At 39.5% G+C, this 130,731-nt stretch overlaps 2 protein-coding genes across 4 annotated transcripts; one reads left to right on the top strand and one right to left on the bottom strand.

Moving 5' to 3' along the window:
• The first annotated feature begins 39,930 nt into the window (after window positions 1–39,930).
• Window positions 39,931–86,186, top strand: LOC133660065 (sodium/potassium-transporting ATPase subunit gamma-like). 3 transcript variants are annotated; one of them, XR_009827767.1, is made up of 12 exons: window positions 39,931–40,128; window positions 47,751–47,807; window positions 61,932–61,955; window positions 62,066–62,089; window positions 64,279–64,353; window positions 75,894–75,930; window positions 76,003–76,040; window positions 76,188–76,214; window positions 77,005–77,060; window positions 77,400–77,435; window positions 85,811–85,842; window positions 86,073–86,186. XR_009827767.1 is itself a non-coding variant. In XM_062063158.1 (9 exons), the coding sequence occupies exons 2-8, from the start codon at window positions 47,756–47,758 to the stop codon at window positions 76,190–76,192; spliced, it is 255 nt and encodes an 84-aa protein (XP_061919142.1). In that variant the 5' UTR covers window positions 39,931–40,128; window positions 47,751–47,755; the 3' UTR covers window positions 76,193–76,214; window positions 76,311–76,985. The 3 variants fall into 3 exon arrangements, 1 of the variants encoding a protein (XP_061919142.1); XR_009827766.1 differs by lacking the exon at window positions 77,005–77,060; XM_062063158.1 differs by lacking the exons at window positions 77,005–77,060; window positions 77,400–77,435; window positions 85,811–85,842; window positions 86,073–86,186 and adding an exon at window positions 76,311–76,985.
• A 1,427-nt stretch (window positions 86,187–87,613) lies between these two features.
• Window positions 87,614–127,155, bottom strand: LOC133660652 (NF-kappa-B inhibitor delta). Its single transcript, XM_062064224.1, is given in 11 exon segments — window positions 87,614–89,725; window positions 90,796–90,960; window positions 91,046–91,162; window positions 92,942–93,099; window positions 93,679–93,730; window positions 97,229–97,375; window positions 97,456–97,561; window positions 104,333–104,505; window positions 105,249–105,479; window positions 106,824–106,954; window positions 127,057–127,155. Coding segments are annotated over 11 exon segments (1,371 nt in total). The 5' UTR covers window positions 127,073–127,155; the 3' UTR covers window positions 87,614–89,650.
• Window positions 127,156–130,731: the final 3,576 nt, after the last annotated feature.

Genomic DNA, 130,731 nt, shown 5'->3' with positions numbered 1-130,731 from the left:
CTAAACAAAACTATTCTTCATAAAAATTGTATAAATTGTGTGTTTTTATTTCTACTCGTGCAGCAATAACCTCCTAGTGCCAGACGGCCAACAAAATGAACCTTTTTCTTATTCATTAGTTTTGGTACCTGTGGTTGCTACCATTGCAAGCTTGGCCATACCAAGTGTTGGGCTGATTAGGTCTGCACCTGTGAACACAACACTTCTAATGGTACACGACCTCGTTTGCCCTTCCAGCAAGAAGAAAGCGTGTGTGGCTGTCAACCCATAAATCACAGCACACACATCACCTCAGGTAAGCCACACTGTGGCTTTAGTTGGTCCTCTTGGTTGTACGGTGCTCTCTGCAGCCTGGGTTAGTGCAGTGAAGCCTGCATTACACGCTCCATGTTGCTGTTCTCCTTTGATTGAAAGATTTCATGTACATGTGCTGACTGGTATTTCTTTTGGTGTTGATTTTGTAAGCCAATATATGAGGGACAGCATTAAAGGTGCCATATGTAATAATTTCATGCCAAGTCATTATTAAATGGCCCTGATATATCAAAAGGCATTAATAAATCATGTTCTTTTCGAATACCTCTATAACTGATAACAGCAGTTCAGCCGGGATAAGCTCATTCCAAAATTAAATTTACAGCCCCGAAATCTTGTTATTGTTTTCATTTCAATGTCCCGCTCTGCACCGTTTGACCAATTAGAAAGTCTGTGAGTGTGTCACATCCAAATTGCCAGTTACGCACTACCCTCTTCATCTGGCTACTGCCACTGGTAAAGTTACTAAACATGTCAGACCTTAGTAAATCTAAAAGGCGTCGTTACGATTCTCAACTTACTCATGACAAGGGCAGGAACAAAACGAGGATTTGTATCAGGGATGCCTTTGAAAGATGGAGACAACTGAAGGCGGAGAAGATTTTTTCATCTGACGCCAAACTTGCTAATTTCCTACTTGATAGGTAAGTCAGGCATTTACGTTTTCTTATTTCTTGTAATAAATGGAAATGGACATTTCGTATGTAAACTGTATTGTCCAATACAGTCTATGATCTTGTCTAACAAAGCTAGTATGTTCGTGCAACGAATGCTTACACTAGTAGTGTAATGCTAACTTAGCATGCTAGCCGTGTCAATGACACATCGACGTATAGGCTAACTGGGGAAATATATGCCCGTTAGCCGGTATGTCGATCCAACTGACAGGGCAAAATATATTTTCGACAATATGGATATGGGTAGTGTCAGTGCATATTTTGTTCTCGATATACAGATATGCTCAGGAAATGGGTCCCACCATTAGCACGGCCAATTGCGGTTTCTGGTACTGTATGTGTATAAGGCACATATGGGGTGGTATTTGCTTGGCACAATATAATGCATTACATGTAATGATTTTCTACTTTGTGTATTGACATGGTAGTAAGCTATATGATTTATGCGTAACGTGGTTTTTGCGTAATGTGGGTTGGCTCATAGAATTGCACTCTGCACTGAAAGATGGTGATGTGCGGACATGGAAGAGAATGCAGTGCGTCAGGTTGGATGCAACATGGAGTTTTGCTGAACGAAATGTGGCGGTAATTTTACTGTTGGTCTTGGCTTGCCATTAAAGTAGGCCTATGCGATTTATAATATATTATATAGTTTCTTCATGACTTTCTGCGCTTTTTTTTTCTAACTAAAAGGCCAAAATCACTTTTAACAGTATGTATGTGTGTGTATATATATGTATATGTGTATATATGTGTATGTATATGTGTATGTATGTAAATATGTATATGTATGTATGTATATATGTGTATGTATGTGTATATATGTATATGTATGTATATATGTATGTATGTGTATATGTATATGTATATGTATTTGTATTTATATATGCATATGTATATATGTATATGTATGTATGTATATATATATATGTATATATATATCCTTCCATCCATTTTCTACCGCTTATTCCCTTCGGGGTCGCGGGGGGCGCTGGAGCCTATCTCAGCTACAATCGGGCGGAAGGCGGGGTACACCCTGGACAAGTCGCCACCTCATCGCAGGGCCAACACAGATAGACAGACAACATTCACACTCACATTCACACACTAGGGCCAATTTAGTGTTGCCAATCAACCTATCCCCAGGTGCATGTTTTTGGAGGTGGGAGGAAGCCGGAGTACCCGGAGGGAACCCACGCAGTCACGGGGAGAACATGCAGACTCCACACAGAAAGATCCCGAGGCCGGGATTGAACTCACGACTACTCAGGACCTTCGTATTGTGAGGCAGACGCACTAACCCCTCTGCCACCATGCTGCCCTGTATATATATATGTATGTATATATATGTATGTATATACTGTATATGTATGTGTATATATATATATATATATATATATATATATATATATATATATATATATATATATATATATATATATATATATATATATATATATATATATATATATATATATATATATATATGTATGTATACATACATACATACATATATATGTATACATACATATACATTTATACACATATATACACATACATATGTATGTGTATATGTATATATGTGTATATGTATATGTATATTATTATATGTAATTATTTTGATGGTGGTCCATGCGGTCAAACGAGACATTTTAGCAGGGTAACGCCAACAATCTGTCCCGACTCCTGACTAAAATATTGCTGCGTAACTTTACAAATACATGTGGCTAAACGACATCAGTAAAATGTGGCATAATTATTGAGTAAACCATCTTGCAAGAAGCATAAACAAGAGAAACCCACAGTGTAGGACTCGTCGCTTGCCATTTGAAGTTCCTTGGGGTAGCATTCACATTCGGCTGCGTATCTGGCAACCTCAGTCATGGAGAGTGGGAGGGGACTACAGAACTTTGATTGCGATTGCAGTATCATTTCTGGCCACATTACTACATAGGGCTCCTTTACTTATAACAGCTGAATTGCGTGGATGATAATGTCTGGTGTTCCTGTGATAATTGTCACGTTGCTTTCCTACAATTATTTTTAACCGTATGTTAAATCTTTCATCCAGGCACATTCATTTTAACTAAGACTTGCATTACAAAGGACTGCAGAAATAACACATTTTTAATAGTCTAAAAATATTTCTTCCCTTATCATGTTCTGTTTCTTCTGCACTGTTCAGAGTTGTTTTGCATGGTGGTGTTATACTCAGAGCCCAGACTGTCTATAATGAAGGCAAGCTGGAGTAGAGCTGCTACCGGAATATTCATCAGCGTGATGCATGTGCGGCTGCATAATTGCTGACAAGGCAATAGCACAATCATGTGGACTCTGCTTCCTACCTGACAGGTGACGTGTGGCACAACAAGTGTCTGTCACAAGGTGACCATTTTTTTTTCCAATACTGAATACCAGGACACTCGACCCTGTATGAAATATTCAAACATGCCTTATAAGTTCAATATTTTTAAAGTAGGGCTGTTCCGATCAGGGGTTAACGCTGACAATATTAACTGACAATCTTTCAATTTATTTATGGTGAATGCTAATGGCAGCGTAACAATATCAACGCTATATGCAAACGAGCTACTTGTTCTCTGTAATTACAATTGTTTGAGCAAAACAAATATAATATAGAAAAATAGTGCACAATAACTAAACAAAAGCAAAAGCTGTTACCTAATACTCACCTAAATATTTTTGTTTTTGCCCTCAAAGTCCTCCTGTGTCCAGCAAATTATTCCCTGAGTTTGTAAACATTAACAAAAACAACAACAAAAATGATGTTGAGGAAATAAAAATATCGACCTAATCTCTCTAGTATCGATCATATACTGATAGTACCCTTGGCATCGACACCACCAATTCTTACATGCCACATACTGACTGAGACAATGTTGACACACCAACAGTTATGTAATCCTCTCTAACTCTTATCAATGTACTTGTTAATTTCCTGGTAATAACTGTTTACTCTCTGCTTAAAGGTCTACTGAAACCCACTACTACCGACCACGCAGTCTGATAGTTTATATATCAATGATGAAATCTTAACATTGCAACACATGCCAATACGGTCGGGTTAACTTATAAAGTGCAATTTTATATTCCCCGGGAAATATCCGGCTGAAAACGTCTCGGTATGATGACGTTTGCGCGTGATGTCACGGATTGTAGCAGACATTTTGGAACAGCACGGTGGCCAGCTTAAGTCGTCTGTTTTCATTGCAAAATTCCACAGTATTCTGGACATCTGTACTGAATCTTTTGCAATTTAATGAACAATGAAGACAGCAAAGAAGAAAGCTGTAGGTGGGATCGGTGTATTAGCGGCTGGCTACAGCAACACAACGCCGTCCGCCGCCGCGCCTCTGTCCTCACCGGTGTCTGGGTTGACTTCCTCCGACTCCGGGCCGCCGACCAGACCGATGATCGTGGTGAGGTCCTCCGTCGCACCGTCGATCGCTGGAACGCAGGTGAGCACGGGTGGTGATGAGCAGATGAGGGCTGGCGTAGGCGGAGAGCTAATGTTTTTAGCATAGGTCTGTCGAGGTCCCGTAGCTAAGTTAGCTTCAATGACGTCGTTAGCAACAGCATTGCTAGGCTTCGCCGGGCGGGACAGCATTAACCGTGTGGTTACAGGTCCAGGGTTTAGTTCAGTGTCTCCTGAGAGTAGAAGTAATAGTAGTATTGTTGATCTTCGGTCTATCCTTCCAGTCAGGGGCATGTTTCTTCTGTTTCTATCCGCAGTTAAGCACGATGCTATCACGTTAGCTCCGAAGCCAAAGTGCTTCCCTGATGTATTGTCGTGGAAATAAAAGTCACTGTGAATGTCCATTTCGCGTTCTCGACTCTCATTTTCAAGAGGCTAAAGTATCCGAGGTGGTTTAAAATACAAATCCGTGATCCACAATAGAAAAAGGAGAAAGTGTGGAATCCAATGAGCCCTTTTACCTAAGTTATGGTCAGAGCGAAAAAAAGATACATCCTGGCGTCCTGCACTGCACTCTGATCCTTCACTCTCACTTTCCTCATCCACAAATCTTTCATCCTCGCTCAAATTAATGGGGTAATCGTCGCTTTCTCGGTCCGAATCGCTCTCGCTGCTGCTGGGAATGATTGTAAACAATGTGCAGATGTGAGGCGCTCCACAACCTGTGACGTCACGCTACTTCCGGTACAGGCAAGGCTTTTTTATCAGCGACCAAAAGTTGCAAACTTTATCGTTGATGTTCTCTACTAAATCCTTTCAGCAAAAATATGGCAATATCGCGAAATGATCAAGTATGACACATAGAATGGACCTGCTATCCCTGTTTAAATAAGAAAATTTCATTTCAGTAGGCCTTTAACATGGTTCCATCTACACTTCTTAAAGTTTACTAAGCACATATTTCTCGGTGTTGTTTAAAGCTAACTTAGCGGTTAGCATAGCTATAAGCATGCCTGCTCCTGGCTTGCTCTTGGTGTGTAACGTGTTTAGCTTTGTCCTCCAGTGATAATGTTACATGATGATACTTAAAGGGGCCCTTTTATGCAAAACCACATTTTCTTACCTATTGGTACTCGCTGTTGTGTATTCGGGATCTGCATAAGTCCTAAAAATGTGAAACCATGAAGACATTGCGGGGATATTGTAAAACAGTCCTGTCTTCCTTCATACCTCTGCTAAATGATCCGTTTGGAATTTGCCCATATTAGTGACATTGTTCCCACTGGTGAAGTCAGCGGATTATCTATGTATGGTATAAATTTACCCAAAGTGCTTTGCGCTTGTCCGCCATCGTAGTCAATAGGTTCCTTCTTTTTCTTTATCCCCTTGTCGTGGGGCAGACTGGCTCATACAAGCACATGCATCCTCCGCTGTTGCCATTGCTAATACAAAGTAGCGTATAGTTCTAACGTATATCTGCCTGAAGGGTTGCGCGCATACTTGTCAACCTTGAGACCTCCGAATTTGGGGGATGTGGGTGGGGCTGGGGGGGCGGGGTTGAGGTGGGGTTGGGGGGTGAGGGTGTCGAGCGGGGGGTGTATATATTTTCAAGTATTTCTTATTTCTTATTTATATATATATATATATATATATATATATATATATATATATATATATATATATATAAATAATCCGTTCATGAATGAGTATATCCATTCGGCTACCGTGTTCAATGGAGAAGTCTGATCTACAAAATGTGCAGGCAGCATACCCCTTCCCCTTCGAGCTGTCCTGGATGAACTGAAATTATTTTTTCCAACCATTTTGGAACTTGCAAGCGTACTTCTTCTTCTTACTCGTCGTCGCCATGTCTCTTCTTCGTTCTTCTGCTTCATCTCTGTTATGTTTTTGGACATTACTACTTGCCATAGTTTTGAAGCAATGCATGATGGGAATCCGGATGTTGTGTGTCAGTGTATTAACGTGCCGGCTGGAATAAACACACGCTGAGAAATCGCTCCGTGCATGCCTACTTTATGGGTTATAGATAAACCTATGGATAACGGAGACATATACAAACCCCGTTTCCATATGAGTTGGGAAATTGTGTTAGATGTAAATATAAACGGAATACAATGATTTGCAAATAATTTTCAACCCATATTCAATTGAATGCACTACAAAGACAAGATATTTGATGTTCAAACTCATAAACTTTATTTTTTTTTGCAAATAATAATTAACTTATTAACTTAACTATTAAATTCCATGGCTGCAACACGTGCCAAAGTAGTTGGGAAAGGGCATGTTCACCACTGTGTTACATGGTCTTTCCTTTTAACAACACTCAGTAAACGTTTGGGAACTGAGGAGACACATTTTTTTTTTTTTTTTTTTTTTTTTTTTTTTTATAATGTCCTGCCCAGCTTCTCGGGCAAATCATATAGCAGATGTAGATGCCCATATCGGCTGTTCAGATTTACTTTACAAAAGAGAAGTGTAGGATTCTTCTCTTGTTGCCTTACTTGTATTTTGACTTTATTAAATGTATTTATATTATCATTTGGTGCAGCCGGGCCGGAGCAGGAGGGGATAGAAAGAGAGAAAAAGGAAGACAGAGGGGGGAATTGTGGGGACAAGAGGGGGATTAGACAGAGAGACAAAAACAACAACAGCAAACACAACAACAACAACAACAGAGCAACATCAGCAAATACGACATGTACAAATATGATGGTAAAAGTAATAGCAAATAAGCAGTTAGCGAAAATTAAAAAAATAAAAATAAAAAAAATACAGAAATGACAATGAGCATTATTACACTAAAAATGGAGCAATATGAATACCAATAGAAATAGTGCTATTGATAATAAACAATACCAGTACTTTACCTTTATTATCAACAATACAATTGTTCAAATGCAACAATACATATACGTAATGATAACTTGAGATACGAAAGAATGCAGAAAAATGGAGGGGAAGAAAGAGAAGCAACCTTAACCTTGTAGATTGTTATAGTAACAATAGGTTAAGCTTTGTCAGTGTGCCATGTGTTATACCCAGTTTACCCTAGGGCAACAACGTTAATATATGTTTGATGAAACGTGATTATGTGCATGAGTGTATGTGTGCATATGTACTTGTATATGTACAGTATGTGTATGTGTGCTTGTACAGTGAATGTATATGTACAGTATGTGTATATGTGTGTACAGCGAATGTATATGTACAGTATGTGTATACAGTATGTGTGTTTGAACAGTGAATGTATATGTACAGTATGTGTAAATGTGTGTTTGTACAGTGAATGTATATGTACAGTATATGTATGTGTGTGTTTGTACAGTGAATGTATGTGTAGTATATGTATGTGTGTGTTTGTACAGTGAATGTATATGTACAGTATGTGTATATGTATGTTTTTACAGTGAATGTATATGTACAGTATGTGTATACAGTATGTTTGTATAATGAATGTGCGTGTGGAAGTACGAACTTTGAGTGTGTAAATATGTACTGTATTTATTTGTATATGTATGTGGGAGCGTAGGTACCTATGTATGTCTGTATGTATGTGTGTGAGTATATGTGAATTTGCATGTACAATACATTTGACTCCCAGTGTGTGCGGGAGCCAGAGTACGGCCCCAGCCTCCCCGAGAACCCATCTCACAAACAGTAGGTGTGGTGCCCAGGGAACCAGGGGCCACCGCCCCCACGCAGCCAAGACGGACAGCGACAGGAACCCCAGAGCCTGGCCCACCGTGCCGCCCACAAGGGCCAGCAGCAGGCCGCAGACAGACGCACCCGGCAGAGGACAAGGCACGAGAAAAACAGGGGGAAGCCAGACCCCAAGCCAGCGAGAGACCACACCCCACACGGACAGAAAGGCGGGACGCCCCGCCCGAGGGGCCCGGAGACCCCCCGCAACCGGACGGGAAGACCGCCCCCGCCCCACCGGCAACAGGGCCCCCACGAGCCCCCCCCCACCCCCGGAGAGCGCGGCGAGGCCAGCCCACGGCCACCCCACCCAAGCCGGCCGCCACAGGACCACCCAGCACGGGGCCACAGGAACCACCCACCCCACCCGCAGGGACCCCAACGATGGAGATGGAACAACCAGCAACCGCCCCGCCGAGTCCCCCCCCCCCGAGGTAGGGGAATAAATAAATAAAATAAATAAATACATAATAATAATAATAATAATATTAATAAAATATATTTTTTTTAAAAAGGGGGGGAAAAATAAATAAATAAATAATTAAATCTATTTATAAAAATAAATAAATAAATAAATAAATAAAAAAAGAATTAAAAGAAGATCACAGACATGCTGACACACAAGGTCGCTACCCCAACAACTGGCTGACTCGCAGCACCTCGGAATACCCTGCAGCACCAAGCCACCACAGTAGACGCAGGGACCAGACCCAGCAGGCCCCAACCAAGACGGCCACCCGGAAGGGATGGACGGCGGGACCCAGGAGCTCCAGACACGCAGTCCGGATGCAGTAGCCTGAGGCGCCGACCCCCACCCGACAGGCAGGCCCAGAACGTACCCCCAGAAATATACATACATATATATATACATACACATAAACATACACATGTACACATACACACACATACACATGCATACACATACACATATATATACATACATACATACATACATACATACACGCACACACATACACATACATATACACAGTTTGTCAGCCCCGACAACCACCACGCGCGCGCGCTGCCACCAGTCACAACATCAGCCACCCCCCTGCACCAGACCCAGCAGCCACGGGCGCCCACACCACAAACAAACGGCAGCAGAAACAGCAGCCACAACACCCACAGACAGCCAGCACCACCCAATCAAATCAAAGCGATCAAAAAATAAACCGCGACCGGCAACCACACGCCAACAGGATCACAGATACCAGCCAGCGCCAGCCCGCCAGCAAGCCCAAACGCCAACACGCAAACAAGAGACACCAACACCCCCCCCCGCCAAAAGACCCCACCACCCCAACCCAAACCCGCACAAACACACCACCGCCCAAACAACCGAGACACAGTATCCAGACCAGACACGGGCGCCGCGCCGCCACCACATCAGGTCGCCAACAGAGACCCCACAGCGCAAGGTCGGGCCACACGGGCACGGACCCCACCCAACAGGAAGCGAGACCCGCGCGACGCCACACACAAAATAAAAAATAAAATAAAATAAATAAATATATATATATACATATATACATACACATACATACACATACACATACATACATACATACACACATACACACATATATATATATATATATATATATACATACACATATATACACATTAAAAAAAAAAAAAAAATAATAATAATAAATTAATAAAAGCCTGGCAGGCCACCAGAACGCAGTCCCCGGAATCCGCGCCGGCCGACGAGGCAATGAGGGGTGCGCCGAACCCCAACCCCCCCACATGCATGTGTACAAGGCCCCCAGAGTGTCTACTGTGTAGTTAAAATTAGGAGGTCAGCCATTACAGCCGACCTCCAGTCCCTATTGATGCGTGTACTGTAGCGTGAGTGAGATATGTATGCTTGTGGGAACTAATAATGCGATTAAAATTGGGGGACATCAAGGTCTTGGTGGGTCCCAACCAAGCCGAGCCCTCCAAATCCTAAGTGTCTAATATGCAGCTAAGATTGAGGGATGGCCGAGCAGGGGACAAGACAGGAGGACCGGAGCCCCATAGGAGGCATCCTCAACCCCCCGCCATGCCTCCCCGCAGGACAATCCCCCAAAGTCCTGTATTTGTGTGACTGTGTGTGCTATAAGTAGGAGGAGTAGAGGGCCCGGACATCCCCCCCCAGTCCATGCGGCCGACAACCAGGAACTACGGCCAGGAAGCCGCCCCCCCCACGGCCCGTGACCCACACCAGACCACTTTAGCGTGACGTCACGCGAGCCCACCCCCCGCCAAACAAAGCCAGCCCCCGCCCGCCCCAACCCAACCCCGCAGAGCCCATACCAGCAACCAAACGCAGAAAAACTGCACAGCCCCATGCCTAATGCAAACACCGCATCCCGGCCATCCACACAGCAACGCACACATTTTTTAAGCTTCTCAGGTGGAATCCTTTCCCATTCTTGCTTCATGTACAGTATAAGTTGTTCAACAGTCCGGGGGTCTCCGTTGTGGTATTTTAGGCTTCATAATGCGCCACACATTTTCAATGGGAGACAGGTCTGGACTACAGGCAGGCCAGTCTAGTACCCGCACTCTTTTACTATGAAGCCACGTTGATGTAACACGTGGCTTGGCATTGTCTTGCTGAAATAAGCAGGGGCGTCCATGGTAACGTTGCTTGGATGGCAACATATGTTGCTCCAAAACCTGTATGTACCTTTCAGCATTAATGGCGCCTTCACAGATGTGTAAGTTACCCATGTCTTGGGCACTAATACACCCCCATACCATCACAGATGCTGGCTTTTCAACTTTGCGCCTATAACAATCCGGATGGTTCTTTTCCTCTTTGGTCCGGAGAACACGACGTCCACAGTTTCCAAAAACAATGTGAAATTTGGACTCGTCAGACCACAGCATTGGCGTTGTTAGGCCTATTTTAGGGGGGCTCAAGCCCCCCTAAAATATGGTGTTGAAATTTGTAAATTTTTTTACAAATACATGCCGACATATTCATTATAAAGTGGCCCGAATATGAGTTTAAATAAATAATCATATAACCTGTCATTATTCACTCAGTTTCCCCTCACTTCATAGCGTAAGGTATAGGTTTAGTGCGTCGGTATCCAATCCATTCCACTTGTTCATATAGAAAATGCCCACATCACTCAAAACCAGTCCGCATTTTCTCCGCGACCTTGCTTGCGGTCCTTGGACTTGTTCGTATAGAAAATGCCCACATCACTCAAAATCCAGTCCGCATTTTCTCTGCGACCTTGCTTGCGGTCCTGCAGGTGTACGAAGCACATTAGCACACAGCACTGCAGAACAAGAACGTGAACGGATGCAAAATGGACATAAGAAACTTTTTCAAGAAAGTAAGTATTCATCACTGCTTGTAGTAAAATGTATTAGCTCCACTTTACACCACGTCTGTGTTTGACAAAAAGTTACATTCCCGCTCTAAAACAATGCTGCTACTTAGTTAGCTAGTTAGTCTGAAAAGCATCATGAAGGTCCCAGTTATTTATAATGTTAAATGCGCACTCTTTTTTACCATTTGCTATCTTTGGGGTTACTTCCTTCTGGAGCATCAGCTGTGTTTCTCACTTTACACATGGAGGAGAACAGGAGCTGAGCTCATTCACGTATGACTATCATCAGTAGATAATAATAATAATCACTCCACAACCCCTATTGACCTGTAGGAGTCAGGGCAGAGGAGCACAGAAAGTGAGAGTGGAGAAGCCTCTACTGGAAAGGTAAGTGGGAGAATAATGATACATATAAATAAATATTAAAACAAATTGTTTTTTAGATTCTCCAGCATCCCCCGCAACCCCGAAAGGGACAAGCGATAGAAAATGGATGGATGGATGGAAGTTTCAATTGCGCAAAAATTACTTGAAACTTTAAAAATCTGGAATAAAATAGTTTCTTCAGTATTAGAAAAACCAACCGAAATGAAAAGATCCTTCCTTTAAAGTCTGAACGGATATAAGTTAAAAAAAAAAGAAAGAAAAATAATTTCAAATCCCGATTTAACAAAAGTAACTATCACAAACTTTGTAAATAATAAAGATAATAGTCTCTTAAGTGAGCCAAATAAGGCACGTAATCAATTTAGCTTGTCTGTCTTCATAATTATACAGAACATATGCTGATTATCAGAACTTCCACAATACTGAGAGGGGAAAATACAAATTTAATTATTTAGCACAGGTGTGATCGCTGTTTTGCATCTTTATTTAGCATGTCTATAAAGGACATGCAAACTGACAGCTACGTAGAAATAGCTATGAGAAAGGATGGGGTTGCGCTGTAGCTCCGTCCTACGTATGCTTCTCAAAATATATGGACTGTCAAAAATAAAAATATTTGACATATAGTCAATTCAGCAATATGATTATATAATTTTACAGCTGCTGGGTGACTTAAGGGGCTGATTAGAACAAATTCAACTGGTGCGTTTTGGTGTCTGCTGGCATGTTTTTTAATAACAATCTCATATATACATTGAAGATACATTATAAACATATCTCCGAAATGAAAAAAAACTTCTTGCAATATGCATTTTCTTGCATCTGGGACATTCCAGCGGATACTTGCAGTTAGTGCCAGCATCTTCCATGAGCACACCTTCAGCGCACCAAAAAAGTGGGCTCCATTGTAAATTCCCAGAAAAAAGTGGTATGTTCCTGCTGCATGTTTGAAAACAAAGCAAAACGCCACAGGTAGGAGCATGATAACATGAATGTGCAGTAAATGAGAGTGTCTCCATGGTGAAAGCCATGGAGTAAACGCAAAAATCAAGTTTATATATGGTGGTCTGCACTAGTTATCAATTGTACACGCAGTCTTAGTGGATCACACGCAACATGCCCGTTAATAGTACACGCAATTTATAGTTTGGTCATGCAGGAATCTGGATCTTAGTAGATCAGGTCCTTACTGTACAGAAAAATCCAACTTCCCCATCTCACGCTATCATCTTTGTCAACATGCATTTGTCTTCATTAGTTGTTGTCTTATTTTAGTCAGTAGAAAATAGGCTGTTGATAAGTTGATTGGCAACACTAAATGGTCCCTAGTGTGTGAATGTGTGTGAATATTGTCTGTCTATCTGTGTTGGCCCTGCGATGAGGTGGCGACTTGTCCAGGGTGTACCCCACCTTCTGCCTGAATGCAACTGAAATAGGCTCCAGCAAACCCTGGGACCCTGAGGGGGACAAGCGATAGAAAATGTATGGATGAATGGATGTTTGGAGGAGAAAATATGAGGCCTTTAATCCCAGGAACACAGGATGGATATATATATATATATATATATATATATATATATATATATATATATATATATATATATATATATATATATATATATATATATATATATATATATAGATATATATATATATATATATATATATATATATATATATATATATATATATATATATATATATATATATATATATATATATATATATATGTATGTATATGTGTGTGTATGTATGCATGTGTGTATATATATATATATATATATATATATATATATATATATATATATATATATATATATATATATATGTGTATATGTATGTATATATGTATGTATGTATATATATATATATATATATATATATATATATATATATATATATATATATATATATATATATATATATATATATACACATATGTATGTATATATATATATATATATATATATGTATATATATATATATATATACATATATATATATATATACATATGTATGTATGTATGTATATATAGTAGTCGTTTTTAACGAGTAGCTTTTCGTGTTGCTTAGCTACTTTTAAACCCATGTAGCTAGGTAGTTTACATCAAAGCTACAAGCTACAAAAAGAGAAACTGGACTGCGAATCCAGGCCAAAAAAATATGTAGAAAATAAAATGACCTTGATAAATGAGAACATCCATACACATGGAGAAAATCCATGATGATTGATTGGTGTTTAGATTAGATTTTTCCTTTAGTGATGAAGAGGACGTGCAAGAAACCCACAATAATGCATGTCCTTGGCCATTTTTCCACAAATGTATGCGTTTAGAGAAAACAATGTCCCAAACCTTAGTTTTTAGTTGTTTACTCTGTAAACCAAAATAATAACTGCTCTTTTCATCTAAGACGTCCAACACAAATTTAGGAACACACATTAAGGTGAGTTCAGTTCATGAAAAGTTTTACTGCACATAACCATTACCAACTGTTCTCAAACAACACACAAGTCATTGTTTTGTTTTTTGTCAAGATATAGAAAAATGCTGTTTTTTTTTTTACTGTAGGTAGAGAAATGTAATAACATTATAGGGGTGGGCCAAAGAAAAGGCAAACTAAATAAATACATACAGTGGGGTACAGGGACCTCTAGACGTAGTTGTAGGGTGTCCCCAGCTGAACTTTCCTCCAGAAGGTCTTATCTTTGTCAATGTGATGTCAGATTAAACACAAATTGAGCTGTTTGGCCACAATACCCAGCAATATGTTTGGAAGAGAAAAGGTGAGGCCTTTAATCCCCAGGAACACCATACCTACCGTCAAGCATGGTGGTGGTAACATTATGCTCTGGGCCTGTTTTGCTTCCAATGGAACTGGTGCTTTACAGAGAGTAAATGGGACAATGAAAAAGAAGGATTATCTCTAGATATTATCGGCCGATAAATGCTTTAAAATGTAATATCGGCAACTATCAGTATCGTTTTTTTTATTATCGGTATCGTTTTTTAAATTTTTTTATTAAATCAACATAAAAAACACAAGATACACTTACAATTAGTGCACCAACCCACAAAACATCCCTCCCCCATTCACACTCCTTCACACAAAAGGTTTGTTTCTTTCTCTTATTAATATTCTGGTTCCTACATTATATATCAATATATATCAATACAGTCTGCAAGGGATACAGTCCGTAAGCACACATGATTGTGCGCGCTGCTGGTCCACTAATAGTACTAATCTTTAACAGTTAATTTTACTAATTTTCATTAATTACTAGTTTCTATCTAACTGTTTTTATATCGTTTTACTTTTTTTTTATTCAAGAAAATGTTTTTAATTTATTTATCTTATTTTATAATTTTTTTTAAAAAGGACCTTATCTTCTCCATACCTGGTTGTCCAAATTAGGCATAATAATGTGTTAATTCCCCGACTGTATATATCGGTATCGGTTGATATCGGTATCGGTAATTAAGAGTTGGACAATATCGGAATATCGGCAAAAAGCCATTATCGGACATCCCTAATTATCTCCAAATTCTTCAGGACAACCTAAAATCATCAGCCCGGAGGTTGGGTCTTGGGCGCAGTTGGGTGTTCCAACAGGACAATGACCCCAAACACACGTCAAAAGTGGTAAAGGAATGCCTAAATCAGGCTCGAATTAAGGTTTTAGAACGGCCTTCCCAAAGTCCTGACTTAAACGTGTGGACAATGCTGAAGAAACAAGTCCATGTCAGAAAACCAACACATTTAGCTGAACTGCACCAATTTTGTCAAGAGGAGTGGTCAAAAATTCAACCAGAAGCTTGCCAGAAGCTTGTGTATGGCTACCAAAAGCGCCTTATTGCAGTGAAACTTGCCAAGGGACATGTAACTAAAAATTAACATTGCTGTATGTATACTTTTGACCCAGCAGATTTGGTCACATTTTCAGTAGACCCATAATTAATTCACAAAAGAACCAAACTTCATTAATGTTTTTTGTGACAAACAAGTATGTGCTCCAATCACTCTATCACAAAAAATAAGAGTTATTATTGGAAACTCAAGACAGCTATGACATTATGTTCTTTACAAGTGTATGTCAACTTTTAACCACGACTGTATTTTCGGGCTCCAATACTATGGAATGCCCTCCCGGTAAAAGTTAGAGATGCTACCTCAGTAGAAGCATTTAAGTCTCATCTTAAAACTCATTTGTATACTCTAGCCCAGGGGTCACCAACGCGGTGCCCGCGGGCACCAGGTAGCCCGTAAGGACCAGATGAGTAGCCCGCTGGCCTGTTCTAAAAATAGCTCAAATAGCAGCACTTACCAGTGAGCTGCCTCTATTTTTTAAATTGTATTTATTTACTAGCAAGCTGGTCTCGCTTTGCTCTACATTTTTAATTCTAACAGAGACAAAACTCAAATAGAATTTGAAAATCCAAGAAAATATTTTAAAGACTTGGTCTTCACTTGTTTAAATAAATTCATTAATTTTTTTACTTTGCTTCTTATAACTTTCAGAAAGACAATTTTAGAGATAAAATACAACCTTAAAAATAATTTTAGGATTTTTAAACACATATACCTTTTTACCTTTTAGATTCCTTCCTCTTCTTTCCTGACAATTTAAATCAATGTTCAAGTAATTTTTTTTTATTTTATTGTAAAAAATAATACATACATTTTAATTAAATTCTTCAATTTAGCTTCTTTTTTTTCGACGAAGAATATTTGTGAAATATTTCTTCAAGCTTATTATGATTAAAATTCAAAAAAATTATTCTGGCAAATCTAGAAAATCTGTAGAATAATATTTAAATCTTATTTCAAAGTATTTTGAATTTCTTTTAAAATTTTTGTTCTGGAAAATCTAGAAGAAATAATGATTTGTTAGAAATATAGCTTGGTCCAATTTGTTATATATTCTAACAAAGTGCAGATTGGATTTTAACCTATTTAAAACATGTCATCAAAATTCTAAAATTAATCTTAATCAGGAAAAATTACTAATGATGTTCCATAAATTATTTTTTTAATTTTTTCAAAAAGATTGGAATTAGCTAGTTTTTCTCTTCTTTTTTTCGGTTGAATTTTGAATTTTAAAGAGTCGAAATTGAAGATAAACTATGTTTCAAAATTTAATTGTCATTTTTTTCTTGTTTTCTCCTCTTTTAAACCGTTCAATTAAGTGTAAATATCATTAATTATTAATAATAACATAGAGTTAAAGGTAAATTGAGCAAATTGGCTATTTCTGGCAATTTATTTAAGTGTGTATCAAACTGGTAGCCCTTCGCATTAATCAGTACCCAAGAAGTAGCTCTTGGTTTCAAAAAGGTTGGTGACCCCTGCTCTAGCCTTTAAATAGACTCCCTTTTTAGACCAGTTGATCTGCCGTTTCTTTTCTTTTCTTTTCTACTCTGCTCCCAACCCGGGGTGGACCGCTAGCCTGTCCATCGGATGGGGACATCTCTACGCTGCTGACCCGTCTCTGCTCGGGATGGTTCCTGCTGGCCCCACTATGGACTGGATTTTCGCTGATGTGTTGGACTTTCACAATATTATGTCAGACCCACTCGACATCCATTTCTTTCGGTCTTCCCTAGAGGGGTGGGGGGTTACCCACATATGCGGTCCTCTCCAAGGTTTCTCATAGTCATTCACATTGACGTCCCACTGGGGTGACTTTTCCTTGCCCGTATGTGGGCTCTGTACCGAGGATGTCGTTGTGGCTTGTACAGCCCTTTGAGACACTTGTGATTTAGGGCTATATAAATAAACATTGATTGATTGATTGATTGATATACACACATATATATATGTATGTATTGTGTGTTTAAATCCAATGCATGTCGACTGAAATTGTGAAATTGGCTGCTCATACAAGGTCCCACAAATGTTTCCTCTCATGGAGCTGCTTCCTCCTCTTGGCACTATGGCTTGTGTCGTTGCACATGTGCACCCTTTATTTACCCATTTGCCGTGTGTGAAAGCTTCTTTGAAGGATGCCAATGTGTGGTCTGCTTTCCATTGTGTTTCCGATGTGGTTGTGTGCACCGTGACCTTGATGGTGTTATTTTTGTCAAATGGGCTGGACGCACTGTTCATTTTTGCTTGTTGGCCAGACTTAAGAGCGACTGCAGGTGCAGACGTGCAGACACTTCTTTTATTAATCGCAAGAGTAACATTAGGGATTGTTTGATGTATTTGCGAAACACCCTGTCCAACAGCTTCCTTGAGAACAGTGTCGGTGAGTTCAGTATTTTGCTCAAGGACACAATCAGGATTGACATTAGAAAATCTGGACCAGGGTTGTTCTAAAAATAGTGTTACAGAAAAACATACAAATAGTATAATAGAAAAAAGCTAATAGGTGTAAAGGCGCAAGGCAATTTCAGTTCAAAACTTGGAAGACGAACATTTTTGCAGCAAATACCTAGAAACACTAGAATGCTCCTGTTGTAAAGAGGAACTTGTACCCATGTAAGAACATTGGCAGATTATTGCACTGAATTTTTAACATTGCTAGCAAACATGCAACACTATAAAATTGGGATCCATTACCTCCCTGCTTAGCACTCAGCATCAAGGCTTGGAATTGGGGGTTAAGTCACCAAAATGATTCCAGAGCGTGGCTACCGCTGCTGCTCACTGCTCCCCTCACCTCCCAACAGGATGGGTCAAACGCAGAAAGTAATTTCACCACGCCTAGTGTGTGTGTGACTATCAGTGGTACTTTAACTTGAACTTTTAACTGGGTTCCAAACATGTGATTTACATAACTGAGGCTTTCCTCAAGGCACCCCTTTAAAGGCCTACTGAAATGAATTTTTTTTATTTAAACAGGGATAGCGGATCCATTCTATGTGTCATACTTGATCATTTCGCGATATTGCCATATTTTTGCTGAAAGGATTTAGTAGAGAACATCGATGATAAAGTTCGCAACTTTTGGTCGCTGATAAAAAAAAGCCTTGCCTGTACCGGAAGTAGCGTGACGTCGCAGGTTGAAGGGCTCCTCACATTTCCCCATTGTTTACACCAGCAGCGAGAGCGATTCGGGCCGAGAAAGCGACGATTACCCCATTAATTTGAGCGAGGATGAAAGATTTGTGGATGAGAAACGTTAGAGTGAAGGACTAGAGTGCAGTGCAGGACGTATCTTTTTTCGCTCTGACCGTAACTTAGGTAAAAGGGCTCATTGGATTCCACACTTTCTCCTTTTTCTATTGTGGATCACGGATTTGTATTTTAAACCACCTCGTATACTATATCCTCTTGAAAATGAGAGTTGAGAATGCGAAATGGACGTTCACAGTGATTTTTATCTCCACGACAATACATCGGTGAAGCACTTTAGCTATGGAGCTAACGTGATAGCGTCATGCTTAAATGCAGATAGAAACAAAAGAAATAAGCCCCTGACTGGAAGGATAGACAGAAGATCAACAATACTACTATCAGGAGACACCGAACCAAACACTGGACCTGTAACCACACGGTTAATGCTGTGTCGCCTGTCGAAGCCTAGCAATGCTGTTGCTAACGACGCCATTGAAGCTAACTAAGCTACGGGACCTCGTCAGAGCTATGATACAAACATTAGCGCTCCACCTACGCCAACCCTCATCTGCTCATCAACACCCGTGCTCACCTGCGTTCCAGCGATCAACGGCGCGACGAAGGACTTCACCCGATCATCAGTGCGGTCGGCGGCTAGCATCGGATAGCGCGTCTGCTATCCTCAAAGTCCTCCTGGTTGTGTTGCTGCAGCCAGCCGCTAATACACCGATCCCACCTACAGCTTTCTTCTTTGCAGTCTTCATTGTTCATTAAACAAATTGCAAAAGATTCACCAACACAGATGTCCAGAATACTGTGGAATTTTGCGATGAAAACAGAGCTGTTTGTATTGCGATACAATGTGTCCGAATACTTCCGTTTCAACCATTGACGTCACGCCCAAACGTCATCATACATAGACGTTTTCAACCGGAAGTTTAGCGGGAAATTTAAAATTGCACTTTATAAGTTAACCCGGCCGTATTGGCATGTGTTGCAATGTTAAGATTTCATCATTGATATATAAACTGCGCGGTCGGTAGTAGTGGGTTTCAGTAGGCCTTTAAGTTCTCTTTTTTTTTGGTAGTTACACATTTTTTTCAAACAGTTAAGTTTATTACCCCTGCTGTAAAGTAACAAGAAAAGTTGAAATGTGGATGCTAAAATCTAGGGCTGCACAGTGTATTTTTTTAAGGCAATACAGGTAAGACCCTGCTTCTAAAGACCAACACTGATAATTGCTTTTCTCATTTGTGTGTATTGTTTTCACAATGGAGATGTAATAGTAGTTTGTGCACACCTTTTCTTTGCGGTTGACTTTGGGGCAACTTCTTCAGCAGCGGATTGCAAAGCTGCCATATTGATGTTGGCGTTTCACGTGGCTGATAAGGTTTGATGTCTTGAAGCTTGATGTTTATTTTCCTCCTCACTGAATGTTTGCAAAACATTTTGTGCAAATGGCACAAGAAAAGACTTCCTCTGAAACAGTATTAGGGATGTAAGGATTAATCAATTAATGAAGTTATAAAAAAGCTTTGATGAATATTCAGTTGCTTCAATTAATCGTTTAATGAGTGCAACCAATGAAAATGTATAAAATCTGGGACACATGGAGTGCCCGGAACATTAAATATGCAAACATAGTTTCTGTACGGCTGCTGCAATAGAGTGGACGTGAGAGTGGCGGTGTGTGGGTGCTGTGATCTGTGAGGCAGCAAACATTACAGAGATTTTTATTTAATTAATAAAATGTTAAAATGCAATTTCAATGTTGATGATTTGCATTTATGAGATAAAAAAAAAAAAGAATGGAATATGGCAAACAGAATAATCTTTGTTTATTTCAACCATTTTCCCTAAATTTGGCATTGAGGCTATCAAGTGTTTTTTATCCGAACACTCCATTAATCAAGCAAACTACAGTATTCGATAGATAGCAATCTATCGATTACTGTACGATTACTAAAATAATTTATAGCTGCAGCTCTATGAATATAGTCCCACACGTTTATATACCATGATTGTTTACAATGAACTGCAGGGAAAGTTTAAAACAGGAGAAAAGGAGCGCTTGATTTGCTCACACTAACCAACCTCTAACACAGTGTGGGTAAGTTTGCATCATTGGAGCATTTAGTTTTTTAATCGGTTATCAAAGTAATTTGTTTTCCAGTATTGGATTTATTGGTATGGCCCCGTAAGGGACAAGCAGTAGAAAATGGATGGATGGATGGATGGACCTCATAATTCCTCATATCAACATGATAATTATATGATATCTTGATTAAAAAAAACACAAATGTAACAAAACAGCTGTTTTTTTTCTTTAAAAAAAATCTGTACATTGTATTGGCTTTGAAAATGAAATATATATATATATATATATATATATATATATATATATATATATATATATATATATATATATATATATATATATATATATATATATATATATATTAGGGCTGTGAATCTTTGGGTGTCCCACGATTTCATTCAATATCGATTCTTGGGGTCACGATTCGATTCAAAATCGATGTTCTTTCAATTCAACACGATTCTCGATTCAAAAACGATATTTTCCCGATTCAAAACGATTCTCTATTCATTCAATACATAGGATTTCAGCAGGATCTACCCCAGTCTGCTGACATGCAAGCAGAGTAGTAGATTTTTGTAAAAAGCTTTTATAATTGTAATGGACAATGTTTTATCAACTGATTGCAATAATGTAAATTTGTTTCAACTATTAAATGAACCAAAAATATGTCTTATTTTATCTTTGTGAAAATTTTGGACAGAGTGTGTTGTCAAGCTTATGAGATGCGATGCAAGTGTAAGCCACTGTGACACTATTGTTCTTTTTATTTTTATTTTATAAATGTCTAATGATAATGTCAATGAGGGATTTTTATTCACTGCTATGTTGAAATTGTAACTAATATTGATACTGTTGTTGATAATATTCATTTTTGTTTCACTACTTTTGGTTTGTTCTGTGTCGTGTTTGTGTGTCCTCTCAGTTGCTCTGTTTATTGCAGTTCTGAGTGTTGCTGGGTCGGGTTTGGTTTTGGAATTGGACTGCATTGTTATGGTATTGCTGTGTATTGTTTTGTTGGATTTATTCATTAAAAATAAAATAAAATAAAAATAAAAAAATTGGAAAAATAGTTTAATTAAAAAAAAAAGTAGATTTTTTTTAAAATGAGAATCGATTCTGAATCGCACAACGTGAGAATCGCGATTCGAATTCGAATCGATTTTTTCCCACACCCCTAATATATATATATATATATATATATATATATATATATATATATATATATATATATATATATATATATATATATATATATATATATATATATATATATATATATATATATATATATATATATACATACTACCGTTCAAAAGTTTGGGGTCACATTGAAATGTCCTTATTTTTGAAGGAAAAGCACTGTACTTTTCAATGAAGATAACTTTAAACTAGTCTTAACTTTAAAGAAATACACTCTATACATTGCTAATGTGGTAAATGACTATTCTAGCTGCAAATGTCTGGTTTTTGGTGCAATATCTACATAGGTGTATAGAGGCCCATTTCCAGCAACTATCACTCCAGTGTTCTAATGGTACAATGTGTTTGCTCATTGGCTCAGAAGGCTAATTGATGATTAGAAAACCCTTGTGCAATCATGTTCACACATCTGAAAACAGTTTAGCTCGTTACAGAAGCTACAAAACTGACCTTCCTTTGAGCAGATTGAGTTTCTGGAGCATCACATTTGTGGGGTCAATTAATATATATATATATATATATATATATATATATATATATATATATATATATATATATATATATATATATATATATATATATATATATATATATATATATATATATATATATATATATATATATATATATATATATATGTAAATGGCCCCCACATCCTTTCATTTTTCAGTGTGCAGCCCTCAGTGGAAATTGTTTGGACACCCTTGATCTTGACGCTTGCTTTTAGTTTAAATGATAAATAAATGATAAATGGGTTATACTTGTATAGCGCTTTTCTACCTTCAAGGTACTCAAAGCGCTTTGACAGTATTTCCACATTCACCCATTCACACACTGATGGAGGAAGCTGCCATGCAAGGCGCTAACCAGCAGCCATCAGGAGCAAGGGTGAAGTGTCTTGCCCAAAGACACAACGGACATGACTAGGATGGTAGAAGGTGGGGATTGAACCCCAGTAACCAGCAACCCTCCGATTGCTGACCCGGCCACTCTACCAACTTCGCCACGCCGTCCCCTTTTAGAATTATATTTACATGTAATGCATTAAATAAAAACATTTTTTAACATGTGCACATATTGAGTTTTTAGTTGGGATGTTCCGATCAGGGTTTTATGTTGCCAATTCCGATACAGATAATCCATGAGTGAGATCGACCGAGACCAATACCGATACCAATCGCATTTGTTAAAAGTACATTTTTCAATTTATTTATCGTGAGTGCTATTGACAGTTTAACAATATCAGCACAATCTTGTGTGTAACGTGCTCAGCCTTGTCCATAATGATACTTCATAGTGATACCTGAAATATAAACATAGGCAGTTTATTAGTCGTGATGGAGATTATTATTATTATCTTAGGAGCAGCTTCACACTGTGTATAGACACACATATAGATTTTAGTTTGTCAGCCAGAGGGAATTTGCATTTGTGACAGCAATAAAATGCTCACATGGTTTTTCACAAAAATCGGCATATACTGCGGTGGCTGATCGATCAGCACATCCTTAGTTTTTAGACATTTTGCAAGTCTGTAAATATCTTGTTTTGGCGATGTTGCCAGAACACAAACACAAAGACAACAATCATGATGGTTGGTAACCTTAACCTTGAATTGCTTGTATTCTTTCACATAGGACATCAGAGACAGAATGTCTCTGATGTCCTGTCTAGTCTTCCTTGTCTCCTGTCTCTGATGTCCTGTCTAGTGTTCCTTGTCTCCTGTCTCTTATGTCCTGTCTAGTCTTCCTTGTCTCCTGTCTCTGTTGTCCTGTCTAGTCTTCCTTGTCTACTGTCTCCGATGTCCTGTCTAGTCTTCCTTGTCTCCTGTCTCTGATGTCCTGTCTAGTCTTCCTTGTCTCCTGTCTCTGATGTCATACCTAGTCTTCCTTGTCTACTGTCTCTGATGTCCTACCTTGTCTCCTGTCTCTGATGTCCTACCTAGTCTTCCTTGTCTATTGTCTCTGGTGTCCTACATAGTTTTTTTTGTCTCTGATGTCTTACCTAGCCTTCCTTGTCTCTTATTTTGTCTGTCCTACCTAGTCTTACTTGTCTCTTATGGTCTCTGATGTCCTACCTAGTCTTACTTGTCTCTTATGGTCTCTGATGTCCTACCTAGTCTTCCTTGTCTCTTATTTTCTCTGTCCTACCTAGTCTTCCTTGTCCCTTATTGTCTCTGATATCTTACCTGGTCTTCCTTGTCCCTTATTGTCTCCGATGTCCTTCCTTGTCTCTTATTGTCTCTGATGTCCTACCTAGTCTTCCTAGTCTCTTATGGTCTCTGATGTCCTACCTAGTCTTCCCTGTCTCTTATTGTCTCTGATGTCCTACCAGGTATTGCTGGGGGCCTCACCAACCTGTCCAAGATGCCCGCCTGCAACCTGATGCTGCTGGGAGCCCAAAGGAGTACTCTCTCTGGCTTCAGCAGCACCTCCTTGCTGCCGCACACTGGCTTCATTTATTACCGTGACGTGGTACAGACGCTGCCGCCTGTGAGCATCATTCATTCAATCATTCATTCATTCATGCATGCATTTATCCATTCTTGGCTTCACATCTCAACGTCACCTTTCAGGACCTCAGGAGGAAGGCGGCTCGTCTGGTGTCTGCCAAGTGCACGCTGGCTGCAAGAGTGGACGGCTTTCACGAGAGCTGCGATGGCAGGGTGAGCTCCGGACTTTTCATTAGGAACCCCAGTCAGATCCCAGAAAGTGAAAACCAGAGGTGGTCAAGCAAGCCAAGATGGCTATTTTGCAGCAAGGGTATGCAAGGGGCCCAGAGCTTCCTGCAAAAAACAGATACGAGCAAAAAATCTAACTATGCAATGGAATAGAACCCATATATTTTATCAAAAAAAGTTTTGTCGAGTGATAATAAGGATTATCCGTCAGTGGAGTTCCCTGACATATCGAACTATCAAGTGCTTCAGACATCATTCTACACGACTTATTTGTGTGTGCCTGGGTCATGGACATTGGTATCATTTGCTTGGGTAAGGTTGCATGATTCAACTTTGCAACTACAGCTATGTTTGTTGCCTTGTTGTTGCACGTGCCGTGTATGAGTACACATGTTTTCCCCCGTCTTTATCAAATATATAAATACAGATGTCAACATTGTGTATTGTATGTGCTGAAAGCTTCATTTATGATTGTTGCCTTTGGCAAAAGCTTAACACTTTTAGATTTTGCTCAGTTTTTTGTTTTTGTTTTTTTTAGACTGTCCGTGTTGGTGCTTTACAAAACACTCGTAGCAAACATGTGTTTTAAGAAATACAAATATCAAGATACTACTTGAATGGTAAATACTAAACATTAAAAGTATATCAAACAAACCTCTAATGAAGTGATCACTGCAAACTTATGCATTCTTCTAGTCTGCTCCCTTGGACTGGAGTGCATACCACTTTTCTCGTCTTTTGTAAAATATTGCACTCTTTCACCCTTCTTGATTACCTGTCGAGGAACTCTGAAGAAACGTTTGTCCTTTTCGCGATTTAAACGGTTTGTACAGCCGAAAACAACACAAGCATAGGGCATTTCTTTCTGAGAAAGGCTCAATGGCCTCTATAGTATCCATTAAGAACAGATGCTGGCTTGACCACCACGCATATTTAATGAGCCGGACATGACGTCATGTAAATCCAAGCTATTCTTGCTGGAGTTTTACAACATGAACTCAGTTTTTTTCTCTTTTACTATGCCAAGATAAATCTTAATTTGACCACTATAGAATAATCAAATGCAGATCAGCCAGCAATGGGACACTTGACTATGACCATTCAGCCGCTTAAGCCCTTAACTGCAAGAACTCAACAAGGACTCCACAGAGTCCTTTTAAAGGAACGGCAGTGTGGTTTTTAATTGCATTTAGTCCAATTTAATTAAGAAATACCAAAGAATCCCCTATGGTAATTACTGATTAAAAAGCAGGTGAGTCTGACAGGCACGGCCATCAAAAGCTACCATGCTTGCAATCCAATCACTGCTTGTCATCCAAGGACATTTAAGACTCATCTGGGGACGATATTAAATCAAGCCCTCACCCTAAATCCTGTCTTCTAGCCTTAAGACCATAACACCTTAAGACCATACCACTGAGGCTTAGGTTTCTAATATGTGTCCATTTTTCCCTAGTTGAACAAAAATGCAACAGAATATACTGAGGAACCGAGTTATGAATGTATCAAAATTATATTTATATAGCACTTTTTCTCTAATGACTCAAAGCGCTTTACATAATGAAACCCGACATCTTCATCTTTAAGCTAAATCTAAATCAGTGTGGGTGGCATTGCAGGAGCAGGTGGGTAAAGTGTCTTGCCCAAGGACACAACAGCGGTGACTATGATGGCTGAGCAGGATTTGAACCTGGAACCCTCGAGTTGCTGGCATGGCCGCCCCCCAAAAATGTACATATACATATACCCTCTAGAACATTTACACAAGTTCACCTGTTTTCTGTCTGTCATTGCAGATTAAAAATGTCTTATCTTGCCAAACAATGACCTTTTTGTTATGATATTACTGAGAATACCCATCCATCCATCCATCCATCCATCCATTTTCTACCGCGTATTCCCTTCGGGGTCGCGGGGGGCGCTGGAGCCTATCTCAGCTACAATCGGGCGGAAGGCGGGGTACACCCTGGACAAGTCGCCACCTCATCGCAGGGCCAACACAGATAGACAACCCTTTTGTATTAAATTGTGGGTCTTGAGTTGAGCAAAAGTTCAGGAAATCCTGCGCCTCAATACAAGCAACTCATTGTTGACTAACATCTCCATCTAGTGGAGAAGAATATTCCATCCTCCCCTTCATGAGTCTCAGCTGATGTACAGTAAAAGCACACAAGTCTTCATTTCTGGCCTTTTTGAAATGTGTGAGTTGACAAATTGTTGAAATGTTTTAATATCTGTGTGTGCGTGTGTGATTCAATTCAAGTTGGGCAGTAGTTCTAAGTTTAAAGTGAATGTTAATCACATAATCACAAGTCTTATATGACACCTCACACCTCTGCCATTGTACAGCAAATCATGGCCACATGGTTACTAGCACAAGATTACTGAACTGTTAAAGATTAGGACTTTTTATTCAATTGATACAATAGTGATAGAAAGCTGACTGCTCCAAAGAAAACTAAAATACACAATTGACAGACTTCATGAAGCTAAAATACAAAAATAAAAATGGGTGGAAAAAATGCCTAAAAGATATTTGACATTGACATGTGGAGTTAAACATGACCAACTGCATAATTCCTGACCATAAATTCATGCTAAATGTTAAACAAATGCTTTGCAGGTAGCTTAAATACAGGCGCTTTCAAAGAAACTTTAAAGATGTATTTTAATTTATGATTTATATTTTAGTTGACTCAATTTACTGTCATTTTGAGATCTTGATCTCAATGGGTTTCTCATCTGGTTAAATAAATGTTCTAAATTGGCAAATATCGTCGATTAAAACGGAATCATTTTAAATTACTAAAATTTGACAGACTAAATTAAATTTTAATCAATATGACTAAAACTAAACAAAAAAATGCTGTCAAAATTAACACTGACTTGTAGGTGTGCCAAAAAAACATCGATTCAAATCCAAATTGTGATTTTTATTCATCCGATTCTTAAATCGATTCATAATTTTTAAGAAATACATTTTTAAAGTATCGATTTTAAACATCTGAATCGTATGGAAGCCCGTTTCCGTCACTACAAATAAAATACCCCATTGGTAAATCGAGACTATAAGATAAAAGGTTATGATGATGAGATAAAAAGTCATGATTATGAGATAACAAGTCGAAATTATGAGATAAGATTTATGTAAATGGATTTTTTAAAGGATGTTTTTTATGCCATCATTGCACATACAGTATACGTCGTACCCCAGCAGCCAAAAGGAGCTTTTGTAATCTGTAAACTGTTTTGAAAAGGTTGCATTATACTTTGAATAGCAATTAATATATTACGAGAATCGTGTTAAATCCAGAATCAATTCCAAATTTTATGGTCACCCAAGAGTCGTAATCGAATCATGAGTCGCCGGAAGATTACCACCTCTATTGGCTTGTACAGTAGGTACATTTAACCCACTTTTGACGGTGTATTATAGTAGTGTTTAGTGTCTTTGTAAAGACATCTGTAGGCTCTCATTGGGTAATACAGGTAAACCTATAATGTTAAAGGCCTACTGAAACCCACTACTACCGACCATGCAGTCTGATAGTTTATATATCAATGATGATGCGTCCTGCACTACACTCTAGACCTTCACTCTCACGTTCCTCATCCACGAATCTTTCATCCTGGCTCAAATTAATGGGGTAATCGTCGCTTTCTCGGTCCGAATCGCTCTCGCTGCTGGTGTAAACAATGGGGAAATGTGAGGAGCCTTTCAATCTGTGACGTCACGCTACTTCCGGTACAGGCAAGGCTTTTTTTATCAGCGACCAAAAGTTGCGAACTTTATCGTCAATGTTCTCTACTAAATCCTTTCAGCAAAAATATGGCAATGTCGCGAAATCATCAAGCATGACACATAGAATGGATCTGCTATACCCGTTTAAATAAAAAAAAAATCATTTCAGTAGGCCTTTAAGGCCAGTGTGTGAAGGAACTGTCAATAACATGAAGGCCAAAGTGTGTACGGGTTTATGAAACTATTCCCGAGAGGTGAACTATACAAATAATTCCCCCATGTAAATGCTTGTCAATCATGTCTGCACAAAAAATGTCTCAGGGATTTATTTTATTGGCTGAAGTGATGCTGACTGTGAAGGCCATTGGAAACGACGCGCATCCTTCCTTTGACTCTTAAGCTGGTTATATAATTTGCCCGTACATCGGACTGTACCGCCTATACAATGGAAAATCTATAGGCCTGATTTTGATATGCTGAGACAAAGTGAAAGTTTTGTCCACCCAGCTCTATATTTGCTCATCCCACAGGAGAGAATGTGTCACTTTGGTGTGGATGAGACCTTGAGAAGATAGGCAGCAGGCAAGGCTCGGGCAACAACAGACTAGTAGTGTCTGCTTTCACACACTCGCACATGCCAATGATAGCTGAGTATACAAACGTCTCATTAATGTTATCACTTTGACCTGCCAAAGAATGTTACAATGTCACTTCTTCTGGCAAACATTTTAGATAAAAGAAATCAAAACAATTAAGAAAAAATGTTTTGCTGAACTTCTAAATGAACAGGCAGTTGCCTGGGTTCCGAATACGATACTTGACAATAGATTGTAGAACTGAACTGAAGGTTCTCATTCATCCAGGTCATTGTCATCTCAGGGCATTCTATCGATCACAACTGGACTGCTTGGTTTGTCTTAGAAGACGTTCCGAGAACTGATGAAGCTTACTCGGAAGAGTGACAAAACGTCTTCCAAGACAAACCAAGCAGTCCAGTTGCGATCGATATAGAATGCCCTGAGAGAACTGAACATGTTTTGTAGCAAGTACAGAGTAACTAAAGTAAACGCAATAACCCATTCATATAAAGCTTATTCAATTTAGAATTTGCTATGATGTATCAAATGTGTGGTTTTAAATGTTACGTTTACAAAATAAAGTAATTAGTGCATAATAACGACAAAAACTGTAAATTGTGAAATGTTTTAAGAAATACATTTTTAAAGTATCGACTTTGCAAATCACTGGCTTGTAGCTTGGCCGCCACAAGCCAATTATCCCTGTGGTAACTTTTCTGACACCTCCTGCTTGAAACCCAAAACAGCCAGAAGGATCCTGAGGCCCCGCTTTCACCGCTTTTTTTATGAAAATACTTAAGGCTGTCATCGGCATGTGTACCAAAGCAGTTAGGACTCCTGCTCCACCAAAGCAGGAGTCATTATTTCAATTATTGCCCTCAAAGCCTTCCTGTATCCAGAGACATACTCCATGAGTATGTAAACAATAACAAAAAGGCCCAAAAAATTATTCTAATAATTAAAATGTAATTATTTTAGTATTGTTTATTTACTGGCACTTACGAGGTATTGATACTTTCGACATCTGAATCGACCACCCTTATTTTACATTGACGCTTCAGCTTCTTGTGTCATCCTGCATGCTCAGTGTGTGTGCGTGTAGCATGCTTAGCCAATCCCTTTCCTCTAGTCTTCCAGTGATAATGTTAATTGGAAGAAACTTTGTTTGTGGTGGTGAGGTTTAGCATTGAAGTGAATTAATTAACTGATATCATGTTATGTTCTACATATGGTGAATGTTTATATTCACCTTGGAGGAAGCAAACCCATCCATCCATCCATTTTCTTCCGCTTGTCCCGTTCGGGGTCGCGGGGGGTGCCGTAGCCTATCTCAGCTGCATTCGGGCGGAAGGCGGGGTACACCCTGGACGAATCGCCACCTCATCACAGGGCCAACACAAATAGACAGACAACATTCACACTCACATTCACACACTAGGGCCAATTTATTGTTGCCAATCAACTTATCCCCAGGTGCATGTCTTCTTTGGAGGTGGGAGGAAGCCGGAGTAACCGGAGGGAACCCACGCAGTCACAGTGAGAACATGCAAACTCCACACAGAAAGATCCTGAGCGCAGGATCGAACCCAGGACCTTCGTATTGTGAGGCAGACGCACTAACCCCTCTTCCACCATGTTGCCCAGAAAGCAAACCACCAAGTGTAATTAAATAGTGGTATTTCAGTTTGAGCACAATGAAATAGATAAGGCTCCTTAGTTTAATATTCACAGATGGATTGGATCACTTCTCGTAGGAAAGAGGCCCTAACTGGGACTTCGGAATGCACAAGTGATAACTATATCCTTGAGAGGACACTACCTGTCTAGCTCAATGCCAACATTTAAGTTATGACTTAAAGCAGTTGTTTTCCAGACACTTACACACAAACATCTCCTTTTATGGCCAGGATGTGCTCTCCTGACCCAGCGCACACACACAGACAGGAGGTAGAAATATAAGACTGGTGGTTTGGCTTCTCCATTGGAGGAGTCCTTTTCTTTGACCTGGGTTCTTCCAGGTACGGCAGTCCTGTATAACGACGCTCGCTTGTAATAAAGCAACTTTTGGTTCAGTAAAGCATCTCCGACGTCTCTTTTGATCCAGCCACGCTGCCGTGACTTCCTTCTGTCCGGACGAGGATGACAAGACCAGAAATACACTTCAGTATCTAAGAAGCATTACATTGTGGATAAAAAAGGCGTTCAAGCCGGTGTTCTTGAATTCACGCAGACACCTCCTGCATGTGTGTAACAAGGAATATGGAAATGTAATTGTCTCCCTGAGCGTGCATTAACACTGTCTTATGAGGGGCCGTTAGGGACATTATTCAGAATTACCTCTTACATACACTACTGAAATGCTCTCACATAAACAACTGAAATCTTTTTCTTTTATACACACTACTGAAACACTCTTATAAACACTACTGAAATGCTCTTACATACACTACTGAAATGCTCTCACATAAACAACTGAAATCTTTTTCTCTCACACACCCTACTGAAACACTCTTATAAACACTACTGAAATGCTCTTACATATACTACTGAAACACTCGTATAAACACTACTGAAACACTCTTATAAACACTACTGAAATACTCTTACATACACTACTGAAACACTCTTATAAACACTACTGAAACACTCTTATAAACACTACTGAAATACTCTTACATACACTACTGAAACACTCTTACATACACTACTGAAACACTCTTACATACACTACTGAAACACTTATAAACACTACTGAAATACTCTTACATGCACTACTGAAACACTCTTATAAACACTACTGAAACACTCTTATAAACACTACTGAAACACTCTTATAAACACTACTGAAACACTCTTATAAACACTACTGGAACACTCTTACATACACTACTGGAACACTCTTATAAACACTACTGAAATGTTTTTGTCTCACGCACACACACACACACACACCTGGAATTATTCTTCACTAGTATGTATAAACGGATTTCACCTGTGTGTGTGTGTGTGTGTGCTTTTTACACGTGTGTGTAAGGGACAACAATTTCAGTAGTATGTGTGCAAAGATTTCAGTTATGTGTATGAGCGCATCTTACCATAGTGTATACGAGCATTTTACCACTATGTGTAAGAGCATCTTACTAGTGTGTGTGAGCGATGTTGCATTCCGGTTCCGGTATAATCCCCGCCCCTTTTCAGACAAGTTTATTTTTATTTTTTTTAAAGCCAAGTTGTGGACAAAATGTCTGCCGACAAGTAGCTTAACCGAGGCGGGAGCTCCACTTCATAATTTGAGGGCTTCAGCGGAGAATATAAGAACACTTTCAATGCAACAAGGGTCGGGCTGCCGCCATGGGTCTCTCCCGCAGGACGCGGCACCTGAGCGGCCACACAGCGGTGCCTTTCTCGTCCCGACAGCCTGGAGCACTCGTTCCATTGCGAGTTTGCACCGCACACATGCAACGTTTCAGTTCATGGACATCGGGGCAAAAGGAGGAAAAGGTAATTAGACATTATTTATTTCTAAATGATTAGTTGAATCACACGAAATGTAAGACAACATGGCATTGTAGTGAGCTACAATGGTAACATGTCGAAATGTGAGTCACGTCGTGTTACGTCAGTAGCTAATCATATACTAATGATAATGGATTGCATTTATTTAGCGCTTATCATCGACTAGATAAGGGGTCCCCAAACTACGGCCCGCGGGCCGGTTACGGCCCTCCAAAGTCCAACATCCGGCCCGCTGGGAAAAACAATTTTTTTGTATTATTATTTTCAATCTGTCTTTTCTAATCGAATCCATTTTTTGGTGTTCCCTAGCCGCTCAGGCAAATCATATTGTCTACAAATGCATTTCTCTGTATGACTTATATTGTCTTAGCTGTTTTCATGTGATCTGATTGTTACATTCTTATTTCAGAGTCACCACACAGCTGCATGACCATTTCAACAAGGACGGAATAAACAACCTCTGGATTCATGGAACTAAAATAAATTATGTAATAATATTCATCAGTCAACTCATTGGTGTTAATTTCCAATTTATCGAGATCAGTGGTTCTTAACCTGGGTTCGATCGAACCCGGTCAGTCGGGCTCAGGGGTTCGGTGGAGGTCAAAACACACCCGACTCATCGTGTCAATAAAAGCTTCTCCCTATCGGCTTATTATGGATACGGCAACAGCTGAAGTCACACTGATTTGCAGGTGTTTAATTTGTTGTGAGTTTATGCACTGTGTTGGTTTTGTTGTTTGAACAAGGTGATGTTCAAGCACGGCTCATTTTGTGCACCAGTAAAAAAACATGGTCACACTTTAGTAAGGGGAACATATTCACCATTAATTAGTTGCTTATTAACATGCAAATTAGTAACATATTGGCTCTTAACTAGTCATTATTAAGTACTTATTAATGCCTTATTCGGCATGGCCTTATTATAACCCTAACCCTTAGGGGTGTAACGGTACACACAAATTTCGGTTCAGTACGTACCTTGGTTTAGAGGTCACGGTTCGGTTCATTTTCGGTACAGTTTAGAAAACAACAAAATATACATTTTTTGGTTATTTATTTACCAAATTTGCAAAATCTTCCACCAAAAATATTTTTCTTAGTGGAATATTTGATGTGAATTAATCAAAAACTTGGATAGGTCAATAATTCATAATAACATTGATTTTGATTTAATATTATGTTTTGAGCAATGACAGTTTGAAAGGAAAAAAACCAGCTTTGTTTTATTAGTCAACATTGCAACTTTTTCTAAATTACATATCACCTTTAAGCTTTTTTATTTCACTTTTGTTATGTTTTTGTTTATTTTAAAAGTAGGCCTTTAAAACATTAGCTGTGGGCCGCAAATGGCCTCCGGGGCACACTTTTGACACCACTGCTATAGATAATAAAAAATTTTATCTGATAAATCTATGGATAAAAAGCAGAGCCTGGCGATACATGCGTGTTTATCATAACTCTCTCGCTCTCTCTGTCTCTGCCCCTCCCTTAAGAATGCTGCTGCGCTCACAATTTGTTTTGTTTTTAACCCCTTCTAAACCCTGAATGTACATTGAAAATACATGCAACCCAAACTCAAAATGCCGGATATTTGAGGCATTCAAGAAACTCCGTCCGGACAGCCCCGCAAAAGAGGACATGTCCGGTGAAAAGAGGACGTATGGTCAGTCTTTCGTAGCGCCGTCGCTACTAGCATGCCGTGTGTTGTGCCTCGGTGTGCATTGTTTACACAACGTGCGGAAAGTTACTTAATATGTCCATTTGGAAACTCGTTCGGTACACCTACGGACCGAACCGAAACCCCCGTACCGAAACGGTTAAATACAAATACACGTACCGTTACACCCCTACTAACCCCCTAACCCTGGCCCTAACCCTAACCAAATAACTCTAAATTAAGTCTTTGTTACATAGAATATGTTCCCCATACTAAAGTGTTACCAAAAGCATATAAGTTTGTCTTGAATTTGAAAAAAAACATTTTATTTTTCACTAAAGAAGGGTTCGGTGAATGCGCATATGAAACTGGTGGGGTTCGGTACTTTCAACAAGGTTAAGAACCACTGATCTGGATACAAAAATGATATCAAAATCAAATTAGAGTATGTTATTAATTAGGGGTGTGTGAAAAAATATATTCAAATTCAAATTGCGCTTCTCACGTGCGATTCAGAATCAATTCTCTTTTTTTTTTTTTTTTTTTATTTTATTATAAAAAAGACACAAACACGACACAGAACAAACCAAAAGTAGTGAAACAAAAATGAATATTATCAACAACAGTATCAATATTAGTTACAATTTCAACATAGCAGTGATTAAAAATCCCTCATTGACATTATCATTAGACATTTATAAAAATAAACATAAATGAACAATAGTGTCACAGTGGCTTACACTTGCATCGCATCTCATAAGCTTGACAACACACTGTGTCCAATATTTTCACAAAGATAAAATAAGTCATATTTTTGGTTCATTTAATAGTTAAAACAAAATAACATTATTGCAATCAGTTGATAAAACATGGTCCTTTACAATTATAAAAATCTACTACTCTGCTTGCATGTCAGCAGACTGGGGTCGATCCTGCTGAAATCCTACGTATTGAATGAATAGAGAATTGTTTTGAATTGGAAAAATATCGTTTTTGAATCGAGAATCGCGTTGAATCGGAAAAAAAACGATTTATAATCGAATCGTGACCCTAAGAATCGATATTGAATCGAATCGTGACCCCAAGAATCGATATTGAATCGAATCGTGGGACACCCAAAGATTCGCAGCCCTATTATTAATGCAGTTTGATCATTTTCCTCGACTGATGTACTAACATAATGTGGTTTATTTTGTACAGATGTAGCATCATCTACAAATACACAAAACATTGCTATTGCGACATCCAGTGGACACATTTAGAACGGCTGTTTCTTTCATGAAAACATTTAAAAAAAGATACTAAATGACATGGCTCCCGTGAAAACAGTCAGGATCAAAGCCCGCTCGGAACCATGGATGAATCCGGACCTATTAGCTGCCATAAAAGACAGAGACAGAAAATACTCTGAATACCAAAAATGTAAAACAGAAGTAGATAAACAACCCAATAATATCAACCTCAAATTACTCCTTTCAACTCTCAAAAAGCAATGCAATAAATTAAGAAATAAGTCAACCAACCTGACTAAATCCTTAAAAAAAAATTACATTTACGACAAAATAGAGGAAAACTCAAATAAACCACGTGAGCTCTGGAAAATTCTCAACAACCAGCTACCTGGTTGCAGCCAGAAACTTAAAACCAGACTCACCAACATGAGCATCAAGGAGGGTGACTCCCTCATTACAGACAAAATGGAGGTAGCTAGCAGACTTAACATCTTTTTCACCAGCATAGCCGCAACTCTTGTCAACAAGCTGTCCCACCACTCTGGTCGCTTTGGTGTAGAACACATTAAAGCCTTCTACAGAAAGCTAGGAGTATCCAACGATAATTTCAAATTAGAAATGGTCACAGCTGATGAGGTGTTTAAAAAATTGAGCGCGCTCCACCCTAACAAGGCCACCGGCCTTGATAATATTCCCTCCAGATTCCTCAGGGACTCTGCCTCCATCATTGCCCCGATCATCACGCACATAATAAACCTATCAATTACACAAGGCCAAGTACCAAAAGATTTTAAGATAGCAAGAGTAACACCCCTCTTTAAAAAAGGAAGCAAATTGGAACCTGGCAACTACCGACCTGTTTCTATTCTCAGTTCCATTTCGAAAGTAATGGAGAAAATAGTTTATGAACAGGTCGATAGTTACCTTGCCACTAATAAACTCATGTACAAATTCCAATCCGGCTTCAGAACTAACCACTCCACTGACACATGCCTTCTCTATCTGACCGACCACATCAAACATGAGGTGGACGCGGGCAAATACTGTGGCATGGGCATGCTGGACCTTCAGAAGGCCTTTGACACCGTTAACCACGCTATACTGTTGGATAAGCTCAGAGCAATCGGATTTAACAAAACCTCATGGAGCTGGATGCAATCTTACTTGGAGGGGAGGGAGCAGGTGGTAGAGGTGAACGGCACCGTGTCGTCGTTCCCCCCCCCCCCCCCCCCCCTCCTGAGCTGTGGAGTCCCCCAAGGCAGTATATTGGGACCTTTACTGTTCCTATTATACATAAATGACATGTCATCGGCATGCGACTGTGAATTGTTTTTGTTTGCGGATGACTCTGCCCTGCTGGTATCCGACAAGGACAAGTCACAGGTGGAGAAAATCCTCAGTGCTGAGCTCTGTAGAACTTGCACCTGGCTCGCTGACAACAAGCTATCCATACACTTGGGTAAAACGGAATCCATCCTGTTTGGGTCCCACATCAACCTTAAGAAAGTCAATGACTTCACTATAAAAGTGGGTGACATTGTTATCACCAGGAAAGATGAGGTCACCTACCTAGGTTCCATTCTAGAGGCTAACCTTTCCTGTGATAAAATGGCAACCAAGGTAATCAGAAAGGTTAACCAACGAACAAGATTTCTCTACAGAATCTCCTCTCTGGTCAACAAAAGCACCATGAGGATTCTGGCGGGAACTCTCGTTCAACCCTTTTTCGATTACGCATGCACCTCCTGGTACCCTAGCACCTCCAAAACCCTCAAATCTAAACTCCAAACATCTCAGAACAAGCTAGTCAGGTTACTTCTAGACCTCCACCCCAGATCACACCTCACTCCTACCCACTTCTCTAAAGTGGGCTGGCTCAAGGTGGAGGACAGAGTTAAACAACTTGCACTGAGCCTAGTCTATAAAATCCACTACACCTCCCTAAAACCGAAGTACATGTCAAACTACTTCCTTAATGTAAATGACCGCCATAACCACAACACCAGGGGGAGCTCCACTAACCACGTTAAACCCAGATTCCGAACTAACAAAGGTCTTAACTCATTCTCTTTCTATGCCACAAATGCGCTTCCAACAGGTATAAAAGAAAGGGCATCTCTATCCTCCTTAAAAACCACAATAAAAGTTCACCCCCAGGCAGCTACAACCCTAAACTAACACCCTCCCCGGATTGCTAATAATCAATTGCTAATAATCAAATATAAACAATCAAATGCAGATACTTTTTCTTATGCCTGCTGATCTCTCTCTCTCTCTCTCTCTCTCTCTCTCTCTCTCTCTATGTGCACTACTTGCTGTCCATATCCTACCCCTGATTGTAAATAATGTAAATAATTCAATGTGATTATCTTGTGTGATGACTGTATTATGATGATAGTATATATGATAGTATATATCTGTATCATGAATCAATTTAAGTGGACCCTGACTTAAACAAGTTGAAAAAATTAATCGGGTGTTACCATTTAGTGGTCAATTGTACGGAATATGTACTTCACTGTGCAACCTACTAATATAAGTATCAATCAATCAATCAATCAATTCAGGTTCATTTTTATACTTAGCAAACTCATCCCGCGGGCCGGATAAAACCTGTTCGCGGGCCTGATCCGGCCCTCTGGCCGTACGTTTGACACCCCTGATCTATAGGGTCACGTTGCTAGCAGCGCTGCCAGCTCCTCACATAATGTTCCTAAAAGCATTTGGATCAGTGATACTGATGTGCAGCTCGTATGGTAGTTGATAACAAATGTAAAAAAAAAACATTTTTTGTTATGTGCATTGTGGGCCTCAAAATGACTAAATATGCCCTTGTGCTTAAGTTGTTTAAACTTCCTGTCTGGAAAAACATCTCTAGTAGAAAAAAATTCAAGTTTCAATAACACAGGAAGTGTGCAGACTATCAACAACTGCTGAAGCACGGAAAAGGAGTAGGGTTGAATAACATTTGCTTTCTTTCTACTCCTTTTCGGACATGTTCCTTAATGGGATTTTGTGATGCATATTCAAAATAAACTAAACCATTATAAAACTGGATCACTTACTTTGTGAACATATTGCAAAATGTTGGATGTCTGGTGGTTGTCTACCATTGCATTCTAATATGCTAATACTGCTAAACCCATCATGATGGAGCTTTTTTTCTGATATTCCAGCTAGTTAGATGAGTGTTTTTCAACCACTGTGCCGCGGCACACGCCGTGAGATACAGTCTGGTGTGCCGTGGGAGATGATGTCATTTCACCTAATTGGGTTAAAAATATTTTTAGCAAACCAGTAATTATACTCCGCAAATAATGTGCCGTTGTTGAGTGTCCGTGCTGTTTAGAGCGCGGCAGAGTAACCGTGTAATACTCTTCCATATCAGTAGGTGGCAGTAGGTAGCTAACTGCTTAGTGGATGTCGGGAACATGGTTTGTCGTGATCACAATATGCAGCGGGAGGCAGGTAAAACGATATCTAATGCTTAAACCAAAAATAAACAAAAGGCGAGTGCCGCTAAGAAAAGGCATTGAAGCCATACAAAACTTAACTAAAACTAAACAGAATGCTGGACGACAGCAAAGACTTACAGCGTGTGGAACAGCAGAAGGTGTCCACAAAGTACATCCGTACATGACATGACAACCAACAACAAAATAGGATTGCAAGACAGGAACTAAAACACTACACACAGGAAAACACCAAAAAAACTCCAAATAAGTCACGGTGTGATGTGACAGGTCGTGACACTACACCTACTTTGAGACGAGCTATAATGATGCATGGTTGGTTATGGTTTGAATTTATATCCAACAATTGCGAGAACGACTCTTTACTGTCAATATCGGCTGCTGAGCTTCATTTTTTTAAATGTTTTCTGTCTAGTGGTGTGCCTCTGGATTTTTTTCAATGAAAAAAATGTGTCTTGGCTCAAAAAAGGCTGAAAAACACTGAGTTAGAAAACAGCATGACAGTTGAACACAACTTTAAGCGTATGCATACTACTCTTAGACTTACACAAACTTTAATGATCCACAATGGAAGTTGTTCCACACAGTAGCTCAGTTACAATGATGGAAAGTGTAAGGATGGAAAGGACAATGCAGGTATAAATAGACTAAATATAGCGATACAAAATATAACATATATACGTAAGATTTACACTGACAGTGTCCATTAAACAGGGACTATGTGTGGTTGTATATCAGAAGCCATGGCTAGTGTACCTAATGCAGTGTCCAGTCCGGGAGTAACTTCACACCATCAGTCCGAGCCCCGCCTCCCTCATTCCTGACTGGACCAAAGACACGCAGACAAACCCTGGAGGGTCTTGCTCGCACTTTCTTCATCATTCATATTCCATCCCTTTATCGCTTAATTTATCCACCACCATCACAGCGGATTTCATATCTCTCTAACTTTCCTTTGACATAACTTTTTGAGTAAGTCAGGCGGAGGAAACATCTGCAGCCGAAAACGCGGTAAGTTCGAAATCATCAAAATAATCGATTTTGATAATAAATCTGTGGTTTTAAGCATGTATACACTACGTTAGGTTGTTTTTGTTGGATATTGTCGCTGTTTTTTGTCGGCTTTCCAACCCCCAACTTCCACCCAAAAAAGGCAACATATGTGACTATTTAATTGCTTCAGGCCGCCTTATCCTCGCCACTTTCACCGTGCAAACTACTTTTCTTCTCTCTTTAATCCTGTCATTTTTTGGGGAGGTTTGTCTTATCATTTTGGCTCTTGTGTACAAAAGTTAGCTACTTTATTAGCAGTGGAATAAAACAACAATAAGTTCTCGCGTTATTTGACTAAAACGTGAACTGGAAAAACAAAAGGCTCTGATTTGTAATCCTCTCTTTTTATGTAACGCTGCTTTCATAATAGTATACCGGATTAGCCTGTATAATTTTAGTTTTTGTAAATCAATATTCTGATTTGCCTCAATTTGAAAGGATAAACCTTGTCAGATGATACAAAACCATGTGTTAATCACAAAGATTATTATCAAGGCTTAGGTCAGGCTGATTACGATAATAAATACTAATCAAATAGATCAGTGTTTTTCAACCACTGTGCCGCGGCACACTATTGTACCGTGAGATATGAAATCATTGAATCAATCAATTGAATAAATTTAAGTGGACCCCGACTTAAACAAGTTGAAAAACTTATTCGGGTGTTACCATTTAGTGGTCAATTGTACGGAATATGTACTTCACTGTGCAACCTACTAATAAAAGTCTCAATCAATCAATCGATTGTTTGATGTGCCGTGGGAAATTATGCAATTTCACCTAATTGGTCGGAAAAAATTTTTTTGCAAACCAATAATTATAATCCGCAAACAATGTGCCGTTGTAGAGTGTCTGTGCTGTCCGGAGATCAGCAGAGTAACCATGTAATACTCTTCCGTACCAGTAGGTAGCTGCAGGTAGCTCATTGCTTCGTAAGCCTACTTTGAGACAAGAGAATTAATGATGGTTATGGTTTGAAGTCATATGGCACAATTGCGTCAGGTATTTGATGAGAACGACTTTATATTGTCAATATAGGCTATTGAGTTTCTTTTTTAACATTTTCTACTGGTGGTGTCTGTCATGTATTGGTTACTCGGGTCACAGGTCAATACCGGAACCATTGTAAGGGGAACTTAAAGGCCTACTAAAATGAAATGTTTTTATTTAAACGGGGATAGCAGATCCGTTCTATGTGTCATACTTGATCATTTCGCGATATTGCCATATTTTTGCTGAAAGGATTTAGTAGAGAACATCGACGATAAAGTTCGCAACTTTTGGTCGCTGATAAAAAAAGCCTTGCCTGTACCGGAAGTGGCGTGACGTCAAAGGTTGAAAGGCTCCTCACATTTCCCCATTGTTTTCAATGCAGTGATAGCGATTTGGACCGAGAAAGCGACGATTACCCCATTAATTTGAGCGAGGATGAAAGATTTGTGGATGAGGACGTGAGAGTGAAGGACTAGAGTGCAGTGCAGGACACATCTTTTTTCGCTCTGACCGTAACTTAGGTACAAGCTGGCTCATTAGATTCCACACTCTCTCCTTTTTCTATTGTGGATCACGGATTTGTATTTTAAACCACCTCAGATACTATATCCTCTTGAAAATGAGAGTCGAGAACGCGAAATGGACATTCACAGTGACTTTTATCTCCACGACAATACATCGGCGAAACACTTTAGCTACGGAGCTAACGTGATAGCATCGGGCTTAACTGCATATAGAAACAAAAGAAATAAGCCCCTGACTGGAAGGATAGACAGAAAATCAACAATACTATTAAAACATGGACCTGTAAATACACGGTTAATGCTTTCCAGCCTGGCGAAGGTTAACAATGCTGTTGCTAACGACGCCATTGAAGCTAACTTAGCAACGGGACCTCACAGAGCTATGCTAAAAACATTAGCTATCCACCTACACCAGCCAGCCCTCATCTGCTCATCAACACCCGTGCTCACCTGCGTTCCAGCGATCGACGGTGCGACGAAGGACTTCACCCGATCACCGATGCGGTCGGTGGCTAGCGTCAGATAGCGCGTCTGCTATCCACCTCAAAGTCCTCCTGTTTGTGTTGCTGCATCCAGCCGCTAATACACCGATCAGTCTTCATTGTTCATTAAACAAATTGCAAAAGATTCACCAACACAGATGTCCAGAATACTGTGGAATTTTGAGATGAAAACCGAGCTTTTTGTATTGGATTCAATGGCGTCCGAATACTTCCGTTTCAACGATTGGCGTCACGCGCATACGTCATCATTCATAGACGTTTTCAACCGGAAGTTTAGCGGGAAATTTAAAATTGCACTTTATAAGTTAACCCGGCCGTATTGGCATGTGTTGCAATGTTAAGATTTCATCATTGATATATAGACTATCAGACTGCGTGGTCGGTAGTAGTGGGTTTCAGTAGGCCTTTAATGATGGTTATGGTTTGAAGTCATATCGCACAATTGCGTCAGGTATTTGATGAGAACGACTTTATATTGTCAATAAAGGCTACTGAGATTATTTTTTAACATTTTCTGCTGGTGGTGTCTGTCATGTATTGGTTACTCGGGTCACAGGACAATACCGGACCCATTGTAAGGGGAACCTAAGGGTGGGGGACACAGGATATGATGACATGTGTTGTGTGTTGGACACCTGGAAGTGGAAAAAGTAAGAGCGAGAATAAAAGGCAGAAAAAGACAATAAGCTTTCTTTTGGTGTATTATTAAGCTTAGATTGCAAATAAGTGAACTAATAAGTGACACATTTGGCACACAACAATGGCGACGAGGATGTGATAGTGTCCCCCTGGATTTTTTCAATGAACAAAATATGACATGGCTCAAAAAAGGTTGAAAAACACTGAAATAGATACTCTGCAAAAGAGGGCACACATAAAACGGATGGGAAAAAAGCATGCCATTGTATTGTGCTAAAATAAATACATTCTTACTAAATAATAATGATACACATGTTTCCTAATTAAACTGTCAATAAAATTTAAAGTTAATTAAAAATACAGCTTCACCCCTTTAGTCATATTTTTTGCAATTTTTTATCCGTAAATTATGTTGCTCTCCACCATTCTAAAGAGCAACAAACAAGATTATTGGATGGGTGCACCCTCCCGTGCTTGTTTGACTACACTTGATTGGCAGCCATTTTTGTTAATCCCATCCCACCGATGAAGTGTTCATTTGTGTCCACTCCAGCAGAGCTATGTTCACACCCCCACTGCAGTCATGTGTGAGCCTTCAGTGGTCTTCAGGCTTGTTTGTGCCAGGCAGGAAAGCCCTGGCTCTCCTTACACAAGCTTGTGCTCACAACATTGCATTCCATGGCTTATGTGCACTTCTAGTTCCTATACGACGTCGGTAGTGTATGCTTCCAGCCAAGGTTTTTTCAAGCCATTCGATTGTGGCCAGTCTGCAGTTACTACCTCCAGGTTACGACTGCATGTCTGTATGCATAAGGATGAAAAACAAACTTCCCTGCCTAGATGATGTCATAGATAAAACAGTCCTAGTAGGCCTGTGCCAACAAACAGAACACAAACCCTGCTGCCAAATATGAAATGCAACAGAACACCAGCAGTCTTGGAGTATGCCTAAAATAAACCCCCGGCCTTGGAGCCTCAGTCTGTGGGTCTACCAGTATATTGGAAAAACAAGTTGACTTTATATGTTGAATTGTGTTTCATTGTATCTGTACAGCCCTTACCTTTGGGCTGATACTGAGGGCGACTGTGTTGACCAGTTTGACGCGTGCAAATGATTGAATGTCCAGTACTGTAGAAATGTGTTTGGATATGACAATCCGTTTATTCCAAGCTATCAAAATTAAATCAAATGTAGGTTAAGTGCAGATGTGGTGGTTTTTAAACGACTGATGATCTACATACAGGTGAGAATAATCAATGGCATTTGTCATATATACAGTATGTATGCCCTGGCACACCATTATCATCATTTCATGACCCAAGCATGTTTTACACTTTTATACTGAAATAAATAGAACTTCAACTTATTAAATGAAAATATATTTAAAAAAAACTACAGGCAGCGGTAAAGTTTAGATTAAGTTCAGGTAGAGCTCAACCTCTACCTGATCTGAGCCAAAATTGATCCCCTCTTCGAAGCATCAAACAGGTTTATATGTGGTTATAGTGTATATATATTTTCTCATTCTGTTTTGCACACTCTTGGAGTCAACATGTGCATAGTCATGTACATAGTGTCATGTACATAGTATATATATAACCCCCCATTTTTTGTATATATTGTTTTTCAAATCACCTGACATGTATACTGTGTATGTGTACATAATGTATCCATTTTTTTAATGTAATTTTTTCATATACATGTTACAGGTTATATATCTTTTATTATTGAATGTATCAAATGTGATGAGTATGTAATGGACCACAATGAAAACAGGCCTTTTGGCTTTTTGTGCCATCCATTTGCCTTTTTAAAGCATTACATAGATTCAATTCTTCATCAGTGTGTGAATGTGTGTGTGAATGGATGAATGTGGAAATACTGTCAAAGCGCTTTGAGTACCTTGAAGGTAGAAAAGCGCTATACAAGTATAACCCATTTATCATTTAAGATGTCAATAAACTTGGAGTCAACATGTGCATAGTCATGTACATAGTGTCATGTACATAGTGTATATACCCCCCCATTTTTATATATATTGTTTTTCAAATCACCTGACATGTATACTGTGTATGTGTACATAATTTATCAATTTTTTTAACGTAATTTTTTCATATACATGTTACAGGTTATATATCTTTTATTATTGAATGTATCAAATGTGATGAGTATGTAAAGGACCACAATGGAAACAGGCCTTTTGGCTTTTTGTACAATCCATGTGCCTTTTTAAAGCATTACATAGATTCAATTCTTTAAGATGTCAATAAACTTCTCAATCAATCAATCAGGTCCATGAAGGAAAGAAGAAAGTGAATGAATGATTATGACTGAATACAAGATTTACATATGCATTAAATTTGTTTTCTTTTGTATTATTTTTTTTAATGAATTAAGTAATGTTTATGACAACCTTTTTCCAAAACACAATATAGAATGTGAGTTATAACAGGATAATGCATCATTTTTTTTCAAAACGGTTACGAAAAAGTGAGACCCCAAAAATTTACTGTGGTACCCCAATTTTATGACTTGATGGGGTCCCTGAGACCCCATTTTGAAAATTCCAATGCCAACACTGAGTAAGTGATTGTTTTATTATGTTTGTAGTTTGTATTTCTTGTTTAGCACTTAGCAATACTGCTACACGATGCTAGGGTTGCACTAAAGCTGGACCTATTTAGCTCACTGCTTCTAAAACTTGTAACTCATCCTCCTTCTAATCAGGCTCAAAAATAGAAGGTTGTGGATCATATTTTTTTCCAACGTAATCGTTGTGGGCTATCACAAAGTCTGCTTGATTAGAATTGTTGTTGTTGAGGAAGGGATTCTCTACGTCAAGGATCACGTGACTGCACAGTTTGTTTAAAAAAGGCAGCCGCAAAACAAACTTCATTTAGTATAAATTATAAAAACATTTGATCATAAAAAACAACTTTATGAAAAATGTAATTTTGCTTAGACCCAGATGCAGTGTATGTTAATGCCATGTATCCTGTAAATTGTGGCACTGTTTGTCTCCTTTCAGAGAGTTTTTGATCAAAATAAAGCACAATGTGTTTTGAATTGTCTCTGTCATTTGAATGTATTGGTTTTGTTAAAAAATCGAGAACAATTGTGAATTAATTTTTTTTGTGATAAAACCTGAAATTGTATTTTTAGGCCATATCGCCCATGCCTATATGCTAGTTCAGGGCTAATTAACTAGCAGCCCGGAGGGCAAATCCGGCCCTGGAATGACTCCAAACTGGCGAGTGTAGTTCAAAACTTGGGAGACACTAATGTTTTTGTTGCAAAATCCTTAAAACACTAAATTACTGATATAGATGATTTTTGACTAGCCTTTCTGCAGCGGCATTGCTCAGTTGGTGGAGTGACTGTGCCAGCAACTTGAGGGTTCCAGGTTCGATTCCTGCTTCTGCCATGCTCGTCTCTGCCTTGGGGTCTTTGGGCAAAACACTTTACCCCCCTGCTCCCAGTGCCACTCACACTAGTTTAAATGTATCTTAAAGATGTAGATAATGGGTTTCACTATGTAAAGCGCTTTGAGTCTCTAGAGAAAAAAGTGCTGTATAAATATAATTCACTTCACTACTTCAAGTCCTTTAAAAACAACAAGTTGAAGCTTTTAAGGAATGACAGATACTTGCATTGTGACTTGGGGCTGTTTTTTCCACATTTTGTAAATCCAAAATCGTTTAAGGCCACTGCAGAGGATGCCAGTTCTCACAAATATGCAAAATCAGAATAATAGTAAAAGGAGAAGTCCGCTCTCTAGTCCATAACTTTCTAAAATTGTGGCCTTGAACAATTTAGTTGAACAGCCCTGCTATTGATACGCTATTTAAAAAAAGAGCGACATGCGAAAAATCTAGCGATTTTTTTTTTCTGCTCGTAATGGAGACTCTGACATGTAAGCACATATTAATCTTCTCAATACGCAGTTTGTGCTGTTGTGGGCCTATCCCCCTTGTCCCATTTAAAGAAAAAAAAAAAAAAAAGTTTGTTTGTATTTTTCAACTTAATATTTGGCATTTTGTGTTTCTACTCACGTTTTGTCTCAATATCACTACATTATTCATCTCTTCTACAGCTTACACTTACATGAGTCGTGACATATTATGCATATTAGACGACCATGTCACATAACACCTCCCGATCCCACCGCCACAAATATATCGCAGTCCTGTGGGAAACATACAGTATATGTTTTACATGCAAATATGTTGTAGCCTTAATGCTTTAATAGGTACATATAACTAGAATGGTACTTCGAAAAGCACATACCTCCAATAATACCTACATTAAAATAAACACTAAAACAGACCAGGATTTCAGAATAGTTTGACTTTTTTTGCAGTGCATTTTTCTCCCTTTGAGTTATTGTTGTAAGTTATTGTAATAGCTGCAGTGCTGCTTGTACTGCTACACAAAAACTACAGATGTGGGGCAGCCATTTAATTGTCCCATCATGGTCTCCCTAAAGAAGCTAAATATTTTGGTCTGCAAGCTGATTTAGCGTGTTTGATTCACCTCTGCTGCTCAGATACATTCATCTGTGTGTCCTTTAGTCCAAAGTAATTTTCCTCCCTTGTTTGATAGCTAGATAAAAGCAGCACAACTTTATGAAATACCTACGGCATTTGCCACCCTGATAAAAAAGACTCGCTGTGCAGTGAGCACACCTTCCCTCGTAGCACGCAGAAAGGATCAGTCAGGATTTAATGATGTGCTGTGTTTCGTTATACATCTAAAAGGTTTGCACACACAATCCATTCTTCTGATGTTTCAGTGGTAGATAACTACAATGCATTATTCTTAGAGCACCCATTCACTTAGCTTCATAAAGTAATCAAAATGTATTGTATGGGATTGTGTATTTAAGTAACTGACATGAGTTCTTATTTTCCTCTTCACCAGCTACAATGGATGCGGTGCTGTTTGTAGCATTCCTTTCCTGGATGACCCCTGCTCTGGGTGAGAATGCTCTTCATTAACCATTCATTCTCATTTCTATGTAGAATACAGTTATTTGTGCACAATCGCTCCTCCCTGTGGAATATTGTATAACAGGCTAAGTATGTGGCAAGGAAATGTTTGCTAAGTTTCCGGTGTTCTGACAAGATGTGATCTTCACAAACGAGTTGAGTCTTTTGAATGGCTCTATGAAATGAACGATGAGAACTGATTCGCAATTTGTTTTTTTCTGTATGCAAATCGACCAAAATGCCCTATGTGTCTCAGTTGTTCATGTTGCCTTCACTACTGAACTACGCATAAGGATGTAACGATAAACAATGTAATAATACATCGCGGTAATACTCCCGGCGGTTAGTATTTCCGTTTTAAAATAAAAACTACTGTAAAACCGTGAAACTGCAATACACTTTGAAAATCTAAAACTCACAGACTGCTCATTTACTGCAGTTTGAGAAATCCCCATGGTTGCTATTTTTTATTTGACACAGTGCTAGTATGCCTAATCAATAATCACTAAACTCAACAAAATAGTAAGGCATGATTTCCGCGTTCACTTAACCGCGGACAGAGTCACATAATTGGCCAATTAAAACAAAATCCGCTGATACACGCAAAATAATATCAGGGAAATTGACATAAATGTGAGTAAAATATTGTCATGGTGAGAAGTACAAACAAAACATGAAATGTGGGCTAATACTTTATGGCTAATGCCGTAGCATGCCGTTGCAAGGCGATGTGCTAGTATGATAGCAAAACAGTTCCTCAATGTTCGCTCTTACAAAAACAATAGACACCTTTCCACTGGAGGAACATTTTCAGGAACTTTCCCACTTAAATACAATTTCCCACTTAAATACAATTCCCCATATGTTTCCACCAAAATGATTTAGTTTTTCAAGAACCTTTTGTAGTTCCTCCCAGCTTAGTAGGACTTTTCCAAGAGACCAGGAACCTTTTTGGGGGTGGGCTGTGCTGTCAAACGCTGATTGGTTGAACACAGTTAGTTAAAACTTCTCTTCCAAACACACGGCCACCATTGGAATATACGCGGTGACTTGTTTATTTCTTATTTATTGTGTATTTATATTACAACAAACTTGACAACGGGGAGAAAGAAAAACGAAAGGAGCTTTTGAGATGCAGGAACTTTTGTGGGGCATCTGTGTGCTGAAGAATGCTAATCAGTGGAAATATTTTGGAGTGTTTTTACTCAGCTGTAGTCTTTAAAGGCCTACTGAAATGAATTTTTTTTATTTAAATGGGGATAACAGATCTATTCTATGTGTCATACTTGATCATTTCGCGATATTGCCATATTTTTGCTGAAAGGATTTAGTATAGAACAACGACGATAAAGATCGCAACTTTTGGTATCTGATAAAAAAAGGCTTGCCCCTACCGGAAGTAGCGTGGCGTAGTCAATTGAACATATACGCAAAGTTCCCTATTGTTTACAATGATGGCCGCATGAAGTGAGAGAGATTCGGACCGAGAAAGCGACAATTTCCCCATTAATTTGAGCGAGGATGAAAGATTTGTGGATGAGTAAAGTGCAAGTGAAGGACTAGTGGGGAGTTGAAGCTATTCAGATAGGGAAGATGCTGTGAGAGCCGGGGGTGACCTGATATTCAGCTGGGAATGACTACAACAGTCAATAAACACAAGACATATATATACTCTATTAGCCACAACACAACCAGGCTTATATTTAATATGCCACAAATTAATCCTGCATAAAAACACCTACGTGTTTGTTATGCTAGCTCCTAGCTCCTCTGCTAGCTCCTAGCTCCATAGAACGCGCCAATACAATTCAAACACCTGATTAACACACACAATCACTCAGCCCAAAAGACCGTTCACCTAACCCAAGGTTCATAAAGCTTATATATTTTTAAAAAGTTACGTAAGTGACGCGCACATACGGTCAAGCTATCAAATGTTTAGCAGCCAAGGCTGCATACTCACGGTACCTGATATTCAGCTGGGAATGACTACAACAGTAAATAAACACAAGACATATATATACTCTATTAGCCACAACACAACCAGGCTTATATTTAATATGCCACAAATTAATCCTGCATAAAAACACCTACGTGTTTGTTATGCTAGCTCCTAGCTCCTCTGCTAGCTCCTAGCTCCATAGAACACGCTAATACAATTCAAACACCTGATCAACACACACAATCACTCAGCCCAAAAGACAGTTCACCTAACCCAATGTTCATAAAGCTTATATATTTTTAAAAAGTTACGTACGTGACGCGCACATACGGTCAAGCTATCAAATGTTTAGCAGCCAAGGCTGCATACTCACGGTACCTGGTATTCAGCTGGGAATGACTAAAACAGTAAATAAACACAAGACATATATTTACTCTATTAGCCACAACACAACCAGGCTTATATTTAATATGACACAAATTAATCCTGCATAAAAACACCTACGTCTTTGTTATGCTAACTCCTAGCTCCTATGCTAGCTCCTAGCTCCTAGCTCCATAGAACACGCCAATACAATTCAAACACCTGATCAACACACACAATCACTCAGCCCAAAAGACCGTTCACCTAACCCAAGGTTCATAAAGCTTATATATTTTAAAAAAGTTACGTACATACGCAAAAAAAAAGTTGCGCACATACGGTCAAGCGATCAAATGTTTAGAAGCCAAAGCTGCATACTCACGGTAGCACGTCTGCGTATTTGTCATCCAAATCAAAGTAATCCTGGTAAGAGTCTGTGTTGTCCCAGTTCTCTACAGGCGTCTGTGTATCGAAGTCAAAAGTCCTCCTGGTTAGAGTCTCTGTTATCCGAGTTCTTCTATCTTGACTGCATCTTTCGCGAATGTAAACAAAGACGCGCCGGCTGTGTACTGTTGTTGCTGACTTCGTTCGAAAAATACGTCCGTTTCGCACCGACAACTTTCTTCTTTGCTTGCTCAGCTTCTTTCTCCATAATGCAATGAACATAATTGCAACAGATTCACGAACACAGATGTCCAGAATACTGTGGAATTATGAAATGAAAACAGAGCTTTTTTGTATTGTATTCAATGGGGAAGGCATACCTCTGTTCCCCGGGCTACGTCACGCGCATACGTCATCCTCAGAGGCGTTTCGAACCGGAAGTTTAGCGTCAAATTTAAAATGTCACTTTATAAGTTAACCCGGCCGTATTGGCATGTGTTATAATGTTAAGATTTCATCATTGATATATAAACTATCAGACTGCGTGGTCGGTAGTAGTGGGTTTCAGTAGGCCTTTAAACTATATGCAGTTTATTGTTGTTTATTATTCGGGATGGGAGCTTTACATCCTATCTCTAATGTGTGAGATGTACTCGTTACTGCACATGTGTATAACAGTAAATTAGGGCTGGGTGAAATACCTATATATATTATTAGGAAATAACTTATTCGGTAGAAACATGAAACAATTTTAAAAAAGGGACAAACTGACCTCTTTAGTTGGCTCGGCGAGTCAGTAACAGAATTGGCGCGTTCACGGTGACTTGACTTGGTGGAAAGGAGACAACTATTTGTCTTGCAACATGCAGACTCAATTATACATGCCAAAGTTCACACAAGACCCCTACATATCTTTCCAAGGCTATGCCAGTACCACAGGTGTTTGTGTTCTCTTTAAAAACTTGAAAGCGTTTGCCTGGTTAGATTCATAGGTTGGGTTGAAATTTAGGGCTTTAGGGCTGTCAAAGTTAACACGTTGATATGATTAATCACAAAAAAATATTGCATCAATCAAATATAAACGCAGATTAATCGTGCAATTTATTTTGTCCGCACATGACCTTAGATGGTTACCTGAAAGGTGTGGGTTGTTATGTAACAATAAACAGTTTTAATTATAACCGCTGTGAAACTCCCAACGATTTAAATTACCGTTTTGAAATAAAATTATTGATAAAATGTGATTGATAACTGTATAAACACTTGCAGGGTTTCCCCTCGATTGGCAAGATACCTGTGGCGTTGGGGGCGCGGTTAGGGGCATGGTCACCATGACCTCGCACCTAACAGGAAGTGAACTCGCGTGACGTCACATAAACCGAAAGTGAAGCTAGTTTACTTAAACTTGCATGCGTTTAAGTACCACTGAACAGAGAAGGAACACCACAACGTCTGCCAGAAGACTATCAGTGATAAGTAACACAAAACATGCAAAATACTGGACTTTCTAACAATATATGTCTATTTATTTTACTATTTTATTTGTTGGTTAAATTTGGTTATACGATGTGTGTGTATAAGCACTTTTTGAGCACATTCAACAATACCACAATAATAATGTCAACCGGGATAATTTGGTCACGATAACTGTGATAAGAAACTTTCATATTGTTATATCCTAGTCATTATACAGTCAGTGATCAGATCAATGCTTATTTTAGTTTTAAAATGAGTGAGGAGACTCTGACTTTGTGCTAGCTGGCAAATTTCACTTAAAAATGAAATGTTTTTCAGTTGACAGCAAATATATGACAACCATTTAACTAAAACATTAAAAACAATCCAACTATAAATTTGCATTTGTCTCAAAATATTGGGCTCTTTTTTGAAGGTAACTCAAATTATGAAAGCAAGTAACTAATAACTAGTAAACCAGTAAAAACTAGTAAATTAATTGTGATTAATGAAAATGTAAAAGTGTGATTTATCTGATTAAAAATGTGTCATTTGACAGCATTACTTTAAAGTTAAAGTACCAATGATTGTCACACACTAGGTGTGGCAAAATTATTCTCTGCATTTGACCCATCACCCTTGATCACCCCCTGGGAGGTGAGGGGAGCAGTGGGCAGCAGCGGTGGCCGCGCCCGGGAATAATTTTTGGTGATTTAACCCCCAATTCCAACCTTTGATGCTGAGTGCCAAGCAGGGAGGTAATGGGTCCCATTTTTATAGTCTTTGGTATGACTCGGCCGGGGTTTGAACTCACAACCTACCAATCTCAGGGCGAACACTCTAACCACTAGGCCACTGAGTAGGTGTTTAAATATATGCCCCCACTTTCTTTATGTAAATCAGTTGTTTGTCAGAAATGTAATGTTTGAGGACCGAATACAGTTTTTTGAACGGCTCTTGTAAGTGAACTATGAGAATCGATTTGCTGTTGCAAGCCGTTTTTTTGGAGAGTTGTTTTTTATGCGCATGCAGATACGTTACCCGATTGGCAAATGAACTAGAAAATGAGACAGAGTCAATGGAAACGCAGCAGCATTTGGATTCACGTTTTTGTTATCTTTATAAATATTTATTTGTATTATTTATTTTTATTTATTTTTAATTTGTTAATCACTTTGCGCTGAGCTACACATTGTTCAAGCGTACACACACCAGGTAGTGTAGTATAATTTTGTATTCACATTTTTAATATGTCCTAGTTTTTATTTAGTTTTATACGTTTTTGTACACACTGTGTGTACTTATTATTTGGGCATTTTTTCAGTATGTATAAAATGCTCTTCTGAAACAAAAGTTTTTTAGTAAGAGAACATCCAACATAGTGATGTTACTGCTAAACATGGGAATGTGGCACCACCTTATGGAATGTTTACAATGAAACCACAACAAAAATACAATTATAGCAAATATTTCAGAATCATTCCCACCAATAGAGTAATATGTGTGTAAATCTAAATTATTCTGATCCACATCTTAAATAATTACTGCTACCAGTGATTGTTAAAACAGTTTGAAAAAAACTATAACAACAAGCCAGTCTTGTGAACGTCTCTTTGAAAGGAACGGCCCTGAAAGATCCTGTTTCCTATTAAAAAAAAATATTGAAATAAAAACTAACCTTTTGATGTATTCACATCTCACTTATTAGTAATGTAACATTTAAGCATAACAAAATAGCGATTTCATATTGTCGAGATACATATCAATTACTGTATTTTGTCATTTAATATACATGCTCTTTACATACAATAATCTACTGAAAGATTAAATGTACCATTAATTAGGTTATAATATTCATGTCAAGATGTTTAAAATCCACTTACTGTATATACTGTAGATATATCTGTTTCTTAGACATTAGTTAGATAGCTGCACAGTGAAATCCACACTATTACAACATTTTAAAAAGGTTTCTGTGTTACACGTATGCGCATTAGCGAGGGGAAGCACAACTTAGACTGGTCACATGACTCCTCCGCCTTTTGATTCTTGAGCTGGTAATTTACTTGGCAGTCATGTGCTGCTTGTTGTAAAACACAGACATACTGTATAAAATAAATAAAGATACATGTTTTAATGTTATTGTTTTGATGATTCATTACAGTGAATACCTGTAGTTTAAACAGTAAGGCTCTTTGGCTACAGCCGGGATTTTGCTCATTCTGTGCTTCCTACGTGCCATCAGCTCAGCGTGGTGTTACACACTTTTGCAGGCACTGTGGGTAATTTCATGCTGGAAATTGTTGACTGTACAGCTAAATCACTCACTGAATGATGGAACAGCGTCTTGCTAAAACATTTTTTTCATATACTGGATAGAACATGGATAAACAAATCTGCTGGCGCTTTATCTTTCTGCTCTCTTAATGCAAAATCTGACCCACCTGCAGAGAGGTACAGTGGAACCTAAAAGGTCAAATGCAACCAGTCCCGGGACACGGGCTAACATATTTGCCGCCATAATCGAATTAATCATTTCCAGAGTGAGTCAGTCAAACTGGAGGTTGCCCTCCAGGGGGTTCTTTGGACCACCAAACACCAACATGAGAGCCCGGTTCAGGTTCACAATACAGTTTATATTTCCAATAATGTCTCTGTGTTGCTTTTCAGCAATTGTCTTTTTGTGCCTGTCTGTCTTGCTCTCGCTCTCCCCCAGCTCCAACCACGTCACTCCTCCAGGTTGCTGCTTATACAGAGCGACAGGTGATTAGATAACAAGGCCTAGGTGGGCCATTTACACACCTGTCGCTGACTTCGAGGCCGGTCCTGGCAGGCCCGCAGGCCACGCCCCCCCTCCACACAAACCTTTATTAACAATATCGTAGGGATGTAACAATATGAACATTTCATATCGCTGTTATTGTGAATAAAATAATACAGAGACCACTTTTTTTTTTAAATAACTCAAATATAAACACACTGTTATAAAACCCACTATTTTGTGTTTCATATCCTTCACTGATAGTGTTTTAGTCTTAGTATTTTATTTGTTTTAATAACTAAGCGTTTATTGTTTTAAATATTTCTTTGAACTGTAACACTTTAAGATTTTTTTTTTAAATGAAAAGTGTGTAACAAATAAAATGTATTATTTATTAATTCTGGGGGGCGTTGTGGCATCCTACTCTGTTAAGCGGTCCTTGAATGCATCGTAAAAACACCCCCTGATTATAGAACGATTACTCTGTTCTAAGAGAGCACAGCCTGTAGGTTCAATGTGCACAATTGAATATCTTAGTTGCTCAGACAGTAAAGTGTTTATATACAGTACGTTTAGATTGGGTTATGTTGTTTTTTAATGGGGAAAGACATTAATGTCTCTTGTTGTCATGTTAACATTTAAACTAGAAAGCTGGCATCAGTCATGTTTTTTGGATCATTTTATATTTAAAACGTTATTAAAACCCGTCGGGAGTTTTACCACAATAATCATTTTTACTGTTTATCGTTACATTCCTGAAATGAATATTGGTTGGAAATATGGTCCAAGCCCCTTTAATGTGAGATTTTTAGGTTCGACTCTACAGAATTCTCTCATTCTTACATGAGCCAGTATTCACTTAAATAGTGTCTACTTGATGTTGTCTACGCTGTCATGCCAACCAGTGTGTTCAATTAATGTTCGTGTGTCTTTGGTGTCACTTCACATCAGCCCAAAGAACAAAATGTTGCAAAAGATAACATGATTGCAAACGCCATGTTTTTCCCCATAACAAGAGAGCTGACAGTTTCTATGTCCTATAACAAAACTTTATTTTAAAACAAATACTTTATACATGTTTTTTCACCAGAGCAACTTTCAGAATGTCAACCGTGCCTGAGTGCACATTTACAAGAGAACAATGCGGTCAAATGGAATTATTTGAGTTTTTTAAATGTTACGGTCCGCTATGTTTTTTGTAGCAATTCTCATTCTCGAAGAAATGCAAAAATGCTTGTCATTGTGAGAGAGATGCGCAAAAACAGCCCTGTGTTTCACCATCTCTGAAGTAATGTGACATACAGTACTTGCAGAGGTAAACGTCTACCTATTTTAGAAAGTATGCATCTTTCAGCGTTTACATGTTAGGGATGGAACGGTTTATGACAAAAATCAGTGCGTGAGTTACTCGGCTCATAAGTTTTTTTTTCTTTGGGGAACACTGCAAATGATTTGCCACTTGCTAAGATTTAAAATTGTAATTTTAGAAATGTCCTTAATTGTAAGAGCTATTTACGTATTTGTATTAATTGAATAATCTTAATTTTAGCAGAAATAATTATATTTTTCATATTCTACTTTAAAAATGTTAAAATAAATAATCAAATAAGATATTTCGGTTTTTACCCTCATAGAAAATCTTGTTTAAAGATTCTGCAACATCTCAAGGATGCTTAATTTAAGAATTGCAAGTTGAAAATGGCTTGCTTTCAGAATTGAGTTTGAGTTTATTTCGAACATGCAAGCATACAACATGATACATCACAATTTCCAGTTTCTCTTTTCAACATGTTCGAAAAGGAGTAGGAAGAAGCAGAGCTTATTTAATCCTACCCCTTTTCTTTACATAACAGTTGCTGAAACTTTTTTTATTCACTTCCTGTTCTCAATTTTTTCACAATAAACTCCATATGTAATCACAATAAAAATAAATAAATAAATAATAGTAAGAATTTAATAATAATAATTGGTGAAGAAAGTCATATTTCATATGATGAGATAAGTAAGATTACTTTAAGAATGGATGAATGAATGGATGAAATAAATTGAAAATGTTTGTCATGGTTCTTCTTCTTTGTACTTTGTAAACACTTTAAGTTTGAAGAGTTTCTTGAAGTGGATCATATTAGTACATTGTTTGATTGCTTTGCTTAATCCATTCCATAATTTAATTCCACATACTGATATACTGAAGGTCTTAAGTGTTGTACGTGCGTACAAATGTTTTAAATTACATTTTTCTCTAAGATTATATTTCTCCTCTTTTGTTGAGAAGAATTGTTGTATATTCTTGGGTAGCAGGTTATAGTTTGCTTTGTGCATAATTTTAGCTGTTTGCAAATTCACTATGTCGTGGAATTTCAGTATCTTTGATTCAATAAATAAAGGATTTGTATGTTCTCTATATCCAACATTATGTATTATTCTAACTGATCTTTTTTGTAACACCGTTAATGAATGAAGTGTTCTTTTGTAATTATTTCCCCATATTTCTACACAGTAGCTCAGATATGGTAACACTAGTGAGCAGTATAGACTATGAAGTGATTTTTTGTCTAGAACATGTTTTGCTTTATTCATTATTGACGTGTTTCTTGCTACTTTATGTTGTATATTTTTTACGTGAGATTTCCAGTTCAATTTATCATCAATCATTATACCTAGAAATTTGGTTTCATTTACTCTTTCAATTTCTATTCCGTCTATTTGTATTTGTGTTTGACTTTCTCTTCTACTATTACCAAATAGCATTATTTTAGTTTTACTAAGATTCAACGATAGTCTGTTTTTGTCAAACCATCTTTTTAATTTGGGGTAAACGTCTACCTATTTAGAAAGTATGCAACGTCTACCTATTTTAGAAAGTATGCATCTTTCAGCGTTTACATGTTAGGGATGGAACGGTTTATGACAAAAATCAGTGCGTGAGTTACTCGGCTCATAAGTTTTTTTTTCTTTGGGGAACACTGCAAATGATTTGCCACTTGCTAAGATTTAAAATTGTAATTTTAGAAATGTCCTTAATTGTAAGAGCTATTTACGTATTTGTATTAATTGAATAATCTTAATTTTAGCAGAAATAATTATATTTTTCATATTCTACTTTAAAAATGTTAAAATAAATAATCAAATAAGATATTTCGGTTTTTACCCTCATAGAAAATCTTGTTTAAAGATTCTGCAACATCTCAAGGATGCTTAATTTAAGAATTGCAAGTTGAAAATGGCTTGCTTTCAGAATAAAATACTTATTTAAGTCATATATATATATATATATATATATATATATATATATATATATATATATATATATATATATATATATATATATATATATATATATATATATATATATTCTAGAATCAATATCTTAATTTAAGCCGTTTTATCAAGTACTATTATCTGTTCATTTAGCTAGTTAATTTGACAAATTTTTTGTATTTTAACCTACAAACTAGTCTTTTTTATTTTAGCTCTATTTTGCAGTGTACTAATCAGTTTGGAACTCGTATGTGTAGTTCTGATCATACGCTTGAGGCGATGTAGGGCCTCGTGATTTGAATTACAGAATTGGCCAACAAAAACGGAACCCGCTGTTAAACAAGGAATATCATTAAAATTGACGTAAATTAAATGTCATTGTGAGAAGAGGGATTGTTTGTTTGGGGAAATCATGTGTCGTGGACTGCTTATCGTCCCCGAAACACTAAACCGCCACCTCCTAATCTAAACATTGTCCAGGCGACCACTTCAAACAACGGCTAAATGTGCAAACAAACTACGAAGCTAATGCTAACCAGAACAAATTATAATAACGCAACACATCTGCTGCTTGTGTTGCTGTGAACGAGACCACTGATGGAAGCTTGATTTACAGACAGGACGGCAGCCGTAACCTGAAAGGCTAGCCCTCAATCGTCTCTACTCAAAAACAAACGCCATCAAGCGCGCTTAAAGGCGAACTGCACTTTTTTGGGAATTTTGCATTTTTGTTCACAATTCTTATGAGAGACAAGAAGACATAAGTTTGTTGTTATTTTTTGCAGTCTAACATGTAACAATTGGCTCATTCTAGGTGGCCGGCAATGCAGCTAATGGGAGCAATCAATTCTACCTCTAAATCACTTTAAAAATGCATTCAAGAACCGCCAACAATACTTAATTTACATTGCATAACTTGTATAATAACCATGCGACATTGTTATTGTAAGAGCAAACACTGAGGAAGTCTTTTTTAGCGTAGTAACATATCGGTGCGCTTCGGTATTAACCGTAAAAGCTCGCTATGGCAAGAGAGAAGCTCGTTTCTACGTCAGCACCCGAATTGCGTTTGAGTTTGTAATGCACAACACTATGCAATAGGACACCAATCTGTACTGACTGAAAAACATGAACAATTATATTACAGTATCTGTAAAGCATTAGCCCACATTTCATGTTTTGTTTGTACACAGCTAGCTCGACAGCATATGTACTGTAGTTGTAATAACACGCATGACGTGCTGCGTGTATCATGAACAATATTAAAATGACTCACTCGATGGACAGTCGTGTGTTTGGTCCAGCTGGTAAGCACTCAATTTATGTTGGCATAGCTTAGCTCCAAGTACCACATTGACTGCGCCAAGTCACGCCGACTTCACTCTTTCAGCTTCAGTCTGCTCCAGCGTTTCACCCTTCCTTCATGCTGGCTTCTAGAAGCAGCAGATCATCCTCTGTATATTCAACTTCAAAAAGATAAGGCTGTGAATCCTCATATGTCCAAAAATAATAATATTTTTTGTCTGTTACCAAGTCTGCCATGATTAGAACACACTCACGTTTGTTTCCGGAAGTAGGAACACACATTTGTCGCCAGAAGTCGGAATTGTCCAATGGTTGCGCGATTTGAACGATATACAATATAAATGATATTAATCAGCCGACGATAGATTTTTAAAACGTTAAAAAGTTATTGAATATAACACACTTTTTATAACCATTATTATCCATTTTCTACCGCTTGTCCCTTTCGGGATTGCGGGGGTGCTGGAGCCTATCTCAGCTGCATCTGTGCAGTAGGACCCAAAAAAACAGAACCCTTACAAATGGTATTAAATCCCACAAAGAAAGAATCCTACAAAAAGATTTCTTAAAATGTGCTCAACCTTTGTATGATTGTTCCCCAAAGGTTCAGATATCTTGGTCACTTTGCATAAAAGTAATGTTAATTCTGAAATAAGCTCTGCAAATTCGCATATGTCGCGCGAAATTGTCAATTACTCATTTACATATTCTTATTTTGGAGTTGAGAATTAAGATTTTGCACAGTCCCATACTTTCTGAAGTTCTGAATCCAGTCAAAAATTCTGCTTTTTATTGGAGCATGACGACACCAAAACTTACTCCGAAAATGTGTTTGCACTACAGTGTATGATTTGTTGGGGGAATAGGCCTCCATGCAAAATGTATTTTCCCTGGTTGACCAAGAGGGAAGACTATTGTTCCAATTTTTTATGCACAAAGTTGACTTGAATACACTAAAAAAGAAAATAAAACAATTCAATTACCAGATTTATTCAAAGATTTTTGGATTCTGTTTTTGGGGCCCATCATGTACTTCCTGTATACGTATGTGCACAAATGCTTATTATTCCAGACATGTATAGTGAGTGGCTGTGTGGGTGATGACACACGCTCTCAGAACATGGGGACACAGTAACACATTAGAATATTACTTTTGTAAAAAAAAAATATTTATATTAAGTTTATTTTATGTTGTTGTTGTTACAGTGTCAGCTGGGAAAAGTTCTAGACCAATGGATTTTCCAACTGTGGTACGTGTACCACTAATGGTACATAGGCTTCATCTAGTGGTGCGCCAAAAAAATTACTTAAATATTCAAACACATTGTCCCTGTTTAAACTGTGTGTAATGTTACAGTACAATAGCCAATAAAATTAATATACCATATTTTTCGGACTATAAGTCGCTCCGGAGTATACGTCGCACCGGCCGAAAATTCACAATAAAGAAGGAAAAAAACATATATACGTCGCACTGGAGTATAAGTTGCATTTTTGGGGGAAATTTATTTGATAAAATCCAACACCAAGAATAGACATTTGAAAGGCAATTTAAAATAAATAAAGAATAGTGAACAACAGGCTGAATAAGTGTACGCCACATGACGCACAAATAACCAACTGCTATTTTAACGCAACACATCATGGCAAGAGTCATTCAAGTAAGTATAACATATAGAACATGCTATACGTTTACCAAACAATCTGTCACTCCCGATCGCTAAATCCGATGAAATCTTTCTCCCCGGTGTCGCCTCTGGTATGTCCTTTCTTTCTGCTGCTCGATCGCCGTTCTCTGCTGCATATTTCACTACGTCCAGCTTGTAATCTGCAGTATATGATTTCCTTTTCGGTGCCATTTTAGTTCAGCCCTTCTCAGTTTTTATAAGTTACCGCCAATGTTGATGTGATCCATTTTAATAGCTATGGCAGTAGCATATAGCATATAGCAGTTAGCATTCCATGACCCACAATGCACTTCTGCCATGACCCTCCCCCGCCGAATTCTTATTGGTTGACGTGTGAGTGACGATTGCTGACGTGTGTGTGACGATTGCTGACGTGTGTGTGACGATTGCTGCCATTTGCTTCGTCTCTTACGCGAATGAGATAAATAATATTATTTGATATTTTACGGTAATGTGTTAATAATTTCACACATAAGTCGCTCCGGAGTATATGTCGCACCCACGGCCAAACTATGAAAAAAACTGTGATTTATAATCCGAAAAATACAGTACTTGTTCAATAAAACCTCTGCCTTGTTTTTTAATGAATTCTTACGCTCACTATGCTACTGTATTACTAACATTAATACTGTATTTTAATGTTAGTCATTATTATGGTACTTAGAGAGCCAAGTTTTTTCTGAGGTTTTTGAGAACAACTGTTCGAGACTCATGTAATTGAGGACGCCTGCTTTATATTGATGACAAATGCAGAGGACAAATTTCACCACATCTAGTGTGTGTGTGACAATCATTGGTACTTTAATCTTAATCTTAAATTATGTCAGTCAAGTTCCAACACCAAGTAATCAACAAACCACTTAATATTTAAAAAATATATTTATTGATTGGCCCAGATTAGTTTCATGTGTTTTTTTGTACTCCAATGATCTTTCCGTCTTTTTGTCCTCGCAGTAGCAGCAGCAGACGGTGACAAAGGTGCGTATTGTTTGAGCAGAGCCGTAAGCCTTCATGAAACTAAAGTCACGTTTATGTCGGTTTACAAATGTGCTGCTCATTCCTATCCTGTCTCTCTTCTCTCCAAACAGACTATGACAGCGCTTTTCAATACGGTGAGTAAGCAGTTTTGCCTTCAAAGGAAACACCTGCGAGGTCAGTTCAAGTTGTGACGTAAGTGTGATGTTAGACTTGGTCCACATGGCTCAAATCTTCAAAAGCGCCAGTGACCATGAACAAGAATGTGGGTATTTTTAAAACTGTATACTAGTTTTGGCCTTTTGCCTTCATCTAAACAGCATTTCAAGAAACCTGACTTTATGGAAAACTCCAGTCAGAGATTAAAAAAAATAGCTGTTTGGCATGGATGGTCTAATGCAAGGGTTTCCAGACTAAGAATGAAAATTAAATAAATAAATTATCAACCCTTAGGAGTCTAGTGCAGGATATAACGGTTTAATGTATTTATGTGTTGGCCTTCATATTTCACCATAAAAACTATTTATCTTGACTTAGTTCAATCAATCAAAACTTATTTTCTTAAAGTCCATTTTTCATACATTAACACACACTTTGCAAGATTAAAAACAATACATTATTTTAGTGTGTGCAATGATAACAAAGCATTTTAAGACTTTTTTCAAACTTTTCTTCAAAAGAGTACTTATTCTTATATTACTTAAAAATAATGATAATGTGTGACACTGATACTCCTCTGTACTCCTAATAAAAATAGCTCTGTGTTTACACTTGGTGAGTGCTGCTTGCAGTATTTTGACGTTTTAACTAGGGCTGCCAATAAAAACCAATAAACTGGATTAAAAAAAAAGTTAAAATTATAATATTTTGTTGCTTCGTTTAATGGTTTAATAAGTGTAACTAATAAGAAATTGATAAAATAGTGCTCGGAAATGTAAATGCGCGCTGTGGTGTGTAGATGCTGTGATATGTGTGGCCGTGCACAGCAGAGAGTTGAATCAGAATCAGCATAAATGGCCAAGTATGTTTAACACACAAGGAATTTGACTAGGTAGACCGTGCTCTCTTTGTAAAATGTAAACAATAACTATTAACAATTAACTAAAAATATAACATAAATATAAATGTAACTTAAATAAATAATATGTGCAAGTCTAATAAATAATAGTGCATTATAAATTATATAAAGTATTATTAATGCACACATGTTAAAAATTTAATTAAATGATGATAAGTTTCTGACAAGCAAAAAATATATTTTTTAATTCAATTATTTTCCCTAAAATACACATTGAGGCTGTAAAATGGGTTTTGTCCAGTTACTTGATTAATCGAACAAACTAAATGATGGATTACTCGATTACTAGAGTAATTGATACCTACAGCCTTAGTTCCAACATGGTGAGTAGGGATGGGTACCGTTCATATTTGAACCAATACGTCCACAATTCCTGGTACTGGAGAATCGATACGGTACTCATCGGTACCAATTGACGGTACTTTTGATAATAAAATCTTATTTTTATAGCGATATTTAAAAATTACTGATCATGTGCAGTCCAATTGTTAAATCGTGTCTTATTATCATCATATTATAATTTGCAAGTGTTTCATTGAGTTGCAATTACAGTTGCAAGTCCAAGAGGTTAGATGGCAGTAGTGTACGGTTTGTGTGTTTTTTTGTGTTTGTTGGGCCTTAAATAGTGTCAATAATGTAAGTATTGTACTTATTACAATCCAGCTGTTTGATTGTAACCTGCATCTTACTTGTAGTTTTCATTAACACATTTGGAGGTGTTGAAATCACCATTTAAAATCGCTGATGCTAATCAGTAGCATGTCAATAGCAAAGCCAATGTATATTAGCATCAAGCTACTACATTTTTGGGAAAGTGGAGCCTTACTTAACTTATGTTGGAGCGTTTTTTGAGTCAATTACTTTGTTAGCATTGAACATTGCAACATTACCTAGAGGTAGTTTAACTCAGTCCGCTCTCAGTGCTGCTGGAGTGATCAACAAGTGCCAAAGTGCGAAGTCGGCAATGGGGCGTGACGTCGCACGCAACCCAAGTACCGTAATATGGCACTGTGTGATTTTACGTGATTCGGTGCCCAACAGGACCGGCGGGATTCGGTCGGTGCCAAAAATGTACCGTATTCGGTACCAATCCCTAATGGCAAGGCAGGTTAGACTTAGGATGTTTGCAACTGAGAGCCTTGACTGACACGTAATGTGTAAAATGTACAAAATGACATTGCATCATCCAAAATCTAAGATGCATCTCAGCAAGTAATAAAAATGTTATCTCTTTTTCCTCTTTTCCAGATTATGAATCGCTGAGGATTGGTGGCCTAGTTTTTGCCGCCGTGCTGTTCCTCCTGGGCGTCGCCCTCATCGTCGGTGAGTATTCGTTGTGTGTGTGTGTGTGTGTGTGTGTGTGTGTGTGTGTGTGTGTGTGTGTGTGTGTGTGTGTGTGTGTGTGTGTGTGTGTGTGTGTGTGTCACCATGGGAGGCCAATATCTGTGCTCACACACCATTTCTCATAGCAGTTGGTTCTTATCGCCTGACTCCTCTTCCTCAGTGGCAGGTTCTTCCACATGCGTGGCTGCACATTCACCACAACACATAAGAAACACACATTTAGAATCAATACACCCTGGCACATTATCTGCTCCTCTCAGTCAGATAGCCATCAGATACCAGACAGTACTTACCACAAAAAAAGATGAACGATGTAAGGAAGAATATTAGGAAAAATGAAGAGTGTACCCCGCCTACCGCCCGAATGCAGCTAAGGTAGGCTCCAGCACCCCCCGTGACCCCAAAAGGGACAAGCGGTAGAAAATGAATGGATGAATGGAATGTGTGTTTTTATTATAAGTGAAGTCATACAGTATTTCATTCATATTAATCATATTTATTAGCTGATGGACACTAGTTTGATTGGCATTATCTTAAAATGTGCATTATGTTGTTTGCCAAAAACTTTTGACATACGTTTTCTGTGTCGCGCCTTAATTTGTTTAGGTCGCTGCCGTGTGAGTGACAGGAAGAGAAGTTTACTTGAATCGAACTCATTTGTAAGGCTGCAGCTAACGATTATTTTTCTATCGATTAATCTATAGATAATTTTTCGATTAATCGGTTAATCTATAGATTATTTTTTTCGATTAATCTATAGATTATTTTTCCTTTTACCGATTATTTTTTTATTCAAAATGAAGATGAAAAATAAATGTAGGCCCGTTTTTTCAAAAGGCGTGGCTTTTATTTACAAAAAAAAAGGAAGTATGGCCACTCAGTCAACATTGACAACAACATGACTAAATATTCTGTAACAATGTAAACATTTAAAACTTTTACATTTAACAAAATTAAAAGTAGCTTATTTGCTTTTTAATGTGCAAATATAAAAGTCAACATCCAGTGCAAATCTTAATATTCTGCAATAGTATAAGCATTTCAAAAGTAAAAGTATTGCTTATTTTGCTTTAAAATGTGCAAAAATATAGATAAACATCCAATACAAAAAAGTGCAAAACGAAATATTCTGTAACAACAGTGTAAACATTTCAACAAAAGTGAAAGTATTGCTTATTTGCTAAAATATGCAAAAATAAAGATAAACATCCAATACAAAAAAGTGCCAATTTAAATATTCTGGAGCACTGTAAACATTAAGTATTGCTTTTAAAATGTGCAAAATAAACATCCAGTCCAACACAGTACACAATAACCAATTCTACTCATACTCATTCCAGTGAGTGACTAACAGTTTTAATGAAGAAAGGTTAGCATGTGTACATGCTCTGGTTCTTTTCTTGTTTACAATATTCCCAGCAGCTGAAAATAGGCGCTCAGAAGGGGTCGATGTGGCTGGAACTGAGAGGTAATTAGCCTTCACCTCAAGCCAGGACTGCGAGTGAGCTGAGCTGCAGTTTATATTTCTAGAAGGTCAACGGGCTCATAGTGATGTTACTAGTAGTTGACTGGGAGGTGTTTATTATCATTTGGGGAGAGTCCGCTGCCTGATGCTCACCTGCTAAACACCTATCTGCTCCACGCTGACGCGCTGACTACATGCGCTCTGAATACACACTGCTGATTGGCTGATAATGCTTCGTGTGTACCAATCAGATGGTTGTGTGGGTGGGACAATGCTGCGTGCTGAGACAGAGGCAGAGGAGCGAAGCAGCTTGTTAAGACTTTAGCAGCTAAAGTTAGCTTTAGCTTAGAAACTCGTTCGGTACACCCCCGTGCCGAACCGAAAGCCCCGTACCGAAACGGTTCAATACAAAACACGTACCGTTACACCCCTAGCAGATACAAATGACACATTCATGTTTTTGTGTAATGATGACAACGTATGCTCGCGCGGACGATTGACTAGTTGATGGTTTTCTTTTCAAATGTTCTTTCATAGCCGTTGTGCTGCTATGATAGGCCATTTCCGCTCGACACTGTGTGCATACAACAACATTATTAGGCCGTTTATTGAAATACTCCCACACTTTTGACCACTTTTGGCATGCTTTTCCCCCCTCGCTCGCACCGCTCGCATCGTCTGCTTTGATCGTCTGCTTTGCGGTCCGCCATGACGGTAGTGTGACGTAAATATGCGACGCGTCGACGCACAAAAACGACGTCGACGTATTTACGTAACCGATGACGTCGACTGCGTCGACGCGTCGTTTCAGCCTTACTCATTTAGCGCCACCTGTTGCTTTGCGTGTATAAATCTCTCAACCTTCTATTACTGACCAGAGTTGGGTATTTTGTTTAAGAAATGTATTGTAAGCAAAAACCAAGACCCTTGGCTGTTTGCGGTGTCCATAACGTTCCCAGATTTTGAATCTTTCCTGTGGAAACGTAACTTGTAAGGACTCATGTCCCAATACCTGAACCAATTATGGTGAATAGTTGTACAAAAAAGATGACAAGAATAATTCGGTTGATTAAGGAACTACAGCTCCAATAAATTGTAATGCATAGTCACAGCCAACGTTCCCTCTAAGGTGCGCACCTGCGCAATTGCGCACTGCTCACGCGTCCTCTGCGCACAGCAAATCTATGCCACGCAAAAAATCAAATCCCACTCTAAACAAAATGAACAAATAGTTTGTTTTGTATGATTTTGCAATGCAACTGTGAGTAACAGGTGACGAAAGGCGGCCACAACAGATAAAACAATGTTTGTCAACACTTAAATTATTGTAACGTCTGTGGAGACACTTAAAGGAGGACAGGAATTCCATCAGTCCCTTTATTTAGCGAAATTGTTTGTCGGCCATAACCACACCAAAACAATGTGTAAAATACTTTTATCTAGCAAAACTGGTCGTTGTCTACCATACAAACCAAGCCAAAAGCAACTCTTTGTCATCTGTTATATCAACAGCAGCCGCTTGCTCTCTCACCAACACATACACTATGGCAATTAGCCACTGGTGCGTTTATGGCCACACAAAAAGTTGGACAACTCCAACACTACACGTAAAGTGTAAATTTCAGGCCGTTTTACTATGACTCCTCAATCAGTGTGCTTATTCTACTGTCATTTGTTAAGAATGTTATTTTTTTAATATTAATCATGAAATGATGTTACAGGACTACATAATTGCTAATAAAAATATTTATTTTACGGACAGAAAGTTAATAAACACTTCATCTCATGCAACATGTGAATGTTTTAAGGGGAACTAAATGCGATCTCTGAAAGGGGTACACAATCTTTCCAAAGCAGGACCCCCACCCAGGCATAAAATACTATAGTGCATAGCTGATTAAAAAAAAACAATATCTAAGTGGGCCAAATCACATATATTAGAAAATTATCTCTTGAAATTGACTACTGTCACTTGATTATAATAATAAGACATTTAAATTGTTATGTCAGGTTTTAGACAAATGTGCTGCTGGTATGACCACAGTGTGCACATCTGTATTCCACTGAGTGTTCAGGGTGTTTGTGCGTTTGCTCACACACATGAAAAATTAGAGGGAACATTGGTCACAGCATTTAATGACATGATTATGTTGTTTCCTGTTTTAAAGTCAAAACTATTATTTTTAAAGTTGTCACAAAAGCTGTCATTTGAAATACGCATGCTAGGCAAAACTGATTTTGTTGCTGCCTAAAACGAATTAGCATGTCGTAAATAGTTTTTAGCTGCAAAGTCATTGTTGCTTTTTATTATTTTGTGTTTATGCAGTAGAAGAAAGTGAGAGCTTGTGTTCTCGCTTTACCCCGATGAGGTCAGCATAGAAAAACATCATTAAAAGAAGAGGAAAAACTGACAAATCATAAAGACAGTGCATTAAAAGAGAACATAAAATGGAGCAGAGTGAGGAAGTTTACTGTTTGGCTCTTAAAAAAAAAGAGAGCGCTTGGGAGTGAAAGACACCGCTGGCGCCTCCTAGCGGATGAATAAAGGATGAGGACCATCTTTTCTAAATGCTTGAAGGGGAACTGCAGTTTGTTTCCACAATCATTGTGAGAGACAAGAAGGCAGATGTATTTTCTTTATGCATTGTAACTTGTAAATAAAGATTTTTAAAAGACTCCGCTTACAATGGAGTCAATGCAAGGTTATCTATTGTGCCCATAAATCCTTCTAAATAAAAGCGCCAACAATACTCTATATCGTGACTTGAATATTAACCAAGTGTTAGTGATATTGTTATTATAAACGCTAACGCAGACAAACTATTTTAGCGGCGCCATGATCAGAGGGAGCTAATTAGCTTGTGCTGCTAAGTTGATGTTATCTGCCGTGAGCAGCTTACTCGTCTCGGAGCTGGTGAAAGTTTATTCTAGATCATTAATCATTCCTCTCACCTTGATAATAGAAGATTAAGGACATAATCCAAAACATTGGTACACTTTGACATCCAATGTATACCCAGAAGTGGAAAGAAAGACACGAAAAGATGCTTGGTTCCTTTTTTTTTTTCTTCGCGTGGATTATGAGTCGTTCTTCATCTAAATGGGAATATATGAACATTCTATCAGTCGGCATCCTAATGACAGCAGACATTGTAAAGTCAGTGATGTTTTATTATGTTTGTTGGCTCTCATGATGTCTGCATTGGGTAATAGTCAGTGGTCAGTGATGTTGTTGAAGGAAAAAACAAATGTGACGCGTTTTTTTAATTAATGCGAAGGGTATGCTTAAAATGATCAAAATACGTAAATATTAAATGTTATTATGAATGTGCCTGTTACTATATTACATTTACACTTACATCATGTATATAAAACCTTAGTGGAGGTGTTAGAATGTTTTTAAGCGCTTTATAGGCAGAAGAGAGCGACTTCCATAGGCTCCATTGTAAGCAGACTTTTGATTACATTTATTTACGAGATAGAATGCATTAAAAAAAGAAAAGCATGTGTGCGTTTCTTACAACATTTTTTAAAATGGGCCGTTCCCCTTTAACACCATAAAGGCCATAAGCATCGCTGCAAATCTGCTTATTATAAGCGACTTTAGGCTTGTTTTACTCCCAATGTTGCTTGAAAATTTGTTTTTTTTGGGCCTGTTTTTGGTCCTACAATCGTTTATTTGGTCTTTTTATTTTCCGTCTGTGGCAAGTGGTCTATGCTTTCTCCACCTCTGGTTCCTGCTCATTGTCCCTGCCCGATCTAAACGCTATGCCTGCAGAAACACTCGCGCATGATTTACTGTAAGTCTCGTCGAAACACCAGTTTTCTACGCCTTTATTTTGTACTTTTTAGAAGTCATCCAGTAGTAACTTGTTTCTATAATTGAAGCAATCACTGGCAGTAATTAGCTTGGATCAGACTACTTCTAATTTACACCAATTATTCTGAAATACTGTATGTAAATATTATGGTTTAGTTTGGCCTATAAGCCGGTGCCATATTCTCATAACTTTAACAACATTACTGTAAGAAATTCAGCACAAGCAACAATATTAAAAATAACTAGAACAGCTCTTGGAGAGTGCAAACCTGGCCTTATTTCCCGATAGTGAAACATCCTGAATCCAGGCAGTGATCCAGATCACCCCCAAAATGTAATCACTTGTTCCTTATCAGGTTTTTGATAATTCCTTAAAGTTGTATAAAAATCAATAAAAATACATTTTTGAGCTATATTGCTCTCTAAACGACAGGCAGACATATAAACCCTAGAAAATACATAATCTCCTGGTGGAGATAATTAATGGAAGGATAAATGAAATGACCACGTCCGTGCGTGTTTATTTTGATTGTTTTACGCTTCCAAACAGCCTGCAAGAGGAAATAAACCGAGAGGATCCTATTCCTTAAATTACCATAGCACATGTTCTTTCTTAAAGGTGATTTATATTACAGAATAAAATAGTTTGTAATACCATTTAGAATTATTTGTTTGGGAAGGATATGTCATTCATACAAAAATAAATACATGTCTTTAGGTGAAATACATTTACTTAGCATGTCTGTTGGCATGATTATGAATGTATACCCGAGCTAAATTAATTCAGATATAGACTTTGGGTAGTGTTAGTGACAGACCTACCCTCCTGAACAAAGAACAATGAATATAAAAGTCTATTATGTTTAATTTAGTGCTGTGTAATGGTAAAAATTACGTACCTGTCTCTGTTTTGTATGATGTACACTACCGTTCAAAAGTTTGGGGTCACCCAAACAATTTTGTGGAATAGCCTTCATTTCTAAGAACAAGAATAGACTGTCGAGTTTCAGATGAAAGTTCTCTTTTTCTGGCCATTTTGAGCGTTTAATTGACCCTACAAATGTGATGCTCCAGAAACTCAATCTGCTCAAAGGAAGGTCAGTTTTGTAGCTTCTGTAACGAGCTAAACTGTTTTCAGATGTGTGAACATGATTGCACAAGGGTTTTCTAATCATCAATTAGCCTTCTGAGCCAATGAGCAAACACATTGTACCATTAGAACACTGGAGTGATAGTTGCTGGAAATGGGCCTCTATACACCTATGTAGATATTGCACCAAAAACCAGACATTTGCAGCTAGAATAGTCATTTACCACATTAGCAATGTATAGAGTGTATTTCTTTAAAGTTAAGACTAGTTTAAAGTTATCTTCATTGAAAAGTACAGTGCTTTTCCTTCAAAAATAAGGACATTTCAATGTGACCCCAAACTTTTGAAAGGTAGTGTATATATAACTTCCACATATTTTCTGAGGCGGTATTGCACCACACAAGTTTTGGCACGGCAAGTTTATTTATAGAGCACAATTTGTACATAAAGACAATTCAAATTGCTTTACAGAAAATCACAAGAAGGCAAAACCAAAAAATGAAGAATCATAATACAAATTAAAAATATAGAATAAAATCATCATTAAAACTACTATAATTCATATTCAAATCAAACACTGTAGATAAAAAAAAGTGCAGTTGTCAAATTCACATTCAATTTTGATAATAAAAATGTTAAAGTTTGAAAATATTAGCGCCTGTACAGCAGGACTATACAACTGGAGACCCGGGGGCCAAATCCGGAATAACACCATACCAGCCCCCCGAGTTCAGTTTAAAACTTGGGACACAAACATTTTTGCCGCAAATTCCTAAAACCTTTAGAGTGCCCCTGTTGTATAAAGAAACTTGGACCACTGTAAACACAGTGACAGATCCTTGCTATGACATTTTAACCTTGCTGGTTAAAACACTGAGGTCCAAACTTGTGATTTACATAACTGATACGTCCTTCAGGACAGCCCTTTAAGCCCTCTCCTTTTTGGCAGTTACACAGTTTTTTCATAATGTGACTTACAGCATGTAACTAAGTTGTAGCTGTAGTCCTTTGTTCACCTTCTTTGGTTATACTAGTGGTGTTCATCAAGGTTCCATTTTAGCTCCTCTCTTTTTTATCATTTTGGCTCTTCGACTGATGGCGCACGATTTCAGTACAACAAACTTGTGAGAAATAAATAATAATAAATAAATAAACCTAAATTTACATGTCTACTGTGCAGAACGCTATGTTTCCGGAATATACAAAAGAAGAAGAATAGTGAAGGGAGAAAGGCGCCCCCCTCGTCCTGCACTTTCTGAAAATGTGGCCTCCAAAATAATGTTGTATTAATCCCTGCTGTACAGCCTATACAAACTTATTTAGTTATTTTACGTGTCAAAAAATATGCATACCAATTAATCATTTTGATTGTCCTTCCAATTTTGAAACACATACCCTGCACATGTTCTGATTATGATTAGAGATGTCTGATAATAGCTTTTTTGCCGATATCCGATATTCCGATATTGTCCAACTCTTAATTACCGATACCGATATCAACCAATACCGATATATACAGTCGTGGACTTAACACATTATTATGCCTAATTTTGTTGTGATGCCCCGCTGGATGCATTAAACAACGTAACAAGGTTTTCCAAAATAAATCAACTCAAGTTATGGAAAAAAAAATTGCCAACATGCCACTGCCATATTTATTATTGAAGTCACAAAGTGCATTATTTTTTTTAACATGCCTCAAAACAGCAGCTTGGAATTTGGGACATCATGCTGAGAGCATGAGGAGGTTGAGGTGGGCGGGGTTGAGGGGGCGGGGTTGAGGTAGGGGTGGGGTAGCGGGGGTGTATATTGTAGCTCCCGGAAGAGTTAGTGCTGCAAGGGGTTCTGGATATTTGTTCTGTTGTGTTTATGTTGTGTGACGGTGCGGATGTTCTCCCGAAATGTGTTTGTCATTCTTGTTTGGTGTGGGTTCACAGTTTGGCACATATTTGTAACAGTGTTAAATTTGTTTATACGGTCACCCTCCGTGTGACTTGTATGGCTGTTGACCAAGTATGGCTTGCATTCACTTGTGTATGTGAAAAGCCATAGATATTATGTGACTGGGCCAGCATGCAAAGGGAGTGCCTTTAAAGGCCTACTGAAATGATTTTTTTTTATTTAAACGGGGATAGCAGATCTATTCTATGTGTCATACTTGATCATTTCGCGATATTGCCATATTTTTGCTGAAAGGATTTAGTATAGAACAACGACAATAAAGATTGCAACTTTTGGTATCTGATAAAAAAAAGGCTTGCCCCTACCGGAAGTAGCGTGACGTAGTCAGTTGAACATATACGCAAAGTTCCCTATTGTTTACAATGATGGCCGCATGAAGTGAGAGAGATTCGGACCGAGAAAGCGACAATTTCCCCATTAATTTGAGCGAGGATGAAAGATTTGTGGATGAGTAAAGTGCAAGTGAAGGACTAGTGGGGAGTTGAAGCTATTCAGATAGGGAAGATGCTGTGAGAGCCGGGGGTGACCTGATATTCAGCTGGGAATGACTACAACAGTAAATAAACACAAGACATATATATACTCTATTAGCCACAACACAACCAGGCTTATATTTAATATGCCACAAATTAATCCTGCATAAAAACACCTGTGTGTTTGTTACGCTAGCTCCTAGCTCCTCTGCTAGCTCCTAGCTCCATAGAACACGCCAATACAATTCAAACACCTGATCAACACACACAATCACTCAGCCCAAAAGACCGTTCACCTAACCCAGGGGTCGGCAACCTTTACCACTCAAAGAGCCATTTTGGCAAGTTTCACAAATTAAAGAAAGTAATGGGAGCCACAAAAAAATTTTTTAAATGAAAAACACCGCATACAAAGCTTAAACGCTTTGTGCTATGTTACCGGCACCGGCACGCACTTTAATGTGGAAATTATATGTTAGTGCAGCCCGCGAGTTTTGAATGAATGGCGCTTGTTAGCGTCATACTTGCCAACCCTCTCATTTTTCCCGGGAGACTCCCGAATATCAGAGCGTGATGACACTGCATTTGGCGCCCTCTACAGTCTGCCCTAACAGTGTACCTGCTCGACCACACGTAGAAAGCAATTTCAGCTTAATCACGTAAGTGACAGCAAGGCGTACTAACTCAGCAGGCACACATCTTACACTGACGGTACCAATACCCAGAATCCCATGCAGCCCTAACTCTTCCGCTCAACCAACGCACGGAGAGGGGGGGGGGGGTTGATGTGTGGGGGGGATTTGGTGGTAGCGGGGGTGTATAATGTAGACCGGAAGAGTTAGGGTTGCATGGGATTCTGGGTAATGGTTGTGTTGTGTTTATGTTGTGTTACGGTGGGATGTTCTCCAGAAATGTGTTTTTCATTCTTTTTTGGTGTAGGTTCACAGTGTGGCGCATATTTGTAACGTAACAATGTTAAAGTTGTTTGATACGGCTACCGTCAGTGTAAGCTGTGTGGCTGATGAGTAAGTATGCTTTGCTGTCTCCTGTGTGCGCAAGTAATAACAACATGCGACATGTGGCTGAACTGGCACGCTGTATGTAAATGCTGTAGAGGGCAATTACTGCAGTGCAATTAGGGCACGCCCTTAATTTAATAATTAGAGTATAAATAGTATTATTCTTTCCCTGGGAGTAATCTATAAGGGACACTGAGATCCATAAATCTCCTGGGAAAATCGGGGGTGTCGGCATGTATGTAGCTGAGCCGCATCAGAGTGGTCAAGGAGCCGCGGGTTGCCGACCCCTGACCTAACCCAAGGTTCATAAAGCTTATATATTTTTAAAAAGTTACGTACGTGACGCGCACATACGGTCAAGCTATCAAATGTTTAGCAGCCAAGGCTGCATACTCACTGTACCTGATATTCAGCTGGGAATGACTACAACAGTAAATAAACACAAGACATATATATACTCTATTAGCCACAACACAACCAGGCTTATATTTAATATGCCACAAATTAATCCTGCATAAAAACACCTGCGTGTTTGTTACGCTAGCTCCTAGCTCCTCTGCTAGCTCCTAGCTCCATAGAACACGCCAATACAATTCAAACACCTGATCAACACACACAATCACTCAGCCCAAAAGACCGTTCACCTAACCCAAGGTTCATAAAGCTTATATATTTTTAAAAAGTTACGTACATACGCAAAAAAAAGTTGCGCACATACGGTCAAGCGATCAAATGTTTAGAAGCCAAAGCTGCATACTCACAGTAGCACGTCTGCGTCTTTGTCATCCAAATCAAAGTAATCCTGGTAAGAGTCTGTGTTGTCCCAGTTCTCTACAGGCGTCTGTGTATCGAAGTCAAAAGTCCTCCTGGTTAGAGTCTCTGTTATCCGAGTTCTTCCATCTTGACTGCATCTTTCGGGAATGTAAACAAAGAAGCGCCGGCTGTGTACTGTTGTTGCTGACTACGTTCGAAAAATACGTCCATTTCGCACCGACAACTTTCTTCTTTGCTTGCTCAGCTTCCTTCTCCATAATGCAATGAACATGATTGCAACAGATTCACGAACACAGATGTCCAGAATACTGTGGAATTATGAAATGAAAACAGAGCTTTTTCGTATTGGCTTCAATGTGGAAGGCATACCCGTGTTCGCCGGGCTACGTCACGCGCATACGTCATCCTCAGAGGCGTTTCGAACCGGAAGTTTAGCGGCAAATTTAAAATGTCACTTTATAAGTTAACCCGGCCGTATTGGCATGTGTTATAATGTTAAGATTTCATCATTGATATATAAACTATCAGACTGCGTGGTCGGTAGTAGTGGGTTTCAGTAGGCCTTTAAGGTTTATTGGCGCTCTGTTCTTCTCCCTACATCCGTGTACACAGCGGCGTTTTAAAAAGTCATAAATGTTCCTTTTTTATAATCGATACCGATAATTTTGAAACCGATACTGATCATTTCCGATATTACATTTTAAAGCATTTATCAGCCGATATTATCAGCAGGCCGATATTATCGGACATCTCTAATTATGATCATTTATTATCTAGTGTTATTCCTAAAAGCTTTGTTTTGGTAACTTGAATAATCGGATTGTTTTGTATTTTAGTTATTTCTTTAGTCTAATCTTACAATATATCTTGTGTACATTCATACGTTGTGCTCATGCTCTCCCCTCCTAAAAACAGGCAGGAAATGTGCGTGTTCCAAGAGTGGCAAGTCTAGGTGAGCCGATAATAAACTTTTAATAGGTTTTCCAGATTTGCATTCTTACTCTTTTACCTTCTTTGTGCGCAGGTCCCGGGATCCTAATGCAGAATCAGGTGTCCCAAGAGGTAAATTATTGTGAGATGTATATATATATATATATATATATATATATATATATATATATATATATATACATATTTTATTTATTTATTATTTTTATTTTTTTTAATATTCATGTAGCATCAACAAATTAATGCATAACTGTTTTACAGTTTAACACCACAGACAAAGAGCAGCTGGTAAGGATTTTCAAACCATTTTCATAAGATCACTCAGTCTTCTAATAGAATCAATTGCATGTATTTCCTTAAAGCGCCTTCATCCTTTCCTTGCAGTTATCACGCTTTACCACCAGATGGCAGCAGTTGCAATCCGCATAAGACAATCACCCTTTAGTTTTAAATGCCTCTTCATGTCTTCACTCTCTCTTTTCTAAATCATCTTGACCTCTGACTATTTCCTTATTAGGATGTAAATGTGTATATTTACTTAGTGTCTTTGCACACAATACGACACAATAAACCTGTTGTAAAATGCACCTTTTTATGTGTGATGTATGCCACATAATTCCGTCTCCCGTGCGTGTCTCATAGGACTGGAAGACAAGCGTGTGCTGCCCTGAGGCTTGTTGCTGACGTTGCACTTGGCTCAGCAGCCAGCAGTCAGTATAAATTATTTATGTGCTGCAAAGTGCACCAATGCATCTCATTTAATCCAAACTCTGCGGCCATTGCTGATTAACATAGGGATTTTGCACAAATTGGCTGATATGTGAGAATAAAAGCTGCATCTCTGCAGTGGTGATAAAGATGAGTGCAAAGCTTGCAACAATTCCAGGGGGTAAAACACAAAATGCAGCACCTATCATACTTAAATATTATGTTTTGAAATATAGCCTCGTGTTTATTGTTAAGCTTCAAAATGGTGCTAAGGATGGCGGTGCACCATTTGTACAAGTGTAGTGTTTAAGTGTGGCCACTAGGAGGCTCTTGACTGGTTTACACTGAGTTCATTCCCACCCAACTGCAGTCTGCACTTCACTTGGAGGAGCTCTTCAACCTACACTGCAGCCATGGGCACCACAGGTCTGTTTTATTTACTGTTTATGCATAACTTACTACATTGGTTTTATTGTTTCTTAAGATGAAATAAGTTGTTGTATCTTGTGCCTTTTTTTCTTCTTTCATTGTCACTGCAACCTCCTACTAGAACCATACTATTGTCTGCATGGTGAGGTGTTAAGTTCTTAAGCAGAATGTGACATCATTTGTCTGTGCAGTGCTTTATGCTGCAGCTCCACCTTTCTTAGTGCTGAGAAAAGCATTGAGCAAGCTGGGGGTAACCCTCCAGAGAATAATAGAGGCAAGGTTGCAGCTTTGCAGGCATGCCAACCCACCCTTAACTCTCCTTGTTTTTTTTTGCAGAAGCAATATTTCCAGAACAAAGAGACTTTGAATATGGTTAGTAGTATCGTTTCTACTGCACATCTCACTGTACTTTCCACAATGTCATCTTAAGTAGACTGAATTGTTCAGAAAACAAGATTATTTGCACTTTTATTTTATATATAATGTTAGAACAAAGCTATTCCATATCAGAAAACAGAAAATGGCCAACATACTCATGAATAAAATGATGTCACAATCAATGTAAGTATGCTTGTCAAAGATCCAATATAAGACAGCATCACTCTGCTGTTTTTAAGTACCTATTGACAAAATACAAGTCAAACATCCTTTATATGACAGAAGAGCTCTGCTGCTTTTATCTACCTATTAATATAAAAATGCTTTTGTCAAAGATTCTCTATACCACAGGAGGGCACTGCTGGCTTTTTCAGTACTTACTGCTGAAACATCTGTCCAATATCCTGAATGACAGGAAGGTACAGCAGTTAAAGAAATACCTACTCCCACTACAATATTCTTTATATATATGTAGTAACTGCTGCAGAAATGCTTGTCAAAGATCCTCTATAGCAGGGGTCTTTAACAGTTTCCAGGCCACACGGGGACTACTTGTATATCCTGCATAAAATAGTTTTTTTTAAATGGTCATATTGGTACCTTGTTATTGTGCAATTCTAAGGTATTCAAATAATATGGTAAAGCACCGCTAATAGATAGTTGACAACTGGCACGCTAATAGCTAGCTGAAAATTGGCCTGTTAATTGCTAGCTGACAACTGCCGTGCTAACCGCTAGCTGAATACTAGAGCGCTCAAATGCTAGCTGGCAGCCTGTGCAATTAATCGCTAGTTGACAACTGTCGCACTAATAGCTAGCTCAAAACTGTTGTGTTGATCACTGACAACTGGTGCACCAATAGCTAACTGACAACTGGTACGCTAATTGCTAGCTGAAAACTAGGCACGTAACTGCCAGCGGCTGGCGCCGCTAATCGCAAGCTAACAACTGGCATGCTAATGACTAGCTGGCAACTGCCGCGTTAATTGCTAATTGGCAATTAGAGCGTTGATCGCTAGCTATTTTAAATGCTAACATGAATACAATAATGTAATTATTTATTCATGTTTCTAAACTTCAAGGTCCATGTCACTGCATTGCTAAACTAAATATCTAAATTTGTGGAAAAATTGCGTGAACAATGTATGTGTATTTATACATATTTATTTACATATACTGTATATATATTAGTTTACATATATACACCTATACATACATATGTATATTTACAGATATATATACATACAGTATATCTATATACATATATGTATATATACATACATATACACACACACACCCTTGCAATGCTTCTGCGGACCCCTGTTCAAGACCTCTGCACTATAGGACAGAAGCTCTCAGCTGTTTTTAAGGAACTACAGAAAAAACACAAATCAAAGATCCTCTATATGAGAGCAGTGTTGTATTTTGGGGAATCTGCTGCAAGAATGTTAGTTATTCCAAAGTGTCCACTAAACTCATGGACCACTATGACATTACAGTAAATTGCTGTAAAAAGATTTGGCAGTAAATTGCTGTAAATGATGCTGTAAAAAACAATGCAATTATTAGTTAGTAATTTGCTGTGAATTTACAATGGAAATGTTGACAGTGAAATATTACCATGAAGACGATATAAATCATATACATGTGGGTATATGGTGATAATGCATGTTGAGGACACATTCTAGTTGCGTCCCGCTTATTTGACAGCGACAACCGCGTCCTCAACGTAGCATTCTCGCTCGCGGCTAACGCCCCTACACAGTGGAAGTCACTAATCCTCGCTTCCACGGCGGCAAATATGCTACATAATGTTTCTGACAAGCAACATTTCCACTGGAGGACAAGAAATAGCTAAACATGTTACACTGCTAACCGTGAGAAGATACAATTTGAATGCTAACAAAGGTGTGTGGATCGATACAAATATTGACGCTAACGATACCTAGTATATATTCATGATTTCTGTATAATTTGCATATTCTCATGGTAGATGAAGAGACGTTGAGGACTACAGGAATGGTCCTCGCTATCATCATGTTTGTTTCTGGCATTTTGATAGCCTTAAGTAAGTTTTACGTACTTCTTTGGAATGTTGACGAGACATTGCTCACTGGACACTACATTAGGTACACCTGCACAATCTAACGATGTCGCCCAATAACAACAGTGTGACGTTACATAATGTAACAGTATGTTCGGTAAGCATCACCATACTTCCGGCCTAATATATCAACCCGGCAGGCACAAGACATTGATACAACATTGATTCTACATACATGTCCTAGAAAACTGACTTTGTAACAACGTTGCAAAATAGTTGTGTTTGTAAATTGAGACAATGTTGGTGTCTAACGTTGTTGGTTGGGAAATGACAGCATTTCAAAGGAAAAAAAAAAACATCACAGCCTGACATTGAATAAACGTTGTCAAAAAGCATGTTGTTTCAATGTTGTAGTCGTGTTGTAAAATATTGGTTGAAAAATGACAATATCCCTGGGTCAGGCCAGAACCCAACGTTGATTTAACATCGTCAAAAAGCATGTTGTTGGAGATGATATCAGTAGAAAAAACTGCATTTAGTTTAGATAATAATGAGTCATATATTGGAATATGGGATCCATCATTTATATTTGTTTTAACTATTAAATGAACCTAAAATATGACTTTGTTTAACTTTGTGGAAAATATTGGACACAATGTGTTGTCAAGCTTATGAAATGTGATGCAAGTGTAAGCCACTGAGACACTATTGCTCAGTTTTTAAATGTTTTTATTTTATTTTTCATAAATAGCTGTGATGAATATGTAAATGGAGAATTTCTAATCACTGCTATGTTGGAATTCTTATGAATATTTATACTGTTGTTGATATTTTTCATTTTTGTTTGACTACCTTTGGATTGTTTCGTGTTATGTTTGTGTGTCTTTCAATTGCTCTGTTGATTGCTATTCTGAATGTTGCCGGGCCGGATTTGGTTTTGGAATTGGAATTGTATTATTATGGTATTATTGTGTATTATTTTGTTGGACTGATTAATTTAAAAAAAATGCATGTTGTTCCAACGTTAAGTTTGAGTTGCTCAACATCCATCCATCCATCCATCTTCTTCCGCTTATCCGAGGTCGGGTCGCGGGGGCAGCAGCTTAAGCAGGGAAGCCCAGACTTCCCTCTCCCCAGCCACTTCGTCCAGCTCCTCCCGGGGGATCCCGAGGCGTTCCCAGGCTAGCCGGGAGACATAGTCTTCCCAACGTGTCCTGGGTCTTCCCCGTGGCCTCCTACCGGTCGGACGTGCCCTAAACACCTCCTTAGGGAGGCGTTCGGGTGGCATCCTGACCAGACGCCCGAACCACCTCATCTGGCTCCTCTCGATGTGGAGGAGCAGCGGCTTTACTTTGAGCTCCTCCCGGATGGCAGAGCTTCTCACCCTATCTCTAAGGGAGAGCCCCGCCACCCGGCGGAGGAAACTCATTTCGGCCGCTTGTACCCGTGATCTTGTCCTTTCGGTCATAACCCAAAGCTCATGACCATAGGTGAGGATGGGAACGTAGATCGACCGATAAATTGAGAGCTTTGCCTTCCGGCTCAGCTCCTTCTTCACCACAACGGATCGATACAGCGTCCGCATTACTGAAGACGCCGCACCGATCCGCCTGTCTATCTCACGATCCACTCTTCCCTCACTCGTGAACAAGACGCCGAGGTACTTCAACTCCTCCACTTGGGGCAGGGTCTCCTCCGCAACCCGGAGATGGCACTCCACCCTTTTCCGGGCGAGAACCATGGATTCGGACTTGGAGGTGCTGATTCTCATCCCAGTCGCTTCACACTCAGCTGCGAACCGATCCAGCGAGAGCTGAAGATCCTGGCCAGATGAAGCCATCAGGACCACATCATCTGCAAAAAGCAGAGACCTAATCCTGCAGCCACCAAACCAGATCCCCTCAACGCCTTGACTGCGCCTAGAAATTCTGTCCATAAAAGTTATGAACAGAATCGGTGACAAAGGGCAGCCTTGGCGAAGTCCAACCCTCACTGGAAACGTGTCCGACTTACTGCCGGCAATGCGGACCAAGCTCTGACACTGATCGTACAGGGAGCGGACCGCCACAATCAGACAGTCCGATACCCCATACTCTCTGAGCACTCCCCACAGGACTTCCCGAGGGACACGGTCGAATGTCTTCTCCAAGTCCACAAAACACATGTAGACTGGTTGGGCAAACTCCCATGCACCCTCAAGGACCCTGCCGAGAGTATAGAGCTGGTCCACAGTTCCACGACCAGGACGAAAACCACACTGTTCCTCCTGAATCCGAGGTTCGACTATCCGGCGTAGCCTCCTCTCCAGCACACCTGAATAGACCTTACCGGGAAGGCTGAGGAGTGTGATCCCACGATAGTTAGAACACACCCTCCGGTTTCCCTTCTTAAAGAGAGGAACCACCACCCCGGTCTGCCAATCCAGAGGTACCGCCCCCGATGTCCATGCGATGCTGCAGAGTCTTGTCAACCAAGACAGCCCCACAGCATCCAGAGCCTTAAGGAACTCCGGGCGGATCTCATCCACCCCCGGGGCCTTGCCACCGAGGAGCTTTTTAACTACCTCAGCAACCTCAGCCCCAGAAATAGGAGAGCCCACCACAGATTCCCCAGGCACTGCTTCCTCATAGGAAGACGTGTTGGTGGGATTGAGGAGGTCTTCGAAGTATTCCCTCCACTGATCCACAACATCCGCAGTCGAGGTCAGCAGAACACCATCCTCACCATACACGGTGTTGATAGTGCACTGCTTCCCCTTCCTGAGGCGGCGGATGGTGGTCCAGAATCGCTTCGAAGCCGTCCGGAAGTCGTTTTCCATGGCTTCCCCGAACTCCTCCCATGTCCGAGTTTTTGCCTCCGCGACCGCCGAAACCGCACACCGCTTGGCCTGTCGGTACCTGTACGCTGCCTCAGGAGTCCTATGAGCCAAAAGAACCCAATAGGACTCCTTCTTCAGCTTGACGGCATCCTCACCGCCGGTGTCCACCAACGGGTTCTAGGATTACCGCCACGACAGGCACCAACTACATTGCGGCCACAGCTCCAATCAGCCGCCTCGACAATAGAGGCGCGGAACATGGTCCATTCGGACTCAATGTCCAGCACCTCCCTCGTGACATGTTTAAAGTTCTTCCGGAGGTGGGAATTGAAACTCTCTGACAGGAGACTCTGCCAGACGTTCCCAGCAAACCCTCACAATGCGTTTGGGCCTGCCAGGTCTGTCCGGCATCCTCCCCCACCATCGCAGCCAACTCACCACCAGGTGGTGATCGGTAGAAAGCTCCGCCCCTCTCTTCACCCGAGTGTCCAAAACATGAGGCCGCAAATCCGACGACACAACTACAAAGTCGATCATGGAACTGCGGCCTAGGGTGTCCTGGTGCCAAGTGCACATATGGACACCCTTATGTTTGAACATGGTGTTCGTTATGGACAATCTGTGACGGGCACAAAAGTCCAATAACAAAACACCGCTCGGGTTCAGATCCGGGCGGCCATTCTTCCCAATCACGCCTCTCCAGGTTTCACTGTCGCTGCCAACATGAGCGTTGAAGTCCCCCAGTAGAACGAGGGAATCACCCGGGGGAGCACTCTCAAGTACTCCCTCGAGTGAATCCAAAAAGGGTGGGTACTCTGAGCTGCGGTTTGGCGCGTAAGCGCAAACCACAGTCAGGACCCGTTCCCCCACCCGAAGGCGGAGGGAAGCTACCCTCTCGTCCACCGGGTTGAACTCCAACATGCAGGCTCTGAGCCGGGGAGCAACAAGAATTGCCACCCCAGCCCGTCGCCTCTCACTGCCGGCAACGCCAGAGTAGAAGAGAGTCCAGCCCCTCTCGAGAGAACTGGTTCCAGAGCCCTTGCTGTGCGTCGAAGTGAGTCCGACTATGTCTAGTCGGAACTTCTCCACCTCACGCACTAGCTCAGGCTCCTTCCCCCCCAGCGAGGTGACGTTCCACGTCCCAAGAGCTAGCTTCTGTACCCGAGGATCGGACCGCCAAGTGCCCTGCCTTCGGCTGCCGCCCAGCTCACATCGCACCCGACCTCTATGACCCCTGCTATGGGTGGTGAGCCCATTGGAGGGGGAACCCACGTTGCCTCTTCGGGCTGTGCCCGGCCGGGCCCCATGGGGACAGGCCCGGCCACCAGGCGCTCGCCATCGTGCCCCACCTCCGGGCCTGGCTCCAGAGGGGGCCCCGGTGACCCGCGTCCGGGCGAGGGAAATCTGGGTCCATAGTTTTTATTTTTCATTGAGGTCTTCGAGCTGCTCTTTGTCTGATCCCTCACCTAGGACCAGTTTGTCTTGGGAGACCCTACCAGGGGGCATAAAGCCCCCGACAACATAGCTCCTAGGATCATTGGGACACGCAAACTCCTCTACCACGGTAAGGTGGCAGCTCAGACAGGACCTAATTCAACAAGTTCTCAGCATCTTGTGCCTGCACGAAAAAACATTTGTCAATTATCATGATAACAATTATTTGACCTACAATATATAACAATTATTAGAACAAATAATGTCTGAAAAAATATATTAGAAAAATATTGCATGATAATAATTATAACAATTATTATACTAACAATAAATACCGATTATTATTAAATATGTAAATTAAAATAATTATTAATATAATAATTAATATACTAACAACTGTTATAATAAAAATAATATCATTAAATTATAACAAATATGCAAATTATTATGACAATTATTAATTGTTGTTACTATACTAGTTAAATATACTTTTGTTGTGTCACTTTACCATTTGTGTCTAGTCTACACACGGGATAGTGAGAAACACAATTTCAATTTTGATTCCTTGTACGTCTTGTACATATGAAGAATTGACAATAAAGCTGACTTTGATTATAATTATAAATATAATATAAAAGTTATACAACAATGACTTAATGGCTGCGCAGTGCAGTACGACATCCACCTATTTTTGTCTCTCTCGTTCTCTCTCTCTCTCTCTCTCTGTCTGTGACTTGCTACTCCACTCTCACTTTCTGTTTCTATATGTCATTCTTACTCTACGCTATTCCCTCTCTCTCTTTCTGTTTCCCTCTACTCTCACTTTCAATCTGTTTATTCTCTCCATCGCCCTCTGTTTCTATGTCGCTCAACTGTCTCTCTCTCTCCTTTTGTCCCTCTACACCAGAGGTGTCAAACTCATTTTAGATGGGGGGTCACATGGAGAAAAATCTACTCCCAATTGGGCCGGACTGGTATAATCACGGCATGATAACTTTAAAAAAAAGACAACTTCAGATTGTTTTCTCTGTTTAAAAATAGAACAAACACAATTGTACAAATCATAATGTTGGGGGTTTTTTTTACACTTACATGTTGCAGTTAATCATTTATTTGTCGTTATTTATATTTTCTGAATACTTTATGTGATAATGTTCATCAGTCAACTCATTGGTGTCTATCAAGATAAAACAATTATATCAAAATCAAATTAGAGTATGTTATTTATGTAGTTTGATCATTTTCCTCGACTGATGTACTAACATCACGTGGTTTATTTTGTACATACGTAGCATCATCTACAAAGATACAAAGAATTGTTATTGCGACATCCAGTGGACACATTTAGAACAGCTTTTTCCTTCATTCAAAAATTTCAGGTTAATTTTTATACTTAGCAAACTCATCCCGCGAGCCGGATAAAACCTGTTTGCGGGCCTGATCTGGCCCTCGGGCCGTACGTTTGACACCCCTGATCTACTCAGTCTCTCTCGTCCCTCTGGTCAGTCACATTGTGCTCGTGGATGCGAGCCGCATTCCTACTTACCTTTGCGAAGTACACTCACACACACGTCTAGCATTGGGTGTCATCAGGTTGCGCAGGTGTGCCGGTTGTGTTGGCCCGTGAGTGCATCCATTGACATGTTTTGTAACCAGTGTGTCGTTCCTCAAACAGGTAAAAAATGCACAAAATGTGTCAAATCCTCCCCCAAGTAAGCGTGGATGAAGCGCTTGTGCATGTTGTATGAATCTGACCGCAAGGAGCAGCCATGATGATATGAAGGACCTGTCCTTTCCTAACCTGCATTTACAACCCCCCCCCAAAACACACACACTCCTAACACATGAAGGAGTTGTGTATTTTTTGTCAAGGCTAAATACTTGGATTTGATCCTTCATGTGTTGGTAGTGTGGCTTTTACTGACTGCATGGTGATTATGGAGAACAATAATCTGTGAGGACCTTGAAGCAGCCTGAACTCTTAATAATGGATGATGTCATGTTGACCCCGCATGTCCAACAAGCTCAAAAAGACAAACAACGTCCTAACATGTCCTCTTTTTCTACTCGCAGGTCAGCTGATACCCAAATTCCAAAGACAGAGGGTGAGTTCACGTTCAAATGACTTGAAAGTTGCTACTTTCAGCAGCCATGTTTCTTATATCTTCTGTATAGAACAACTAGTTTGGAAATGACCGCTAAGAAATAAGTAGCCATTATTGTCTAAATTTAAGTCTAAATAGCTGTACACTGACTACTCTCAAGAAGTGGTAATGAAATGTGAGTTGCTGCTTAAATACAAATGTGTTATTCTCTTGTTTTTCCTTTATTACAGTGCCTCCTCCAGCTGTGTAGAACTTTATGCTTATGTGTAAAACCAAGACCAGCAAATATGCAACATGCAAGTATGTTTTGGCTGTTAAACCCCCGCTGGATGATTCCTACAAATAATACGTGAATCTTGATATGTCGCATCTATTCTGTGGAATGCATTTAAAGCAACTATATGCAACAGTTTGTCGTAGAAAATAACACCTAATTGGTGCTACTTTTTTTTATTTATCTCTTTTTCTTACATGAATGCTATATATTGTACTTCATGGTGTTGCACACTTCAATCAACATTCAGCTTTTTCAAGCTTAGCATTTATTTTTCATAAATAAAAAAGGTGGCAATATAATTGTCAAGCTTTTTTTTTTATCAAGTTTTAAAAACAATTTATTATTTTGCACTAATGATCTGTTGAAAAAGGCACTGTTGAAGCATGAAAAGATATGAAGAAACTTCAATAAAATGGTACTGATAATGCAGACTTTTTTATGGTCCGTTTTTAATTAAATGAATGCTTGTGCTAAATGACAATTATGGCAAGGCAATGTTATTTATAGGGCACACTTCATACACTCACCAATTCAAAGTGCTTTACAGAACATTTAAAGAAGGAAAAAATATTCAAATTAAAAATAGAAAATACAATCACCATAAAAACAATTTAAAAAAATCAATCAAATACTGTAAATAAATTATATTTAGTTGTCGTATGCACAACTAGATAAACAGTTTTCAGGCTGGATTTGAACATTGAGGCCTGTCTCACATCTTCAGGAAGTCTATTCCAGATTTTAGGAGCATAAAACTGAAACGCAGTTATAATATAACAATAAGTCCTAATACTAATCAAATCAAACAACTTTTTACTTTAATAATGAAATGCATGTTTTATAAAATATAACTACTTATAATTATGATTTTTTTTTACCTTTAAAAAGTAAACAAGGAAATTATTATTTAAAAAAAAATAGAATTTAATAACATGAAAATTATTTTCAACCTTTAATAAAATAATGAAAATCAAATACAAAAATGATGATGCTAATATTTATAAAATTAATGAACATAATTTTATGTTTTTACCTTTAATAACATGACAAATTATATAAAATTATCTTGATAGTACTAAAATAAAAATTAGTTTTGGTATAAGAAAATAAAACAAATTCCTCATTACTACTAATACAATTAAATGATTATGTGATTGTGTTTCTTTAAAAACATTGGCAATTGATTATACTTTCATAAAACAAATATGCTAATTACCAATAAAATAAAATATAGGATTTTTAACCTTTAAATTAAAAAATATATATTTGCTAAAAGAAAAAACAATTAAATGAACATTTGGATATTTTTGCCTTTCATAAAACAAAAATATAATTACTACTTATAACAGAATCAAAACAATCAGATGTTTTATTCATTTACTAAAACAATAATTTTTATATATAATTAACAATATATATTACTAAAATGAAATGAACAACAAGGGGGTTTTGAATCAACAGGACACATCCTAGTATGAGAAAACACTTTATTGGTCAGTTCAATTCCAGTCAAAGTTTAAAGTAAGTGATGAGGTGTTTTCTTGAAAATGTAATATTCCTAAAGAGTGAATGTGAAGTGTAGCCTGTAACAACGCTGCTCATTTGTGTCACCGCGTGTACACCTGAGCCGCAAACACAACACCCTGTACTTTTTAATCGTGACTCATCACTGCCCGCTGTGTGTGCATGAGTGTTAAGGTGTGTGTGTCATGCATTTGTCATCGAACATTCAGAACAGTCCCACTAGTTTTTACACAGTAAAAGTTATGATTGTTCCATCCTTAAGGACGATGCAAACAAATCGTATGTTCTCAACAAGTCAAGAAGAGAAAGTGCGAATTGAAGACAGCTTTCCGATTTCTCATCAATGTGATCGTTTGGCTCTTGCAGGGACTCCCTCAAGGTCATACTGATGATTTCACAGAAATCAAAGTGTTGGGGAAAACGAGAACTATGAGCTACAGAAGTTCTTTGACTTAAATGTATACTCACTGGACACAACTTTAGGTACACTTGCACAATTGGGTGGCTGGCCTTCAAAGCAAGAAACCTATCCAAAAATGATAACTTCCAAATATACATGGAAATTAGGGAAGTTTCGGTGAGGGTTTTATGCTGCCGAGTCAGACACCGATACCACGAGTGAGATCAGCTGATACCAATCACATGGCTTAACTGCAAATGTTATAAATTTATATGATAACCATACTTAAGAAATGCAGTTTGACAAAATAGGTATTTATTTATAAATTTAGGGAAGCATCTCCACACTAATACAGTTGACAGGCACGTTTATCGGATGAGACCAAAAATTTAATATCGCCCAGACGTAACCGGCCTTGAAAGAAATTAATTGGCAGTGGCCGATCGCGTGCATTTTCACAAAAATCATTGGCCGGTCGATGGGGTGTCGAATAATGTCATGGCATTATTATACACACACCAACCACTGGGGGAGTTCAGTGCGCTTTTTAAGGATTCATTCAACAAACTTTTTCTTTGGCTTTGTCTTATGTTTAGTGATGCCACCATGCCAGATGAGGAGCAGTGATGTCAAAGAGGAGGAAAAACAGTCAGCAGCAGAACATAGGAGAATAGGGAAGTGCAGGGGCCATCTTAGGGGCCATACGACCGATGGGGGGCCTCGTTTTGCACAAGGGAGCGCATACTCGCATAGTTAAAATAATAATTATCCTACTAAAATAAAAATACTTCATATGTGAAGACAAATGACATCAATTTCTCAAATAAAAACCTGCTCAGAGCCCCAATATGGCACTACAATCAATCTTGCAAGCATTCATCTTTAGCATGAATGAACTAATCACAACATGGATTTTGCACTTTGGGCTTTCTGATATTCTTTGTTTTTTTCCCCAAGTAATAGAGTGGTATTGTAATTACCCCATTTTTTTAAATTCCCAATTTCCCATACTTGTAGGCGACTGGAGCACGAGCCAAAGAACAACCCAGAATATTATTTGGTGCGGAGAGAATCTGGTTGAAGTTAAAGTCCCACTGATAGTCACACACACACACTAGGTGTGGTAAAATGTGTTCTCTGCATTTGACCCATCCCCATGTTCACCTCCTGGGGAGGTGAGGAGAGCAGTGAGTAGCAGCGGTGGCCGCGCTCGGGAATCATTTTGGTGATTTAACCCCCAATTCCAACCCTTGATGCCGAGTGCCAAGCAGGGAGGTAATGAGTCCCATTTTTATAGTCTTTGGTATGACTCGGCCGGGGTTTGAACTCACGACCTTCCAGTCTCAGGGCAGACACTGAGCTAAAAAGGTGCAGAGTATGGACTTTTTTTAACAAAAACATTACAGGGTTTTTCTATTGGAGATTTCCCAAATTGTATTAAAAAAATGTGGGATTTTGTGCAGGTGTGTCTAAAGTTGTGGCCAATGACGTTGACTTCATAATGTGTGAAACAAATCGCATGAGTTAGAATCCAATGTGAATTAGCGTGTGGTGAATGTGACTAGCCTTCTTCATGGAAGATTAACTGCGTGTCACATGACCACAAGTCATTCCTGGTGGTCCTGCCAGGTTGGCAAACGTCGGCGAGTCGGCGTGCTTCGTTTCTTCAGCAAGAGTTTGAGCTGAGAGAGAAAGGGGAAAATGCATCATCTTAAACTGATTTGTGTGAGTGAACAGAGGAGAAGCTCAAACTTGCATGAGGGGGGAGGATTGTACGGCGCTAAAGTGTCGGTTTACGCCTAGATCAGGGGTGTCAAACATACGGTCCGAGGGCCGGATCAGGCCCGCAAACAGGTTTAATCCGGCCCGTGGGATGAGTTTGCTAAGTATAAAAATTAACCCGAAATTTTTGAATGAAAGAAACAGCTGTTCTAAATGTGTCCACTGGATGTCGCAATAGCAATTCTTTGTATCATGTAGATCAGTGGCTCTCAAATGGGGGTGCGCGTACCCCTGGAGGTACTTGAAGGTATGCCAAGGGGTACGTGAGATTTTTTTTAAATATTCTAAAAATAGCAAAGATTCAAAAATATTTTATAATAAATATAAATAAAAACCTATCTTTTTTTCCAAATAGTTCAAGAAAGACCACTACAAATGAGCAATATTTTGCACTGTTATACAATTTAATAAATCAGAAACTGATGACATAGTGCTGTATTTTACTTCTTTATCTCTTTTTTTTCAACCAAAAATGCTATGCTCTGATTAGGGGGTACTTGAATTAAAAAAAAATTCACAGGGGGTACATCACTGAAAAAAGGTCAAAAACCACTGTTGTAGATGCTACATACGTACAAAATAAACCACATGATGTTAGTACATCAGTCGAGGAAAATGATAAATAACATCCTGTAATTTGATTTTGATATAATTGTTTTATCTTGATGGACACCAATGAGTTGACTGATGTACATTATCACATAATGTATTCAGAAAATATAAATAACGACAAATACATGATTACCCGCAACATGTAAGTGTAAAAAAAAAAACCTAACATTATGATTTGTGCATTTGTGCTTGTTCTATTTTTTAACAAAGAAAACAATCTGAAGTTGTCTTTATTTTTAAGTTATTGTGCCGTAATTTTACCAGTCCGGCCCACTTGGGAGTAGATTTTTCTCCATGTGGCCCCCCCATCTAAAACGAGTTTGACACCCCTGGTCTAGAAATAGTTACGAAAGCTCACCTGCTCCCCCTGCTGGCCGCCCGGCAGTAAGCGAGCGGGCAGGTCGTTCTCCAGGTTGCGGATGCTGGGATCGGCTCCTCGGCTCAGCAGCAGTTGCAGGATATGTGCCTGCTGGGGGTTGCCATGGAGACAGGCCGCCATGTGTAAAGCCGTGTGGCCGTGTGCCTTTCAGGAGACGTGACGATGAGTCACCGAGACGGACAAGAAAGTGTACACACACACACACACACACACACAGACACAGACTCACTTTCATGTTGACAAAGTCCTTGACGTTGTGCAGACGGATGCTCAGCAGGTAGTGGAGCAGGTCCACGTTACCTTCCTTCACAGCCAAGTGCAACACCGTCTTGTTGCTTTTGATTTCCTGCAGTTGGACGAGTGGGAGTGGTGGGAAGGTGGGAAAAAACAACAATAAGTCGCACATGAGGAGATTAAAAACAAAAAGTGATGTGTGTGTGTGTGTGTGCATATGGGGACAACATCTCATGATGAAAAAGGACATTTCCCCATTCAAACAATCCGCTCACTGGACACACCATTAGGCACACCTGCACATTTATCTTTAGACAAATCTAATTATGGTGGTTGTAGTTTTTACTGCATATACTTTTTCATATTTGACCGTATTTCGGTTAAAAATAATTGATTACCGGACACTTTCTATGTAGCACCAGTCTGTATTCTAAGTAGGGTGTCTCGATACAACTTTTTCACTTCCTTGAGTGTCGGCGATACCGATATATTAGAATAAGGAATCAGAGTACATTCTTGTATTGTTTTGTAGAGTGAAATTACTAAAATAACCATGTATGTTATGAAAAACACCAACATTATCACAGATTTATACTTTGGAAGTGGACTGATATTTTGTGTTCTGAAATCAAGCTCATGACGCAGGATGTTGAATGATGCGGACACGTTTGCTGCTGGATACTTTCTTCTACCTCGTAAATAATATGCAACTATAATTATTTGCGTCTTGTTTATATTGACAAATGACAGGTTTTAAACTGCAATATCGTTCAGTTAAGGACACTTACGTAGGTCTCGCTTGTGTGCTTAGCTGTTGTGTAGCTGCTCGCTTCTAGTAGCCTATAACCTACAATTTGTAAATGACTAAACTACAAGAAAAGACCGCCAAATAAAAAAAATCATAAATAAATAAAATACATAAATAATGTATAGTTGTATTTACAAACATATATATATATATATATATATATATATATATATATATATATATATATATATATATATATATATATATATATATATATATATATACATATATATACATACATGTATATGTACGTACGTACGTACGTACGTACATACATACATACATACATACATACACAGTATATACACTACCGTTCAAAAGTTTGGGGTCACATTGAAATGTCCTTATTTTTAAGGAAAAGCACTGTACTTTTCATTGAAGATAACTTTAAACTAGTCTTAACTTTAAAGAAATACACTCTATACATTGCTAATGTGGTAAATGACTATTCTAGCTGCAAATGTCTGGTTTTTGGTGCAATATCTACATAGGTGTATAGAGGCCCATTTCCAGAAACTATCACTCCAGTGTTCTAATGGTACAATGTGTTTGCTCATTGGCTCAGAAGGCTAATTGATGATTAGAAAACCCTTGTGCAATCATGTTCACACATCTGAAAACAGTTTAGCTCGTTACAGAAGCTACAAAACTGACCTTCCTTTGAGCAGATTGAGTTTCTGGAGCATCACATTTGTGGGGTCAATTAAACGCTCAAAATGGCCAGAAAAAGAGAACTTTCATCTGAAACTCGACAGTCTATTCTTGTTCATAGAAATGAAGGCTATTCCACAAAATTGTTCTGGTGGCCCCAAACTTTTGAACGGTAGTGTGTATATATACATACATATACACACACACACACACATTATATTGTTGTTACTATCGCTTTTGTATCGTCTGTTATATCGTATATTTATTATTTCTTCCGCTTTTTTTAGTGCCCTTAAGAGTGTTTGTTATCCTTTCTGTTTGTAATTGAGCTACAGTGTTAAACAATTTCCCTTGGGGGATGAATAAAGTTTGTCGAGGTCTTTAAGCAAACCAACAGTTAGAAACAAAGCAGCATGGTGATTGCAACTCCACCTGACTGAGTAGAGAGGCGCCCGCATCAAGAAGCATTTGCACACAGGAGAGCTTCTCTGCAGCTTTGCTCTGCAGGTGACCATCCGCCATCCCACTGGCCGATAAAGCCTTCATGGTGACGCAGTGAGAGATGGTTGCACAATGCAGAGGAGTCATCCCTACAGGAGAAATAAAAGATAATGTCAATTGGATAAATACATTAGTTCTTAATTACCAAAAATACACAATATTTACTACATTGGGAACATACAGTACAGGCCAAAAGTTTGGACACACCTTCTCCTCATTCAATGCGTTCTCTTTATTTTCATGACTATTTACATTGCAGATTGGCACTGAAGGCATCAAAACTATGAATGAACACATGTGGAGTTATGTACTTAACAAATGAAGGTGAAATAACTGAAAACTTGTTTTATACTCTAGTTTCTTCAAAATAGCCACCCTTTGCTCTGATTACTGATTTGCACACTCTTGGCATTCTCTCGATGAACTTCACCTGAAATGGTTTTCACTTCACAGGTGTCATAATGATGCCTTCAGTGACAAGCTACAATGTACATACATCTCTCAGTGAGAGCAAAATCATGCTCACTGTCCAATGTTGACTTTAAATTGGTCCTGTGTCAATGGACAACAATCTATATCCATTATTTTCAAATACAAATCAGCAGTTGAAAATCCCTATCGTAATGTATTTCCATGTCTATTAACAAAAGTGTGCTGTGTGTCATCACCCTCAAAATCTCTGGCCTCAAGGTGGACTGCAGGTCTGCATGAAAGGATGACCTGAAAAAAACACAAAAAATAAATGCATTCTAAAAAAAAAAATCTGAGTTTGAAATTATGAATACATACTTTTTATTGGATGTGGCCATTTGAGTTCTCACATAGATTGATATATGATGGCATTATTAATAAATTATATATTGATGTTTAATATCAACATTTTGTGAAACAAAAGTAAAAAAATAAATAAATGCATGATTAAAAAGAAAAATACAACAAGAATAATCCAACATTTTGAGATACATGCTTTTTACTGGAATATGGTACATTTCTACTGAGAATAATGGATGTTTCTGTAATGGATCCTAACCACTAGGGATGGGCGATACCACACTTTTAGGATTCGATACCGATACTTTTTCTTGCATTTTCATCGATACCGATACCATTAATTTCTTATTGGCAATTTTTGTCAGTCAAAAATATTATTACTATTGTTATTATTTAAGACAAATGACAAGACAAATACAGACCATTTATACCACATTTATTATGGTCAATATATAATAAAAGTAAAATTAAAATAAATAACATAAATATGAAAAATAGATTAAATATAAACAAAAATATACACATTTTCACTTTTCTTATTCCTCAAAAAAAAAGTCTTGGTAGAAAAAGCTTAAAAAACAATTATTCATAACAATTTTATGTTTCAAACCTCTTTGTGGAAGTAAACTTATAACACTTCTCTGAAGCAAAGTCAATAATGTCCTTATCACAATAAACTAGGATTTCCTTGTCCTCTAAACCTGCATACGAAAGACAGTTCCCTGAGAAAATGAACTTGGAAAAATTATCTACAAAAATGTCTGACACATCACACTTTTAGTGTACTCGAGATATGTCGTCACACGTCACACTTTACTGAAGTCTCAGATTGCTGTTCAGGAAAAGTCACAACGCTGTCAGCTGGCTGTGTGTGTGTTGCACGTTGACGACGCTCATTCGCTGTCTCTAGCTGTGACGTGACTCTATACTCTGCCAGGTACAGGGGTGTCCCAGCACATAGTAAGTTAAAGGCCTACTGAAATTATTTTTTTTATTTAAACGGGAATAGCAGATCCATTATATGTGTCATACTTGATCATTTCGCGATATTGCCATATTTTTGCTGAAAGGATTTAGTAGAGAAAATCGACGATAAAGTTCGCAACTTTTGCTCGCTGATAAAAAAAAGCCTTGCCTGTACCGGAAGTAGCGTGACGTCACAGGAGCTAGGATTCCTCACAATTCCCCATTGTTTACAATGGAGCGAGAGAGATTCGGACCGAGAAAGTGATGATTACCCCATTAATTTGAGCGAGGATGAAAGATTCGTAGATGAGGAACGTTACAGTGAATGACTTGAGAGGCAGCGATGGACGTATCTTTTTTCGCTCTGACCGTAACTTAGGTACAAGCTGGCTCATTGGATTCCACACTCTCCTTTTTCTATTGTAGATCACAGATTTGTATTTTAAACCACCTCGGATACTATATCCTCTTGAAAATGAGAGTCGAGAACGCGAAATGGACATTCAGTGCCTTTTATCTCCACGACAATACATCGGCAAAATGCTTTAGCTACGAGCTAACGTGATAGCATCTTGCTTTAACTGCATATAGAAACAAAAGAAATAAACCCCTGACTGGAAGTATAGATAGAAAATCAACAATACTATTAAACCATGGACATGTAAATACACGGTTAATGCTTTCCAGGCTGGCGAAGGTTAACAATGCTGTGCTAACGACGCCATTGAAGCTAACTTAGCAAACGGACTGCACAGAGCTATGCTAAAAACATTAGCTCTCCACCTACGCCAGCCAGCCCTCATTTGCTCAACACCCGTGCTCACCTGCGTTCCAGCGATCGGCAGAAGGACGAAGGACTTCACCCGATGCGTTTGGCGGCCCGGAGACGTAGGAAGTCAAGGTGAAGTCGGCGGCTAGCGCGGCTAACGCGGCTAGCGCGGCTAACGCGGCTAGCGCGGCTAACGCGGCTAGCGTGGCTAGCGCGGCTAGCGCGGCTAGCGCGGCTAGCGCTCCAACAAAGTCCTCCTGGTTGTGTTGCTGTAGTCCGCTGCTAATACACTGATCCCACCTACAACTGTCTTCTTTGCAGCCTTCATTGTTCATTAAAAAAATTGCAAAAGATGTCCAGAATACTGTGGAATTATGAAATGAAAACAGAGCTTTTTGTATAGGATTCTACGGGGTACCATAACTTCCGTTACTCTGACTTCGTCACGCGCATACGTCATCATACCGCGATGTTTCAGCCGGATATTTCCCGGGAATTTTAAAATGTCACTTTATAAGTTAACCCGGCCGTATTGGCATGTGTTGCAATATTAAGATTTCATCATTGATATATAAACTATCCGACTGCGTGGTCGGTAGTAGTGGCTTTCAGTAGGCCTTTAAGTAAGTAATCAAAAACATCTGAAAGTGATGCTTGCACCCCCCCACACGCCGTTTTTTGGTTTATATCGATACTTTTTTCAGAAAAGTGATGCCAAATGAGTAGCGTGTGAGTATCGATATATCGATACCACAGGATCGATACGCACATTCCTACTAACCACCTTCAATTATCGCCCTGTTGGCTACGTAGCAGAAGGAGAGGGACTAACTTCATTGCTTGCAGTTAAATGTTAAAGAAGAAACGAAATCGGATGGATACTACGACCTGTTGGTAGTTGGTGTGACGCCAGGATGCAGAGAAAAGAGGTGTGAGGGAATGCAGAACATGAAATACGCACCAAGGTGTGCACTCAATGCACAATATGAGACTCCGATAGTAATTGCCACCAAGTGTGTGTCCTAATCGCCAAAAGGTAGGCAGGTGTGTCAATCAGCGCTCCACAATGGCTGCTGTGGTGAGGCAGGGGGAGCACACAGGAAGTGGAAACGGGGGAAGGAGCGCTGACACCAACACTGGGAAATAATATGTAAAGCCACCTGCTGTGGCAGGTCATGACAGCAAACTTAATTTAGGGGTATGTGCATAATGACAATTTGGGACAGCACCACATTGTCAAAATGTGCACCCTCAATAACTAAGTAGGTGGTTTCTGTTTTTTTAGACTGTCTTCTGAAACACCTCATACACAGATAAGGCATATTTCCATCAATATGTACAGTGACAGCCTTAAAGTGAGCGCACAGAAATGATCAAAACTCAGTGGCCTAGTGGTTAGAGTTCAAACCCTGGCTGAGTCATACCAAAGACTATAAAAATGGGACCCATTACCTCCCTGCTTGGCACTCAGCATCAAAGGTTGGAATTGGGGGTTAAATCACCAAAAATGATTCCCGGGCGCGGCCACCGCTGCTGCCCACTGCTCCCCTCACCTCCCAGGGGGTGATCAAGGGTGATGGGTCAAATGCAGAGAATAATTTCGCCACACCTCGTGTGTGTGTGTGTGTGTGTGTGACAATCATTGGTACTTTAACTTTGTAACTTAAAAACAGACACATTGAAGCGTACCCCCAAGCCGTTTCAGCCTTTACCTGCAGTACCCCAGGGTACCCATAGTGGGCAGCCAGGTGAAGAGCGCTTTGACCTCTGACATCACAAGCGTTGATGTCTGCTCCAAACGACAGCAGATCGTGCACAATGTCAGGATGGTTGGCTGTCACCGCCACCAGTAAGGCAGTCTGCAGACAGAAAAAGACAAATGTAATGAAAACATTTCCATACCTCTAAATGGAAGAATATGTTGGCTCACTGTACGTACTTTGCCTTTGTGCTCTTTGGCATCAAGCTTCCCCAAATCCCTCAGCTTCTCCGCAGCAGCAAAGGCCCACTCTCTGAGTCCCTTGGCGGTGTAGATGTGCAAGATTCTGAAAAAAAGAAAAAAAAAGCTTTTACGTCTTTGTCTGGTGTGACGACGCCGCATGTCGGCCGTTGTCGTGATCCCAGGATGCAGGAAAGCAGGCAGAAGAAATGTGACTCATGTTTAGCAGGAAACTAAATTGCAACGGAAGATCAAATAATGAACCAGGTGGAACTATCCGTCCATCCATTTTAAACACAACTAATTAACAGAGTCTGGAGTTTGCATGTCCTCCCCGTGACTGCGTGGGTTCCCTCCGGGTACTCCGGCTTCCTCCCACCTCCAAAAATATGCACCTGGGGATAGGTTGATTGACAACACTAAATTGGCCCTAGTGTGTGAATGTGAGTGTGAATGTTGTCTGTCTATCTGTGTTGGCCCTGTGATGATGGATGGATAATTAACAGGTGTGTTGGCAGGACAAGGAACGGAAAGTCATGGTGCTGCAAAACATAGAGACCAAACAGGAAATACTGACAAAACAAAAGCACCAGGACAGGAAGTAGTGATGGGTACGGTTAACATTTAAACCGATTTGGCATCGATTCCATCCATTCCCAGTTCCTGGAAATAGATACCGGTACTCAACAGTCCCAAATGTTGGTACTTATAAATGTGTCAATAAATATAAATTGTTTTGATAATAAAAAAAATTGTATTGCAACATTTAAAAACGAGCTAATTACAACTTACATTTGTGAGTATAATTTGCAGGTGTGACACTAAGACCAAGTCCAAGACGTTAGATGGCAGTAGTGCACAGTTTATGCAGTCTTGGGTCTTTTCCGTCTTTGCGTTCTGTTGCACCCTACAAAGTGTTAATACTGCATGTATTGTACTAGCTACACAACGTGCATCTTAGTTGTAGTTTTTATTAACACATTTGAAGTTGTTGAAATTAAAACATATCAATCGCTAATGATTGTCAATAAAGTTAAAGTACCAATGATTGTCACACACACACTAGGTGTGGTGAGATTAACCTCTGCGTTTGACCCATCACCCTCACCCCCTGGGAGGTGAGAGGAGCAGTGAGCAGCAGCGGTGGCCGCGCCCGGGAATTATTTTTGGTGATTTAACCCCCAATTCCAACCCTTGATGCTGAGTGCCAAGCAGGGAGGTAATGGGTCCCATTTTTATAGTCTTTGGTATGACTCGGCTGGGATTTAAACTCACGACCTACCGATCTCAGGGCGGACACTCTAACCACTAGGCCACTGAGCAAAGACAAATGATATTAGCATCAAGCTAGCGCATTTGTGGAAAAGTGGAGTCTTACTTAAGCTACGTTGGAGCGTTTTTTTTTTACTTTGTTGGCATTGAAAATGCAACATTACCAAGAGGTAGTCTGCCTGAGTGTGCTCTCAGTGCTGCTGGAGTGATCCCCAAGTGCCGAAGTGCTGAGTCGGCAACCCAGATAGCGAAACATGGCACCGTTGGATTTTACATCAATCGGTAAGACCGGCGGGATTCGGTCGGTGCCAAAAAAGTACCCAATTCGGTACTAAAAAAATGCTAAAAAGAGGAAAATAGTTCAAACTGTCATGACAGATCGCCCTCTCATATAATGGATTCAAGACGTTATATCTGGCCTATTTTTGAGGAACAATTCAGATAATCATGGAACATTTATTAGTGGTTAGAGTGTCCACCCTGAGATCGGTAGGTTCTGAGTTCAAATCCCGGCCGAGTCATACCAAAGACTATAAAAATGGGACCCATTACCTCCCTGCTTGGCACTCAGCATCAAGGGATGGAATTGGGGGTTAAATCACCAAAAATTATTCCTGGGCGCGGCCACCGCTGCTGCTCACTGCTCCCCTCACCTCCCAGGGGGTGATCAAAGGTGATGGATCAAATGCAGAGGATAATTTTGCCACATCTAGTGTGTGTGTGACAATCATTGGTACTTTAACTTTAACGAAACAATGCAATTACCGTGTTTTCCGCACTATAAGGCGCACCTAAAAACCTCCAATTTTCTCAAAAGCTGACAGTGCGCCTTATAATCCGGCGCGCTTTATATATAGACCAATATTGAGCCACAACAGGTCTCGCAACCCCAGCCTCTACTGTAGCGTCTATTCTATGCGCCTTATAATGCAGTGCGCCTTATAATGCGGTGCGCCTTATATATGAACAAAGTTTTAAAATAGGCCATTCATTGAAGGTGTGCCTTATAATCACACCTTCAATGAATGCCTAATGGTGCGGAAAATACGGTAATGGAAATTTAACAAACATATTGACAAAATTAAAACATGTCGACACAAGTAAAAAAAAAAAAAAAAAAAGATGAGTTCCTTTTTTAGTGCGACACTGTAAATGTGACTCGCACTAAGTTTGACCTTGTTTCCTAATTTAGTATGACTCACTGGCTTTTGATTTTCTCTTCAAGGTTACTCACTCGCACATGTGCCCTTTTTAGCTCGCGGCCGAAAGCAAATTGTGGACGTAAACAGATTTCAAATGTTCTGATTTCAGTTTACAAATAGTCTTTAATTGCACACACTCATCAAACATGTCAGGAATGTACGGAGCCCCTAAAGGGACATGGGAATTTATTTTTTTTAGACATGTATCTCGTGGCCACGAGAAACTTTTTATTAAAAAAAATAAAAAATAAAAAAAAAATATTAATTTTCTGATGGTTTGGTGTGTGTTAAAATGGCAGTTTAGGAGTTAATATGGCTGTATTTCCAGATAGGACTTTCCCCCATGTGTGTTGTGGCAAAATGTGAATGCTTGATTAGTAGGTGTGAGACAAACACTTTATCTTCCTGGTTATTGTAACGCTACGTGTTTGACATTATTTAAGACTTTATCATGCCCGGGAAAGGACAGTTTTCCTCTTCTGTGGCTGTGGGGGGTGGGCGTGGCTTGCGGACCTGCAGCGAAGCGGAGTGTGTCAGTTAGTCCCATGTTGATGTGATCAAACTTCTTTCTTGCTTGGAAGATACACACACAATTGTAACTGTTATATGTACAACGTGTTTGGATGTATTCATTTATGTAAAATTGTCATTAAATGTAATATTGCCTGACAAAAAGGGATTCGACGTACGTAATATTTTGATATTTACACATCGCATATTTACACACGCGCATCTGACTAGAATACCCTTATGTGCATTACATATATCAACATCAACTACCTACTGTACTGTTTACTTGTTGAAATACCCTTTTTAGAACAAATATCTACCCATATAATTTATATGTGTATATATATATATATATATATATATATATATATATATATATATATATATATATATATATATATATATATATATATATATATATATATATATATATATACATACATACATACATACATACATATACATATACATATATACATATATATATATAGGTAGTTGATGTTGATATATGTTAATGCACATAAGGGTATTCTAGTCAGATGCGCGTGTGAGAAACACTATGGCTCTCCTCTCATCTGCTCCTTATCCGCTCATCTTCGCCAACAAGAGTCCTCAATGAAGGTAAACGTGATGATAAATGTTCACATCGTTTACTGCATGTAAAACTATAATTATTTGCTGTAAGATGTATATAGTTTAATGCCTGGGACAGATGGATATGATTGGATAATATTTACATGATTTCTTATGGGAAAAAGTGCTTTGGTTTTGGTTAAAGTACCACTTATAGTCACACACACACTAGGTGTGGTGAAATTATCCTCTGCATTTGACCCATCCCCATGTTCACCCCTGGGGAGGTGAGGGGAGCAGTGAGCAGCAGCGGTGGCCGCGCTCGGGAATCATTTTGGTGATTTAACCCCCGATTCCAACCCTTGATGCGGAGTGCCAAGCAGGGAGGTAATGGGTCCCATTTTTATAGTCTTTGGTATTACTCGGCCGGGGTTTGAACTCACGACCTTCCAGTCTCAGGGCGGACACTCTAACCATAAGGCTACTGAGCAGGTGGCCTTGTGTATTTAAAACATTTTTTTAAATTCATCTTTCACATGAGTACAACAATCAGTATGTTCAATAACACTATATTTAGCATTTTGTCATTTAATATACAGTGCATGTTTCACACAACAAACAATCAAAAGTATACTTATATATATTTTTTTTTTTGCTAAACCACAAGCGCTCCCAGCATGCCTTGCAGCACTTGATTTTCAACATCCTCACATGAATCCATAACCTAATAAATTACATTGGTATATTGTTTGTATTGTGTTAAATGTATACAAAAAATACAGCGTTAACCCTTGTACTCACGTGAAAGATGTATTCAATGGAATTCTTCGGATTACTAACAGGAATAAAAGTGTAATTATAGCCATAGAACCAGAAAAAGAAACTTCCAATGACACAGGCAAGGTATGTCTGATAAGCACATTTTGGCAGGGGTGGACTTTGCGCTCCCCCGCCCATATCATTTAAAATGCAAAAACAATACATTTGCAACACAACAATCGTGAGAAAAAACATAAGCTATTTATTTAACTTATTTAACTTCTAAATGTACTACAATGTACTACCATGCAAGCTGCAAATTAATAATTTGGGTTTTTTTTCTCCTACTGACCCCAACTTTTACTGTGATTGAGAGAAACTGTAATCATTTAATAAAGTGTGACCATTTTTTAGTTTGCACTGGATGTGACGTACAGCGTTATTATCGTGAAGGCCGGAAGTGCTGGTGCGTGAATAGAATCTCTTGACGGTGGTTGCGTAGAAGCAAGACTCATCTAGACCAGTGTTTTTCAACCACTGTGTGGACACACAAGTGTGCCGTGAGATACAGTCTGGTGTGCTGTGGGAGATTATGTCATTTCACTTAATTGGGTTAAAAATATTTTTTTGCAAACCAGTAATTATTATTTGCAAATAATGTGCCGTTGTTGAGTGTCTTTACTGTCTGGAGCTTGGCAGAGTAACCTTGTAATATTCTTCCATATCCGTAGGTGGCAGCAGGTAATTATTTGCTGTGTAGATGTCGGGAACAACAACGATGGTTTGTCATGTACACAATAGGCAGACGACAGCTGGAGGCAGTGTGCAGGTAAAAAGGTATCTAATGCTGAAACATAAAATAAACAAAAGTTGAGTGCCCCTAAGAAAAGGCATTGAAGCTTAAGGAAGGCTATGCAGAACGAAACTTAAACTGAACTGACTGCAAAGTAAACAAAAACAGAATGCTGGACGACAGCAAAGACTTACTGTGGAGCAGAGACGGTGTCCACAAAGTACATTCGAATATGACATGACAATCAACAATGTCCCCACAAAGAAGGACAAAAACAACTTAAATAGTCTTGACTGCTAAAACAAACCAGGTGCGGGGAATAGCGGTCAAAGATGGCATGAAACTGCTACAAGAAAATAGCAACAATACAGGAAAAGCCACCAAAATAGGAGCGCAAGGACAAGAACTAAAACACTACACACAGGAAAACAGCAAAAAACTCAGAATAAGTCACGGCGTGATGTGACAGGTCGTATTAGTACACTTACTTTGAGACAAGAGCTATAGTGATGCATGGTTGGTTATGATTTAAAGTCATACTCAACAATTGCGACAACAACTTTTTACTGTCAATATCAGCTGCTGAGTTTCATTTTTTAATGTTTTCTGCTGGTGGTGTGCCTCTGGATTTTTTCAATGAAAAAAAGGTTGAAAAACACTGATCTAGACAAAGCTGTTGACAACAACAAAGTGCTTGGCTTGCTCTACATCTTACAGACTAAACTACTCACCTGATCTAAAGACTTTGAATACAGTAGTGAGGTTTTATTGTTATTTACTTAAAAGTAAACTTCCCTAATAGATGTGCAGATCCTTGCATTGACATTTTAACCTTGCTAGCAAACACAGAACACTGCGATGCAAACTTGGGATTTACATAACTGAGGCGTTCCTCAAGGCACCCCTTAAGTCACCTCCTTTTTGGCAGTTGTATTTTTTATGTAATATGATTTATGTGACTAAGGTGTTGCTGTAGCTTGTTTACTTCACATGCAATCATTAGTGATTTGTTCAACTTCTTTAGTTGTACTAGTGGTGTGCCTCAATGTTCTATTTTAGGTCCTCTCTTTTTTATCATTTTAATTAATTGTCTAGTGCAGTGGTCCCCAACCTTTTTGTACTTGCGGACCGGTCAACGCTTGAAAATTTGTCCCACGGACCGGGGGTCGGTGGGGGAGGGGTTTGGGTAGTAAAAAAATTGTTTTTTATTTTTGTAGTTTTTTTTTGTCATAAAGAAATACAATCATGTGTGCTTACGGACTGTATCCCTGCAGACTGTATTGATTTATATTAATATATAATGTATATACTGTGTTTTTTATGTTGATTTAATTAATTTAAAAAAAACCGATACCGGTCCTCGGCCCGGTGGTTGGGGCCGAGGACCGGTGGTTGGGGACCACTGGTCTAGTGTACCCCAGTGTTTCTTAACCATAGGCCCATTGTTGGGCAGCGAGCGCCCCCTAGATGGCCGCAAAAAATGATAATATCAAACAGACAGAAGAAGTCTGGAGTTAATTTACAGCATCCAGTCAACTTCCTTTGTTTTCACTTTATTGATCTGCGCTTGCAAGTGACGTCGAGGCCACATTGGGGCCACACTGGGGTCACATTTACACCGGAGTCTGATAAAGGTCACATTTTACTTGTAGTGTAAACAGTCCGCTGGAAAAAATAAATTTTCGAAAAAAATCCGATCTGGGCCACTTTGGCCTGCAGTGTAAACGTTTATGTTTGAAGCCAGGAACACACACTGATGATTACTCACGTGTCTCCGTCCTCATCCTGGCCCGCGACTCTGCTGTAGTGCATGTCTCTCAGCAGCCTTCTGGCCTTCTCCAGTGTGCTGTCATCTAACCATGCTCCTAAAGTGGCCGGACCAGGCTCGAGAGGAGACCAGGAGGAAACTGCACTCTGTCCGGCAGCTGCCATGAGGCCCTCCTGCTGAAAAGAGCGCTACACGTTACATTCAACCTCTCAGGTGGGATCAATGGTGTCACAGCCCGGGCGCCGTCAGTGCGCATTCATGTGTGCGCTGCGCTGGGCGCGCCTCCGGGAGCGCACCATGCGTGTGCCATTTTGGCTGCAGCAAGCAGCTGCAATCAATAACCTGAAGCTGATTATGAGTCCTGACTTCATAAGCCTGGACAACCTGCTATTCGGCGACAGAACGTAGTCATCTGTTCCTGTACAGTAAGCGAATATCTAGCTCTATGCACTCTTGCTCTCTCTGTGTTCTCCCTCGTCGTGTTGAATCGTCTCGTGTCCTCCTTGTCGTCCTCCCTGCAGCCTGCCTTCATTCCCACGTTACGAGCTGTGTGTCTCGTCTCCCCGCATTCCCTCTGCTCCCCAGGCTGCCTCTTGGATCTAGTCCTGCCTGGACACGGACCTTTGACACCTCTCTCCTCCCCTCGACCTCACGTCTGCTCACGGACCTCCGAGCCAGCCTAGCCCCTCTTGGACTTCCGCCTCTCGCCCAACACTCCCGGTAACACTCAGCAGTTATTTCCCACACAAAGTCGCACACCATACACTTTTGGATTTAGTCACACTCCATTCCCTCGTGCATTATTTATATATATATAGTGTATATATATTAATAAGTAGAGTTAATACGCCGTCCCTCCTATCTGTGCCGTCTTCTTCCTTCTGTACAAATAACAAATGGAAGAATCTGTTCTTACATATGTTTCTGACGCAACGCCTCCAAACCCTTGAAGTTGCTGCTGCTGGGAGCCGAAACCTGAATTCTGTGGGACGTTGTAGCCCACTGGAAAGCTCGGTTCTAGTTGGTTGGGGTCGTAAGACACAGTGGGCTCCTGCATGAGTGGGCATTGCTCATAGTCCATGTCCGTGTAGCTGCTTGATGCACCTGGAAGAGAATGGCAAGAAATAGGTGTCCCTCATATTGCAAGCTAAAACGTACACAATTTAACCAGCTCAAACACAAAAATAACACATTTGACATACAGACTAAATTGGAACCCTGAGTGTTGGCGGATACCAATTTTAATCCAATACGATAGCAGCAGGAATAATAGCATATATTTTCATTATTTTGTAGTGTGGAATCTTAGAAAAGGTTAAATCAAGTAGAATTACTCAAAGAACAATAGTGGCTATAAAAACACTAACCTTAGGACATATTTATGCTTCAGCCCTTTGAGACACTTGTGATTTAGGGCTATATAAAAAAACATTGATTGATTGATTGATTGATTTTGAAGTTAAAGTTAAAGTACCACTGATAGTCACACACACACTAAGTGTGGTGAAATTGAGGGGAGCAGTGAGCAGCAGCGGTGGCCACGCTCGGGAATCATTTTTGGTGATTTAACCCCCAATTCCAACCCTTGATGCTGAGGTGCCAAGCAGGGAGGTAATGGGTCCCATTTTTGTAGTCTTTGGTATGACTCGGCTGGGGTTTGAACTCACTACCTACCAATCTCAGGGCGGACACTCTAACCACAACACCACTGAGCAGGTCAAGTGGAGTGTTAATTTGTGTTTTGGCGATACCTAGTGGTCATAATGATTAAGGGCATGATGCAGTAAGTTGAATGATGCAGACACGTTTGTTACTGTATACTTTCTAATACACTTCTGCCTTGGAGACTTTGAATGTGCAGGTAATATACAGATATAATTACTTGATATGTGTTTATATTGCAAAAAATGTTTTTTAGACTACAATATTGTTCAATTAAGGACACGTATGTGTTTCTAGCTTGTGTGCTAGTGTGTGCTTAGCTGTTTTGTAGCTGCTAGCTCCTAACCATGGTCTTTGGTAAAAGACTTCACTAAGAAAATACCAAACTTGTGAACTTATTAGAGGACGTCTACATGTTAACTGGCTGTCCAGCTTTACAAAAATAAACTCTTTTGCAAGCCGATAACTTGCTTCTTTTGTTGGGGTCCTCAAAAAAAATTCTGCTAAGGGCCCCAATTTAACTTGGGGTGGCCCTGCATACAGTATAAATATTTAAATGCGTTTTACTGTTGAAATGTCCATGTAAGTACTTTGACAGTGATTACCACCAGAGCTACTATTTCCCGACATGGTGCAGAATATTTCCTGTAATAGTCCACTGACTATGAATGTTACTACTTCATTGACAAACAAACAAATAGCTGTCCTACCTGAGCAGGCTAACGGCTCTGATGCAGACATCTGCAGATAGGAAGTGGAGACATATAATAGTCATGAAATAGATTCTTAATATGATAGTGAGAGACATGCTGTGTTTTCTTACAGCAACCATGTTTGAACCAACAGGGCTGGTTGTGTTTGGGGGGCAGGAAGTCGACAAGGAGGATGTTTCTCGCTTCCTTTTTTGCTCCAACAGTTCCTTCACTGTGGGCTGGCTGCAACAAGGCTTCTCCTTTGGCGCTGGAAAGCAAAATTTAACATGATGGATTTACTAATGTTTACTCTTGTCCGTCGGGGTGGTTTTCATATTATTACAATGTTGACATTAGTAAATCAATGTATCTATTTATGGTTATATTGTTTACAAAGCCAGGTAATAAATCACAATATTTAAATGAGATCCAATAGTTTGCATTTGTTAACTTTTTTTTTTTCCGACTTTTTTTTTTTTTGCTCAAACTATTGTATTTTATGAAATTATATCGTTGTATTGATAGTGTTACACGATCTAATTATGTTGTGTTTACATAATTAATTGAAACATATTCACAAATAAGTTTGTTGATACCATTTTTTTATTACTCTCCTTTTATTACAATTGTAATCATGATCAAAAAATTAAAGTCTAAATCATTTAATGCGCCTGAAAATCTTCAAGTCAAAATGTATCGGTCTTAATGACCCTTTATTCATTTGGTATCGGATCGATGCCAAAATGTGCAGTAATTTTCAACACTTCTATTTGGATTGAATCGTAAACTATAAATTGGATGTAAACGTATAGTCACATGATATTATTGCACAATTGCCTATGCATTTGGTTGTGTTTTTTTTTTTAAATACAATCTGATGAATAACTTGCTTTGAAATCAGAAGACAAGCAGATGTATTTTACCAAAAAACACGAAATATATAATAATATTGTCATGTCTGTGTTAATCATGTTTTTGTTTGGCCATGTTTTGTTTGGTTTTTGGACTCTCTTTTTAGTTCCTGGTTGCACTTCCTTGTTTTGTTTGGTTTCCATGGTCACTGTGGATAATGCATATGTTTAAGAGTTATTTCTTTATTCATAATCATGTTTGAATCAGCTCATATTTTTCCATGTATACTCTGTATACCAGTTTCTCTTTGTCTTCAGATTGCCTGTTTAGCCTGGGTCGTAAACCATCAGGAATGTGAACACAACCCCCAAGTCTCTCTTCTTATCAGTGTTAAGAAGAGGGGGGGGGGGGGGAGTTGGGGGCTTTCTTTGTGTGAAAAGAGTTGCTTTTTCCTTTGGAATGCCAGATCAACTTGGGCTACGCATTTGTATGTGTTGTTCGAGGCTGGTCTCTATTGTCAAATATTTGACAATAAATTACAAAATACCTATTCTGTGCTTGGTGGTACCTTTGAGTTCAGTTTATATGTCATCTAAGGAACTTGGGACTGACCAGCGTTTTACATTCCACTTGGAGGAACATCTGGTCAAACGCAACAATTTGGGGGCTTCGTCCGGGATGACACGCTGACAATTGGACCTTCTCTTGCAATCTTCTGGACAGACTCACATGGCCAAAACATAATTCAAGGTAAGCAGAACCTTTCTTTTTAGATAAAATCTGCATTAGGAGTCTGTCCTGAGGTCTGTAAGTCAAACACAGAATTGTACCCCAGACACAGAGTGGTGATTTTGATTGATTGATTGCATTTTGATAGATTGGTTGCATTTTGCCGTAGCCACCATTGCATAAAAGTTGTGAATACCACTCACGTCATTGTGTCAAGATTACCATGACGGTCTGTTTCACTGACGAGTAAGCAAATAGTAACGGGTTAGAGTTAGAGGCTCTAGCTGCGTATTGTACAATAAATTGCACGGGTTAGAGTTAGAGGCTCTAGCTGCGTATTGTACAATAAATTGCACGGGTTAGAGTTAGAGGCTCTAGCTGCGTATTGTATGATAAAAGTACGGGGTTAAAGGCCGCCGTATGGTTCAGGGGTTTGAGGCCCCTGAAAAAAAAAAAAAAAATTGGACACAATGGCCAAGGAGTGTGACAGACAAGAATGTGATGGCGGCTGGGGAAAATGTGATTAGTCATTACTGTGTAATGATCAATTGAATGGACGGTTGTCGACAATGGAATTAGCAGGTAGAGTTTAAAATAAAAAAAAAAGAGAACGTTCCTTGAAAGGGTTAAGAGGGAGTTTACAATACTCGAAAAGTTGTGAACTCAAACGTCTGGTAAAATAAAAAATAAAATAAAAAAGTAACTGGAAGTTTTATGGTAAAGTGAAACGCAGAGAGAGAGTGCTTATGTGTGTGTGTGTGTGTGTGCGCTGGTGAAAATGGAACACTCAGGGAGAGAATTTAAGAGTTTGGCGTATGATAAAAGTAAACAGGGATTACGTGGAAAAACGAAATGCAACAAAAGAACCGATGATTAATGACAGAATTGACTGATTGGTTTTTTGTCTGCCGCGCATGCGTAAGACAATTCAAACGACCCGCCCAGACTTTGACTAGGCCACCGCCCCCTACTCCTGTGACGAGTGACGGCCCTGCTCACACAGCCTCTCTAAGATTGAACCCTCCTCCAAAACTAACGCTGTCTCCTGAGTGTAATTCACCTCTGGTGCCTAAGCCCCAAAATAACAGCCACCCAGCGGAAAACCTCCCGAATATGCCTAATCTTACTAGACAGCAGATAATGCATGAGTCAACGCAAAACTCCTCACTTTACACGCCAGACCATTTTGTTGCAATAAACAAATGCCCTCCCCCAGTAGATGACAGCCTCTCACGTGCACATCAGACATTCTTGAGCAACACACAACAGAGCCAGACTTTGTGGTCTCCTGTAACTGTTAATGGCTCAATGGAAGGCTACATTGACCAACACCCACATGAACCACATGCATACAACATACGCTCAAAAAAGCTGGAGGGACACGCATATCCACTTTTTCCTGATAAAAGCGGCAGATTTCAATATAAGCCTTTTGCTGTGGCAGACATGCAAGCCATTGTTGACAAACTTCCACCTGTGTCTGAAGGTGGGAGTCTTTGGCTCAACACATTAGACAAGCTAACAGCAGGATACACTCTCTCCGTAGCAGACTTTAGAAGCATTTTGTATCGTTGTGTTTCCACACAAGATGGCAAAAATACAGAACAACAAGCAGGATTAATGGCTGAATCTTCGACCTCACCGATAACACCATAGCTACTGCTATGCGCAGTCTCTTTCCTCAAGATGAGGATGATAAGGCTAATGACAGAGCAGCAAGGAAGCAACTCCTTAATTTACAGATCGCTGAAGATAAAAGATCAAAAGAACTAATTAGTAAAAAATCAGCTAGGGTATATTCAGCACTGGGTGACCTTGCATCTGAGTTCCAACCGGTGGAGGAAAGAATCCTCAACAGACGTGCGACCAGACGGTTGGACTCGGGTGGTGGACAACACGGTGCTTCAAAGCCAGTCCGGGGTGGAAACTGTTTCGGCTGTGACCAGCCTGGTCACTGGAGTCGTGACTGTCTGAACATTTTCGAACAGGAAAGGTTCCGTAGTGCCAACAAACGAACACAAAAGCGTGGCAAAGGACGCCCACCGCAGGAGCCCCAGCAGGAGATACAGACTGGCCCCCTGCTGGACATGAGTGTCAACGGACAATGTTATCAGTTCGTGATTGACACTGGCGCCACCCATTCGATTCTGAATGCAGAGATACCAAAGAAACTGTGTGCTTCCTCTTTAAAGGTCGAAGGCTTCGCTGGGGTCACAAGAAGGTTACCTGTCACCAAACCACTTCCGGTTAAGATTGCGGGACACACACTAAAGCACCCCTTCGTGATTGACCTGCACACACCCTGCCAGATTGGTAATGACCTCCTTTACAGACTGTACCCTGACATTCAATATCGCACAGAAGGAACCTTCCTGGTGTTACCTGACGGCTCAACCACCAAGCTGCGACACCACTACCAAGGCTCTTCCATGAGCTCATACCACAGCCTGAAACAACAGGAATGGCTGACATCCAGCTGCTCTAACAGTGAAAACCCTGACTGACTGAGATGCTTCCGTGTGTTCTGCCACCCGACTCGCCATATGTTATGATCACCAGTTAGACACTCATACCAGGAGACCTTTGACTCCTTTGTATATTTATATATGTTGGAACTCAAGGTGTGGTTGCTCATGTTGACCTATCTTTGAAACAACTAGCATGGTATAAGATGGACACAATTGTGTCCCACATTGTTCACTTGCTCTCTGTCTCGCCTACAAAACCAAAGAACTTAGGTGCAATGATAAGACACGGCGTAGCTGCCAAACATTAAACCGACACCCAAATACCACATTTTCAATTGGTTAGGTTTAGCACATAGTTGTGTTAAACACATAACTATGGGCTGCACTTTAGACACCTGTAGGCTACGAGGAGCTAGCAGCTACACAACAGCTGAGCTAAAACGACACATTACACATTTAAGCATATCAAATAATTATAGTTGCTCATTACATACACAAAGTTGCCATGGCAGAAGTCTGATAGAAAGTATTCAGTAACAAACGTGTCCGCATCATTCGACTTTCTACAACATGAGCTTGACTTAATCAATTATTGGGGCCACCAGGTGTGGTAAAATTTCAAAATACTATTGATAAAGCATCCGCCATACGGGTAGTATTTTTCTAGTATTTGTGACAATATAAAATATAAGCATATTTAGTGGAGTTTGAGTTATTTGTGATATTGCTACGGGGTCCCCTACCCTAACAACACCCCCCAGTGGACCACAGAGGCTAAAGAGACTATCATTGACTTCAAACATGACTTGTCCTCCGCTACTTGACTATTAGCTGACCTTTTTCTTAGATGTTTCTGAAAGTGATAGTATGACTAACACAGTCCTTTTTGAGAAACAGAAGGGGGTGAGTGAGGGTGGATACAGACTCCTTGGAACAAAATCGACAATAATCCGACTCTGACACATTCCATAGTTTTAACATTTTTCCCGTGGGTAAGAAGTTAAAACTACATTTTAATTTGAAAACAACGATTTTACACATCGATAGTAGTTAAGTAGATCAAATTTAGAATAGGGAGGAGGTGAGGGTGAACCATGTATAGTCTTTGATTTCACTGATATGATCAATACGGTACAAGGGAAAAGGTACGTACTGACTTGTGTTGACAATCACAGTGGTTGGCCGGAAGCAACAACAACCTCAAAAGAGGATGCAATATCAGTAATTAAATGACTTGTGAATGACCTAATACCCCGACATGGTTTCCCCAAAAAGTTTAGGTCAGACAACGGCAACCATTTAAAAAAAATACTCACTTAGCCTTGGTCGAAAAGGCTTTCGGACTAGAACACAGGTTTGGGGTACCATCCTGAGTCCCAAGGTAAGGTTGAAAGGATGGACCGGAATATTAAAAACTAATTGGCTAAAATCTGTGCACAGACCAAATTTAATTGGATTGACATGTTGCAATTAGCGTTAATGATCATTCGAAGGTCCGTGAATAAAACTGTTTTACCGCCCTTTGAGTTTTTCACCCTATGAGCTGCATACAGGTCAGCCATTCACAGGACCAGCAGCCCCCCATGGAAGGAGGACTCAGCGTAAAACCAAAATGGTATTTTACACAAAAAATGCAGAATTTGTGTGCCAGTTCTTCTGTACAGATACGAGGATGACAGCCCGCCACTCCAGATTCCCTTCCGCCCGCTGAGAGGGTCAAGATCTAGGTCATCAAACGCAAGTGGACGGAGCCCAGGTGGACTGGTCCCTTCAAGGTCGTGGAACGGACGTCTCACGCCCTTCGACTAGCTGGAAAAGGGGACACCTGGTACCACCTCTCCCTCTACACTCCTGCTGAAGAACCTGACAGATTAACAGCGGATGTCATTGCTGACATCGCCACTACATCTGCCCCACTCGACGCCCTAGCAGCGCCTTTTGAGCCTGAGGCATCTGAAGAAGAACGGGAGCAGAAAACGACTCATTTTTAGTGTGTGTGTTAACGAAGTAACACACATAAGGGGTGAATTTGTGTGCCAGTTCTTCTGTACAGATACGAGGATGACAGCCCGCCACTCCAGATTCCCTTCCGCCCGCTGAGAGGGTCAAGATCTAGGTCATCAAACGCAAGTGGACGGAGCCCAGGTGGACTGGTCCCTTCAAGGTCGTGGAACGGACGTCTCACGCCCTTCGACTAGCTGGAAAAGGGGACACCTGGTACCACCTCTCCCTCTACACTCCTGCTGAAGAACCTGACAGATTAACAGCGGATGTCATTGCTGACATCGCCACTACATCTGCCCCACTCGACGCCCTAGCAGCGCCTTTTGAGCCTGAGGCATCTGAAGAAGAACGGGAGCAGAAAACGACTCATTTTTAGTGTGTGTGTTAACGAAGTAACACACATAAGGGGTGATTGTGCTAGTAACCTCTCCCCCTCTAGGTCATAGAAGAGCGAGGCTTTAATTACACACACATAATCCTACAGCCCAGAAGACGACGCTGAGAGAGAGATTTTCTACCTATATTACTCTTTTTAACTTCTATATTGTATATCCTTATTTGAGACCAGCCTTTATACTCGAAGTTATCCAATTTCTCTTGCTTGTTTTCAGCATAACTACATGTGTCGTTACATTAAGTGAAAAGTTTGATGTTTATCCCCTTTTTGTTACCTAAATTACTCTGATATTGATAGACGAAAGGCAGGATGTTACACCCGGTAGTGTTCCCTGACGGACTGGTGCTTGGGCGTGTTCTACTGTTTTTGTGTCTCAGTTCATCCTTCCTGACGACAGTGACTGACAAGTGTCTAAGAACATACAGCGGACTTTAAATAGACGGGGTCAAAGGGGATAGCAAGACTTATTTTTTGACCTGTGCAGTGTGATTAATTACGGGGGACACAATAGCTATTACCGTGGTAATAACCTCTATATTTGTTACGACTCAACCCTGAACCATTGGTGTCGGATGTAGACAACATACTCTGGTAAGTTGTGCCAAGTCCCTTTTATGTTGTTTTGGGGGTTGAACAGGCTGGTACGGACCCTAAAGGGATTATTAAGGGGTGAAGTGGACTTCCGGTTCCGGTTCACCGTGCGTGACTGCTCGCCGTCTGTTCGCTGCTGCGAAAAAGCGAAAAAGCTAAGTAGCGCTCTATCTGTGTGCTTTTAATTGTTCTACAGCTTTCTTTATCACTTCTCAAACATTTTTAGTGGTACTATTTAACTTGCAAATCACCCGATCTCTGTCCCACCCTTTCCTCAGCTAGCTAGCTGCTAAGCTAGCGCGGAGAAAGGCAGCGCCGGTCAGTAAGAAGCTACTCCTACAGACCGCGACCACTTCCCTGAGGACAGCAGGAACTTCACTCGGTGACAGAAAACACTGTGAGTAATGGCTTCCTGCGCGTCTTGCACCATACTCACGGAGAGGTTGGCTCTGCTAGAGGGCCGTGTCCGCCAGTTAGAGCAGAGTAATGTCGTAACTTTAGATGTTGCGGACACATCTGCTAGCGTTAGCTGTAGCGAGCTAACTAGCCCAGCTTGTAGCAGTCCTAAGCGGCCTACAAGCTACGGTGTACCGGTTGAGACGCATAATAGATTTAGCTCTTTAGCTAGTCCTACACCCCAGTCTACCGGGCACCACACCTTAGTTATAGGGGACTCCATCACCCGAAACATAAAGCTTAGCAAACCAGCCACAATAAAGTGTATCCCCGGGGCCAGAGCACCTGACATTGAAGCTAATCTTAGGGAGCTAACTCGCAACAGGCCTAGTAAACACGTACGACAGGCTAATCGCACCACTAATTATGCGAATATAGTTGTACACGTTGGCTCCAATGACACTAGAATGAGACAGTCAGAGATTACAAAGAGAAACATAGCCAGGACTTGTGATCTCGCCAGAAAGATGTCCAGGCATCGAGTAATTGTCTCTGGCCCCCTGCCTGCGAGAGGCAATGATGAGAGATATAGCAGATTAGTCTCGCTTAACAAGTGGTTGGCTAGCTACTGTAGGCAGAAGGGGCTAACGTTTATTGATAACTGGCCCTCTTTCTGGGGCAAACCAGGCTTGCTGATGAGAGACGGCCTTCACCCTAACCAGGAAGGCGCCATCATCCTGTCTAGAAACATAGACTACTATTTAAGTCTCACTTGACTGACTACACTAGAGCAAGCCCGGTCACAGGCAACTACAATGTCTGTTAGTCCGGGTGAGGAGTCAGTTAAGCTAGAACTAGCCAGCGCCAGGCTGGATAATCCATGTACGCATAGCAATTCTCTTAGAATAATACACAGTTCACATAATGTTTTTTCTGTTGTGTCTGTGTCAGGGGTGGACATGCATTCTACTGAGGTGGCAAATTATGATATGTCCAGTCTATTGCAGCACCAAACAAACAATCGGAAAATTCCCGTCATATCAATTCCTAGATATGGTCGAAACTATTTAAAGTGCACTACGCATAATAAACGCAACATTGTTAATATTGCCACTACGGATAATCTTAACAAAAACTCGTCAAAACAGCCCAATACCTATAATATGGGCTTTTTAAACATAAGATCATTGTCTCCCAAGGCGTTATTGGTTAATGAGGTCATTAGAGACAACAATCTTAACGTCATTGGTCTTAGCGAAACCTGGCTCAAACCGGACGAATTTTTTGCGCTCAATGAGGCATCTCCTCCTAACTATACGAATGCGCATGTTGCCCGCCCTCTTAAAAGGGGAGGGGGTGTCGCACTAATATACAATGAAAATTTCAACCTTACCCCTAACCTAAATAATAAATATAAATCGTTTGAGGTGCTTACTATGAGGTCTGTCACACCGCTACCTCTCGACCTGGCTGTTATCTACCGCCCCCCTGGGCCCTATTCGGACTTTATCAGTGAATTCTCAGAGTTCGTTGCTGATCTAGTGACGCACGCCGACAATATAATCATAATGGGGGACTTTAATATCCATATGAATACCCCATCGGACCCTCAGTGCGTGGCGCTCCAAACCATAATTGATAGCTGTGGTCTTACACAAATAATACATGAACCCACGCATCGCAACGGTAATACAATAGATCTAGTGCTTGTCAGGGGTGTCACCACCTCCAAAGTTATGATACTTCCATATACTAAAGTAATGTCCGATCATTACCTTATAAAATTTGAAGTTTTGACTCTTTGTCAACAAGCTAATAATAATAATAACTGCTATAGCGGCCGCAACATTAATGCTGCCACAACGATGACTCTTGCTGACCTACTGCCTTCGGTAATAGCACCATTCCCAAATTATGTCGGCTCTATTGATAAACTCACTAACAACTTTGACGATGCCTTGCGCAAAATTATTGATAGTATAGCACCGCTAAAGCAAAAAAGGGCCCCTAAAAGGCGCACCCCATGGTTTACAGAAGAAATTAGAGCTCAGAAATTATCATGTAGAAAACTGGAACGCAAATGGCGAGCGACTAAACTTGAGGTTTTCCATCAAGCATGGAGTGATAGTTTAATAACTTATAAACGCATGCTTACCTTAGCTAAAACTAAATACTACTCAAATCTCATCCGCCTCAACAAAAACGATCCTAAATTTCTGTTTAGTACAGTAGCATCGCTAACCCAACAAGGGACTCCTCCCAGTAGCTCCACCCACTCGGCAGATGATTTTATGAATTTCTTTAATAAGAAAATTGAACTCATTAGAAAGGAGATTAAAGACAACGCATCCCAGCTACAACTGGGCTCTATTAACACAAATACGACTGTATATACGACGGACACTGCCCTCCAAAATAGTCTCTCTATTTTTGATGAAATAACATTAGAGGAATTATTACAGCGTGTAAGTGGGATAAAACAAACAACATGTTTACTTGACCCACTTCCTGGGAAACTTATCAAGGAACTGTTTGTATTATTAGGTCCATCAGTGTTAAATATTATAAACTTATCACTTTCCTCCGGCACTGTTCCCCTAGCATTCAAAAAAGCGGTTATTCATCCTCTGCTCAAAAGACCTAACCTCGATCCTGACCTCATGGTAAACTACCGACCGGTCTCCCACCTTCCGTTTATTTCCAAAATTCTCGAAAAAACTGTTGCACAGCAGCTAAATGAACACTTAGTGACTAACAATCTCTGTGAACCTTTTCAATCCGGTTTCAGGGCAAATCACTCTACGGAGACAGCCCTCGCAAAAATGACTAATGATCTATTGCTAACGATGGATTCTGATGCGTCATCTATGTTGCTGCTTCTTGATCTTAGCGCCGCTTTCGATACCGTCGATCATAATATTTTATTAGAGCGTATCAAAACACGTATTGGTATGTCAGACTTAGCCTTGTCTTGGTTTAACTCTTATCTTACTGACAGGATGCAGTGCGTCTCCCATAACAATGTGACCTCGGACTATGTCAAGGTAACGTGCGGAGTTCCCCAGGGTTCGGTTCTTGGCCCTGCACTCTTTAGTATTTACATGCTGCCGCTGGGTGACATCATACGCAAGTACGGTGTTAGCTTTCACTGTTATGCTGATGACACTCAACTCTACATGCCCCTAAAGCTGACCAACACGCCGGACTGTAGTCAGCTGGAGGCGTGTCTTAATGAAATTAAACAATGGATGTCCGCTAACTTTTTGCAACTCAACGCTAAGAAAACGGAAATGCTGATTATCGGTCCTGCTAGACACCAACATCTATTTAATAATACCACCTTAACATTTGACAACCAAACAATTAAACAAGGAGACTCGGTAAAGAATCTGGGTATTATCTTCGACCCAACTCTCTCGTTTGAGTCACACATTAAGAGTGTTACTAAAACGGCCTTCTTTCATCTCCGTAATATCGCTAAAATTCGTTCCATCTTGTCCACTAGCGACGCTGAGATCATTATTCATGCGTTCGTTACGTCTCGTCTCGATTACTGTAACGTATTATTTTCGGGCCTCCCTATGTCTAGCATTAAAAGATTACAGTTGGTACAAAATGCGGCTGCAAGGCTTTTGACAAAAACAAGAAAGTTTGATCATATTACGCCTATACTGGCTCACTTGCACTGGCTTCCTGTGCACTTAAGATGCGACTTTAAGGTTTTACTACTTACGTATAAAGTATTACACGGTTTAGCTCCAGCCTATCTCGCCGATTGTATTGTACCATATGTCCCGACAAGAAATCTGCGTTCAAAGAACTCCGGCTTATTAGTGATTCCCAGAGCCAAAAAAAAGTCTGCTGGCTATAGAGCGTTTTCTATTCGGGCTCCAGTACTCTGGAATGCCCTCCCGGTAACAGTTAGAGATGCTACCTCAGTAGAAGCATTTAAGTCCCATCTTAAAACTCATTTGTATAATCTAGCCTTTAAATAGACCCCCCCTTTTTTAGACCAGTTGATCTGCCGTTTCTTTTCTTCTCTCCTCTTCTCCCCTGTCCCTTGCGAGGGGGAGTTGCATAGGTCCGGTGGCCATGGATGAAGTGCTGGCTGTCCAGAGCCGGGACCCCGGGTGGACCACTAGCCTGTGCATCGGTTGGGGACATCTCTGCGCTGCTGACCCGTCTCCGCTCGGGATGGTTTCCTGTTGGCCCCGCTGTGGACTGGACTCCCGCTGATGTGTTGGATCCACTGTGGACTGGACTTTCACAATGTTATGTCAGACCCACTCGACATCCGTTGCTTTCGGTCTCCCCTAGAGGGGGGGGGTTACCCACATATGCGGTCCTCTCCAAGGTTTCTCATAGTCATTCACCGACGTCCCACTGGGGTGAGTTTTTCCTTGCCCGTATGTGGGCTCTGTACCGAGGATGTCGTTGTGGCTTGTACAGCCCTTTGAGACACTTGTGATTTAGGGCTATATAAATAAACATTGATTGATTGATTGATTGATATTAAAATTAATATCCTTGAGAGGGCATTAACTACCTCTACACCCTCTGTAGCACCTAAAGTACCACCCCACCTTGGTGGTGTTTCAAAGGCTCTCACATCTGTGCGTGCTAATGACATCACCACCGAAGGCCTGGCAACTTTGACCTTAGGAGCGGGTACAGGTAAACCTGTGGCTCAGGTGGATGCCAAAACCTGGGTGACTGTGTTGCTTGTTCCGCTGGACGTCCTTTTCCCCACACTTACCCCGCTCCTTTTAAGTTGACTGACATAAATGGCTCAAACTGTCTTATTTCCTTGTTCTCTGAACCCACGCCACCAGGGTGCGATTTTTTGGCTAGTGTGTACCCTCCTGTTGACAATTCCACCCGACTTCTTCCATTTGTGACCCAAAAGCTGAATTACACGTGTTTTCAATTCAAAGGACCCTCTTCGTCCCCCAACAAATTGGGTGACATTAACCCTTCCTGGTGCACCACACTGATAGATGGCTCAAGGATAGGCCCTTGGGCACGAGCTGACTTATTCTGGTATTGTGGGGAGCACAGATTGTACATTAGAATCCCAACGTTATCCGTAGGGCTTTGTGCTATGGTTAGACTGGTGACCCCACTCACCCTAAATTAACTCCCCTTGTAACTCCTGTCTCAGCGGCCTCTCTAACTTCTCGCCGACGCCGCCATGTTTTATCTCGGAGGAGTGTAAAGGGCTCCTTTGATCTGATGAGAAACCCTGATGGTGTTTACTTTGATGCAATTGGACAACCAAGAGGGGTCCCCTCACAACACAAATTGTGGTGTGAATCCTGTGCAGGTTTCGAGAACCTTCCTATCATTGGTGCTTATTTCCCTGTGACTGCTACTAAAAATGTAGAACGCATTAACTATGTTTTTTTATAATCTGTTGAGACTGACCAACCTGACTCGTGACGCCGTTGAGGGACTTGCTGAACAACTTGGCCATCCAGAACCGCATAGCCCTTGACCGCATCCTAGCCAAGGAAGAAGGTGTGTGTGCAATGTTTGGTGACCAATGCTCTACCTTCATTCCTAACAACACTGCCCCCGATGGCTCAGTTCAGAGGGCCTTAGAGGGCCTTAGAGGGCCTCCAGGTCCTGTCTAAGGAACTTACTGAAGTTTCAGGGGTCTCTGACCCCTTTAAAGATTGGCTCCAAAGCACATTTGGCAGGTGGAATGACCTAATTAAGTCTGTCCTGGTCTCCATTGGAGTTTTCTTGGCCATTATAGCCTCTTGCGGTTGCTTTATTGCCCCTTGTGCTAAGTCTCTATGCACCCGCATCATTGTTAGAGCTGTAGAAGGTCAACCCCACCCTGGTTCTGGGCTTGCTATGTCACTGAAGGGGGTCAAGCATAGTGGTGACTTTCAGGGACTGTTAGTTTCCTTCCCTGACAATGACGACATTGACGTTGACTCCCTCCTTCTCTCTCCCATGTAACTATGGTTTGATTGTTTATCGATAGCTTGCTCGAAAACCAAAACAGCACCTACTTTAATGTAGGGCGTCCTTTAGAGGTGTTGCTCTCGTAGGAGAGATCTTTTGGATAAGATCTGAAGGGGGATTGTGGATAATGCATATGTTTAAGAGTTATTTATTTATTCATAATCATGTTTGAATCAGCTCATATTTTTCCATGTATACTCTGTATACCAGTTTCTCTTTGTCTTCAGATTGCCTGTTTAGACAGGGTCGTAAACCATCAGAAATGTGAACACAACCCCCAAGTCTCTCTTCTTATCAGTGTTGAGAGGAGGGGGGGGGGGAGATGGGGGCTTTCTTTGTGTGAAAAGAGTTGCTTTTTCCTTTGGAATGCCATATCAACTTGGGCTACGCATTTGTATGTGTTGTTCGAGGCTGGTCTCTATTCTCAAATATTTGACAATAAATTACAAAATACCTATTCTGTGCTTGGTGGTACCTTTGAGTTCAGTTTATATGTCATCTAAGGAACTTGGGACTGACCAGCGTTTTACATCCCACTTGGAGGAACATCTGGTCAAACGCAACATCACCCATTAGTTTTCACCTGTCATGTCACGCACCTGTTTCACGTTTTGAGTCACGCACCTGTTGTTAATCATGTCTGTGTTATTTAAGTCTTTCTTTCTGTTCTTTCGTGCTGCCTGCATTCTGCCAGGTGGGGGGGGGTTGCAGCTCGCTGCGGAGTTGTTCTTCCAACGCAAAAAAACGGCTCCGGACGACAGCGTGAAGGTAGGCTTGGATTTATTTTTTACTATAACAAAAAGAACAAACTAAAGACGTGCACATGACTATGAAACAAAAAAAACTTGCACATGGGCAAAAGACTAAGGACATGAACAAAAGTCGCTAACTGTGGCATGAATAGAAAAAAAACTTACTTGGTCAGAAAGAGACATGAACCGGTGTGACATAAAGACAATGCAGGCAGGACGAGAGAACAGAAAGAAAGACTTAAATAACACAGACATGATTAACAACAGGTGCGTGACTCAAAACGTGAAACAGGTGCGTGACATGACAGGTGAAAACTAATGGGTGACCATGGAAACCAAACAAAACAAGGAAGTGCAACCAGGAACTAAAAAGAGAGTCCAAAAACGAAGCAAAACATGGCCAAACAAAAACATGATTAACACAGACATGACAAATATAATATGTGTTGCATTATTAAAGAATATTGAAGTTTAAATGATATACAATAGATAGTTTAAATGTGGCTTTTCACTTCTGTTTACGATACCGATATTGGAGCCTTGAATGTTGGCCAATATCGATATTAAAACGATACGATATCATCACAGATCACAGTACATACTTATACATGCTTGTATTATTTTGGAGTGTGTAATGTTAGAAAAGGTTTAATTAGGTATACTTACTCGAAGAAAATGGGTATGGGTATGGAAAACACTAACCTTCTGACAACTTAATGCTCTTGAAGTGGAGCGTTAATTTGTGTTTTGGTGATACCTAAGTGGTCACAACAATACATTAAATAGAGGGTATGACGCAGGAAGTTGAATGATCCAGATACTGTATGTTTGCTAGTGGACACTTTCTAACACACTTCTACCTTGGATATTTTGCAGATGTAAACAATATGCAACAATAATGTTTATTTTGACAAATGGGTTGTTCAAGACTGTAATATCGTCCAATTAAGGACACCTTTTACGTACGTCTTTGTGTGCTTAGCTGTTGTGTAGCTGCTAGCTCTCAGTAGCCTATAGCCTACCATGTTTACCTTTTGTAAATTAGTTCACTAAATTAAAAGGAAAGATCAGACTTGTGTGTTTAATGGAGGACATTTGAATGTTAAATGGCCGTACAAGTAAACACGCTGCAAGCCTGCTTGTATCAGAGCTTATATCGGAGGTTTTAGATGCAAGTCATCATCCGATACTTTTTTTTGCTGATACCAGTCCGATATTCGATAACAACATCGGATCGGGACACACTTAATTATAATATGTAATTGTAATTATTTTTTAAACTAACTGCAAGTTCATTTAAGTATATTGGTTTATTCCCTAAGGTAAAAGCTGATTTTCAAGGCAAAAGCTGATTTTCAAGACAAAAACTGATTTTCAAAGTAAAAGCTGATTTTCAAGGCAAAAGCTGATTTTCAAAACAAAAACTGATTGTCAAGGTAAAAGCTGATTTTCAAGGTAAAAGCTGATTTTCATGGCAAAAGCTGAATTTCAAGGCATAAGCTGATTTTCAAGGGAAAAGCTGATTTTCAAGGCCAAAGCTGATTTTCAAGGCAAAAGCTGATTTTCAGGGCAAAAGCTGATTTTCAAGGCAAAAGCTGATTTTCAAGGCCAAAGCTGATTTTCAAGGCAAAAGCTGAATTTCAAGGCAAAAGCTGAATTTCAAGATAAAAGCTGATTTTCAAGGCTTAAGCTAATTTTCCAGGCATAAGCTAATTTTCAAAGCAACAGCTGATTTTCAAGGTAAAAGCTGATTTTCAGGGTAAAAGCTGATTTTCAGGGCAAACGCTGATTTTCAAGGCAAATCTGAATTTCAAGGCAAAAGCTGATTTTCAAGGTAAAAGCTGATTTTCATATAGTATCCTGTCTATGTAGGCTTTTTCTCCATCACCTGTTGCACTACATCAGTATAAAAAAGTGTTATTGCATGATTATGTCCTGGAAATTCCTTAGGCAGGCAAATAAGAACTCTAGGAAACAGTGATGATGTCCTCAAACACACATAGACTTCTTGCACAGTTTCCACTCTGTGTCTGAGCTGATACGTGTCCTCCATTAGGGAGACGGCTTAATCGGGTAGATTGAACAGAAAACCTTCACAAAGGGATTACCACTTCATTTCTATGACATATTTCTGTGCTCCGTTACGCTCACAGAAACACAAACCACAATCTTCCTGTTGTGTGTGACACACGTGAACGTGTCACCCTGGCACATTCACGAGCCTCAACTGCTTTCTACTACACGTCTGAAAGGACGACCATGTCTCTGTTTCTTCCCCAGTCTCGTCTAGTCCATTTCCCATGTTCAGAAAGTGCTTCTTGAACAGTATATGCAAATGTCTTGAGGATTCAGTCTACACTTCTTACACAATAAGTCACGGTGTGGTTGATGTAGCCACGTAAAGGTCACTTTATCAGAATATTGAGTTTCGTGATCTAGATCTGAAGGTGCTACAATATATCACGCTGAGTCTGAGTCATTTGATCTTTGCAAGGAAATGTCAACTTTGGTCAAAAAGTGCAGTCTGGAATGGCAAAAGAAAGTTTGAAAAATGTTTATCAATTAGTGAAATTTCTCACACATAATACAGTGAGAGCTTCATCAGAGGCTCAAAGAGTTGCACCGTACTAAGTTTAACCAGAAAAAATCATGAAACTCGTGATATCGATCAGTCTCGCCCGATTTCTGGGAAAAAAGCAGATTAATGCATTTTATTGCCGATCATAAATGTCGATCCTCTAATAATAATCACCTCCATTACTGCATTCTTCTGTATTTTAAGTATCATCATCAAGTAACATTATCACTGGAGGTTGAGGCTTAACATGTTGCACACAAAGGAAGAAAATAAGGAACTAGTTTAAACATTGTGTTGATATTGTTAAACCGTCAATAGCACTCACCATGAAAAGTTTACAATTCATACCTGTGATTGGTATCAGTATTGGTATCGGCTGATCTCACGCATGGATGATCGGAATCAGCAGCATAAAACCCTTATTGGAACATCCCTAATTTAAACAGTCATGGCATGTGACAACATCAGCAATTATTTTGAGGTTGTAACCTGGTGAGCATCCAAAATATAAACTTTGCAAGTTTGTTTTACGTGTGTGTGTGCGGCGTGTGTGCATGTGTGTGTGTGTGTGTGTGTGTGTGTGTGTGTGTGTGTGTGTGTGTGTGTGTGTGTGTGTGTGTGTGTGTGTGTGTGTGTGTGTGTGTGTGTGTGTGTGTGTGTGATCTGGCAATGCTTACTTAATGGGGACATTGCTCTGTTTACACAGTCACCTTTAAGGGACCTCTGACGGTATGGGGACAAAAAATCAGGTCCCCTAAAATAAAACCTTTTTAACTGATAGTCAGATCCATTCTGAAGATGCCTAAGTGATTTTTAAGCTTTGGCCCATAAAACATGTTTACTGGTTAGTTTGAGTGTGATTTTTTTTTGTAATGGTCCTCAGTAGTCACGTACACATTTGTGTGAATTATGCAAAATTATTTAAATGTGGTCCCCATGAACCATATTAACTCTTTTTCCCCATGGTCCCCAGTAAGAATGATCAGCACATTACTTCATCAATACAGAGATTTAAAGACGTGTATGAGCTAACTGGGCAGTGGACATTTTACCAAATTTTTTTTACGCCTCCACAACCTGTAGAAAGGGTGGTCCCCACGAGTGATGATCAAAAACTTGGTCCCCATTCCAAATGATAACCAGTGTGTGTGTGTGTGTGTGTGTGACAGTACCACATAGAGGTACTAGAGGAAAAGTGTGATGATAACCACAGAAGCATACAAGAGACTTACTGAGACATAGGAAAGGGTCAATGTGAGCTAAACATTCATCGATCCAGTCATTCTTATTTTTTCTACCCTGGAGCTGGAGCCTATCCCAGTTGACTTTGGGTGAGAGGCCACCATGAGATATTGTCAGGGCACATGTAAGACATGAGGGACAAAATTAATGATTGTAATTACTCTTGTTCCCCCTCCATTATGTGAGCGTCAGGCGCGTAATGCAGTACAGTACTACCTCAATTTACCAGCTAATGAATTGGTTCTATGACGGTGCTCCTGACTCAAAACACTTGTATCTCGAATAAATGTTGTATCACTTAAATCCATTTATCTTTTCACTCACCCCCACAAAAACAACACACATGTCTTTTAAAAAAAACACAATTACATTAGTTTTATTGGAGAGTGGAATTGTACGGTACTTCCTTCCAGCGGCTTCTCCGTCAAACACACCATCAGCAGCCTTTTCCCATATTTTCACGTGTAAATGTCTGCTGTTTAAATATTATTTTAACCTCTTTGGCTGGCGTTATCAACTCATTCTGCTTCAGTATGGTGCAGATTAGCAGGGATACGCTCCGATTTACTTATTTCTTTAATTCAATGTATGTCCTTCACACTCACTTTCTTCCTAACCATGATGCCTGGAAAACAAAGCCATGTCCATCCCTAGCTATAAGCTAATGCTAGCAAGTAGGGTTGTACAGTATACCCATATTATCATTAGTGTCATTGCTGGTTTACGAGCAGAGGAGCATGTTCGGCAGCACACAATCACGGAGTACTTACAAGCAGACAGTGTGTAGATAGAAAAGAGAGAATGGACGCATTTTGGTGTAAAAACTAACAATAAAGGTGAAGTTATAACACTGAAACGCCCTCAGGAAGAGGTGCTTTAAGACATGGCTAAAGTCCAGCCCCAGTCTGCAGTGGTGTAGCTACTTCTAAATCACTAATCCTCGCCTCCATGGCAACAAATAAAGTAAGTTTCTTACAAGTATCATCCCTGCAGGACGAGGAATAGCTAAACATGCTTCACTACACACCGTAGCTCACTGGCGCCACAATGTAAACAAACGCCATTGGTGGATCTACACCTAACATCCACTGTAATGATACCAAGTACAGGAGCATATCTAATTACGTCAATATTTTTTGGCATCACAACATCTTCTTTCATTTTTAAAAAATTTATATTATGTTTATAAACTCAGGAAATATGTCCCTGGACACATGAGGACTTTGCATATGACCAATGTATGATCCTATAATGACTTGGTAGCGAATTGATACCCACATTTGTGGTATGATCCAAAACTAATGTAAAGTATCAAACAACAGAAGAAAAAGTGATTATTACATTTTAACAGAAGTGTAGATAGAACATGTTAAAAGAGAAAGTAAGCAGATATTAACAGTAAATGAACAAGTAGATAAATAATTCATTTTCTACCACTTGTCCTTCATAATGTTGACAAAATAATAGAATGATAAATGAGACAATATGTTACTGCATATGTCAGCAGACTAAATTAGGAGCTTTTGTTTGCTTGCTTACGAATAAAAGACAAGTTGTCTTGTATGTTCACTATTGTATTTAAGGACAAACTTGCAATAAGAAACATATGTCAAGATCAAGATCAAGATGCTTTATTATTGTCCATTCTTTAACATGTACAAGACACACAAGAACTGAAATTTAATTTTCGGCACAGTCCAGACATACGTTTAATGTACCCTAAGATTTTTTGTTAAAATAAAGACAATAAGAAAAGTACTGAAAAGTACCGAAAAATATGGAAATAATTTTGTTTCATTGCTCGCTGTACATATCCTACGAAGTCAGACCTACACTTTTACAATGTCCATTTCTCAGACGATACAATTGTTGATGACTAATTACTTATTACACAGTCTCTTTATAATTGAGCGACAGTTCAGAATGTTGTTAAGTTAAGTTAAGTCAAATTAAGTAGATGGGTTGTGTTTGGCTTTGGAAGTTCCACTGGCTTCTGTACATTGGGCTACCTGTGCTGTATTCAAATGAGGGCAATGTGGAAAGCCCTGGACACAGACTCATGTGTGTGTGGGTGTCAGGTTGGGGATTCCAGAGACCTTTCTCTTCTGGGCTCGCTGTCTTTCACAGAAAGACTGTGCCAAGTTCCTCATTCTGTGGTCTAAAACACTATCAACATGCATGATCAAATATGTCAGAAAGTGGACGGAGAAGCTTTGACGTCACCACAAGTCTTTCCAAAAACAAAGTAACTCAGACATGATTACATGGTAGACACCATTGGTTGGTATGTTTTAAAGATGGAAGAAAAAAAAAAGCTATGGAGAGCATCCGTCAATCATTCCAAGAAAGTGTCATGTCGAATGCCCGTAGCAGTAAAGTTGTACTCACCTTTATCAAAGTGCATGTCTCTGAGGTCTCGAAGTGACGGGGATCAAACAACGGCAAAGTCAGCCAGCAGTGTGGTGAGAGATGTGTGCTTGCCTCAAGTCTGCCTCTGCTTTGTTGTTGTCAACTCAGCCCTGCTGGTACACATGAAGCATGCTGATCATCATCACCGCCCCCATGTGTGGGTGTCTACTCCTCCTTCTTGCGTGTGCGTGTGTGTGTGTGTGTGTGTGTGTGTGTGTGTGTGTGTGTGTGTGTGTGTGTGTGTGTGTGTGTCCTTGTATTTCTACCCTTCTTGAGACATAAACAAGGAAAAAGTACCCTCCATATGAGGACCGGTGAACAAGTAAGGACATAAATCATGGTCCCAATAAGGAAAACCATTACATCTAATAGAAATGTCTCATTTCCACCCCTGGTGGTGAAATCTATCAAAATTAGGGTGATCCCAAAAAAGAGGGATTTTTCAAATTGACTGTGTGTCGATTTTAAATGTGCTCCCCCTCTGGTAATCATATGAAATAACAAGTGCGTGTAAAAATGTTAAGTGCTCCCCCTCTGGCCAAGATATGTAATAGCAAGTGTGTGTAAGAAATTGAAATGCGTCCCCTTTGGCCAAAATTAATTTAAAAAATAAATAAGTATGTATATAGAGATATACTGTAATAACGTGAAGTAAATAATGAAGATTAAAAACCAATTACAAACAAAAAAATTCACACACAAAAAATAAATAACTAAAAGCAGTCTTTTTTTCACAATGTGTCAACTTTTTTCTTATAAAATTGGGAACAATTTCTCATATTATTTCTGTTTCTGTAATATTGCAATATTTTCTCGTAAAATTATATATCTTTCATGTAAAATGATATATTTTTCATGTAAAATTATTACTTTTTAATGCGAAATGGTGAAATTTGTCATAGAAACTCTGACTTTTATCACAATATTGCCAATTTTTTTGTGGTTCTTGTAAAATAATGACATTTTTTGAGTAAAATGATGACGTGTGTCATAATTTTGCCAAGTAAAATTCAGATTACTATTATAATATTGCCAACATTTTAAAGTGTTCTTAAAAAATTGTGACTTTTGTCGAGTAAAATTACGACTCTTTTCATAAAGTTGCCCAAATTTTAAGCTTTTCTTGTAAAATTGCGACTGTTATTGAGTAAAATTCCAACTTTTATCATAATATTGCACAAATGTCCAGTTTTTCTTTTATAATTTTGACTTGCGTTGAGTAAAATTACAACTTTTATTATAATACTGCCAAAATTCTAAGTTTTTCTTGTGAAATTGTGACCTTGTCTTGTGAAATTCCAACTCATTTTTCACCACAAGCTTTTTCATATTTGCATAGTATGTATACATTATTAATGTTGTAAATACAAATCATTATATATCTGGAAAGGGTGATCCTAAAGAGGGAGGCATTTTTTGGAGGTCTCAAGAAGGTAACAAATACAAGAATATGTGTGCGTGCGTGTGTGTGTGTGTGTGCGTGTGTGTGTGTGTGTGTGTGTGTGTGTGTGTGTGTGTGTGTGTGTGTGTGTGTGTGTGTGTGTGTGTGTGTGTGTGTGTGTGCACGCACCTCCCACTCCTACTCTTTCAAATATAACATTTCAAATAACACTAAAAGTAAACACTTAACCCTTACATCATTTTATAGCTATAGAGTAGCAATTTAGGTGATGAAAGAGTCCTCAGGGACTTTAGCGTGTAAAACATGTTTGGATTCATTTATTTTCTTTTTTTTGCTCAAATCTCTCAATTAACATTAGTCCTAAATACAAATGACAAAAATGTCATGTTTTTTTAACCTTTTGAATGCCCATTTCATCAAATTATGTCAGTTATTGTATTTTGAACAATTTGCATAAAATGAGTTATCATCCATATTGTACAAATATTTTGGGGGGGTTTTTCACAAAGGGGACAGTTATGAATAATACAACCGTAATAGAATATAAACTATAACAGTTGGACAAAAAAACAACAACACAAACATAGCACAAAGGAATAGGACAAGTTTGGGGAGAGGTTGACATGATTGGAGGGGAGGGGTTATGAATTATAACACCGGAGTACCCGGAGGGAACCCACGTAGTCACGGGGAGAACATGCAAACTACACACAGAAAGATCCCGAGCCCGGGGTTGAACTCACGACTACTCAGGACCTTCGTATTATGAGGCAGACACACTAACCCCTCTGTCACCGTGCTGCCCATAATAAAAGATATATATATAAAAGATATATATATATATATATATATATATATATATATATATATATATATATATATATATATATATATATATATATATATATATATATATATATATATATATATATATATATATATATATATATATACACACACACCCTATATCTTCCTAATTCTGAGGTCTCAAGGTTGGCAAGTATGGCGATGGATCATGACATTTTGAAGCGTGTGTGCACATGTGCAGCATCTGTGGAGTTATTTTTGTGGGAAAATTATTATTGGGCACCACCGATGTAATTGTGTGAATGATAAAGGTCTTTTAGTAGCTTGTGGGGGTCCTACAGGCATTTATAGGACAGCTCAATGTTGAAATTACTATGTTACTATGGCCAATCATTTATTTGTTACCAATGATTGTCACACAGGTGTGGTGAGATTATCCTCTGCATTTGACCCATCACCCTTGATCACCCCCTGGGAGGTGAGGGGAGCAGTGAGCAGCAGCGGTGGCCGCACCCGGGAATCATTGTTGGTGATTTAACCCCCAATTCCAACCCTTGATGCTGAGTGCCAAGCAGGTAGGTAATGGATCCCATTTTTATAGTCCTTGGTTACAGAAGGTAAATATTTAAGATTCTATATATATTTAAATGATAACCTATCATTAAACAAAATATTGAGACATAAACAGCTATTTATCTAACCCAGGTAATCAGATGGTTATAACTAGTCATTGCACTTAAAAACCTCTGGATTTTGTACTGTATATCCCTACTTAGCATTTTAGCTCATTTTGAGAGATTAAACCTAATAATCATGACTTTTGTGACAAAAGCACAATCTTGGAAGTATGCCAACTTGTCATAGCCTTTCTTTGTTGTGTCGTCTCTCTCTCTCTCTCTCTCTCTCTCTCTCTCTCTCTCTCTCTCTCTCTCTCTCTCTCTCTCTCTCTCTCTCTCTCTCTCTCTCTCCTCTTCTCTTCTCTTCTCTTCTCTTCTCTTCTCTTCAAGTGACACTGCCTGCTTCAAGAGTCTTCTGTGTAAGGTCTGCTATCCTTGTTAAGTGTTCTTTGTTTTTTTCATGGTGTCTAATGTTTTTTGACACCATAACCTTTTGTTTTTGAAGCCTTTTTCTACCTCTCACTAAAGAGGATTTGAACTGTTATTTCATCTCCGCATTTTCTGTGATCCAAGCCTTATCAGATAGTACCTAAAAAAATCACGTATTATGTTACTTGGCGCCATCTTGGAAATATGTTAGGTATAAACGAGGCGTCCCCAGCCCGCCAGCGTCTAAAATCCGGCCCGCGGGAAGTCCCAAATTAAAAAATGTTTATATATATATATATAAATAACATTTAAAAAACAATATTTTTTTTTATATTTTTTTTTCTAATTTTTTAAAATTGGTAATTTCTAATCCATTTTCTACCGCTTGTTACTCTGTGT

The sequence above is a fragment of the Entelurus aequoreus genome, linkage group LG11, assembly GCF_033978785.1.
Source record: "Entelurus aequoreus isolate RoL-2023_Sb linkage group LG11, RoL_Eaeq_v1.1, whole genome shotgun sequence".
Lineage (NCBI taxonomy): Eukaryota > Metazoa > Chordata > Actinopteri > Syngnathiformes > Syngnathidae > Entelurus > Entelurus aequoreus.
This window is presented reverse-complemented; position numbering and strand designations above follow the sequence as displayed.

Excerpts from the sequence above, each read along its gene's own strand:
- LOC133660065 (XM_062063158.1), top strand. The coding sequence starts at position 47,756 with ATGGATGCGGTGCTGTTTGTAGCATTCCTTTCCTGGATGACCCCTGCT. Across the intron at positions 47,808-61,931 it reads CTGGATGACCCCTGCTCTGG|TAGCAGCAGCAGACGGTGAC; the intron begins GTGAGAATGCTC and ends TTGTCCTCGCAG. Across the intron at positions 61,956-62,065 it reads AGCAGCAGACGGTGACAAAG|ACTATGACAGCGCTTTTCAA; the intron begins GTGCGTATTGTT and ends CTCTCCAAACAG.